This window comes from Oratosquilla oratoria, chromosome 5 (genome assembly GCF_046742065.1).
Source record: "Oratosquilla oratoria isolate Oo_2021 chromosome 5, ASM4674206v1, whole genome shotgun sequence".
In the NCBI taxonomy this organism is placed as follows: Eukaryota; Metazoa; Arthropoda; class Malacostraca; order Stomatopoda; family Squillidae; genus Oratosquilla; species Oratosquilla oratoria.
Window position 1 is genome coordinate 32,622,043 of NC_134781.1, and position 144,179 is coordinate 32,766,221.

The 144,179-nt window shown below is 39.3% G+C and overlaps 2 protein-coding genes across 9 annotated transcripts in view; one reads left to right on the top strand and one right to left on the bottom strand.

Moving 5' to 3' along the window:
* The first annotated feature begins 25,384 nt into the window (after nucleotides 1–25,384).
* Nucleotides 25,385–111,129, top strand: Cortactin (cortactin). 6 transcript variants are annotated; one of them, XM_076185119.1, is made up of 15 exons: nucleotides 25,385–25,528; nucleotides 29,611–29,779; nucleotides 36,077–36,196; nucleotides 50,788–50,963; nucleotides 54,845–54,955; nucleotides 62,259–62,369; nucleotides 67,137–67,247; nucleotides 68,008–68,129; nucleotides 70,000–70,117; nucleotides 70,512–70,761; nucleotides 78,917–78,983; nucleotides 102,664–102,768; nucleotides 103,542–103,611; nucleotides 109,198–109,253; nucleotides 110,233–111,129. In XM_076185119.1, the coding sequence occupies exons 2-15, from the start codon at nucleotides 29,637–29,639 to the stop codon at nucleotides 110,338–110,340; spliced, it is 1,668 nt and encodes a 555-aa protein (XP_076041234.1). In that variant the 5' UTR covers nucleotides 25,385–25,528; nucleotides 29,611–29,636; the 3' UTR covers nucleotides 110,341–111,129. The 6 variants fall into 6 exon arrangements, with proteins under 6 accessions (XP_076041234.1, XP_076041238.1, XP_076041239.1 ...); XM_076185123.1 differs by having other exon boundaries at nucleotides 70,515–70,761; XM_076185122.1 differs by having other exon boundaries at nucleotides 25,471–25,528; nucleotides 29,616–29,779.
* A 9,846-nt stretch (nucleotides 111,130–120,975) lies between these two features.
* upSET (SET domain-containing protein upSET) overlaps nucleotides 120,976–144,179 on the bottom strand; it is an 85,359-nt gene continuing 62,155 nt past the window's right edge. For 2 of the 3 annotated variants that reach the window (XM_076185117.1, XM_076185116.1), the window contains exons 9-17: nucleotides 143,868–144,179; nucleotides 143,501–143,728; nucleotides 142,822–143,150; nucleotides 142,446–142,588; nucleotides 141,439–142,314; nucleotides 140,871–141,303; nucleotides 128,430–128,558; nucleotides 122,684–122,851; nucleotides 120,976–122,381 (exon numbers count right to left, since the gene is read on the bottom strand). The exon at nucleotides 143,868–144,179 is cut by the window's right edge. In XM_076185117.1, the coding sequence (XP_076041232.1) occupies nucleotides 121,477–122,381; nucleotides 122,684–122,851; nucleotides 128,430–128,558; nucleotides 140,871–141,303; nucleotides 141,439–142,314; nucleotides 142,446–142,588; nucleotides 142,822–143,150; nucleotides 143,501–143,728; nucleotides 143,868–144,179 (3,523 nt within the window). In that variant the 3' untranslated portion in view covers nucleotides 120,976–121,476. The remainder of the gene's footprint in view (nucleotides 122,382–122,683; nucleotides 122,852–128,429; nucleotides 128,559–140,870; nucleotides 141,304–141,438; nucleotides 142,315–142,445; nucleotides 142,589–142,821; nucleotides 143,151–143,500; nucleotides 143,729–143,867) is intronic. The other variant, XM_076185118.1, reaches the window with a different exon arrangement.

The following is a 144,179-nucleotide window of genomic DNA, read 5'->3' on the forward strand; positions in this document are numbered from 1 at the left end:
AATGTCTTGACGTTGATGTGAGTTGTTCGTGTTGGTAGTCAATATAGCGAACCTCTACAGGTACTCAGTCATAAGTTTTCCCCACCCGTAGGGAGTGGGTGGGAGGACGGGTGTTAAGGGAAGAAAGTTTATGGGGATGGGGCGTGGGGAAGCCGACGATAAAAGTATAGGGGATGGGGGTGTTCTAGGTCCAGGTTTTACTGTGGTAAAGAAGTGGACTGGAGGGTGCGGAGTGGAGAGAAGCAAGGAGCCTGGATGGGAGGAGAATCAGGGGTCGGTAGGCTGGACAGAGGTTTCTGGGTCAACAGATTACACGAAGAAGAAAAATTGAGACATACGTGAAAGTTTCTTGAACATGGGGGAGGTGGAGGGGGAGGGGAAGGGTGAAGGGTCTTCTTTCGACTGAATAAGATCTTCTGGCGCTCGCATAAATAAATATATAACGACCGTGGTGGTACTCCCTCCCCCCGAACTTAATAGAATTGCCTGGCGGCAGCCAGAAAAGAATATATGATAAAAAAAATCTCCCCCCAAGGGATCCACTAATCTGGGTTTAAGCCTTAAAATCCAGCTATTTTCTTCCCCTTTGAACAAAATCATCTGAGGGCAGCCATGGAAGCATAGACAGCTGGCTGGAATGGGTTAATTGAAATGAGGTCAACTTATAGAAGCCAGACGATTTTCTTCAGCTGAATCAAATCGCATGGCGGCAGGCTGAAGACAGTGAACAGTGTACACTGAGTTGAACACTTTCATGCCTTCCGTACCAGACGATATTTTTCTTTTTAGGAATGTCTGCCGGCAGCCTATTTTATTCATCTCTCTAGAGTTTCTGTCAAGAAGAGTTTCAACCAAGGGTTCTCAACCTATTCCACTCTCTTGCTTCACCCCTTTCATGAATTCTTAACATTCGTGTGGCTCCCCTTTATTGTTCTCCCAAATCCCACCACTCCAAAGAAAGGCAAATAGTAATCATTTATTTATTTATTTGTTTATTCGTTTATTTATTTGTTTATTTGTTTGTGTTTATTTTTTACAGACAGACCAATTATTTTCCAATAACCAAGTGGTCCTTCGCGATTGTGTAGATTCGAAACATGGGTACAAACGATTCAAAACTCAGGAGAATAAGATTCGAAACAGAGGGTTCGAAATCAATGTGAAGAAGATTCGAACCCCATGAGAAGAGGATTTGAAATCCTGTAGAAGCGAGTTCGAAACGGTAAAGATGTTTGTTCGAAACTTTTGAGAGGAGATATAGGGAGAGAAAGAGAGAGAGGTAGATAGATAGAGAAAGAGAGAAGAAGGAAGGAGGGATGGGAAGATCCATAAAACATAAGAGAGGAGAGAGAGAGAGAGCAGAAGAGAGCGAAATTAGGAGAGAGGATAACACCTCCCCCTCCCCTCCACCACCACCCATCCCCGGCTTCCATCCTGAAGCCGCCCGTCACTGAGGTGACTGGAGCTTGGATGTCCTGAAACTCCAATTTCAGCCGCCTCTCCCTCTGAAAGCTGAAAGACTCCATTGCCTTCTGATGTTCTGCTTTGGTAAAAAAAAAATATGTATGTATGGTCGTGTGTGTGTGTGTGTGTGTGTGTGTGTGTGTGTGTGTATTCACTTTTCACTTGGTCTTTGGATCACGTGTTGGACTCGTGATCGACAGCTATTTCCCTCCTGGAAGAGAGCTCAGAGCTCGTAGGTCCGATCTATGGGTAAGTGTGTGTGCGTGTGTGTGTGTGTGTGTGTGTGTGTGTGTGTGTGTGTGTGTGTGTGTGTGTGTGTGTGTGTGTGTGTGTGTAAAAATACATATACACATTTTATTCTCTCTCTCTCTCTCTCTCTCTCTCTCTCTCTCTCTCTCTCTCTCTCTCTCTCTCTCTCTCTCTCTCTCTCTCTCTCTCTCTCTCTCTCTCTCTCTCTCTCTCTCTCTCTCTCTCTCTCTCTCTGAATATCAAACTACTGCTATGAGACCCGTAAACGCCAGGGGACCCTACGTCACTGTCTGAATAACGGTCATAACCGACACTGTAACGGTTTCCCCTAACGGTTTTAACCGTCACGCTTACTTCAGCGTTCTTCGCCAAATAAGAACATAAGAATATAAATATCAAGGAGACTGCAAGAGACCATAAGGCCTACACTAGGCAGTTCCATGACCATTCCACCTGTTATCCCCATCCATAAAGTTGTCTAATCGCTTCTTAAAACAACTGATAGTTTCAGAGCTCACTACATGGTTACTAAGTCTATTCCATTCGTTGACCACCCTATAATTAAACAATTCTTGCCTATTTCCTTCTTAAATCGAAAATTGCCCAATTTAAATTCATTACTGCGAGTCTTCCCCTGTTGTCTTAATATGATGACCTTGTTTGTGCCAACCTTGTTAAACCCTTTGATCCACTTGAACACCTCTATTAGATCACCCAGCACTCTGCGTCTTTCCAGAGAGTGTAAGTTAAGGTGCCTAAGCCTCTCTTCGTAAGGTAAATTTCTGAACCCATGTATCATTTTGGTCATTCTATTCGTAACTGTCCTAGCAATGAAACCTAATGCTCTGTTATCTTTATTCCTGGCGCTAATACACTGTTTCCTAGATTTAAGGTCAGGACTCACTAGAATTCCCAAATCTCTCTCGCACTCAGTTTTCTCTAAAAATGTGTTATCTAAGTCATATCTATTTTCGGGGGTTGTGTAGCCCTACATTTAACACACTGCAATTTAAGATATTGAAGTTCATTTGCTATTTCACCGACTATGTGAACAATGTGTTAAGATTATCCTGCAGAATCTCGGCATCGTTTCCTGACCTAATTAGGCGTCCTATTTTACTGTCGTCCGCAAACTTACTAACACCACTATTAATCCCATTGTCCAAGTCGTTTATGTACATAATGAACAATAAGAGACCCAAAAGCGAGCCCTGGGGAACTCCACTGGAAACACTCCCCCATTTGGATTTCACACCATTTATAGTGACCCATGGTATTCTGTCACTGATCCAAGCTCTAATTCATTCTAACACTTTGATTTTATTTAGTAGTCTCTGGTGGGGCACTTTGTCGAACGCTTTGCTAAAGTCAGGGTAAATAAAATCGTAACTATCGTTGTTATCTGACGCCTTATATACTTTAATGTAAAAAGGTAGAAGATCAGTCACATATGACTTACCTTTCGAGAAACCATGCTGATCTCTGAGTCTATTAACTATTTAACCTATTTTATTTATAACTGATTGGCATTTTACCTATAACTGATGTCAAACTGATTGGCCTGTAGTTGCATATAGACGATCTATCTCCCTTTTTGAAAACAGAAACAACATTTGCCTGCCCCCAAGCAATAGCCACGAAACCAGTGTCTACCGACTTATTAGATATTTCTGTTAACTGGTAGCAGATTTCAAATTTTCATTCTTTAAGCACTTTCGGAAAAATTTCGTCTAGACCCGGGGATTTTGTAGTTTTAGTTCTTTCAATCGGTTTGACTATTTCTACCTTACTAATGCTGATATTTGATAGTCTACTTTATTCATCCCCACTGAAAATCGGATCGCAGTCATGTACCTTTTCTAACCTCTCCCTAGTAAACACCGAGAGAAAATATTTGTTAAACGCCTCATTCTTTTTTTCCTCTGATTCTATCGTGACATTTTCGTCGTTTTTAATTGAACCTATCCTTCCTTTATTTTTTGTTCTGTAGAGATAAAAGAAGTTCTTTGGTTGGATCTAGCTTGTCTGGCAATCTTAATTTCATAGTTATGTTTCGTTGTGCGCGTGTTCTTTTTAACCAATTTTGCCATATCGTTATATTTGGATCTAAGGTGTGTTTCCCCGTATTCTTGCGCAAAGTCTTCTTTTCATTCCGATCTCATATTTCAGCCTGTCCGTCATCCATTTGGGAGTATTACTTCTCTTCCATGTTGATTTGAGGGGAATAAATTTGTTTTGTGCATTTAGAATTAAAGCTGTTAGGTTACTGTACATTTCATCAAAATCGCTGACCGGGCTGTTTACCTGACCAAGGTACGCATATTACCCTCCGTGACCCAACCTCTGATCTCGCTAATGACGTCCGGACTGACCGTGTACCTTACCCCGTCACATTCGTTTGAATGCTGCCCTCTTGTGGGAAGGCTCTGAACTACCATCTTGTAGCAGCCATAGGAATGAATAAAAATCGCCTGACGGCAGCCAAAGAAATGGAAATAAACAAAGAAAATTTTTCGCGGTTGAAACCAGACGATTATGTTCACCCGAATCAAAATAGAAATTAAATAAATTTACATAAAATTAAATAAGATGAAATCAAAATAAGAAATGTTAGGCGCGTCACAGTTGCAATTCACTGCAACAACAGGGGAAACAAATGTACTCTTTATCTACAAGCCATTTAAACTGCAAACTACACTGCCAGCGGGAAATTATTTCGGCCTCAGGTAATGAATCAGATAACAACAACTAATGGACATCCTCATCATGAGTAAATAAAACTTCACGTGTATATTTCGGAAACAAGTTTTTCTGTAGACAGATTTCATTGAAGAAAATAGCAATAGATGCATTGCTGATCTTGTGTAGATTTATAGACTTAGTTTCTGGAAGATCATCAATGCATCTATTGCTATTGTGTGTGTGTGTGTGTGTGTGTGTGTGTGTGTGTGTGTGTGTGTGTGTGTGTGTGTGTGTGTGTGTGTGTGTGTGTGTGTGTGTGTGTGTGTGTGTGTGTGTGTGTGTGTGTGTGTGTGTGTGTGTGTGTGTGTGTGTGTGTGTGTGTGTGTGTGTGTGTGTGAGTGTGTGTGTGTGTGTGTGTATAATTCATGATTACACAATATGTCTTAGTCAAGATGTCCATTTTTTCTCTAGTTTTCCCTGACTAGTTGTGTCTCTCAGAATATGATTTGTGTGATACATTATAACGTTTCTATCAGTAAGTGATTAGAAAAAGTGACTAGGTACTACCTGATCCCGTATCAAGAGGTCCCCTGAATATACAAATTGATGTAAGGGGTCCACAAAGCTTGAAGAGTTGAGATTCACTGACGTAAATGATATTTGTGGTACGAACCAATTAATTCCGGGGATAGAGCCCCTTCCTCTCCCCGGATCCAGAGCCTCCCTTCTCCCTCTCCCCCGGATCTGGCCGCCAGTGGTGAGGTTGACCGACTGGTCGACTGACAGCTGCTCTGACTCATAATTGACTTGTTGACAATTTTATGAATTTCTCGAATGTGTCAACTTCATCTGCTTCGTATAACAAGTGAATTTCATGTACTTCTTTTATCAATTTATTCATTTATCTATTATTTATTTATCTTATTTATTATATATTTTATATACTATTCTATATTTTATTTATCTATTTATTGTTATATTATTATTACTTATCTAATTGTTTATTTGCTTTTTGCCCACTCATTGCCTATTTTGTTCCTTCATGTACTTACTCAATTATCTATTTATTCAGTTATTTATTTACATACCTATTTGCATATTCATCTATCTATTTATTTATCTTCCATTTTTGTTTTCATTAATTCATATACTTATTCATGTATTCATGTGCTTGTTTATATTCCATTTGTTTCTTCATATACTTATCCAATTATTTATTTTTCTCATTTAGTTATCAATTCAACTATCGATTCGTTTATTTATATTTCATTTCTATTTCTATTTATTCATATATTTATTTGTGTATAGATGTATTTGTTTATAAACCTATTTAACCTATTTATTTTCTATTTATTTGTCAATTTTTGTTTCTTTATCTATTTATTCAATTAGTCAGTCGTTTTTGTGATTGTGTGTATTCAGTATTTATCTATCCTTATGTGTCTGTGCGTTTTGTATATAGAAAAGTGTTTGAACGTTCTGACGGAACAAAATAGATATGAAATAGACAAAAAAGCAAATGAACAAATAGATGAAAATAAGTAATAGATAGATAAATAAATAATGAATAGATAAATAAATAATAGATCTACTCAAGGTGGCGACACTCTAGGCTTGCATGTTACTTGCTTTTGCTACTTCATTTGAATGGAAATGACTTCGGTTATGACTTCCGTAGGAACATCTCAACAATGTGTCTAACATTCATAATTTAGATTTAACCTCTCTTAGTTCGTCATTTAGCTTCTCACTCTATAACGCAAGAGTCATTTGACATTTGGAAATTTGAAAAACAAAAGATCGTAACCAAAGTCGTTTCTATTCAAACGAGGTAGCAAAAGCAAGTAGCATGCTAGCGAGAAATGACTAGTGTGCCGCTACCGTTTGGTGCACAGGAAAGGAGCCGCGTTCACGGGGTCCCCCTGCCTCTTATTTTCCATCTATGTGTGTCTTTGCCACATACTTCACTTGAACTTGAAAACATGTTTTAGGTTTAAGAAGGAAATAGGCAAGAATTGGTTTACCATCAGAGTGGTTAACAAATGGAATAGACTTAGTAACCATTTAGTAAGTGTTAAAGAAATTGGTTGTTTTAAAAGATGATGAAATAACTTTATGGATAGGGATAACACATGATAAGGGACATGGAACTGCCTAGTGCAGGCGTTATGATCTCTTGCAGTCTCCTCCATTATTATGCTCTTATGATCTCTTGAACTCTTGCATGCTCAGAGTTCGTACATATTTGTGAAAGAAACAAAGTTAGTCATACAAGGACTCGTTGATGATTTTTTTTTACAAAGACACACAAATAATATCAAAATTTCTCCATTTATACCTTTAGATAAAAATGGTGTGTGTGTGTGTGTGTGTGTGTGTGTGTGTGTGTGTGTGTGTGTGTGTGTGTGTGTGTGTGTGTGTGTGTGTGTGTGTGTGTGTGTGTGTGTGTGTGTGTGTGTGTGTGTGTGTGTGTGTGTGTGTGTGTGTGTGTGTGTGTGTGTGTGTGTGATTCACCTTGGTCACCTTGGTCTTTGGATCACGTGTTGGACTCGTGATCGACAGCTATTTCCCTCCCGGAAGAGAGCTCAGAGCTCGTATGACCGATCTATGGGTAATGCTATGACCTTACACGCACACACACACCCAACTCCCCGCCCACGAGAATTGGAGTAACGACTCGAAGCGAAGCGATACTGAAATAATTTCAACCCTGGGCAGGATTCGAACTAGGTACCGCCGATACCTCCATATTGACAATCTGAGACTCTACCAACCGCGCCACCGAGTCATAAGAACATAAGAACATAAGAAATAAAGGAGACTGCAAAAGACCATAAGGCCTACATTAGGCAGCTCCGTATCCATCACCACCTGTCATCCCCATCCATAAAGTTGTCTAATCGTTTTTTAAAACAACTGATAGTTTCAGCGCTTACTACATGGTTACTAAGTTTATTCCATTCATCGACCACCCTATTAGTAAACCAATTCTTGCCTATTTCCTTCTTAAATATAAATTTGTCCAGTTTGTACCCATTACTGTGAGTCCTGCCCTGTTGTTTTATTATGATGACCTTGTTTGCATCACCCTTTTTATAGCCTTTGATCCACTTGAACACTTCTATTAGATCACCCCGCACTCTGCGTCTTTCCAGAGAGTGTAAGTTTAGGTGCCTAAGCCTCTCTTCGTAAGGCAAATTTCCGAGTCCTTGTATCATTTTGGTCATTCTTCTCTGTACTGATTTTAATGAATTTACGTCCATTCTGTAGGACGGAGACCAAAACTGTACCGCATAGTCAAGGATGGGTCTAACTATCGCTAGGTATAGTTTAATAATTACCTCTGCACTTCTATTCGTTACCGTCCTAGCAATGAAGCCTAATGCATTGTTAGCTTTATTTCTGGCGCTAATACACTGCTTCCTGGTTTTAAGGTCCGGACTCACCAGAACTCCCAAGTCCCTCTCGCACTCAGATTTTTCTTAAAAACGTGTTATCTAAGTTTGTATCTATTTTCGGGGTTGTGTAGCCCTACGTTTAACACGCTACACTTAGAGATATTGAAGTTCATTTGCCACTTCACCGACCATGTTAACAGCTTATTAAGGTCATCCTGCAGAATCTGGGCGTCGTCACCTGACCTAATTAGGCGTCCTATTTTAGTGTCGTCCGCAAACTTACTAACATCACTATTCAACCCTTCGTCCAAGTCGTTTATATACATAATGAACAACAAGGGACCCAAAACGAGCCCTGGGGAACCCCGCTAGTAACATTGCCCCACCCTAGATTTTATTCCATTTATGGTGACCCGTTGCTTTCTGTTACTAATCCAAGCTCTAATCCATTTCTAACACTTTTCCTCCTATGCCATGGGCTTTGATTTTATTTAGTAGTCTCTGGTGTGGCACTTTGTCGAACGCTTTGCTAAAGTCAAGGTAAATAACATCGTAATTTTCATTGTTGTCTGCCGCCTTATATACCTTAGTGTAAAAGGATAGAAGATTAGTCACACATGGACTTACCCTTGGAGAAACCATGCTGTGAAACACGAATTAAATTATGCCCTTCAATGTGTTCTCTGTGTCTATTTACTATTATTGATTCAAGCATTTTTTCCTATAACCGATGTCAAACTGATTGGCCTGTAGTTGCATATAGACGATCTATCTCCCTTCTTAAAAAACAGGAACAACGTTTGCCTGCCTCCAAGCAGTTGGAACAGAACCAGTGTCTACCGATTTATTGAATATTTCAATTAACTGGTCGCAGATTTCAAATTTACACTATTTAAGCATTCTTGGAAAAATTTTCGTCTGGACCCGGAGATTTTTGTAGCTTTTAAGTCTATCAATCTGCTTGACTACTTCCTCTTTACTAATGCTGATATTAGTTAGACTACTTTCTTCATCCCCTCTGAAAATCGGATCGCAGTCAGGTACTTTATTTAACCTCTCATCAGTAAATACCGATAGAAAATAATTGTTTAAACTCCTCACTCATTTTTTCTTCCGATTCAATCATGACATTTTCATTGTTTTTAATTGGTCCTATTCTTTCTTTATTTTTGTTCTATAGAGGTGAAAGAAACCCTTTGGGTTTGATTTTGCTTGACTGGCAACCTTGATTTCATAATTACGTTTCGCTGAACGTGTATTCCTTTAAACCAGCTTTGCCATTTCGTTATATCTTGTTCTAAGGTGTGAGTTTCCCCGTTTTTCATTTTTACGTAAAGTCCTCTTTTCATTCCGATCTCATGTTTCAATCTGTCCGTCAATCATTTGGGAGTATTACTATTTTTCCGTATTGACTTTAGGGGGATAAATGTATTTTGTGCATTAATAATTAGATCAGTTAGATTGTTATACATGTCATTTAGATTACTGACCTGAATGCTGGGCCCTCGCCCCAAATTGACCTGACCTGAGGTATGCGTATTACCCTCTTTGACCCAGACCTGACCTAAGGGTATGCTTCTTACCGTCCATGACCCACACCTGGACTAGCCCCGCAACGAGAATCAAGAATGTCTGAAACGTCCGCCTGGCTTTTCGTATTCAATTTCAAATAGGTTTTTATATTGTCAAAGTTTGCTTTCCTGAAGTCTGGTACTTGAACGTTATTCGTATTTTTTATTTTTTCCCAAATAAACATTAAATCTTATTTCTTGATGATCGCTAAAGCCTAGACTATCTCCCCACTATTACGCTGCTAATTTGGTGCTCATTATTTGTTAGAATTAAGTCCAGGGTATTTTGTCCCCTCGTAGGATCGGTAATCATTTGTTTTAGGAAATTATCCTGCACTACATCTAGGGAATTTCTTCGCTTCATGATCTCCTATTAAAGTTTCCAGTCAATGTTTCTATAGTTAAAATCTCCCATGATTACAACGTTTTTGTACTGGGACGCTCTGTGAATTTCATGAATCAGGGAATCAGTCTGCTCAATGCTGAGGTTAGGGAGGGGTCTATACAAGACGCCAATAATAGCTTTCTTATTCTTGCCTATAATCTCTACCCAAATAGATTCCGTACAGTCCTCTTCCTTAATCGAATTGTTGACAATACAGTTTAAAGTATTTTTAACGAAAAGTGCTACACCTCCCCCATTCCTGCCGACCCTTATCCTTATGAAAAAACTTATATCCTTCTATTTCGATTTCCGGAAGGAAATGTTGATCAGCCATGTTGATGCAGGACTCAGTAATAGCTATAATATCGAAATTCTCTACGCATGCTTTACCTCGCAGTAAATCAATTTTGTTAATTATGCTTCTGCTATTTGTATAGTAAAATTTAAGTATATCTTCCCTCCTCCTGCTTTGGTGATTTTTTTTTCACAGTCTTCCTCTAAGTTGTTTCTATTGCCTAAACTATATTCTGATACTTCCCCCCTCTACTCCCATGTAATATACCCGAAAAAAATAAACGTAGGATGCCTACTTCTCGCTCAAGGGATTCAGCAAGGAGCCGAAATCCTCTGGGCGACAAGCGCACCCCGTCCCTTTGTATATAGGTGATTCCTACTGTAAAAGCGGTCCCAGTTGTCGAGAAATGCCCATCCATTGGCCTTACAATGGAGTCGTATGGTGGCGAGGTTGTGTGTGTGTGTGTGTGTTTGTGTGTGTGTGTGTGTGTGTGTGTGTGTGTGTGTGTGTGTGTGTGTGTGTGTGTGTGTGTGTGTGTGTGTGTGTGTGTGTGTGTGTGTGTGTGTGTGAGATTCACCTTGGTCTTTGGATCACGTGTTGGACTCGTGATCGACAGCTGTTCCCCCCCCCCCGAAGAGAGCTCAGAGCTCGTATGACCGATCTGTGGGTAAATACTGTGACCTTACACGTACACACACACACACACACACACACACACACACACACACACACACACACACACACGAAAGTTGGAGTAACGACTCGAAGCGCAGCGGTACTGAAATTATTTCAGCCCTGGGCAGGATTTGAACCCGAACTGCCGTAGTGACAGTCGAGGACTCTACCAACCGCGCCATCGAGTCGTGTGTGTGTGTGTGTGTGCGTGTGTGTGTGCGTGTATTTACCTAGTTGTATTTACCTGGTTGTATTTTACGGGAAGGGGAGCTATGCTCGTGGTGTCCCGTCTTTATATCTCATTTTATCTAAACTATTCTTAAATTCATGTATTGTTTTTGCACTCACTACTTTCTGTGTGTGTGTGTGTGTGTGTGTGTGTGTGTGTGTGTGTGTGTGTGTGTGTGTGTGTGTGTGTTCACTGGGTGTTTTCACTTGGTCTTTTGGATCACGTGTTCGACTCGTGATCGACAGCTATTTCCCTCCTGGAAGAGAGCTCAGAGCTCGTAGGTCCGATCTATGGGTAATGCTATGACCTTTCACACACACACACCCCCAACTCCCCGCCCACGAGAGTCAGAGTAACGACCCGAAGCGCAGCTGTACCGAAATTAATTTCGGCCCTGGGCAGGATTCGAACCAAGCACTACGCGCACCACCATGCTAGTAGTTCATCGTTCTACCAACTGCGCCACCGAGACCAACTGCGCCACCGGTGTGTGTGTGTGTGTGTGTGTGTGTGTGTGTGTGTGTGTGTGTGTGTGTATGACGGTGGATGCGTATGCATTTCCTATATAAACACTAATGTTTACTTGTTCCCCAGGGCCGCCCCTCTCCCTCAGTAGCACTTTTGCCTCGCCTCCCTTTTCATTGTTTACTTTCTTCCAACAACTTCCCTATATCCTCCTCCTCCTCCTCCATCCGTGTGGTGCCAAAGCTTCGAAACTCGTTCGAATCGCCTTCAAACCATTCTTCGAACCTCTTTCCAACATCGTTTCTAGTTGACTTTGAACCTTCACTCGAATTTTGTTTCGAATCTTTCTTTCAAGCTTTACTTTGCATTTCGATTAGGACTTTGGCACATCTGCTTCGAGCCGTGCACCGAACCCGACTCGAACCTTTTCGAACGCTTCAGAAACCCTTTCAAATCCTTTTTGAACCCTATTCGAGCATTTTTTCAGTTATTTTTCGAACCCTTTTCAAACCATTTTTTCGAGCCCTAGCGCTTCGCCAGCCTCTATATCATCCATTGACAGAAACCTCAATTACCTCATTCTCTCCTCACAGCTGTGACCTTGCCACCACAGCTGCTCGTCTTCCCGGCCACAACTGCTGAAGCCCCATTAACCCGTGGACAGCTGCTCAGCTGACTAGAACAGCCTGCAGCAGTTCTGTAATCCTTAACGGGTCTTTAATCTGAATAAAATCGCCCGACGGCAGAGAGAATCAGTTACATGTCGAGCAAGTTAGTTTTCAACCTTTATGCCGGTGTCACACTGTGCGGCGGACCCGGATGCAAGTTGAATGAGCTTAATAGAATCCCCTGGAGGCGGCAGCAGCCAGAACTTGGTAGAGCAACCACCCTCTCCCTTCCCTTGGTTAATCAAACTACTCTCATAACCTCCCGAGTCTAATGACTCACAAGGGAGACTTTGCCAACAACAAGCCGCAACGGCCGCGCCGGACAGTGTGACACCGGCCTTAGTTCAAAATCTTCACAGAGATGATTAAAATCGCCTGGTGGTATGTAGAGTGAAAGGGGAAGGTACCACCCGGTAGGGAAGGGGTTCAAGACTGGGTCATGTAGGTCGAGATTCCATATGGTAAATTTTACGCACACACACACACACACACACACACACACACACACACACACACACACACACACATAACCATCTACAGAATTATGAAAGGGATGGAAGTCCTTGACAGAGATGATTTACTAAAGCGGCATAAAAGAAAAACAAGAGGACACGAAAAGAAACTTGAAAAGGATAGTTATAGAAGAGATCTGAAAAAGAATAGCTTCCCACACAGAGTGGTAGATATCTGGAACAAATAGAATGAGGAAACAGTGAGTGCAAAAACTATACAAGAATTTAAGATCAAACTGGGTGCTGAAAGATACAAAAGCGGGTCACTACGAGCATAGCTCTTTTCCCGTAAAATACAACTAGGTAAATACAACTAGGTAAAAGGTAAACACACACACACACACACACACACACACACACATACACACACACACACACACACACACACACACACACACACACACACACACACACACACACACACACACACACACACACACACACACACACACACACACACACACACACACACACACACACACACACACACAAAGAAAGAGACTAAACGTACTTGAGTTTGAGAAATGCCACAAGTGTTTCAAGAATCGATTGATTGAGAAGTAAGGAAGCAACCAGATCTTGCAAGAGAACTGTGTTCCAGGGCAGACCACAGCGTGTTGAGATGGTGTGGGTATATAGAGAAAATGGTTGAGGAAAGACCAGCGAAGAGAGTGGAGAGCAAAAGGGGTTGGAGTGAGCTTGAGAAGAACATAAAATAAGAATGGAGGAGAACACCAGAGGCCATAAGGACTACACTAGGCAGTTCCATGTCCCTTACCATCTGTCTTCCCTATCCATAAAGTTATTTCATATTCTCTTAAAGCAACCAATAGTTTCAGTGCTCAGTACATGGTTACTGAGTCTATTCCATTCGTTAACCATTCTCTTGGTAAACCAGTTCTTGCCTATTTCCTTCTTAAATCTAGTAGGTGGATGAGATGAGACTGTGAACGGATGAGTGGATGATGCTTCCTAAAAGGGTGCTCTCTCTCTCCAACTCCTCCGTAAATGGGATGCAGTTTACCAGCGCTTCTATCCTCTGTCAATAAAAAGGTGGGGAGTTGGGAGAGAGTATCTCCACATAGTGAACCGGTGCAAGTTAACCAGTTTCGGCTGCCGTAACCTTGTCGTGGTGGGGCTGTGCCTCGCTGTACTGCACTTGAGCTCAACAGTGTGACGCGCGCGGAGGAGAGGGGTTCGGGGGTGCGGGTGGGGGTGGGGGTGCGTGGAAGGGGTTGGATTTGATGTAGGTGTGGCCTCTAAATCGCCCATCACTTATATAAAGAGGGTAATTATGACAGTACGTGTGTGTGTGTGTGTGTGTATTCACTTGGTCTTTGTATCACGTGTTGGACTCGTGATCGACAGCTATTTCCCTCCCGGAAGAGAGCTCAGAGCTCGTAGGTCCGATCTATGGGTAATGCTATGACCTTTCACACACACACACACCCAACTCCCCGCCCACGAGAGTCAGAGTAACGATCCGAAGCGCAGCAGTACCGAAATAATTTCGGCCCTTGGCAGGATTCGAACCAGGAGCTGCGGGCCACTTTCGTGGCAGCTCAGCGTTCTACCAACTGCGCCACCGTTCTACCAACTGTGCGTGTGTGTGTGTATGCGTGTGTGTGTGTGTGTGTGTGTGTGTGTGTGTGTGTGTGTGTGTGTGTGTGTGTGTGTGTGTGTGTGTGTGTGTGTGTGTGTGTGTTATGATAATAATCGGTTTATTGGTTGAACAGTTATACAGTGATACACTGACAATGTACAATTTGTGATAATTCTAGGTCTAGATCAAATTGATTTAATGATGTGCACTATGGACGGAATGGCGGTGTTCTTGTAGCGATCAATCCTCGGCGCTCTGACGGGCACAAGTTTGTTGATGTATCTAGTGGCGTGACGTGATAGGGGGCGTTAGGTGGGAGAAAGTGTCGGTGACGAGAGTGGGTGAGTAGATCTTCCCCAAACTTCCCCATTGCGTTCCGATGGCTCTAGGAGATCCTTGGGAGATTCCGGGTGGTTAGAGCGTTGTTATAGTCGTCGTAGGCAGGTCCCAGGATGACCTTGCATGCCCTCTTCTATGTTCTCTCAAGTCGTTGCTTTTGTGTGCATACAAGAGGGTGGAGAGTATGAAAATGGTGTAGACTCCACGTAGCTCCTCCACTGGCGTCCCTAGTGATCTGAGTAAGCGCAACATATACAATTTGTATGGGGCTGTCCTCTGTTATTCAGCTGGCCATCCACCGTAACACCGAATAGCCAAGTGGACTGGACCAATTGTGTGTGTGTGTGCGTGTGTGTGTGTGTGTGTGTGTGTGTGTGTGTGTGTGTGTGTGTGTGTGTGTGTGTGTGTGTGTGTGTGTGTGTGTGTGTGTGTGTTCACTATGCTCTTTTTGGATCACGTGTTGGACTCGTGATCGACAGCTATTTCCCTTCCGGAAGAGAGCTCAGAGATCGTATGGCCGATCTGTGGGTAATGCTGTGACCTTACACGCACACACACACCCAACTCACCGCCCACGAGAGTTGGAGTAACGACTCGAAGCGCAGCGATACTGAAATTATTTCAGCCCTGGACAGGATTCGAACCCGGACCACCGTAGTGACAGTCGGGGACTCTTCCAACCGCGCCATCGAGTCGTGTGTGTGTGTGTGTGTGTGTGTGTGTGTGTGTGTGTATTCACTTGGTCTTTTCACTTGGTCTTTGTGAAAAGACCAAGTGTAATACACACACATACAGACACACACACACGACTCGATGGCGCGGTGTGTGTGTGTGTGTGTGTGTGTGTGTGTGTGTGTGTGTGTGTGTGTGTGTGTGTGTGTGTGTGTGTGTGTGTGTGTGTGTGTGTGTGTGTGTGTGTGTGTGTGTGTGTGTGTGTGTGTGTATTTACCTAGTTGTACCTAGTTGTATTTTACGGGAAGGGGAGCTATGCTCGTGGGGTCCCGTCTTCATATCTCATTTTATCTAAACTATTTTTAAATTCATGTATTGTTTTTGCACACACCACTTTCTCATCTAACTTGGTCCAACTGTCTATTACTCTGTGAGGAAAGCTGTTCTTTTTCAAATCTCTTCTATAGCTGTCTTTTTTTATTTTCTTTCCGTGTCCTCTTGTATTTCTGTCATCCCATTTTATCAGATTCTCTCTATCAGTAATTTCCATGCCTTTCATGATTCTGTAAATAGCTATCAAATCTCCTCTCTCTCTTCTTTGCTCTAGTGTCTGTAGTTCAAGTTTTGCTAGTCTCTCTTCATATGATAGTTCTGAGAGTGTTGGTGCCAATTTTGTAATTGCTCTTTGTATTCTTTCAAGTTTTTTTATACATTTTTTTGTACTTGGTGACCATATCGTTGCTGCATATTCCAATCTTGGTCTTATCAGGGTGATTAGGATTTTCTTCACCATTTCTTCATCCAGGTATGTAAATGCAACTTTGATTGTTCTTATTAAATTATAAATTTCTCCAAAAATCTTATTTATATGTTTCTCAGGTGACATATTATTCATAACAATGACTCCCAGGTCCTTCTCATTTTCTACTTTTTTTATTCCTTCTTCTCCCAAATTATATGATCCTGTTATTCTGTTTTTGCTTTTTCCAAATTCCATTATACTACACTTTTTTGTATTGAACTCCATCTCCCACTTCCTACTCCATTCCTGTACTTTATATAGATCTCTCTGTAGTGATTCACAATCTTCTTCTGTTTTCACTCTTTTTAGTAGTTTTGCATCATCTGCAAAGAAGCTCATATAGCTTTCAATTCCTTCATTCATATCATTAATATATATAGCAAACATTATTGGGGCCAGTACTGTTCCCTGCGGAACACCGCTTATTACTTTATCCCATTTTGAGTGTTGGTCTCTTATCACTACTCTCATTATTCTTTCTTGCAAAAAGTCTTCCATCCAATTTAGCAGTTTGCCCTGTATTCCTCCTTCAGTTTCTAATTTCTTAAGCAACTTCTTATGTGGTACTTTGTCAAAAGCTTTCTTTAGGTCTAGAAATGCACAGTCCGCCCATCCATCTCTTTCTTGTATTATATCTATTAGTCTTGAATAGAAACATATTAAATTGGTGACACATGATCGTCCTTGTCTGAATCCAAATTGCCTTGGATTTAACACTTTGTTTTTTTTCTAAATATTTTACCCATCTACTTTTGATAATTCTTTCACAAATTTTTGCTATTGTACTTGTTAGAGAGACTGGTCTATAGTTGGTAGGTTCTTCTTTATTTCCTCCTTTATATATAGGTACTATATTTGCTTTTTTCCAATCTTCTGGAACTTTTCCTTCTTTTAAGGAACTGCTTATTATGCTATGTATTTTGTCTGCCAGTTCATTCCTGCATTCTTTCAGAATCCAGTTTGCTATTTCATCTGGTCCATGCGATTTTCTGACATCAAGATTACTCAAGTGTGTCAATATTTCATTCTTTGTTACTTCTATTTCTTCCATAGGGGGGACTTTCTCTTTCCATTCAATCTCTTCAGGTTGTATGTTCTCCCTTGTAAACACTGATTTAAAATGTTTGTTCATAATTTCCGCCATTTCCATTTCCTCAGTGTATTCAACTCCCCCTTGTCTTAATTTCTCCAAGTCTTGTTTGTTTTTCAGTTTATTGTTTACAAATCTGTAGAATAGTTTTGGTTGATCTTTACACTTTTCTATGACATCTTTTTCATATTTTCTCTTTTCCTCTCTGCATGCTTGTACATATTCATTTCTATAACCGGTATATATTTTCCATTTTTCAGGTCTTCTGTCTTTTTTCCATCTGGTCCAGGCTTTGTCTCTTTTGTCTTTTAACTCCCTACAACTTTTGTTGTACCAGCATTTTACATATTCTTTTTCTTGTTTTTGTCTTGGGACATACTTTTCCACTCCTTTTTTGTAAATTTTTGTCAAAATATTCCATTTCTCTTCCACTGTTGTTTCTTCTTTGTATATTTCTTCCCAGTTTTCTTGTTGAAATAATTCTCTTATTTTATCAAAGTTTGTTTTTTCATACATCATTCTTCCTTTTCTATATTGTTCATTTCTTTTCATATATTTTTCTTCATTAAGTTCCAGTTCAATCAATATGTGGTCACTTTTACTTATTGGTGTTTTATATTCAATCTTGTCCACTATTCTAGGTTCAGATGTAATTATTAAGTCTAGTCTCGATGGTTCTTCTTCATTTCTATACCTAGTGTTCTCCTGTATACATTGTGTCATTGTATGGTCAGTAATCATCTCAAGTAGAGCGTTTCCCCATGAGCCGTCTCCACCCTTTACTGTCATTTCTTCCCAGTAGATTTCTTTGCAATTAAAGTCGCCCATCATAACTATTCTTCCTCCATCTTCCATTATTTTATTTAATGTTATCTTTGTGTCCTCTAACATACTTTTATGTTCACTCTCCTCCCATGAGGCTGTTTTCGGAGGCACATAATTTATCACAAATTTTCTGCTCTTCTTATCTCTGTCTTCCACTTCTATCATAATCATCTCTACTGTATTCTTTCCATATATGACACCCCTCACGTTTATATCCTTCTTAGTCAGGAACATAACTCCACCCCCTTGCTTTTTCTCTCTGTTTTTAATCCAATAATTATATGCATCATGTCCTACACTGTTGGGTGGTAGTGGGCCTTTTAATTTTGTTTCTACAATTCCCATTATGTCCGGTTCTTTTTCTTTCAAATAATCATTCAGCTCATTCAATCCTGTTATTAATCCATCTATATTTGTGTAAGACACTCTTAGTTTTCTGTCACTTCCATTGTGTTCTCTGTTTCCCTTTTGTTTTTCTCTTGTATGTCGAACCGCCTTAGTTTCATATTCACTACTCTCCAATAGAATCTCTCTTTTTCTGACTCCGTTCTGCTCTCGTTTTTTTTCTTAGCTTCAAGTCTTTTCTGTTTTTCTTCCTCTCTTTCCTCTTTATTCATTTCCCTTTTTATCCATACCTTTTTATATTGTTCACTTGTTGCTAGTTTCCCTGTTTTGGATAAGATATTCTCTGCCGTCGTTTGTGACCTGAATTTAATCTTAATTGGTCTGGTCTTATCTGTACTATACTTTCCGAGCCTGAATTTTTCCTCAATTTCCTTCACAATTTCTGGTTCATCTTCCTGAACTAATTTTAGTAAACTGCTTACTTTTTCATTTTCCTCATTGGTTCTTGAGGTTCTATCTGGGTTATGTTTCTCTTCCATTCCTAATATAATTATACATTTCTTTTTATCAGCTAAGTCTCTTACTATATTCTCCTTCTGTCTCATCACTTTAATAATTGAGTCTTCAGTTTGTTCTCTCATTTGCTGTTTAATTATGTCAGTAAATGCAACTTTACTGTTTTCTTGAATTGTCTTCCATCCCTCTCTGTTTTCTTTATTATTCATCTTTAACTCTTCATTCTCCTTTTTTACTTCTTTTAACTGTCTTTTTAGGTCTTCTATTTCCTTAGTTAAGTTTTTGTTCGCCTTCTCTAGTTCTTCCAATTTTTCAACCCTCTGTACAATGTTGTTAACATGACCGAACCTACGCTCCCAGTCCTCGATCATCTTATCGAACTTCTCTTCTAGTCTTGTCCCCCCCACCCTCTTTAAATCCCTGGAAAATATTCTCATCACTTTCTACTGTATTGCTCTTATCTATACTTCTAATCTTTACATTTTTATTAGACCTTCCGTCGTCGCTCAGTTGGTCGGGGGGCCGTTTTTTGGTGTTTACATTTCGTTTGTCTGCCTGGGCCAAGTCTTCTCCTTCCTCATTTCCTTCCATTTCCCTCAGCAATCCCTCCCCTTCTCTTCTTTCCCTACTTTCCCACTACCCCACGAGCAATTTTCCCCCCACCCTGTAAATACAATAGGCACTTCCTTTGCTTTGGGATCCACGAAACTTCACTTTTCTTCAGAACGTTCTCTAAGTCGTCCGTTCGTTGAAGTGTGTGTGTGTGTGTGTGTGTGTGTGTGTGTGTGTGTGTGTGTGTGTGTGTGTGTGTGTGTGTGTGTGTGTGTGTGTGTGTGTGTGTGTGTGTGTGTGTGTTTTGTGTGTGTGTGTGTGTGTGTGTGTGTGTGTGTGTGTGTGTGTGTGTGTGTGTGTGTGTGCGCGCGCGTGTGTGTGTGTGTGTATGTGTGTGTATCTGCGTGTGCATGTGTGTGTGTATGCGTGTGTGTGTGTGTATTCACCTTGGTCTTTGGATCACGTGTTGGACTCGTGATCGACAGCTATTTCCCTCCCGGAAGAGAGCTCAGAGCTCGTATGACCGATCTATGGGTAATGCTATGACCTTTCACACACACACACACCCAACTCCCCGCCCACGAGAGTCAGAGTAACGACCCGAAGCACAGCGATACCGAAATAATTTCGGCCCTGGGCAGGATTCAAACTGGGTACTGCGAGCGCGCACCGTACTTCCCAGTCCAGTGCTCTACCACCGCGCCACCGAGTCGTGTGTGTGTGTGTGTGTGTGTGTGTGTGTGTGTGTGTGTGTGTGTGTGTGTGTGTGTGTGTGTGTGTGTGTGTGTGTGTGTGTGTGTGTGTGTGTGTGTGTGTGTGTGTGCTGTATTTACCTAGTTGTATTTTACGGGAAGGGGAGCTATGCTCGTGGTGTCTCGTCTTCATATCTCGTTTTATCTAGACTGTTTTTTTTTTATATTCGTGTATCGTTTTTGCACACACCACATTTTCATCTAACTTGTTCCAAACGTCTATTACCCTGTGGGGAAAGCTGTTTTTTCAGGTCTTTCCTATAACTGTCTTTCTTGATTTTCTTTCCGTGTCCTCTTGTATCTCTACTATTCCATTTTATTAGATCCTCTCTATCAATAACTTCTATGCCTTTCATGATTCTATAAATAGTTATCAAGTCTCCTCTCTCTCTTCTTTGCTCTAATGTCTGTAGCTCAAGTTTTGCTAGTCTCTCTTCATATGATAGTTCTGAGAGTGTTGGTGCCAATTTCGTAATTGCTCTTTGTATTCTTTCAAGTTTTGTTATACATTTTTTGTACTTGGTGACCACGTCGTCGCTGCATACTCCAATCTTGGTCTTATCAAAATGACTAGTATTTTCTTCACCATTTCTTCGTCCAGGTATGTAAATGCCACTTTGATTGTTCTTATCAAATTATAAGTTTCTCCAAAAATTTTGTTTATATGTTTCTCAGGGAACATATTCATAATAATGACTCCTAGGTCCTTCTCATTTTCTACTTTTTTAATTTCTTCCTCTCCCAATTTATATGATCCCACTATTCTTTTTTTGGCTTCTTCCAAATTCCATTATACTACACTTCTTAATATGGAATTCCATCTCCCACTTCCTACTCCATTCTCATACTTTATTGAGATCACTCTGCAGCGACTCACAATCTTCTACAGTGTTCTTTTTTTTTCAACAATTTTGCATCGTCCGCAAAGAAGCTCATATAACTTTCAATTCCTTTATCCATATCATTAATATATATATAGCAAACGTTATTGGGGCCAGAACTGTTCCTTGTGGAACTCCACTTATCACTTCATCCCAATTAGAGTGTTTGTCTCTTATCACCACTCTCATTTTTCTTTCATGCAAGAAGTCTTCCATCCACTTCAGCAGTTTGCCCTGTATTCCTCCTGCAGTTTCTAATTTATTTAGCAATTTCTTATGTGGCACCTTATCAAAAGCTTTTTTCAGGCCTAGAAATGCACAATCAGCCCATCCATCTCTTTCTTATATTACATCTATTAGCCTGGAAAAGAAACACATTAAGTTTGTGACACATACTCGCCTCTGTCTAAATCCAAATTGCCTTGGATTTAGCACGTTTTTTTTTTTGTTTTTTGTTTTTTCCAAATGCCTTACCCATCTAATTTTGATCATTTGTTCACATATTTTAGCTATCATACTTGTAAGAGAGAACGGTCTATAGTTAGTAGGGTCTTTCTTGTTTCCCCCTTTATATATTGGTACTATATTTGCTCTTTTCCAGTCTTCTGGAACTATTTTTTCTTTCAATGAACTGCTTATTAGACTATGTATTTTGTCTGTTAGTTCATTACTGCATTCTCTCAAAATCTAGTTTGCCATTTCATCTGGTCCATGCGATTTTCTGACATCGAGATTACTCAAGTGTTTCATTATTTCATTCCTTGTTACTTCTATCTCTTTCATAGGGGTGACTTTCTCATCCCACTTGATATCTCTAAGTTGTTGTATGTTCTCCCTCGTAAACACCGATTTAAAATGCTTGTTCATAATTTCTACCATTTCTATTTCCTCTGCGTATTCAATTCCTCCATGTCGTAGTTTCTCTAATTCTTGTTTGTTTCTCAGTTTGTTGTTTACAAATCTGTAAAATAGTTTTGGTTGATCTTTACATTTTTCTATGACATCTTTTTCGTATTTCCTCTTTTCTTCTCTGCACACTTGTACATATTAATTTCTATAACTAGCATATATTTTCCATTTTTCAGGTCCTTTGTCTTTTTTCCACTTTATCCAAGCTTTATCCCTTTTGTCTTTTAACTCCCTCCAACTTTTGTTGTACCAACACTTTACATATCCTTTTTTCTTGTTTTTGTCTTGGAACATACTTTTCCAATCCTTTATAATTTTTTGTCAAAATATTCCATTTCTCATCTACTGTTGTTTCCTCCTTGGTATTCTTTCCCAGCCAGCTTTTTGAAAGAATTGTCTTATTTGATCAAAATTTGTTTTTTCATACATCAGTTTTCCCTTTCTATATTGTTTATTTTTTCATGTATTTTTCCTCATTTAGTTCCAGTTCAACCAATATGTGATCACTTTTACTTATTGGTGTTTTATATTCAATCTTGTCCAGTATTTCGGGTTCTGATGTGGTTATTAGGTCCAGTCTCGATGGTTCTTCCTCATTTCTATACCTAGTAATCTCTTGTATCCATTGTGTCATTGTATGTTTTATAATCATATCAAGTAGTACATTTCCCCATCGGTCGTCTCCACCGTTCACTGTCATCATTTCCCAGCAGATTTCTTTACAATTAAAGTCTTCCATTATCTTATTTAGTGTTATCTTTGTGTCCTCTAACATATTTTTGTGTTCTCTCTCTTCCCACGAAGCCGTTTTAGGAGACACATAATATACTACAAACTTCCTGCTCTTCCCATCCCTGTCCTCCACTTCCATCATAATCATCTCAAAGGATTACAAAGGCGGAGCATGCCAACAGGAGACCTATTGGTCCACATCTACAGTAGGTTCGGATGCGAAAAAATCATAATAAGAATAAATGAATAAATAAAAACTATAATAATGTAAATAACAAATACTTTATTCTTTCCATATGTGACATTCCTCACATTTATATCCTTCTTAGTCAGGAACATAACTCCACCCCCTTGTTTTACCTCTCTGTTTCTAATCCAATGATTATATGCACCATGTCCTACACTGTTGGGTGGTAGTGGACCTTTCAATTTTGTCTCTACAATTCCCATTATGTCCGGTTCTTTTTCCTTCAGGTAATCATTCAGTTCGTTCAAGCCTGTTATCAAGCCATCTATATTTGTGTAAGACACTTTTAATTTTCTGCTACTTCCATCGTGTTTTCTGTTTCCCTTCCGTTTTTCTCTGCTATGAACCATTTCCTCACTTTCATATCCACTACTCTCCAATAGAATTTCTCTTTGTCTGACTCTGTTCTTTCCTCGTTTTTCCCTTAGTTTCTAGTCTTTTTATTTTCTCATCCTCTCATTCCTCTTTATTCATTTCTCTTTTCATCCATACCTGTTTATACTGATCACTTTTTGCTAGTTTCCCTATTTTAGCTAAGATATTCTCTGCTGTCGTTTGTGACCTGAATTTAACCTTAATTGGTCTGGCCTTATCTGTATTGTATTTCCCTATTCTATATATTTCTTCAATTTCTTCCCCTGTTTCTTGTTCATCCTCTTGAACTACTTCTAATATCTTGTTTACCTTTTCCTTCTCCTCTTTTACTCTTGTAGTCCTATTTGGATTTATGAAAAATTACGGTTCAATAATTACATGGGAAAGTTTGAGAACTTACCGGTCACAAATTTCTGCCGGGTTGGGTTCTCAAACATTGGTAAGTTTGAACTGAGTAGAACTTGAAGGCCTTCTGAACCGAAGCCGTGATCCCTTGGTTAGAGGTTTCCAAAAAAGAGGTCCTTCTTCGTCCTGAGCTCAGGGTAATCTGACTGTTCCGACGTTAGTACGCACCGTGTTCCAAGGGACTCATACGAGTTCCAAAAGAGCTCAGAAGGCCACGGGTTAATATTTACCTTAAATAATTTCTCAAAGTAATTCCCGATTTATTAAACCAAAATTGTTACATAGATATGATAAACAAAATAAAGAGGAGGGGAGTTTAATCGTATCTTATTTAAAGTTACGATAGGCGTGGTTCGAAGTTTCAGGAAAGGCTCCTGAATCGAAGAAAATAACGCTTTGAGGGAAAGTTTGCCGAACTAAGGTAAACACTACGATTCCCAATAACAATTACCACAGATTATGCTTTTCTTCCATCCCTAATATAATTATACATTTCTTTTTGTCCACTAAGTCTCTTAGTATATTCTTCTTCTCTCTCATCACTTTAATAAATGTGTCCTTAGTTTGTTCTTTCATCTTTTGTGTCACTATATCTCTAAATACAATTTTGTTGTTCTATTGGACTTTTTTTTCAACCCTGTACTTCTTTTGCTATGGACTCTTTATTCTCTTTATCATTATTCCTTAATTCCTCATTCTCACATTTTACTTCTTTTAACTGTTTTTAATTCTTATATTTCTTTGTTTAGGTTTTGGTTCTCCTTCTTTAGTTCTTCCAATTTATCAACTCTTTGCGTAATCCGTGTAATTTGGCTGAATCTAACCTCCCAGTGTTCGATCATTTTCTATTTTTTCCTCTAGACTTGATAATCGGGGAGGTTGGCATCCCCTCCCTCATTAAGTCCATGGAAATTATTATCTCCACTTTCTATTGTGTTGTTCTTATCTATATTTCTAATTGTAGTGCTTTTACTGATATTTTCTACTTCACCGGCGTCGTCTGCAGCCCTCTTGTTGACATTTCTTCTGACGTCCGGGGGTGCCCGTTCGTTTCCTTCCTCATTTCCTTCCATTTCCCTCAGTAATCCCTCCCTTTCTCCTTTTTCTTCACCTTCCCACTACACCACGAACTTTCCCCTTCCCTACTAATACAACAAAGGTACTCCTTTGTCGTTGAGATCGACGAAACTTGAAGTTTTCGTAGAGTTCTAAACTTCGCTGTCACTTTGACCGACGTGTGCGAGTGTGTGTGTGTGTGTGTGTCATTATATTCCTCAACAACCTCAAGAATGCGGATGCACTGTGAGAGCATAAAAATTTGCTTGAAGTGCTTGCCAATCCGTGTTTGCGATACATGCATTTGTACATATAACAAAAGTAAAAATGAGAATCATATTCTATAAGTATATATAAATAATCTATCAACATTTACTTAACACAATAATCCGTTCGACAGCCAAAAATAAGACATACGAAAAGAAAAAGTATTCGTGTTCAGTGAAATATGAAATTGTATAATATGAAACTGTTGTTAGATTAATGAAGAGATATTTTTTAAATCTAAGTTGATTTTGTTTTTGTATAATTCGTGCGAACATAACAACAGATAAGATGATTCTAGCATTTGACCTAAAAACTGGGTTCCAGAATATTCGCGGCAGAAATTACAAGTTTTACATATAATCTATAGTTTATATATTAGTCACATATTTTCATTAATCAATAATATTTGTTCCCAATGATAAACATATATATATGTTGATACTGTGTTTTTGTAATCAATCATTAAACCAGTACTTCATTAAAAACCTTATGTTGAATTCGCTGACATCTCTTATCACAACAAACTGAGTACTCAAGGAGACCAATATAGTGTATTATTTTAGTTTTGTAAGTAGGAGGTTGTAACTTTGTTGTAATAATATGAGTGATTATATGTATTGTTACGTTAAGATCTTAGGCATGTGCACAGTCACAACGATACTTTCGTCCAAAAAATAAGATATTTGTATGCATGTTGTGGAATGAAGAGGGGAGGGTGCTAGCGGAAGTGAGATTAGGAATTCGGTAAAGCACGTACACCATTCGTTTTAAGTTTATTGTCACCTTATTTAACTTTTTTATTCCCCAGTCGCATAGATTATTCTCACTGAATATCTCATGGATGAGCATATTGGTAGGATTAGGAAACTAATCCTGATTTTAGTTTCAGGAAGTGCTTGGTGGTTGTTGTCTCAAGAGTCAAGGGTAATAATGTCAGGTGAAATATTGAACCAAAGTGATAAAACATATAAATTTTGTAGTATCAGAATAACCAGAGGAAAGGTTTACTCGGTAACTGCAGATTTTCATGTTCCAGTGCTGACTTTTTAAACATTATTGAAGGTTTAGTAGCTTCATTACAGGTTATTTCAATTGTTAGAACCCTGATACATAATTGAGCTTCTGCAGTATGCAACAAGTGTTTTTATGTGATAATTGTTGGCATATAAAGGATTAGTTTTCCTGATGAATTGCAATTCAGAAAAGACATGATTATCCACAGGTATACATTTTATGGTCATGTTTGTCAATGAGATATGTCATAGTAGGTGTTGATAAAAAGACAATACTTTCCATGTGGTTTTATTGTTACTTGACAATATTTTTCCGAATTTGAGCACTGTAAGTTACTAGCATGGGGTAAGGATATAGAAATAAAATAAATCTGGCATAACCTATCATTTGAAGCCACAACAATTCACCTGACAAATAATCATATCAACAAGTATATCTTTAAAGACATTTCTGATACTTAATTAATCCCTCTTTGAAAGGAATAAATGATTCACTTAATTACTGAAATATGATATGTCAACTGTTCACCAGTTCAAAATAGTTTGAAAACTATTTGGTATAAAAGTGTTACTCTTGATCTGCCTGTGGCATCTTTGAGTCATAATACTAGATCAGTAGTGAGGGAATTATTAGTACATTGAGGTGATGAAATTAACCTCCAATTTAGTACTTCACAGGTGTTATTATAATAAAAAAAATATCAAGTGAGGATCGGCATAGAATGATAGAAGAAAATACTCGTCTAGGAAAGTTATTTCAAGTTGTCATCAGTCAACATAGGTGTAATGTGTAACATATTTCTTATGTCTTACAGTTTCCCTTTTTGGATTAGAGTACATATAATAATAATTTATCTATAGTATATACTCCCATTATAAGGGAGTAAGAGTAATGATTATGATAATTGTTGCCATGAGTTTCTTTAACTGAAAATCTGTAGCCCAACAATAGCTGGCACTGATCCTCAGATCCTCCCACAGATCTCTCTGATAAATATTGAACAGTTGTCATTATTCTATTAGTGTGGGACCATTTTTACGTGACCAGCTCATAATAGTAGGAGGAGGGCAGTTGTCACCAATTGTCAGCTTTCTTTATGTATACTGGTAAATCAAATAAGTGAAACCTGACGGATGTCTTGGTCCAGGTCTGGAGACCAAGCGTAAGCCTCGTGGCTGCAGCTCCAAATAGAGGAGAGTGTGTTGATGGGTTTTGAAGATAAGCTGTCTGGAGATGACCCTGACATCTGTCTTCTGGAACCACCACCTACAGTAGTACCCATTGTTGGTCCCTAGAATACATGCATTATTGAATAATTTCTCTAGGTTTTCTGTAGAGTTATTTATGCAAGAGTTGGATAGATCCTTCATTGACTTGTAAGTAGCCTCTTGATAGTTTGTATTGGTTAGATTTATTAATTCAGTACCTGTCACAGTTGTTATGCTAAAACATTTTGAATGTTATTATAGAAGTACATGGTAGTTTTGCTCATCAAGTTCTAACTAGATTAATCCCTTTTTACAGTGACATACTTTACAGATTTTATTCAGCCTAATGTCAGACAGTTATATTCAGTTTAAAGGAAATTATTGTATCAGTGAAAAAGCATCTCTTCAATACAATGGTGTGGTCTTTTAGTTTCATTTTAGTTGATCTGAGGTGGTTGTATTTGGCTAAGAATGTCACTACACTAAAGGGTTGAAATCACCGTGAAGGTGGTTGATATCTCCTTGGGTTTATATAAATACATTTTGGTGTCATCAGCAAAGGATTGTTGATTTTTATTCTTCCTACATTGGTGTTTTCCTTCATTACATGGATCAGTTAATCAGTCATTTCATTGCCCAAAGTCTTTCTTGCAGGAGACCCACATGCATAGAATTGACATAAGAAAGTCCACTTATAAGATGATGTAACTATTATATTGTTGATGCTACAGTAGTTAGCTATAAGAACTAGGGTTCATCAAACAAGATCTCTGGACTTGGAATCTCATCATTCCCTTAGACATACATTCCCAGGAAAGGTATTTGATACTCCTGGAACTATCTCGGCACACAGGAAGTGAAGCACATGTAACATGTCTCAGGATATTTTTGGGATTCCCAACTTTTCCATGAGGACAACAATTTAGTGAGACCCCCATGATTTTCCTGGGACACTGGAATCATGTCTCTCCCTGGAAACTCTTGCGTTCTTTTTATAATAGTAATTGTAGTTATTAATAAGTAGAAATTACTTGTAATCAGTATTTATTATTAGTAATGATGTATCGACATTTTCTGGATTACTTCTTCCACCTCATTTACTGACGTTACCGATTTATCTCCCACACCTTTCACATTCATTTTTTGTCATCAGAAAAAAGTAATTGAGATCATATGCTACTCTGAAAAACTCAGGCATGAAACCTAATAAGCAATCGAAAGCAGAAAGAGGGATGGGGTAGACAACGTCCTGACTGTGTAATACATTAACCATTTGTAAATAAAATTGGTATTTTCTTTATATACTTATGTTTTCTTATGTGTTATCCACTAAATGTGCTAGTATATATACTGTATATATATATATATATATATATATGTTATGTACAGTATTAGATATTCATATTAAGGAGAAGGTTAACATAATCAACATGTCATGTATTTAAGATGTTGTAATTCATACCTAACCGATGTATTGACGGGAAACTGAGACATACCATGATTTCCCTGTATTCACCAAGACATGTGGGAATCCCGGGAAGTTTGTGAGATCTCTAGCTTGTGGATGACTCAAATAGCTTATGCTGGGAAAATCCTGGGAGTAGTACTATAAACTTTGGGAAAATTACGAGACCCTGGGATATGGGGCTCTTGTTTGATGAACCCTAATAAGAACCAGTGATAGAAGATTACACATCTTGGTTTTGCAAGACATTAAAGAAAATCATCTTCCTGCCACTCATCTTCAAATCCCGTCACCTCTATCTAGTAGTGCAGCAGGGTTTGATATATAATCTATGGACTAATCCAAAGGTCTTCCTCCTTCAGCCTTGATTATCTTTCCTCCTTTGTTCATATGAGAGGTGCTAACAACTAGCAGCTATTTCCCTCTTCTTCATCCCACAAGTTTGTGATGTAGAAACAGACCCACACTAATACAACACTGACAATATTCCAATATTTCATTGTGAAAATGTCCACAGTAGGGCCTTCAGACTGTGCTGACTACTTTGGTGCTGCAGGTCTCCAGTCAATGAAACTCAAGGCAACAGTTATTATTAGCACAAAGAAGATTATCAAATTCTGTAATTATACTCTTGAGGTTTTTGTGACACTGGGTTTTGTGGCTTGTAAAAGAGATCAACATGGACAGCCTGTGACAGTTGATTAGATAAATTTCAAATGATAAGTTTATTAAAAAATTAGCAAGCAGGGATATAATCAGATAAAAATCTCCATTTTATGTATTTGTATACCAGTACAGTAAATTGACATGTTCATACTTAATTAATCTTCGTAATAAGAATTATTCATAGGCGCGTAAATAAATTTTTACCTTATATGTGATGATGTACATTAAAATATGTTTGATATAATGTTTCCCCAAATTGTTATATTTATTTCAATTCTGGTGGGTTTTTTTTTCAGTTTAGATTTATAGTGATACAGTCAGGATGTGGAAGGCAGCAGCAGGTTACCAGATTGATATGGGTAATGATAACGATGACGATGATTGGGAGACAGATGCAGACTATGTCAATGACATGACAGTGGAGGAGCAGCGCTTTGGAAGCAAACGTCAAGTTGGTGCTATTGAGTAAGTTATCTTTTATTTATTCATTTACTTAATTAATTTTTTTTTTCTTTTATGTGTTTATATTTCTCCACATGAATGAGACAATGGACAATAAATGTTTAATGTTCATTAGAAAAAAATACCTTTGAGTCAAAATATTTCTTTCTGCTACTCTTGTAGTGGAATATATGGGAAATGAAATGGGTGGGAGTGATTTCTATGCCTTTTTCTTTTTGGCTACCCCCCATGTAAGGGGGAAAAAGTCTGGTATATGTATGTATGTATGTATGCTACTCTTGTCCAGAGTTTACCTGTCTTCTTAATTTCCATCAGACTCAGGCAAAGAAACTAGTCTTAACCATCCTCTCCCTTTTGATTTTGGGAATTGGATGGAACACTAGTGTGATGTTCTCTTCTCTCTTTATGGAGAAATCCATCATAAATTAAAAAAAAAAATGTGTATCACTCAGTGTTACTTGGGAAGAGTTGTTCAAACTTTTCAGTATTATAGACCATTGTATATACATTGCATGTACAAGTTGTTTGTGTTGTATGTTGTTTTTTATTCTATTCTATTTCTTTCATATATATATATATATATATATATATACACACACACACATACATACATACATATACCAAAGACTTTTTCCCCCTTACAAGGGAGATAGCCAAAAAACAAAGGCATAGAAACCACTCTCCCCCATCCCTTACATACTCCACTCCCCTCTGCTCCCTTCTCTCCCTCTTATCTTGGCTCCTCCTGGATAACTGGTCATCCCTGCATCTCACCCACTACCCTGAGTTAGAAGCAGTGTCGCAAGACACAGCACATCCACAGTAAGGCCACTTCATTAATCAAAAACTATTCACTTCCTCCAGTCTCTCTCTCTCTCATAGTACTCACTTTCAATCTGCTGCCACTTTCTCCCCTTGTACATCTCATCACCTTACTTTTACCCACATTTATCTTCAACTTCCTTCTTTTGCACACCTTCCCAAACTCTGTCACTAAATTCCTCAATCCCTCCTCTGATCCTGCTACAAGCACAGTGTCGTCAGCAAAAAACAAATGGCTTATCTCCCACTTTTCTCCATATTCTTTAACCATTTCCAATCCCTGACCCACTACCCTTGCATTTACCTCTCACACCACCCCATCCTTATATAAATTGGACAGCCAGGGTGACATAACACATCCCTGACAGAGTCCCATCTTTACCTTTCCATTTCTAATCCTAACACAAGCTCTACTACTCTCATAAAAACTCTTGATTGCTCTTAACAGCTTTCCTCTTATCCCATATATCTGCAATACCTCCCACAGTGCCTTTCTGTCTACCCTGTCATAAGCCTTTTCCAGATCCATAAAAGCCCAAAATACATCCTTACCTTTTTCTATAGCTTTCTCACATATCTATCTTACCACAGAAATCTGTTCTACGCAACCCCTACTTGTCCTAAACCCACACAATCCTCACCAATTCCTCCCTCTGTTCCTCTCCTAATCCTCTCAATCAAAACCCTCCCATAAGCCTTCCCAACTACAGTTAACAAGCTGATCCCTCTGAAACTACTACACTCACACTTGTCCCCTTTTCCCTTGTAAAGTGGAACTATACAGGCACTCCTCCAGTCCTCCTGCACTCTACCCTCTCTTAAACAAACATAACATATCCTCACCAGCCAGTCCACCATCACCATACCTCCTTTTTTTAGACATTCTGCATGGCATCCATCCAACCCAGGTACCTTACCTGCTTTCATCTTAACAGCTGCCTTCACTTCATCTTTCCTTATTTCTCCATTTTCCTCACTCATCACAGTCATTTTCTTAGCGCTTCCTCCTTCACATTTCGCAACTCCTTAAAATACTCTGCCCACCTTCCTCTCACTGCTTTCTCTTCCATTATCATCTCTCCATCTGTACTTTTTACTTTTTCTTCTCTACTTGATTCGCCTCCTCTTCCTCTCTTAATTTCTTTCCAAAACATCTTTTTATTACTTTCAAAATTTTCTGTCATACTCTTAGCCCATTTCACATCTGCTTTCCTTTTTACCTCCTTTATCTTATGCTTTACTTCTCTTCTCTGTACTTTGTACCTCTCATATGACTCCCTCGTCCTAATTTGTAACCAATCTATGAAAGCCTGCTTCTTCTCTTCTACACCGTTCTTTGCTTCCTCATCCCACCGCTCACTACCCTTCCTTCTGTTTCCTCCTGTCCTCCCACACACCTTATGATTCCCTCCTTGAACCATCCCCATTGCTCCTCCTCTCCTAGTTCTACTCTATCCTTCACTCCCTCCCACTCTTCTCTCAGCTTATATTCCTCCTTTTCTTTCTCATTTAAGCAATTCACTCTGAGTACCTCCCTACCTACTGCCCTTTTCCTCTTTCTCCACCTATCCCCCACTCTCAACTTGCCTTCCACCAAAAAATTATCTGATATTCCCCCACTCTCTCCCCTTAGAACATGTATATTCTTAACTCTTCCCACTATAGTCCTGGTTATCACTATATAATCCATTAATGCTCTATCTACCACCCCTCAATCCACTACCCTCTCCCATGTGCACTTATGCTTGACTTTCTTCCTAAACACTGTAATTGCCATCATCAACTCTCTATTGAGACACATCCACCATCAACTCTCCACTACAATTTTTCCTGGAACTCCACACTTCCCAATCACTCCATCTATTGGTTCATTTCCTACCCTAGCATTAAGGTCACCCAATACAAATACATTGACATTTCTCCCTAATCCCTCTATGCACTCATTTAAATCCATCCAAAAAGCCCCCCTTTCTTCTACACTTTTCTCATTACCAGGACCATATGCACCTACAAAAACCCACATCTCCCTTCCCAGCTTCACCTTCATCCATATTAATCTTGAAGAAACTTCCTTTCACTCCACTACACACTTACCTATCTCTTCACTTACTAGTATAGCCACCTCTTCTCTCCCTCATCCTCTCTTCACTCCTGAGAACCTCCCAACTGTACTCCCAAACTTACACTTGCCCCTCCCTTTCAACTTAGTTTAACTCAATGCCAACACATCCATCTTTCTTCCCACAAGTATACTGCCTATCTCTTCCCTTTTACTCTCAATCACATCCATGTACATTTATACACCCAAACTTTAGGGTACTGGTTGGAAGACTCCTAGACCCTCTTATGCCTTTACTTTTTTTAGGAATGTCCCCTTTGGGTCTACAGGTAGCAGGATTCCTAGTCTTATCCCTGTTCCATTTTTTTGTCGCCTCATACAGCTCAAGTGAGAAGAATTGGTGGCAGCATTCTTTTCCCCCACCACAGGGTTAGGCAAAAAAAGGAAATGAATATTCAGAGAAATGGTACGGGACAGTAACAAGGGGTAGGGGGAACAGCATAACAGAGGGACAGTCATAGTATAATAAAAGTGTCATTATTTCTCTATGAACAGAGATTTCCTGTCACAGACAAAATGATGTGTGGCTCTGGTCTGTAGGAGCACCCAATATAGGTATCAGGTGCATGCTACTTTGCCACGATAACATGCAGCCAATACCCCAGACAGGGCAAATATATATATATAATATATATATATATATATATATAATATATATATATATATATATATATATGTATATATATATATATATATATATATATACATATGGAAATAGACTCATCTGCTGGGATTCGAACCCTTGCCTAGGCGGCTTGCGTCTTATAAGACAAAGACCTTACCGATCACGCTATATATACACACACGGATATATATATATATATATATATATATATATATATATATATATATATATATATATATGTATGTATATATATGAGGTATGTTCAATAAGTAATGAGAAAATGTCAGGAGAGACACTATTTTCATAAGCTTACAAAACTTTGTCTCCTTCAAAATAATTGCCTCTCGCATCTACACACTTCTGCATGCATCTCTCCCAATCCTGGAAGACCTCCTCAGTCCTTTTTCAGTAGTCCCATCAGGTAACTTTCTGATGCCTCTTTCAGCTCCTCTGTTGACTGGAATCTGGTTCCTTTGAGGCTGTCTTTCATGCATGGGAATATGAAGAAGTCACAAGAGGCTAGGTCAGGGCTGTAGGGTGGGTGTTGTACCACTTTCATTCCCCAGTTGTCCATCCAGGTGGTCACTAGCGTTGATTTGTGGCATGGCGCATTGTCCTGGTGGAACCACCACTGACCACTCCTCCACTGCTGAGGCCTCTTCTTCCTCATCTTCTCCCTGAACCTTTTCAGAAATGTTCAGTAAGGTAATATTCATTATTGATGGTTTGACCCTGAGGAACCCATTCAACGTGAATGAGCCCCTGGGAGTCAAAGAAAGGAATGACCATGGCCTTCTCTTGTGACCTGCTCATCTTTGCCTTTTTGGGTCTGGGTGAAGTCACATGCTCCCACTGAGCACTCTGACGTTTGCTCTCAGGGTCATAGGTGAACACCCAACTCTCGTTGCAAGTCACTACCTTATTCAGGAAACCTGAATCAACCTCTATCATTTCAAGAATGTCAGTGTAACATTCCACACGAAACTGCCTCTAGTTGTCGGAGAGGATCTTTGGCACAAACTTGGCACAGACTTTGTGGAGCTTCAGATCTTCGGTCAGAACTGTCTCCACTGTGTCAATGCTGATACCAACAGCTTCAAATATCATCCTCACAGATATTTGACAGTCTTGTATCACTAACCTTTGCACTTCCTCAATGTTTTCCTCCTTGCGTGCACTTTTCGGTGCTCCAGATCTGGGTTCATCTTCAACCTGTTCATTTCATTCAGAAAATCTGTTAAACCATCGATAGAAACTTGATTGGCTCATCTGTTCATCCCCATAGGCCTCCTTTAACATTCCATAAGCTTCTTGTTTGGTTTTCTTAAGTTTAACACAAAATTTGATGGCGTAACATTGCTCCTCTTGTTTTTCCTCCGTCCCAATTTAATAAGTCCTCTCTATCAAGGCGTTCTTTTCCTTTCATAATTCTGTAGATGGTTAGTAGGTCCCCTCGTTCTCTTTTTGCTAGTTTTCCTACATTTGTTAATATTTCTTATGCTATCCTCTGTGAATTAAGTTTTACTTTGAGAGGTCTATTCTTTTCTTCAGAATATTTGCCCATCCTGTAGATCTTCTATTGCCTTTTCAAGTCCTTGCCCCCCCTCCTGTATTTCTTTTAGTATTTCTGTCACTATATTCTTCTCTTTTTCCCTTTGGAACCTTATTAGTCCATGTTTCTCTTTGATACCATAGATTACAATACAATTTTTTTTTGTCTATTGTGTCTCTTACCCAATCTCTTTTTTCGTTTATTACTTCTATCACTGCGTCTTTTGTACTTTGGTTCATTTGCTCTTTGACTATTTCTTTAAATAGTATTTTTTGTTTTTCTTTGTCTTCTTTCATTCCATTCCATTTCCTATTTATTCCACTCCCCTCCACCCTCCTCCCTCCCTCTTATTTTGGCACCTCCTGGGTGACGGGTCATCCCTGCATCCTGTCCACTGCCCTGGGTCAGAAGCAGTGTCGCAAGACACAGCACATCCACAGCAAGGCCACTTCATAAATTCGACGACCCCCCTCTCCATCCCCCCATACTTACTCATATCTAATCTTCTTTTGGTTGTTTCTGTGTATGTTGGTTTATCATTCATTTCCCTTCTTTTTTCTATTCTTGTTAAACTTAAATCACTTTGCTACATCATGGTACCACTCGTCATTGCCCCCTTCTGATCTGTTTACAACTAGGTAAATCGCCAATTTTTGGTCGAAGAATCACTAGATTTACTGCTAGCAGATTCAGGTCCTGCTGGCTGTGTTGGAAGCTCAGGGTCACTTCTTTGAGTGAACTGTATTTAGCCAAAGATCCTCTAAGAGATGCACTTCGATTTTGAGAATACATAAATTTTTGGCCAAGATATGACACTTTTCTTTCCTTTCTGAAAAGTGTCAAATTTATCCTGAACGCCCTATAGAAACATTAAAATATACAAATCATTACTATATTCTGAGATATTCAACTAGCATGGGAAAAACTAGAAAAAAAATTAACATCTCATTCAAGACACATTGTGTATTCATGAATTATAAGAAAAAAACTGAGCCATGACAGGAATAACTAACATGTTAAATTCCCCATCCTGCTGAGCCATGGTTGCGAAACACTGATGTAGGATATGGATCTCAAGCAAGAAATAACTAAGCCAGCAGATTTGTTTATGTGTGTTTGTGTTTGCACAGGTTTCTAAATCATATTTATGTATATACATGTATTTTATTTATACTTTTGCAGCATGAAAAAGTTCCGAGAAGAGACTGTGAGTGCTGATGCATCTGCGAAAAAGAAGGAACTTGATGAAGGACCCAAGGCTTCTTTTGGATATGGAGGCAAATTTGGAGTCCAGGAAGACAGGTAAACTACACAACAAATATTATCTAATTATCTTTGAAGCAGGGTTGGATCCAAATACAGGCGACTGTAAGTACAAGTACCTGGATATTTTTCAATAAAAAGTACAAGTACAGTAATTTTGCTATGTACTTAAGTCCAAGTCAAAATATTTGAAGTAACAGATGAGTGCATTTAAAAAGTGTCATCACAAAGTTCACTAGAATTTATATATAGTACATCTATCTGTATACCGAGAGCTTTTCTCCCTTACAAGGGAGGTAGCCAAGTCAGAGGCATACACCTATTCCCACCCATTTCACTTCCTTCCACCACCCCTCACATCTCAGCTCCTCATAGATGACGGGTCATCGCGGCATCCACTAACTGTCCAGGGTCAATACATAACTTTTTATTAGATACAATGTATTTATACTTAAATGAACTTGGTATGTTTCAAGTACTTTGGGTCTAAGTACAAGTACATGAAAATCTGTATTTAATCCAAGTACAAGTACAAGTAAATGTACTTGAACCCACCCTGGCCTGTACAAGTACATGAAAATCTGCACCCGAGTTCAGGTACAAGTAAAAGTTAATGTACTTGGACCTATCTTTGCTTTGAAGTGTGTATCTGTAAGAGCATTTGGAAGAAAGTTGTATGTAAAAATTTGTTTTGGACACCATTAATCAATACAATACCAACACAAAAATTGACAAGTTTCCTTGCCACCCACACTCACAGAAGAGAAAATTTTGTCATCCAGTAGAATAAGAATTGCAATGGAAAATTTTGACTTTTTTATGTTCAACTTCAATGGCTTCTTTTTATTTTGATCATACAGTGATTTTTTAAGTTGAACTTCATTATGTCAAAAAGCCTTACCAATAAAAATGGTATTATGGGTTTAGTGGATTCTCAAAATCAATCCCAAAAACACATAATTTTCTTCAATTTCCAAGTCTCACAAATGTATAGAATTACTTCATTTCAGTAATGGCATGAGACTAAAGTACCAATTTTTTTTTTTTTTTTTCTTTTCTTTCTTTCTTATAAGGGAGGTAGCCAAAAGACAAAAGAATAAAACTCCTCCCACTCATTCCATCCCTATCACATTCCACTCTCCTCCACCCTCTTCCCTCCCTCTCAGCACCTCCGGGATGACGAGTCATCCCTGCATCTCGCCCACTACCCTGGGTCAGAAGCAATGTCACAAGACACAGCACATCCAAAGCAAGGCCGCTTCATTAAATCGGCATTTCCCCCCTCTCCATCCCCTCATGCAGAAAAGATGGGGAGAAATCCCTTCGGGCTGCATCAAATTATTTTTCACACATACTCCCTCACCTCACAACCCCCACCCATTCCACTTCATGCATCACAGCATCATCCATATACAACCATTCCTGATTCACCCCATCTTCTGTCCTCTCCTGTCCTTCCTCAAAAGACATTCCCCTCTTTCCCAAAGCCCATTTTACCCCATCCATCCATCTCATCCTAGGTTGACCCCTCATGTTCACTCCTTCCACCTCTGCCTTCCACACCTCTTTTATTAGTCTTTCTTCACTCATTCTTTCCATGTGTCCAAACCATCCCAATACTCTTTCATCAACCCTATCTCCCAACTCCCTTTCCACCAATGTTCTCCTCCTCACCTCATTTCTCACTCTATCCAGCCTAGTAACCCCTATCATACTTCTCAGACATCTCATCTCAAACACATTCAAACTCCTCCTCTCTTTTTCTCTTATGTTCCATGTTTCTGCCCCATACAGTACTGTCAACATAATCACTCCTTCATACAATCTTCTCTTAGTATCCATTCCAAATGTCTATTTCTCATTACACTTTTTAATCCCCCAAGGCATTTACTTGCTTCTCTCAATCTACATTCTACCTCCACCCCCACTCCTTTTCCTGCCACATTCACACCCAAGTATCTAAAACTATCCACTTCCTCCAGTCTCTCTCCCTTAATGCTCACTTCCAGTCTGCTGCCACTTTCTCCCCTTGTACATCTCATAACCTTACTTTTATCCACATTTATCTTCAACTTCCTTCTTTTATACACCTTTCCAAACTCAGTACAGTAACTAACTTCCTCAATCCCTCCTCTGATCCTGCTACAAGCGCAGTGTCGTCCACAAACAACAATTGGCTTATCTCTCACCTCTCTCCATTTTCTTTAACCATCTCCAATCCCTGTCCCACTACCTTTGCAGTTACCTTTCACACCACCCCATCCATATATAAATTGAACAGCCAGGGTGATGTAACACATCCCTGACGAAGTCCCACCTTTACTTCAAACCACTCACTCTCTCCATTTCTAATCCTGACACACGCTCTGCTACATACATACATACATATACCAAGGCTTTTTCCCCCTTACAAGGGAGGTAGCCAAAAAGGAAAAGACATAAAATCATTCCCACCCATTCCATCCCTGAATACACTCCACACCCCACCACGCTCCCTCTTATCTTAGCACCTCCTGGATGACAGGTCATCCCTGCACCTTGTCCACTGCCCTGGGTCAGAAGCAGTGTCGCAAGACACAGCACATCCACAGCAAGGCCGCTTCATTAAATCGGCGAACCCCCTCTCCGTCCCCCCATGCATAAAGGAGAAGACGGGGAGAAATCCCTTTGGGCTGTGTCAAAATTTGTTCACCCCCCATCCCCCCGCCCATTCCACCTCATGCATCACAACATCATCTATATACAACCATTCTCCATTCACCCCTGTCTTCTGTCCTCTCCCATCCTTCCTCAACAGACATTCCCCTCTTCCCCAAAGCCCCCTTCACCCCATCCATCCACCTCATCCTAGGACGTCCCTTCATGTTCACTCCCTCCACATCTGCCTTCCATACCTCTTTTACTAGTCTTTCTTTACTCATTCTTTCCATGTGTCCAAACCATCCTAATACTCTTTCATCAACCCTATCTCCCAACCCCCTTTCCACCCCTGTTCTCCTCCTCACCTCCTCATTTCTCACTCTATCCAGCCTAGTAACCCCCATCATACTTCTCAGACACCTCATCTCAAACACATTCAAACTCGTTCTCTCTTCCTCTCTTATGTTTCATGTTTCTGCCCCATACAGTGCTGCTGGCACAATCACTCCTTCATATAGTCTCCTCTTAGCCTCCATTCCCAAATGTCTATTCCTCATTACACTTTTTAATCCACCAAGACATTTACTCACTTCTCTCAATCTACATTCTACCTCCACCTTCACTCCACCTTTTCCTGCCACATTTGCACCCAAGTATCTAAAACTATCCACTTCCTCCAGTCACTCTCCCTTAATGCTCACTACCAGTCTACTGCCACTTTCACCCCTTGTAAATCTCATCACCTTACTTTTACCCACATTTATCTTCAGCTTTCTTCTATCACACACTCTCCCAAACTCTGTCACCAACTTCCTCAATCCCTCCTCCGATCCTGCCACAAGTGCAGTGTCGTCCGCAAACAACAGCTGTCTCACCTCCCACTTTTCTCCATTTTCTTTAACCATCTCCAATCCCTGACCCACTACCCTTGCATTTACCTCTTGCACTACCCCATACATGTATAAGTTGAACAGCCAGGGCGATATAACGCATCCTTGACGAAATCCCTCTTTTACCTCGAACCACTCACTCTCTCCATTTCTAATCCTGACACATGCTCTACTACTCTCATAAAAACTCTTGACAGCTCCTAGAAGCTTTCCTCCTATCCCGTATATCCGCAAAACCTCCCACAGTGCCTTTCTGTCTACCCTGTCAGCCTTTTCCAGGTCCATAAATGCCCAAAAAACATCCTTCCCCTTTCCTATAGTTTTCTCACATATCTGTCTTACCACAAAAATCTGATATCCACAACCTCTACCCATCCTAAATCCACACTGTTCCTCACCAATTACTCCCCCTGTTCCTCTCATACACTCCATCAAGATCCTCCGATAAGCCTTCCCAACTACACTTAACAAGCTAATCCCTCTGAAACTACTACATTCACACTTGTCCCCTTTTCCCTTGTAAAGTGGAACTATACAGGCACTCCTCCAGTCCTCCGGTACTCTACCCTCTCTCCAGCAGACATTAAATAACCTCACCAGCCAGTCCACCATCACTGTACCTCCTTTTTTTAGACATTCTGCATGGCATCCATCCAGACCAGGTGCCTTACCTCCTCTCATCATCTTAACAACTGCCTTCACTTCATCCTTCCTTATTTCTCCTCCATTTTCCTCACTCATCACAGTCATTTTCTTAGCATTTCCCACTGCAGCTATCTTTCCCTCCCTATCCTCCTTCACATTCAGCAACTCCCTAAAATATTCTGCCCATCTTCCTCTTACTGCCTTCTCTTCCATTATCATCTCTCCATCTGCACCTTTTACCTTTTCTTCTCTACTTGATTTGCCTCCTCTTCCTCTCTTAATTTCTTTCCAAAACATCTTTTTATTACTTTCAAAATTTTCTGTCATACTCTTACCCCATTTCACATCTGCTCTCCTCTTTGCCTCCTTTACCTTTTGCTTTACTTCTCTTTTCTTTTCTTTGTACGTCTCATATGACTCCCTTATCCTATTTTGTAACCAATCTGTGAAAGCTCGCTTCTTCTCTTCTATAACCTTCTTTGTTTCCTCATCTCACCATTCACTATCCTTTCTTCTATTTCCTCCTGTCCTTCTTGTTCCACACACCGTCTTTGCACACTTTGTGACTCCCTCCTTGAACCATCCCCATTCCTCCTCCACACCTAGCTCTACTGTATCCTTCACTCCCTCCCACTCCTCCTTCAGCTTCTTCTTGTACTCCTTCTCCTTTTCCTTTTCATTTAAGGAGTTCACTCTAAGCATCTCCCTACCTTTTATCCTTTTCCTCTTTCTCCATCTATCCTCCACTCTCAACTTACCTTCCACCAAAAAATGATCTGATATTCCCCCACCCTCTCCCCTTAGCACATGTACATCCTTAACTCTTCCTATCATAATCCTATTTACCACTACATAGTCCATTAACGCTCTATCTACCACCCTTCCCTCCACCACCCTCTCCCATGTGTACTTTTGCTTGACTTTCTTCCAAAACACTGTATTTGCTATCATCAACTCTCTAGACACATCTCCACCATCAACTCTCCACTACGATTCTTTCCTGGAACTCCACATTTCCCAACCACTCCATCGATTGGACCATTTCCTACCCTAGCATTAAGGTCTCCCAGTACTATTACATTGATATTTCTCCCTAAATCCTCTATGCACTCATTTAAATCTATCCAAAAAGCCTCCCTTTCTTCTATGCTCTTCTCATTGCCAGGCCCAAATGCACTTACAAAAATCCACATCTCCTTTCCCAGTTTCACCTTCATCCACATAATCCTTGAGGAAACCTCCTTCCACTGCACTACACATTTACCTATCTCTTCACTTACTAGTATAGCCACCCCTTCCCTCCCTCGCCCTCTCTTCACTCCTGATAACCTCCCACTTACACTCCCAAACTTACACTCGCCCTTCCCTTTCAGCTTAGTTTCACTCAAAGCCAACACGTCCATCTTTCTTCTCACAAACATACTACCTATCTCTTCCCTTTTACTCTCATCTGTACCACATCCACGCACATTAAAAGACCCAAACCTTAGGGTGCTGGTCGGAAAACTCCCAGACCCTCTTATGCCTTTACTTTTTCTTTTAGGAATGTCCCCTGTGGGGCTACAAGGAGAAGGATGCCTAGTCCCAATCCCCGTCCCTTTCTTCTCGCCTCTTATGATCCAAATGGAATTACTTGGTGGCAGTATTCTTTTCCCCCACCACACTGTACTACTCTTGTAAAAACTCTTGACAGCTCCTAAAAACTTTCTTCCCATCCCATATATCTGCAATACCTCCCATAGTGCCTTCCTGTCTACCCTGTCATAAGCCTTTCCTATATACGGTACATACATATACCAAAGGCTTTTTCCCCCTTACATGGGGGGTAGCCAAAAAGAAAAAGGCATAGAAATCACTCCCACCCATTTTATATCCCATATATTCCACTCCCCTCCACCCTCCTCCCTCCCTCCCTCCCTCCCTCCCTCCCATAAACATCCTTACCTTTTCCTATAGCTTTTTCACATATCTGTCTAACTACAAAAATCTGATCTACGCAACCCCTACCTGTCCTAAACCCACACTGTTCCTCACCAATTACTCCCTCTGTTCCTCTTCTAATCCTCCCAATCAAGACCCTCCCATAAGCCTTCCCAACTACACTTAACATGCTGATCCCTCTGAAAGTAGTACACTTACACTTGTCCCCTTTTCCCTTGTAAAGTGGAACTATACAGGCACTCCTCCAGTCCTCCAACCCAAAATACATCCTTACCTTTTCCTATAGCTTTCTCACATGTCTTTCTTACCACAAAAATCTGATCCACGCAACCCCTACCTGTCCTAAGCTCACACTGTTTCTCACCAATTACTCTCTCTGTTTCTCTCCTAATCCTCTCAATCTAGACCCTCCCATAAGCCTTCACAACTACATTTAACAAGCTGATCCCTCCGAATCTAGTACACTCACACTTGTCCCCTTTTCCCTTGTAAATTGGAACTATACATGCACTCCTCCAGTCCTCCGGCACTCTACGTAACAGGCAGCATATACATCTATTTCATTGTTATTCTTTTATCATTACACATACCATGTTCCAAGGGCTTTTTCCTCCTTACATGGGAGGTAGCCAAAATCAGGACATAATTCCACTCCCACCCATTCCAATTTACCACCCCTCCCCCTTTTTTTGGCTCCTCCTGGATGACGGATCATCCCTGCCTCTCACCCATGGCCCTGGGTCAGAAAATGTTGCACCAAGGCATAATACATCCACAGCAAGGGCGCTTCATGGGTGGGAGTACATAGGTGACTTTGACTTGGTTACCTCCCTTACAAGGGTTAAAGAGTTTATGGTATATAAGAACATAAGAACATAAGAAATAAAGGAGACTGCAAAAGACCATAAGGCCTACACTAGGCAGCTCCGTATCCATCACCACCTGTCATCCCCATCCATAAAGTTGTCTAATCGTTTTTTAAAACAACTGATAGTTTCAGCGCTTACTACATGGTTACTAAGTTTATTCCATTCATCGACCACCCTATTAGTAAACCAATTCTTGCCTATTTCCTTCTTAAATCTAAATTTGTCCAGTTTGTACCCATTACTGCGAGTCCTGCCCTGTTGTTTTATTATGATGACCTTGTTTGCATCACCCTTGTTATAGCCTTTGATCCACTTGAACACTTCTATTAGATTACCCCGCACTCTGCGTCTTTCCAGAGAGTGTAAGTTTAGGTGCCTAAGCCTCTCTTCGTAAGGCAAATTTCCGAGTCCTTGTATCATTTTGGTCATTCTTCTCTGTACTGATTCTAATGAATTTACGTCCATTCTGTAGGACGGAGACCAAAACTGTACCGCATAGTCAAGGATGGGTCTAACTATCGCTAGGTAGAGTTTAATAATTACCTCTGCACTTCTATTCGTTACCGTCCTAGCAATGAAGCCTAATGCACTGTTAGCTTTATTTCTGGCGCTAATACACTGCTTCCTGGTTTTAAGGTCCGGACTCACCAGAACTCCCAAGTCCCTCTCGCACTCAGATTTTTCTAAAAACGTGTTATCTAAGTTGTATCTATTTTCGGGGTTGTGTAGCCCTACGTTTAACACGCTACACTTAGAGATATTGAAGTTCATTTGCCACTTCACCGACCATGTTAACAGCTTATTAAGGTCATCCTGCAGAATCTGGGCGTCGTCTCCTGACCTAATTAGGCGTCCTATTTTAGTGTCGTCCGCAAACTTACTAACATCACTATTTAACCCTTCGTCTAAGTCGTTTATATACATAATGAACAACAAGGGACCCAAAACCGAGCCCTGGGGAACCCCGCTAGTAACATTGCCCCACCTAGATTTTATTCCATTTATGGTGACCCGTTGCTTTCTGTTACTAATCCAAGCTCTAATCCATTCTAACACTTTTCCTCCTATGCCATGGGCTTTGATTTTATTTAGTAGTCTCTGGTGTGGCACTTTGTCGAACGCTTTGCTAAAGTCAAGGTAAATAACATCGTAATTTTCATTGTTGTCTGCCGCCTTATATACCTTAGTGTAAAAGGATAGAAGATTAGTCACACATGACTTACCCTTGGAGAAACCATGCTGTGAATCACGAATTAAAATAACCGATGTCAAACTGATTGGCCTGTAGTTGCATATAGACGATCTATCTCCCTTCTTAAAAACAGGAACAACGTTTGCCTGCCTCCAAGCAGTTGGAACAGAACCAGTGTCTACCGATTTATTGAATATTTCAGTTAACTGGTCGCAGATTTCAAATTTACACTCTTTAAGCATTCTTGGAAAAATTTCGTCTGGACCCGGAGATTTTGTAGCTTTAAGTCTGTCAATCTGCTTGACTACTTCCTCTTTACTAATGCTGATATTAGTTAGACTACTTTCTTCATCCCCTCTGAAAATCGGATCGCAGTCAGGTACTTTATCTAACCTCTCATCAGTAAATACCGATAGAAAATAATTGTTAAACTCCTCACTCATTTTTTCTTCCGATTCAATCATGACATTTTCATTGTTTTTAATTGGTCCTATTCTTTCTTTATTTTTTGTTCTATAGAGGTGAAAGAAACCCTTTGGTTTGGATTTTGCTTGACTGGCAACCTTGATTTCATAATTACGTTTCGCTGAACGTGTATTCCTTTTAACCAGCTTTGCCATTTCGTTATATCTTGATCTAAGGTGTGATTCCCCGTTTTTTATTTTTACGTAAAGTCCTCTTTTCATTCCGATCTCATGTTTCAATCTGTCCGTCATCCATTTGGGAGTATTACTATTTTTCCGTATTGACTTTAGGGGGATAAATGTATTTTGTGCATTAATAATTAGATCAGTTAGATTGTTATACATGTCATTTAAATTACTGACCTGACTGCTGGGCCCTCGCCCCCAATTGACCTGCCCTGAGGTATGCGTAGTACCCTCTTTGACCCAGACCTGACCTAAGGTATGCTTCTTACCGTCCATGACCCACACCTGACTAGCCCCGCAACGAGAATCAAGAATGTCTGAAACGTCCGCCTGGCTTTTCGTATTCAATTTCAAATAGGTTTTTATATTGTCAAAGTTTGCTTTCCTGAAGTCTGGTACTTGAACGTTATTCGTATTTTTTATTTTTTCCCAAATAACATTAAATCTTATTTCTTGATGATCGCTAAAGCCTAGACTATCTCCCACTACTACGCTGCTAATTTGGTGCTCATTATTTGTTAGAATTAAGTCCAGGGTATTTTGTCCCCTCGTAGGATCGGTAATCATTTGTTTTAGGAAATTATCCTGCACTACATCTAGGAATTTCTTCGCTTCATGATCTCCTATTAAAGTTTCCCAGTCAATGTTTCTATAGTTAAAATCTCCCATGATTACAACGTTTTTGTACTGGGACGCTCTGTGAATTTCATGAATCAGGGAATCAGTCTGCTCAATGCTGAGGTTAGGAGGTCTATACAAGACGCCAATAATAGCTTTCTTATTCTTGCCTATAATCTCTACCCAAATAGATTCCGTACAGTCCTCTTCCTTAATCGAATTGTTGACAATACAGTTTAAAGTATTTTTAACGAAAAGTGCTACACCTCCCCCATTCCTGCCGACCCTATCCTTATGAAAAAACTTATATCCTTCTATTTCGATTTCCGGAAGAAAATGTTTATCAGCCATGTTGATCCAGGATTCAGTAATAGCTATAATATCGAAATTTTCTACGCATGCTTTACCTCGCAGCAAATCAATTTTGTTAATTATGCTCCTGCTATTTGTATAGTAAACTTTAAGTTTATCTTCCCTCCACCTGCTTTGGTGATTTTTTACACAGTCCTCTAAGTTGTTTCTATTGCCTAAACTATATTCCGATACTTCCCCCCCTACTCCCACATAATCTACCCGAAAAAACCCTGTAGGATGCCTACTTCTCGCTCAAGGGATTCAGCAAGGAGCCGAAATCCTCTGGGAGACAAGTGCACTCCGTCCCTTGTGTATAGGTGATTCTTACCATAAAAGCGGTCCCAGTTGTCGACAAATGCCCATCCATTGGCCTTACAATGTTTTGCCAGCCTGCAATTCATTGCAATAGCCCTGGAATGCCACATGCCTCCAACTCTGCGCCTCGGAAGGATTCCACATACTACAGGAACACCTCCCCTATTCCTGATCTTGTCTAGCGCATCCCGGTACCGCGCAAATAATTCCTCACTCCCTAGCTTACCTATATCATTTCCTCCGGCACTTAAGCAAACTACTGGGTCCTTACCTTCTCCTACTAGACACTCCTCTATCCTATCTCTAACATCTCCTATGCCCGCGCCAGGGAAACACACCTGCGTCCTATGTTTCCTATCTTTGTCGCAGAAAACCCTGTCTAAATACCGCACTTGACTGTCTCCAACTACCAAAATCTTACCTGTGGGCAGGGATCCAGCGTCTGCCCTTTCCTTCTTCTCTTGGATTTCATTAGTTCCTTCTTCCTGCAGATTCGCCAGCACTTGAAACGAGTTTTTGCATTTCAGTGGGGCTGGTGAAGACTTTTTTTCACTTTTCCGCATCTTATTTCTCACCGTATTCCATCCATGCTCATCGCTAATTTTGTCTTCCGTATTATGGGCCTTTGAGCGGAGAACTCGATTCTCCTCTTTAAGGCACTTGACAGCATCCTCCAAGGCTTCAATTCTACTAAGTAGAGATTGTACCTGGATAAATGCAGATGATATGAACCCAACTACTGAAAGACAACCTGAGGGATCTATTTATTCCTCAACAACAGGCAAATTGGATACTAAAAGAATGTATAGATGAACTAACAGACAAAATACATAAGGTAATTGATTACTCACTCAAAGAAGGAAATATACCACAAGATTGGAAAAATACAAATATTGTACTAATATATAAAAGGGGAGATAAAGAAGACCCAACAAACTATAGATCAGTTTCCCTTACTAGCACAATAACTAAAATATGTGAAAAAATGATCAAAAGTAGGTGAATTAAACATCTGGAAGAAAATAATATACATGCATATACCAAAGGCTTTTCCCCCTTACAAGGGAGGTAGCCAAAAAGAAAAAGGCATAAAAACCATTCCCACCCATTCCATCCCTGATACACTCCACTCCCCTCCACCCTCTTCCCTCCCTCTCACCTTGGCACCTCCTGGATGACGGGTCATCCCTGCATCTTGTCCACTGCCCTGGGTCAGAAGCAGTGTCACAAGACACAGTACATCCACAGCAAGGCCGCTTCATTGAATCGGCGACCCCCCTCTCCGTCCCCTCATGCAGAAAAGGAGAAGACAGGGAGAAATCCCTTTGGGCTGTGTCAAAATTTTGCTCACACATACTACATCACCCCCCATCCCCCCACCCATTCCACCTCATGCATCACAACATCATCCATATACAACCATTCTCCATTCACCCGCCTCCTGTCCTCTCCCGTCCTTCTTCAACTGTCATTCCCCTCTTCCCCAAAGCCCCTTTCACCCCATCCATCCATCTCATCGTAGGTCGCCCCCTCATGTTCACTTCCTCCACATCTGCCTTTCACACCTCTTTTACTAGTCTTTCTTCACTCATTCTTTCCATGTGTCCAAACCATCCCAATACTCTTTCATCAACCCTATCTCCCAACTCCCTTACCACCCGTGTTCTCCCCCTCACCTCCTCATTTCTCACTCTATCCAGCCTAGTAAACCCCATCATACTTCTCAGACACCTCATCTCAAACACATTCAAACTCCTCTCTTCCTCTCTTATGTTCCATGTTTCTGCCCCATACAGTGTTGTTGGCACAATCACTCCTTCATACAGTCTCCTCTTAGCCTCCATTCCCAAATGTCTATTCCTCATTACACTTTTTAATCCACCAAGGCATTTACTTGCCTCTCTCAATCTACACTCCACCTCCACCTCCACTCCACCCTTTCATGCCACATTTGCACCCAAGTATCTAAAATTATCCACTTCCTCCAGTTGTTCTCCCTTAATGCTCACTTCCAGTCTGCTGCCACTTTCACCCCATGTACATCTCATCACCTTACATTTACCCACATTTATCTTCAAATTTCTTCTTTCACACACACTCCCAAACTCTGTCACCAACTTCCTCAATCCCTCCTCTGATCCTGATACAAGTGCAGTGTCGTCCACAAATAAAAGCTGTCTCACCTCCCACTTTTCTCCATTTTCTTTAAACATCTCCAATCCCTGACCCACCACCCTTACATTTACCTCTCGCACCACCCCATCCATGCATAAGTTGAACAGCCAGGGCAACATAACACATCCCTGATGAAGTCCCACCTTTACCTCGAACCACTCACTCTCTCCATTTCTGATCCTGACACATGCTCTACTACACTCTTAAAAACTCTTGACAGCTCCTGGAAGCTTTCCTCATATCCCGTATATCTTCAAAACTTCCCACAGTGCCCTCCTGTCTACCCTGTCATAAGCCTTTTCCAGATCCATAAAAGCCCAAAAAACATCCTTACCTTTTCCTATGGCTTTCTCACATATCTGTCTTACCACAAAAATCTGATCTACGCAACCTCTACCTGTCCTAAAACCACACTGTTCCTCTTCAATTACTCCCTCTGTTCCTCTCCTAATCCTCTCAGTCAAGATCCTCCCTTAAGCGTTCCCAACTACACTTAAGCTAATCCCTCTGAAACTACTACACTCACACTTGTCCCCTTTTCTCTTGTAAAATGGAACTATACAGGCACTCCTCCAGTCCTCCAGCACTACCCTCTCTCCAACAAACATTAAATAACCTTACCAGCCAGTCTACCATCACTGTACCTCCTTTTTTTAGACATTCTGCATGGCATCCATCCATACCAGGTGCCTTACTTCCTCTCATCATCTTAACAACTGCCTTCACTTCCTCTTTCCTTATTTCTTCTCCATTTTCCTCACTCATCACAATCATTTTCTTAGCACTTCCCACCGCAACTATCTTTCCCTCCCTATCCTCCTTCACATGTAGCAACTCCCTAAAATACTCTACCCATCTTCCCCTTACTGCCTTCTCTTCCATTATCATCTCTCCATCTGCACCTTTTACCTTTTCTTCTCTACTTGTACTTGATTTGCCTCCTCTTCCTCTCTTAATTTACAAAACATCTTTTTATTACTTTCAAAATTTTCTGTCATACTCTTACCCTATTTCACATCTCTTCTCTCTGCCTCCTTTACCTTGTGCATTACGTATCTTTTCTTTGTACCTCTCATATGATTCCCTCGTCATATTTTGTAACCAGTCTGTGAAAGCTCGCTTCTTCTTTTTCACAACCTTCTTTGTTAACTCATCCCACCATTCACTACCCTTCCTTCTATTTCCTCCCATCCTTCTTGTTCCACACACCATCTTTGCACACTTTGTGACTCCCTCCTTGAACCATCCCCATTCCTCCTCCACTCCTAGCTCTACTCTATCCTTCACTCCCTCCCACTCCTCTCTCAGTGTCTTCTTGTCCTCCTCCTTTTCCTTTTCATTTAAGGAGTTCACTCTAAGCACCTCCCTACCTTTTATCCTTTTCCTCTTTCTCCACTCTCAACTTACCTACCACCAAAAAATGATCTGATATTCCCCCACTCTCTCCCCTTAGCACATGTACATCCTTAACTCTTCCTATTATACTCCTATCTACTACATAGTCCATTAACACTCTATCTACCACCCTTCCATCCACCACCCTCTCCCATGTGTACTTATGCTTGACTTTCTTCTGAAACACTGTATTTGCTATCATCAACTCTCTAGACACATCTCCACCATGAGAAGGTGGAAACAGTGGTGGATGGGAGTGAAAAGGGTGGGAGTGGGTATGTGCCTTTTGACTTGGCTACCTCCCTTATAAAGGGGGAAAAAGTCCTTGGTATATAGATAGATTAATTTATCTGTAACCCAACTTTATTTGCTGTCTGTTGTAGAGGAATAAATAGATCCCTCAGATCATCTTTACGTTTAGTAGTTGGGTTCACATCATCTGCATCTATCTATATACCAAGAACTTTTTCCCCCATGTAAGGAGATAGCCAAGCCAAAGTCACATACATGCTCCCACCCATTCCACTCCCCTCCACCACCCTTTCCTTCCTCTCATCTAAGCTCCTCATGGATGACAGGTCATCCCTGTATCCTGCCCACAGCTCTAGGTCAGAAACAATCCAGCAAGGCACAGTACATCCATAGCAGTGCTGCTTTATCATCTGCATACATGAGGTTATTGATCTTAACATAATTCAATTTACATTTTCTCTGCATCCATCATTGTTGTAGCAATTTTCACCATCTTTAAGTTAAACCATATTCATGTTTTGCCCTTATCCTCCTTTCAGTATGCACATGTATATACATCCCATCGCAATGGCTGTAAATTCTTTCAGTCTGTTTTTGCCACTACATGAGCATGACAGGAGATTTAGATGCCAAAATGTTCAGATATTCAATCTCTCACTGTTTATTGTTCATAGGATTGCCCTCTTACCAACAGAATGGACAAGAATGCAGAAAGTCATGCTTACCTAGGTAAAGTGGACAAGCATGCCTCACAGAAGGATTATTCAAGTGGTTTTGGAGGCAAGTTTGGTGTGCAAAAGGACCGTCAAGACAAGTCAGCTCTTGGATGGGATCACATTGAAAAGGTGGACAAGCATGACAGTCAAAAAGGTAAGAGCTGGATGGATTTATAAAAAAAATTCACACATGTATGTACAGTTGTGAATATATTTTTATTTGTATACAAGTGAGTTTTCTCTCTCTCTCTCTCTCTCTCTCTCCTCTAAAATAGTTGTGTTCTGCATGAAGAAAGTGTTATATGAAATGAGTGTATTGAATTCAGTTCTCCAAAGACAATCTTTCATGGCAATATGGATTTCAAATTATTATGTACATGAATTTGAACCTAGGTATAATAATTGAAGAGTAGGAGAAAGGACTTCACAAACATAGATCCTGTCCTGTATACTATAATTAGGTAAATGCATACAATCTTGTATACATGTCTAAAGGATCTGAAGAAATAGTTTTTCATATAGGTATATGAATACTTGCAATAACTTGTCTATATATCAAAAGCTTTTTCCCTCCTATAAGGGAGGTAGCCATGGAACAGCTTAGAAGGTGATGTAGCCCTAATAGCCCTAGTTGGAGCAATACATGAGTTCACATCTAAATATAATAAATGGAGATCAAGGATATAGATTAAGTTAGAACTGTACTTGAATTTGAGGCTAGGTATGATGAATAGGAGAGTGGGAGACAGTCCCCAGCAACCATTGCTCTTTTCCTGTATGCTACAATTAAGTAAATACAACCACATTACACCCTTCCCATGCCTGTCTACAGTGGTAGGATTAAAAGATTTTAAAAACAGGTTCTCTCATTAGGCCAGTAGCATGCACATATCACTTAGACTGTATTATAGCCTATATAAGCCAATATTTGATAGCCAGTTTGTGGAGCTCATGAAATTCCAAGAACAGGTTCGTACGAACTGGTAAGTACCAGCAGAATCCCACCACTGCCTGTCTGTACATATACCAAATATTCCTTTCCCCATATGATAGAGTGGAAAAAAAGTTCGTTGTTAGAGTAACATAGTAAACTCTTGCTTAATAAAAGCAAAAGTAAAAAAAATTTGAAAGAGAGTTGATGATAGCAAATACAGTGTTTAGGAAGAAAGTCAAGCATAATTACACATGGGAGAGGGTGGTGGATGGAAGGGTGGCAGATAGAGCATTAATGGACTGTAGTGGTGATCAGGAGTATGGTACGAAGAGTTAAGGATGTACATGTTCTAAGGGGAGACAGTGGGGGAATATCAGATCATTTTCTGGTGGAAGGTAAATTGAGAGTGGAGAATAGGTGGAGAAAGAGGAAAAGGGCAGAAGGTAGGGAGGTACTTAGAGTGAACTCTTTAAATAAGAAAGAAAAGGAGAATGAGTATAAGAAGAAGCTGAGAGAGGAGTGGGAGGGAGTGAAGGATAGAGTAGAACTAGGAGTGGAGGAGGAATGGGGATGGTTCAAGGAGGGAGTCATAAGGTATGCAAAGATGATGTGTGGAACAAGGAGGACGGGAGGAAATAGAAGGAAGGGTAATGAGTGGTGGGATGAGGAAGCAAAGAAGGGTGTAGAAGAGAAGAAGCAGTCTTTCATAGATTGGCTACAAATTAGGACAAGGGAATCGTATGAGAGGTACAAAGTAAAGAGAAGGGAAGTTAAGCATAAGATAAAGGAAGCAAAGAGGAGAGCAGATGTGAAATGGGGTAAGAGTATGACAGAAAATTTTGAAAGTAATAAAAAGATGTTTTGGAAGGAAATTAAGAGAGGAAGAGGAGGCAAATCAAGTAGAGATGAAAAGGTAAAAGGTGCATATGGAGAGATGATAATGGAAGAGAAAGCAGTGAGAGGAAGGTGGGCAGAGTATTTTAGGGAGTTGCTAAATGTGAAGGAGGATAGGGAGGGAAAGGTAGTTGCAGTGGGAAGCGCTAAGAAAATGAGAGTGATGAACGAGGAAAATGGAGGAGAAATAGGGAAGGATGAAGTGAAAGCAGCTGTTAAGATGATGAGAGCAGGTAAGGCACCTGGTCTGGATGGATGCCATGCAGAATGTCTGAAGAAAGGAGGTACAGTTATGGTGGACTGGCTGGTGAGGTTATTCAATGTTTGTTTAAGAGAGGGTAGAGTGCCTGAGGACTGGAGGAGTGCCTGTATAGTTCGGCTTTACAAGGGAAAAGGGGACAAGTGTGAGTGTAATAGTTACAGAGGGATCAGCATGTTAAGTGTAGTTGGGAAGGCTTATGGAAGGATCATGATTGAGAGGATTAGGAGAGGAACAGAGGGAGTAATTGGTGAGGAACAGTGTGGTTTTAGGACAGGTAGGGGTTGTGTAAGACAGATATGTGAGAAAGCTATAGGAAAAGGTAAGGATGTTTTTTGGGCTTTTATGGATTTGGAAAAGGCTTATGACAGGGTAAACAGGAAGGCACTGTGGGAGGTACTGCAGATATATGGGATAGGAGGAAAGCTGTTAAGAGCAGTCAAGAGTTTTTACAAGAGTAGTAGAGCTTGTGTTAGGATTAGAAATGGAGAGAGTGAATGGTTTGAAGTAAAGGTGGGACTTCGTCAGAGATGTGTTATGTCGCCCTGGCTGTTCAATCTGTACATGGATGGGGTGATGCGAGAGCTAACTGCAAGGGTAGTGGGTCAGGGGTTGGAGATGGTTAAAGAAAATGGAGAAAAGTGGGAAATAAGCCAGTTGTTGTTTGCTGATGACACTGCACTTGTAGCAGGATCAGAGGAGGGATTGAGGAAGTTAGTGAGAGTACGAGAAGGTGTGTGAAAGAAGAAATTTGAAGATAAATGTGGGCAAAAGTATGGTGATGAGATGTACAAGGGGAAAGAGTGACAGCAGGCAGGAAGTGAGCATTAAGGGAGAGAGACTGGAGGAAATGGATAGTTTTAGATACTTGGGTGCAAATGTGACAGGCAAGGGAGGAGTGGGGTGGAGGTGGAATGTAGATTGATAGAAGCGAGTAAATGCCTTGGTGGATTAAAAAGTGTAATGAGAAATAGACATCTGAGAATGGATGCTAAGAGGAGGTTATATGAAGGAGTGATTGTGCCAACAGCACTGTATGGAGCAGAAACATGGAACATAAGAGAGGAAGAGAGAAGGAGTTTGAATGTGTTTGAGATGAAATGTCTGAGAACTATGATAGGGGTTACTAAGTTAGAGTAAGAAATGAGGAGGTGAGGTGGAGAACAGGGGTGGAAAGGGAGCTGAGAGATAGGGTTGATGAAAGAGTATTAGGATGGTTTGGACACATGAAAAGAATGAATGAAGAAAGATTAGTAAAAGAGGTGTGGAAGGAGTGAATATGAGGGGGCATCCTAGGGTGAGATGGATGGATGGGGTAAAAGGGGCATTGGGAAAGAGGAAAGACGAGAGAGGACAAGATAGGGGTGAATGGAGAAGGGTTGTGTATGGATGATGCTGTGATGCATGAGGGGTAGTGGATGGGGGATGGGTGGTGAGGAAGTATGTATGAGAAATAATTTGACGCAGCCCAAAGGGATTTCTCCCCATCTTCTCCTTTTCTGCATGAGGAGACAGAGAGGGGGGGCTGCCAAATTAATGAAGCAGCCCTGCTGTGTATGTGCTGTGTCTTGCGACACTGCTTCTGAGCCAGGGCAGTGGACAGGATACAGGGATGACCCTTCATCCAGGAGGTGCCAAGATGAGAGGGAAGGAGGAGGGTGGAGGGGAGTGGAGTGTGTAGGGGATGGAATGGCTGGGAGTGGTTTCTGTGCCTTTTTCTTTTTGGCTACCCCCCGTGTAAGGGGGGAAAAAGCCTTTGGTATATGTATGTATGTTTTTTTTTTTGTTTTTTTTTCAAACAAAATTATTTTAATCTTATATTTATATCATGCTTGGGTCCACACATCTGCTGGAAATGAAGAAGAACCAGCACTAACTAAAGCCAAAGATAGAGGAAGCTATCACATTAAAGTGGTTCAGTAAAATAATTCTTGATCTGATGTTTCAGACTATAGCCAGGGCTTTGGTGGCAAGTTTGGTGTTCAGAAAGACAGGCAGGATAAGTCTGCTGCTGGATGGGATCACTTGGAGAAACTGGACAAGCACGGCAGTCAGAAAGGTGAGAAATAAATCTCTGTACTGACAGTATACACCTTTGCTCTGGTGCAGATCACAGAATACATACATACATATACCAACAGTTTTTTCCCCCTTACAAGGGAGGTAGCCAAAGTCAAAGGCCTAAATCTACTCTCATTCATTTCATCCCCACAAACTCCACTCCCATTCACCACCCATCCCTCTTTTCTTGGCTCCTGGATGACGAATCATCCCTGCATCTCACCCACTGCTCTAGGTCAGAAGCAGTATAGCAAGACACAGCACATCCTCAGCAAGGCCACTTCAATTAAGTGGCAACCCCTGCTCTCTGTCCCTTCATGCAGAAAAAGAGAAGATGGGAGAACTCCCTTTGGGCTGCGTCAAAATATCATTTACAAATACTCCCTCACCCACTTCCTTCCAAGCATTACAGCATCATCCATACACAATCCATTCTCCACTCACCCCTATCTTCTGTCTTCTCACTTCCTTCCTTAACAGACATTACCCTCTTTCCCAATGCCCCTTCTACCCCATCCTTCCAACTCATCCTTGATTACCCCCTTATGTTCACTCCCTCCACCTCTGCCTTCCACACCTCTTTTAGTAATCCTTACTCATTCTTTCTGTGTCCAAACCATCCCAATACTCTTTCATCAACTCTATCTCCCAACTACCTTTCCACCCCACTCTCCTCACCTCCTTGTGTCTCACTCTATCCAGCATAGTAACCCCTACCATACTTCTCAGGTATTTCATCTCAAATATGTTTAAACTCCTCCTGTTTTATGGCTCTGCCCCATACAGTGCTGTCAGCTTAATCACTCCATACAATCTCCTCTTAGCATCCATTCCCAAATGTCTATTTCTCATTATACTTTTTAATCCCCCAAAGGCATTTATTTGCTTCTCTCAATATACATTCTGCCTTCACTTCCACTCCTCCCTTTCCCACCACATTCGCACCCAAGTATCTAAAGCTATCCACTTCCAGTCTCTCTCCCTTACTCACTTCTAGTTTGCTGCCATCCTCTACCCTTGTACATCTCATCACCTTACTTTTACCTAGAGGTGTGCTGATTCCATTTTTTTTTTTGCTGATGCCAATGCTGATTCCTATTAACTCATAGTTGCCAATGCAGATACCAATGCTGATTCCTGTTCACTCTCAATCGCCAATGCTGATGCCAATTCCACCTTATATAATTACAGTATATCAGTTTTTAATATAAAGTAATCGAACTGATTTTTACTTGCTTTATAATCTATATAGATTTATATACACCAGTTGTTGAGCTGTTGGATGCTAATGATTGAATTAACTTAATGAATTGCTTATTGATTGACCACTTTATGATTATCAATGCATGATTTTATTATTTTCTATCAGTTGAAAAAGAGGTTAAAAATTACCTATTTCATAGATTTTGATGTAACCACTACCTTCAAGTAACTTGAATCATTTAATCAGTTTCATAATCCTAACTTGATAGTAAAACCCAAACCTAACTCGATCTCTGCTATTTAATAGTTGACTCATAGAATGTAGGAAATGGCCAAATATATATATATATATATATATATATATATAATATATATATATATATATATATATATATATATATATATATATATATATATATGTATGTATATATATATATATTCTTTTTCTTTTCTTTTTTTCTTTCTTTTTTTCTTTCAAAAGCTGTGTCTGGGCATTAAAAAAAAAAAAAAAAAAAAATCCATGTTGACTCACCTGGGTACTGCCACATTCCATGGGTTGATAGTCAAAGATAAACATTCACAAATTAAAGTTCAACAGCATCAATTTCTACCCTGTTTCTGGAGTCAAGAGGTTACAATGTAGGGTGTAAACATTACCACCAATGCTGAAGAGGTGTTCACTGTCCACTGAAGATGGTGGAGAGCACAACAATTTGTTGGCAGCTTTTCCAAGTTCAGGATATGAGTTGTGGTTGTCTTTGCACCAACTCAAGGAATCAGTCATGTGGTTCCAGTGGGAGGGAGTGAAATTTATCAACTTCGCTTTGTAGTGTCAGAACAGATGAAGATCTTAATTTTTTTTCTTTGAAGTTTCACTTTGTCCAAATTTGACTCATGTGATTGTGAATTTGACAGCAAATCATCTAAACATGAGTCAGTCATAGCTGTCATTGTCAAAAGCAAAATGGTGTATTGTTATGTATTTACTTGTCAAAATACATAAAAAATATCTTTTTAAATGATTCATTTGAATTGCTGCAGAGTAAGTGGGAGTACATCCGTCCACCGATTTTTTCACACTTATAAGCGAGTAAAATCGACCAAGTCCACAGACGCCCAGACAATTTAATCCCATATTACTCTCGCGTAATTTCTGTTGTAGAAACTTTGATGTTTAAAAAAAAAATTATATAAGAAATACAAAAAATTAAAAATTAATATAATTTGCTCTAACATTTACTCCTTGTGCTGCTATTTTAAAAATTTCTCCAGTTGTGCGTCCTCGTGTCAGCAGATTTCATCACCTCAGCATAATATTTTCGAAACGTGTGTTATTGCACTAGACAGCAGTGTAGGTTTACCACTACCACATCATATTCCTAGCCACCTCATTCCCTACAGTTGTGATGCTATGTGAAAATAAAATAAAGCAATGATTATATGATAATGGTATATCATATAGCACATAATATGCTGCATGGCCCAGTATAACTACCAGAACAATGAATAATAGGTGAATTACTGAATTGGCATCAGCATTGGCAAATTTTTTATTAAATTAGCAGTTGCCAACAAGACTGACGAGTTAGACACCATATGAGGACAAAGCCTTTATTTGTACGACTTTTCGCTTATTACAGCTGTAATAAGTGAAACATCGTACAAATAAAGGGTCTGTCCTCATATGGTGTCTAACTCGTCAGCGTTGGCAATATATTGTTGATGCTGAATCCCTTTCTTTAAAAAAAAAAGAAAAGAAAAAAAAAAAAATTCTCGCCAATTCTGATTACCAAGAAAATGCTGATTCTTGCTGAAGACAATAAATCGGCACACCCCTACTTTTACCCACATTTATCTTCAACTTCCTTCTTTCATACACCTTCCTAAACTGTCTCTAACTTCCTTTGATCCCTCCTCTGATCCTGCTATATGTGCAGTGCCATCAGTAAACAACAACTGACTTATATCCCATTTTTCTCCATTTTCTTTAACTATCTCCGATCCCCTGCCCATTACCCTAGTATTTACCTCTCGCACTACCCCATACATGTATAAAGTGACAACCAAGGTGACATAGCACATCCCTGGTGAATTTCCACATTTACCTCAAACTCTCTCCATTTCTAATTCTAACACAGGCTCTACTACTCTCATAAAAACTCTTAAGTGCTCTCAACAGTTTTCCTCCTATCCCATATATCTACAATACCTCCCACAGTGCCTTCCTGTCTACTCTGTTGTAAGCCTTTTCCAAATTCATAAAGGCGATGAGATGTACAAGGGGTGAAAGTGGCAGCAGACTGGAAGTGAGCATTAAGGGAGAGAGACTGGAGGAAGTGGATAGTTTTAGATACTTGGGTGCAAATGTGGCAGGAAAGGGAGGAGTGGAGGTGGAGGTAGAATGTAGATTGAGAGAAGCAAGTAAATGCTTTGGGGGATTAAAAAGTGTAATGAGAAATAGACATTTGGAAATGGATGCTAAGAGGAGATTGTGTGAAGGAGTGATTGTGCCAACAGCACTGTATGGGGCAGAAACATAGAACATAAGAGAGGAAGAGAGGACACATGGAAAGACTGAGTGAAGAAAAATTAATAAAAGAGGTGTAGAAGGCAGAGGTGGAAGGCATGAACATGAGAGGGCAACCAAGGATGAGATGGATGGGGTGAAAGGGGCATTGGGAAAGAGGGGGATGTCTGTTGAGGAAGGAAGGGAGAAGACAGAAGATAGGGGTGAGTGGAGAATGGTTGTGTATGGATGATATATGGAAGGGAGTGGGTGGTGGTTAGGGAGTATGTGTGAATGATATTTTGACACAACCCAAAGGAATTTCTCATCTCTTTTTCTGCATGAGGGGAGAGGGGGGGGGGTCACTGATTTAATGAAGCCGTCTTGCTGTGGATGTGCTGTGTCTTCCTACATTGCTTCTGACCCAGGGCAGTGGGTGATATGCATGGATGACCAATCATTCAGGCAGAGCCAAGAAAAGAGGGAGGGAGGAGTGGTGAATGGGAATGGAGTAAGTAGGGATAGAATGGGTGGGAGTGGATTTATGCCTTTTGACTTTGGCTACCTCCTTTGTGAATATCCTGAACTAGTACACTGGGACCAGTGTTAGGTACCTGCAAACAGTACCTCAGGACCAGAGGTGACTTGGGCATCACCATTTTATAAAGGAAGAAAAAAAGAAGACCCAACAAATTACAGACCGGTTTCCCTTACAAGCACAGTAGCTAGAATCTGTGAAAAAGTTATAAAATGTGGATGGATAAAACATCTGGAGACTAACAATACAGACGCTCCTCAACTTACGTTTTAGTTACGTTCCAAACGGCCGAACGTAACGTGAAAATGAACGTAAGTTGTTACTGTACATTCCAGTAATGTATGACCGTTCATACTGTACTATACATCCATAAATTCTATTACCATATCTTATAAAACATCCCTAAATAATTAATTATAAACAGAACATTGTAAAAAAAATAACATTAATTTCAAATAAATTAGATTCAAGCAACATAAAGTGAGATGGTGGAGGAGATGGAGGAGGGAGAGGAGACAAGGCACGTTCAGTCTGTCGTTTGTGCAATGTACACAATGGACACAGCGTCATGCGTAAGTATTGTTCCAACGTCTCGTACTACGGAGAGCGCGCTAAACTAAAAAATTCACCCCCCCCCCCAAATACAATTTTTTTTTACAGTCAGTTCAAACGTAAAATCAAAAAAACGTAAAACGAATGAACGTAAGTAGAGGAGTGTCTGTATACTGAATCTGAGACCATTCGGATTTAGACAGTGAAGATCATGTACCACTAGTTTGATCTGCTTTTACTCAAGACTACTAGATATAATACAAGAAAGGGATGGATGGGCCAGTTGCGCTTTCCTAGATCTACAAAATGCTTTTGATAAAGTTCCTCAAAAAATACGACTAAGAAAACTGGAAGCCATAGGAGGGATACAAGGTAAACTATTGAAATGGATGGAGGATTTTGTGCATGGAAAAAAATGAGGGTGGTGCTCAGAGACTTCTGCCTGGGAAGAGGTAATTAGTGTAGTTTCACAAGGATCAGTGCTGGCTCCAATAATGTTTGCCATTTATGTGAATGACATCGATGAAGGAGTGGAATGTTAAGCTTCGCAGATGACACAAAATTGTTAGAGAAAGTGAGTATTAAAACACACTCATTAGAGAGAGATCTGAACAGGGTTTGGGAATGGAGTCGGAAATGGGAAGTGGAATTCAACATCAAAAAATGTAGCATTATAAAGTTTGGGAAAAAAATTAAGAAAGGATATCAGGAAGATATAAAACTGGAGAAAAAGAAGTAAAGAAAGAGGGATCTGAAAAAGACCTGGGAGTGATCATCATAAAAGATATACCCCCTGACAAACATATGAACAAAATTGTCAGCAAAACCTATAACTTACTAAGATCAATAAAAGTTGCTTTTACCTACTTGGATGAAGAAATGGTAAAGAAAATACTAGTCACATTGATAAGGCCTAAACTGAAGTATGCAGCGACACTATGGTCACCCAGTACAAAGAATATAAAGAAAATTGAGAGAATCCAGAGAGCAGGTACAAAGATGGCCCCAGAATTAACAAAACTCTCACATGAAGAAATATTGTTAAAATTGGAGTTGCCAGCTTTGGAACAGAGAGGAGGTGACTTGTTGACCATCTACAGAATTATGAAAGGCATGGAAGTCCTTGATATAGAAGACTTACTAAATTGGAATAGGAGAAAAACAAGAGGGCATGTAAAGAAGCTTAAAAAGGACAATTATAGAAGAGACCTGAAAAAGAATAGCCTGCCACACAGAGTGGTGGATGTATGGAACACATTAGACGAAAGAACAGTGTGTGCAAAAACAATACAAGAATTTAAGAGCAAACTAGATATGGAGAGATACAAAGATGGGACACCACGAGCTTAGCTCCCCTTCCTGTAAAATACAACTAGGTAAATACATCAGCTTCCTCCAGGTATCATCACTGCAGTGGCATACTGTGGACAATGTCTCCTGCATTCATGTATGATCAGTTCTAGACCACTGACAAGGTTGAGGTCTGAGTGGGTACCAGCCCCGCAAACCACAAAAAAAATGTATGTTAAATATACGTAAACCAACAGGGTCCAGACTGTATCTGCATATAAATAACAGACATTGGACACTGTCTCCTTGCACCAACTGACCATGCCCACAGGATGCCCCAGAAGTGTTGGTTTGTGACTGGTTCAGATCCAAAAGTCGTTGTGATGTCACCACCACATCATGGTGATGTCACCACCACAGCCAGCATCTCCATACACCTCTGTATGAAGGCTCACTCATACTAACAATGATTGTAAGAGATGGATGTCTGAGAGAATCATCTTCTTGTTGCATTTTTATCCTCAAAACCTGTCAACACACAGTCCCCAGTCCAGGCCTAGACTCTGTCAACTTCAACTGCATTTCCTTTATGTTTTCATCTACAGAAACTAGAAAGTCAGTCACTGCTCTCCTCCTCTAATTACTATAAACCAGTAGTGTAGAAACAGTCCCACATTAATACAACTTAGACAATAGGCCAGCATTTCTTCCCAAAGAGATTTGTCTGAGAGTGCAATGCTCATTGCCAGTCTCAGTGGGGCTGCAGGTAGCCAGTGAAACTTGAGGGAGCAATTGTTATTACAATACACATATATACTAGAGGCCCTTTCCATTTTATTACAGGGGTGGCTAGTCAAGACATGTTTTCCCTTTTGTCTTAGCTCCTCATCAATAAAGGGCATTCCTGCCCCCAGCCCACTGCTTGGGTCAGAAGCAGTGCAGCAAGACCAGAGCCAGGCTTGACAGCCAAAGATGGTTTACCCCCTACTGCTTCATTACATGGCAGCCCTCCTCTCACATTTGCTCAAGAATTTAAAGAGCAGCCAAGAAAAAATCCCTTCTGGCTCCATCACTTTATCATCTATTCACAACAAATGTACATTATATTATTGCTTGAGCTTTGTAAGCCTATGACATCTGGGTTGTTAGTATCCAACTGAATGCTTTGCTTTTTTTTTCCCCATATGAAATGCTTTTCCACTTGCTGCACAGACTATTCCGTGGGATTTGGTGGGAAGTTTGGTCTTCAGAAAGACCGTCAAGACAAGTCTGCTGCTGGATGGGACCACATTGAGAAAGTAGACAAACATGAAAGCCAGAAAGGTAAGTGGTTGTGGAAAATTTGAATCATGATTATTGATTTATTCTAGTAAATTATGTATTTCATGTATTTATATTGTGAGGGAAGCATGTGGCTTAGAAGTTTTATATATATATATATATATATATAATATATATATATATATATATATATTTCTAAATAGAATCCTGTGTGATATATATATATATACATACATATAATTTACTTTTCAAGGATTTAGCAGTAAGAGTCAACAAGAAAATATACTAAGATTGCAAATACAGGCCTTAATCAGCAGAAACTTTAATCAGAGAGGGAATGAAAAGGGTGGGGGGGGGGTGTTACCATGAAGTGAAACAGCCCCACTGTGGATGTGATATATGTCTTGCTGCATTGCTCCTGACCTGGGCAGTGGACAGGAAACATGGATGGCCCTTCATCCATAGGGAGCTAAGATGAGAGGGAAACAAAGGTGGTGGAATGAGTGGGAGTAGATGTATGCCTTTGACTTGACTACCTCCCTTATAAGGAAGAAGTCCTTGGTATATAGATAGATGGATAGATATAAACAGTTCATAAGAAGTAGTAGGCACACAGTTCTTTGCAAGAGCTCTCAATCCCACCCATCCATCCAATCACATAATACAATCTAACCAAAACATGTTCTTGCTACTGATCTTAGTGCATTTATTTTCTTGTTGATTTTCACTGATGAGTATTATGGTGCATTTACACCGAACGAGTCCGAGCCAATTCTCACCAAATGCTGTGAATTTGAATAGCTAGAAAAAGATTTTGCTTGCAGCACTCTAAGAACACTTCATCAATCTATCTAACATTAGTAAAGGTTTAGCTCCTTTCATTTTACCATTCAGTTTCTCAGTATATGACACAAAGGTAATTTGACTTCTGAAGATTGAAAAAACAAAAGATTGTAACTGATGTCATTTCTACTTGAACTCACAGTGGTTGAGGATCAGCCGGTACACAGTCTTAATGTGTGATCTGAAGGATGTGTATATCAGAAGTGAAGCTTAGGATTTTAGATTTTACAAGGAACATAGGTGAAACAAATTTTTATTTAGGGAGGAAATCTTGCAAATGTGTAATTCAATGATGGAAAGACAAATGCCTTTTATTGTAATTTGCAAACTGCTGCAAAAGATATGAAAAAAGATTATCAATCTGTTGCCCCTGCACTCTCTTGAAGAGAGACCTGAAGGCCACAGATCTTCTGGAAAAAAGAAAAGTGGCAAGATAGAAAGTAATCCAGTGTTGCATGTTTGATAGTGACCAGTTCTTCAGCTCACAGACTGTAAAACTTATATTTTTACTTAATTCAAAGTGAACATTTTTATGTGGAAATAAATGATGTTCATAGAAGAATGTGATTTGTAAAACAGTGGTCAGGTTATATAATAAAAAAACATTGTATTTGGGTATTAAAATAATTTATGAATATTAATTAGTATTTAGGAAGAAAGTCAAGCATAAGTACACATGGTAAAGGGTGGTGGATGGAAAGTTAGTAGATGGGGCTTTAATGGACTATATAGTGGCAACCAGAAGAGTAAGAATAATTTTGGATGTACATGTTCTAATGGGAGAGAGTGGGGTAATATCAGATAATTTTTTGCTGGAAAGTAAGTTGATGGAGAAAGAGGAAAAGGACAGAAGATAAGGAGTTGCTTAGAGTAAGCTGCTTAAATGAGAAAGAAAAGGAGAAAGAGTACAAGAAGAAGCTGAGAGAAGAGTGGGAGGGAGTGAAGGATAGAGTAGAACTAGGAGTGGAAGAGGAATGGGGATGTTTCAAGGAGGGTGTCACAAGGTGTGCAAAGATAGTGTGTGGAACAAAGAGGACAGGAGGAAATAGAAGGAAGGGTAGTGAGTAGTGTAATGATGAAGCAAAGAAGGTTGTAGATGAGAAGAAATGAACATTCACAGATTGGTTACAAAATAGGGCAAGAGAATCATATGAGAGGTAAAAAGAAATGCGAAAAGGAGTAAAACATAAGATAAAGGAGGCAAAGAGGAGAGCAGATGTGAAATGGGGTAAGAGTGTGACAGAAATTTTTGAAAGTGATAAAAAGATGTTTTTGAAGAAAATTAAGAGAGGAAGAGGAAATTAATCAAGTAGAGAAGAAAAGGTAAAAGGTGCAGATGTAGAGATGATAATGGAAGAGACGGCAATAAGAGAAAGATGGACAGAAAATTTTAGGGTGTTGCTTAAGATGAAGGAGGATAGGGAGGGAAAGGTAGTTGCAATGGGAAGCACTAAGAAAATGAGAGTGATGAATGAGGAAAATGGAGAAGAATAAGGAAAGATAAGATGAAAGCAGTTGTAAAAATGGTGAGAGCTGGTAAGGGTGTTGGTCTGGTTGTCATGTGGAGTGTCTAAAAAAGGGAGGTACAGTGATGGACTGGCTGGTGAGGTTGTTTAACCCCTTCCATACGGTGCCGCTTACGTAGGCGTCATGAGGAGCAAGTAGATATGCGAGGCTGCCATATCGGCGTCTTGATTATATTTATTGTAGTTGCCCCCGCGTAATGACATACTCTCTAAACTGTCTTCATCACATTTTCTATGGTTATCAAAATTCACAGGTGAAAGAGAGAACGATCGATATAAGCGGTGACTATATATTATGATGCAAGTATTATTACGACACATCGTACGTCTGGCAGCTAATGCTGCCCGCGAGATTTTGGCCCGTACTGAAGAGGTTAATGTTTGTCTAAAGGAGGATAGAGTACCGGAGGACTGGGGGAGTGCCTGTATAGTTCCATTCTACAGGGGAAAAGGGGACAAGTGTGAGTATAGTAGTTTCAGAGGGATCAGTTTGTTGAGTGTAGTCGGGAAGGTTTATGGGAAGATCTTAATTGAGAGGATTAGGAGAGGAACAGAGGGAGTAATTGATGAGGAACAGTGTGGGTTTAGAACATGTGGGGGTTGTGCAGATCAAATTTTTGTGGTAAGGCAGATATGTGAGAAAGCTATAGGAAAAGGTAAGGATGTTTCTTGGGCCTTTATGGATTTGGAAAAGGTTTATGACAGGGTAGAGAGGAAGGCACTGAGGGTAGAGAGGAAGGCACTGTGGAAGATATTGCAGATATATGGGATAAGAGGAAAGCTGTTAAGAGCAGTCAATAGTTTTTATGAGAAAGGAACATAAGAGAGAAAGAGAGAAGGAATTTAAATGTGTTTGATATGAGGTGTCTGAGAAATATGATAGGGGTTACTAGGCTGGATAGAGTGAGAAATGAGGTGAGGAGGAGAATGGTGGTGGAAAGGGAGCTGGGAGATAGGGTAGATGAAAGAGTATTGGGATGGTTTGGACATGTGGAAAGAATAAGTGAAGAAAGACTAGTAAAAGAGGTTTGGAAGGCAGATGTGCAAGGAGTGAACATGAGGGGGTGACCTAGGATGAGATAGATGGATGGGGTAAAAGGGGCTTTGGGGAAGAGGGGAATGTCTGTTGAGGAAGGAAGGGAGAGGACAGAAGACGGGTGAATGGAGAATGGTTGTAAATGGATGATGTTGTGATGCATGAGATGGAATGGATGGGGGGTGAGGGAGTATGTGTAAGAAAATTTTGATGCAGTCCAAAGGGATTTCTCCCTGTCTTCTTTTCTGCATGAGAGGAGGAAGAGGGGTGGTCACTGATTTAATGAAGCGGCCTTGCTGTGGATGTGCTGTGTCTTGCAACACTGCTTCTGATCCAGGGCAGTAGACAAGATGCAGAGATGACCTGTCATCCAGGAGGTGCCAAGATGGGGGTGAGGAAATATGTGTGAATGATATTTTGACACTACCCAAAGGGATTTTTCCCCATCTTCCCTTTTTCTGCACGAGGGGATGGAGAGGGGGGTCGGCAATTAAATGAAGTGGCCTTGCTGTGGATGTGCTGTGTCTTGCTACATTGCTTCTGACCCAGGTCAGTGGGTGAGATGCAGGGATGACCCATCATCCAGGAGGAGCCAAGATAAGAGGGAGGGAGGAGGGTGAATGGGAGTGGAGTATGTAGGGATGGAATGGGTGGGAGTGGATTTAATACCTTTGTTTTTGGCTACCTCCCTTGTAAGGAGGAAAAAACCATTGGTATTTGTTTACTCTTTTTCAGTTAATATTGATTATATTTGTTGGGGTTTAGGGATTTGAGCTTCTGCGTAGGGAGTTGAGGCTCCATGCCCTTATTGCTGCCATGTGTTGACTCTTTCAGTAGGAATCACTGTTCATCAACTAGAAGTTTACCATATGAAGTCAGGCTTAGGATCCTTAACTTACACTCTCTGGAAAGATGAAGAGTGTGGGATGATCTAATAGAGGTATTCAAATGGATCAATGGTTTAAACAAGGGTGATGCAGGTAAAGTCATCATATTAAGACAGCAGGGCAGGACAAGTAATGGATATAAATTGGACAGATTTAGCTTTAAGACAGAAATAGGCAAAAACTGGTTTACCAACTGAGTGGGTAACGAATGGAATAAACTGAGTAACCATGTATTGAGTATTGAAATAATTGGTTTGAGAAGATGAGATAACTATGGATAGGGATGACAGGTGATAAGGGACATGGAATTGTTTGTAGGCCTTATGGTCTCTTGCAGTCTCCTCCATTCTTATGTTTTTATGTTCAAACTCATTGACCTCAGACACTGGTGCCCAATTCTGCTCAGCCAACATGCTCCCCATGTACCTATTTAAATTGTGTATTGCCTTTTCTTGAGTTGAACCTTTTGCTTTATGCATTGCTGTTTTTGCATTATGCTGTGCCACTTTGCTTGCAGATTATGCTAAAGGCTTTGGTGGCAAGTTTGGAGTACAGACTGACAGGCAGGACAAGTCGGCAGCAGGTTGGGACCACATCGAAAAGGTGGAGAAACACGAGAGTCAAAAGGGTAAGGGAAGAAGAGGAAACCTCGGAAGAGGAGGAAACCTCGGAAGAGGAGGAGGAAGGGAGGAAAAGATGGAAATGGATATGGGCAGGATTTGATTGTGTTGTGTTTCTGTGGTTGTCAGTTTTTGCTCACTCCTGCAGAGGTCTCTGAACATAATGAATTTTTAATACAAGAATACCTCACTATACGACCGAGTGCTATGAAGTAGGTAAAACAAATGTTGGGTGTATGTGAAAGCCTCAGGCAAAAATTGAGGAAGGGGTTGACAGGGTCCATGAACACAATCCCCCTTACATGTAAAACCCACCTCAATATATGAATTTTCGCATTGCGACCAGTCAGCTGGGAACACAACTCGGTTGTATAGTGAGGTATTCCTGTATTTACTTTATGAGAAGTCACACATGTGGAGTGGCTGGCAGTGGTGGGCGTATCAGTAAATTTTGTGGGCAGTCCGTCAATCCATCACTGATGGACTCCCGTTAAGCTGGCGGACTGACGACTGACAGAAACTTTGAAACATTGATGAAATAAGCGCCAACAGAAGCAATTTTCAGCCATCACCCAAACTATCATTAACTTGAAAAGCAAATACAACCTTTGGCAAATAATATTTTGCAGCACACATTGGCAGTACCTTCTGTTGGTACTGACAGACTGCCCACAAAATTTACTGATGCATCCACCATTGATAACTGATATATTTTTATTCATATGATAAAATCTTAAAGATATGATTATGAAAATAGGTATCTTGCAGATTATTCACACGGTTTTGGTGGCAAGTTTGGCGTGCAGAAGGACCGCCAGGACAAGACTGCAGCAGGATGGGACCATATAGAGAAAGTCGATAAGCATGAAAGTCAGATGGACTATTCAAAGGTGAGGAAAACAGTATTAAATAAGTCTTTACACCCCCACCTCTCTGCCTTTATATATGTGTATATATATATATATATATATATATATATATATATATATATATATATATATATATATATATATATGAGGCATGTTTTGTAAGTACCATTTTGAAATAAAAATTAAACAAGTAGATTTTTCATAACAATTTTATTTTTACATGAAAGCCTGTACAGTAATCTACTTTTCAACATGATTACAGAATCATCTGACCGTGTTTAAGTTTGTTTGTGAGTATTTGAATTGCCTCTGATTGAGAATGCCACCGACTGTGAAATACATGCTGTGATTCGTTTTCTTACCGCTAAAAGCGTGAAAGCGGCTGAAATTTATCATAAGATCAGTGAAGTGCTTGGAGGGTTGGTCATATTACTTCACATATATAGATACTCACAAATCGAAACATCCTGTATTTACCTAGTTGTATTATACAGGAATGGGAGCTATGCTTGTGGTGACCCATTTTTGTATCGCGCAAGATCAAGTTTATTCTTAAATTGTGTTTGCACACACTATTTTTAATCCAATTTGTTCCATATATTTATCACTCTGTATGGGAAGCTGTTCTTTTTCAAGTCTCTTCTGTAGTTATCTTTTTTGAGTTTCAATGTATGTCCTCTTGTTTTTCCTCTGTCCCACTTTAATAGGTCCTCTCTATCACGGTATTCTTTTCCTTCCATAATTCTGTAGATGGTTAGTAGGTCCCCTCATTCTCTTCTTTGTTCCAGGGTTGGCAATTCCAGTTCGGCCAGTCTTTGTTCATATGTCAGGTTTGAAAGTGTTGGGACCATCTTTGCCATTACTCTTTGTATTATTTCTATTTTTCTTATATTCTTTTTTGTACTGGGTGACCATATCAGTGCTACATATTCCAGTTTTGGCCTTATCAGTGTTTGTAATATTTTCTTGATCATTTCCTTATCCAGGTATTTAAAGGCCACTTTTATTGATCTCAACAAATTGTATGTTTCTCCGACTCTTATTTATATGGTGATCTGGTGACATGCCTTTGGTAACGATTATTCCTAGGTTCCTTTTAGAATTTGCTTTCTTTACTTCTTTTCCATCAATTTTATACTGTCCAGATATTCTCTTCTTGCTTTTTCCAAATTCAATTATACTGCACTTCTGGATGTTGAATTCTACCTCCCATCTCTTGCTCCACTCTGAGACTTTGTTCATATCCCTCTGCAATGAGTCACAGTGTATTTCGGAGTTTATTCTCTTGAATAATTTTGCGTCATCCGTAACTCAGTTCATGTAACCTTCAAGGCCTACTTCAGATGTGGGAGGGATTAGTATACATTCTTTGTCCATTTGAAGATTCTATTGTTTTAAATTTATGTTTGAGAACAGGGGACCAGTAACAAGTATATGCATGTGGTGATCCTGCATGATGGACAGCAGAGCTGCCCATTTTCAAGACCTGAGGGACTGACATTTGGACTCTGGACTGGGCCCAAGATCTCTCTTTTAACTTGAATTGTATTTTTTACACACTTATATATGGAGAGCTGACAATCAGCAACTGCTCTCCTTTCCCTACCATTTTCAGTCCATTACGTAGAATCAGTCCCAGACTGGTACAACAGAGATGGTAATACAAAATTTCTTCCCAGAGAGATCTGTGGGAGGTTCTAGGGACCGCTATCAGTTGCTGTGGGACTGGATTTTCTACTGAGTGAAATTTGAGGGAACATTTGAATGATCAGTTGACACCAGGTGGATAAAGAGCATCATGTCACAATGAAGATCTTTTCTTCCATACAGTTTTGGTATTCATGTGCAATATTTCTTTTTCATTAAATTAATTGTTGCAACTTTCTTAAAGGGTTTCGGAGGCAAGTTTGGCGTGGAGAAAGATAAGATGGACAAAGCAGCCCACCAATTTGAAGAACCCCTCGACCGTGTTGGAACAAATTACCAACCTACAAAAGTAGACTTGGAAGGTAAATAAAACAATCATTTAGAGTTCTTGACCTCAGGAAGGCATCTACATGGTTGTATTTAAGTCCAGCACATGTGTTATATTCTGGCTATATGGGCATGTGGCATGTTACCCTGATGTTGATTCTACTCGCAAGGTTGTCTCCACAAGAGACAACCCTTAGTGGAGGAAACAAAGGTAATGTCCCCAAAATTCGTGGCGGGGGCAAGTTGATCAAACCTGTTGAAAATTGTTAGGATTTAGAAAGGGTGGCTGCAGGGTAGCTTGCTCAGGGAGACTGTGGGGACTGGCACTGGCGTGTGAGTGAAGCAACACACTTTCAATTGATGATGATGACATGTGTTACAGCTTTATGGTTTCTTCATTTTTAAAAAAAGATAATTATTTTCTTACAGCAGCCAGTGAAAAGACTTCTAATCTACGAGCTAGATTTGAAAACATGGCAGCTTCAAATGAGGAGAGTGCCAGGAAGAAGACAGAAGAGGAACGATTGAAGAGGTTAAGTGAAGAAAGGGCCCACCAAGAGGAAGTCAGGAGGAAAAAGGAGGTGGAGATGATGAGAGAGAAAGAAGAACAGGAGAAGGAGCAGGCATTGAAAGAACAGAGAGAACAGGAGGCCAAAATTGTTCAACTTGAAAAAATGAGGTAAGAGAGCACTGACTGAAACTCAGTTTAATGTTGTGAAGGCAAAATGTGGGTGGGAGCTAGAGATGACCCTTCACCCATGAGGAGCTAAGATGAGAGGGAAACAATGGGTGGTGGATGGGAGTGGGTGCCTGCATTTTGACTTGGCTACCTCCCTGATAAAGGGAAAAAAAAAGCCTTTGGTTTATAAATAGAAGATAAACTTGAGGCAAACATGCACTTGATATGTAAGCTTACACTCTCTTTGCTTAAACTCTCATATGGGCAAGTAGATATTTCAGGGAGAGTGGAAAGGGAGCTGGCAAATAGGGTTGATGAAAGATTATTGGGATGGTTTGGACACACATAAAGAATGAGGGAAGGAAGATTAATTAAAGAGGTGTGGAAGGCAGAGGTGATGACTGAGGATGGGATAGATGGATGGGGTGAAAGGGGCTGTGAGCTAGGAAGGGAGAAGGCAGGGAATAGGGATGAGTGGAGAATGGCTGTGTATAGATGATATTTTGATGCAGCCCAAAGGGATTTTCTCCACACCCTTTCTCATTTCTATGTCTGTCAAGCAAGGAAGGGAGGGGGGGATGGTTGTGTATTTACCTAGTTGTATTTTATGGGATGAGAGCTATGCTCGTAGTGACCCATTTTCGTATCTCTCCACATCCAGTTTGTTCTTAAAATCTTGTATAGTTTTGGCACTCACTGTTTCCCCATATAGTTCCAGACATCAATCACTCTATGTGGGAAGCTATTCTTTTTCAAATCTCTTCTAAAACTGTCTTTCTTTAGCTTCTTATGTCCTCTTGTTTATCTTCTTATAAGTCGTCTCTATCAAGAACTGCCATCCCTTTCATAATTCTGTAAATGGTCAGCAAATTACCTTTCTCTTCTCTGTTCCAGTGTTGATAGATGTAATTTACCCAATCTTTGTTGATATGTCAAATTTGAGAATGTAGGTGCCATTTTTGTCGCTGCTCTTTGAATTTGAATGAGAAGAGTGTAGAGGAAAGGGAGGTTTTTGGATAGATTTAAATGAGTGCATATAGGGATTAGGGAGGAACATCAGTGTAGTAGTATTGGGAGACCTTAATGCTAGGGTAGGAAATGAACCAATTGACGGAGTGGTTGGGAAATGTGTAGTTCCAGGAAAGAATCGTAGTGGAGAGTTGATGGTGATGTGTCTAGAAAGAGAGTTGATAGCAAATACAATGTTTCAGAAGAAAGTCAAGCCAAGTACACATGGGTGAGGGTGGTGGATGGAAGGGTGGTAGATAGAGCATTAATGGACTATGTAGTGGTAGGATAGGAGTATAATAGGAAGAGTTAAGGATGTACATGTTCTAAGGGGAGAGAGTGGGGGAATATCAGATCATTTTTTAGTGGAAGGATGTTGAGAGTGCAGGATAGGTGGAGAAAGAGGAAAAGGACAAAATGTAGGGAGGTGCTTAGAGTGAACTCTTTAAATGAGAAGGAATAGGAAAAGGAGTACAAGAAGGAGCTGAGAGAAGAGTGGGAGGGAGTAAAGGATAGAGTAGAACTAGGAGTGGTGGAGGAATGGCGATGGTTCAAGGAGGGAGTCACAAAGTGTGCAAAGATGGTGTGTGGAGCAAGAATGACAGGAGGAAATAGAAGGAAAGGTAGTGAGTGGTGGGATGAGAAAACAAAGAAGGTTGTAGAAGAGAAGAAGCAAGCTTTCACAGATTGGTTACAAAATAGGATGAGGGAGTCTTATGAAAGGTATAAAGAAAAGAGAAGAGAAGTAAAGCACAAGGTAAAGGAGGCAAAGAGGAGAGCAGATGTGAAATGGGGTAAGAGTATGACAGAAAATTTTGAAAGTAATAAAAAGATGTTTTGGAAAGAAATTAAGAGAGGAAGAGGAGACGAATCAAGTAAGAGAAGAAAAGGTAAAAGGTGCAGATGGTGAGATGATAATGGAAGAGAAGGCAGTAAGAGGAAGAAGGGCAGAGTATTTTAGGGAGTTGCTAAATATGAAGGAGGATAGGGAGGGAAATATAATTGCAGTGGAAAGTGCTAAGAAAATGAGAGTGATGAATGAGGAAAATGGAGGAGAAATAAGGAAGGATGAAGTGAAGGCAGTTGTTAAGATGATGAGAGCAGTTAAGGCACCTGGTCTGGATGGATGCCATGCAGAATGTCTAAAAAAGGAAGGTACAGTGATGGTGAACTGGCTGGTGAGGTCATTTAATGTTTGCTGGAGAGAGGGTAGAGTGCCGGAGGACTGGAGGAGTGCCTGTATAGTTCCACTTTACAAGGGAAAAGGGGACAAGTGTGAGTGTAGTAGTTTCAGAGGGATTAGCTTGTTTAGTGTAGTTGGGAAGGCTTATGGGAGGATCTTGATTGAGAGAATTAGAAGAGGAACAGAGGGAGTAATTGGTGAGGAACAGTGTGGATTTAGGACAGGTAGAGGTTATGTAGATCAGATTTTTGTGGTAAGACAGATATGTGAGAAAGCTATAGGAAAAGGTAAGGATGTCTTTTAGGCTTTTATGGATCTGGAAAAGGCTTATGACAGGATAGACAGGAGGGCACTGTGAGAAGTTTTGCAGATATATGGGATAGGAGGAAAGCTTTTAGGAGCTGTCAAGAGTTTTAACGAGTAGTAGAGCATGTGTCAGGATTAGAAATGGAGAGAGTGAGTGGTTCGAAGTAAAGGTGGGACTTCATCTGGGATGTGTTATGTCACCCTGGCTGTTCAACTTATACATGGATGGGGTGGTGCGAGAGGTAAATGCTAGGGTGGTGGGTCAGGTATTGGAGATGGTTAAAGAAAATGGAGAAAAGTGGGAGGTGAGCCAGCTGTTGTTTGCAGATGACACTGCGCTTGTAGCAGGATCAGAAGAGGGTATTGAGGAAGTTGGTGACAGAGTTTAGGAGAGTGTGTGAAAGAAAAAAGTTGAAGATAAATGTGGGTAAAAGTAAGGTGATGAGATGTACAAGGGGTGAAAGTGGCTGCAGACTGGAAGTGAGCATTAAAGGAGAGCAACTGGAGGAAGTGAATAGTTTTAGATACTTGGGTGCAAATGTGCCAGGAAAGGGTGGAGTGGAGGAGGTAGAATGTAGTTTGAGAGAAGCGAGTAAATGCCTTGGTGGATTAAAAAGTGTAATGAGAAATAGACATTTGGGAGTGGATGCTAAGAGGAGATTGTATGATGGAGTGATTGTGCCAACAGCACTGTATGGGGCAGAAACATGGAACATAAGATAGGAAGAGAGGAGGAGTTTGAATGTATCTACCTAGTTATATTTTACGGGATGGGAGCTATGCTCGTAGTGACCCATTTTTGTATGTCTTCACATCCAGTTTATTCTTAAAATCGTTTATAGTTTTAGCATTCACTGTTTCTCCATTCAGTTTGTTTCGCACATCAATCACTCTATGTGGTAAGCTATTCTTTTTCAGGTCTCTTCTGTAGCTGTCTTTCTTTAGTTTCTTTTTGTGTCATCTTGTTTCTCTTCTGTCCCACTTTAATAAGTTGTCTCTGAGAATTTCCATCCCTCTCATAATTCTGAAAATGGTCAACAAATTACCTCTTTCTCTTCTTTGTTCCAGTGATGACAAATGTAATTTTTCCAATCTTTGTTCGTATGTCAGGTTTGTCAGTGTAGGTGCCAACTTTGTCACTGCTCTTTGTATTCTTTCTAACTTTCTTATGTTCTTTGTGCTAGGTGCCCATAGTGTTGCAGCATATTCTAGTTTAGGTCTTATCAGTGTAACATCTATTTTTTTTAACCATCTCCTCATCTATGTAGTCGAAGGCCACTTTCATTGACCTCAATAAGTTATAAGTCTCTCCAAATAATTTATTGACATGTTTATCAGGTGTCAAGTCACTTGAGATGATTACTCCCAGGTCCCTTTCTGAATTGGATTTTTTGACTTCTTTGTTTCCAATTTTGTACTGTCCCCATACTCTATTTTTACTTTTTCCAAATTTCATTATGCTACATTTTTAATGTTGAAATTCATCCCACTTTTCCAACTCTATTCCCATATTTTGTCTAGGTCTTCTTGTAGCGATATGCAATCTTCTTCTGTTCTTACTCTCTTGAGTAATTTGGCATCATCAGCAAAGAAGTTCATATAACAGTTTACTCCCTCATCCATATCATTTATATATATGGCAAACATTAAAGGAGCCAGTACAGAGGCTTGTGAGACGCCACTCTTCACATCTTCCCAGTTCGAATTTTTGTCTCTAAGTACCGTTCTCATTTTTCTTCCAGTTAAGAAATCCTTCATCCATTCCAGCAGTTTACCTTGTATTCCTCCTAATATTTCAATTTTTCTTGTTAATTCTTCATGTGGTATTTTGTTGAATGCCTTCTGCAAATCCAAAAATGCGCAATCTGCCCAGCCATCTCTTTCTTGTATTATCTCAGTTAATCTCGATTAAAAGCAGATTAGGTTTGTGGTGCATGATCTTCCACTTCGAAAGGCAAATTGTTTGGGGTTTATTATTTTATATTCTTCCAAGTGTTTGGTCCATTGTTTTTGATGACCTTTTTGCATATTTTTGCTACTGTGCTTGTTACTATGTTTGCATCTTTCCAATCTAGCGGCACCTTTCCCTCTTTGAGTGAGAAGCCAATTATCTTGTATAGTTTATCTGTCAGTTCATCTGTACACTTTCAGTATCCAATTTGCTTTTCCATCTGGTCCATTCGATTTCCTGACATCTAGGTTTTTTATCTGGTCTCTTATTTCTTTTTGTATTACCTTTATTCCTTTCATCGTGGGTGATCTTTCTTGTTGTCCATCTTCCCAAGATTGTGAGCTCTCGATTGTAAAAACAGATCTGAAATGTCTGATCATAACTTCTGCCATCTCTGTGTCATCTATATATTCTTTATCTCCTTCACACAATTTCACTATTTCATGTTTATCCTTTAGTTTTTCATTTATATATCTGTAAAGGAGTTTAGGTTGGTCCTTACACTTGTCTATAATATCTTTTTCATAATTTCTTTTTTCTTTCCTGTGTATATTCACATATTCGTTCCTAAGTTTTATATATGTTTGCCATTTGGATGTTTTTTTATCTTTTTTCCATTTCTTCCAGGCTTTGTCTCTCCTGTCTCTAGCCTCACTACACCTTTTGGTAAACCAACACTTTATGTAAATCTCTTTTTGTTTTTTGTGCATATTTGTTAATTCCTTCCTTGTACTTTTCTTTGAATATGTTCCATTTGTCTTCCGTATTTGTTTCCTCTTTAGAGAATTTATTCCAGTTTGTGTTTTGGAAAAATTTTCTTAGTTTAGCAAAATCCGTTTTGTTGTACATTAATCTTCCTTCTCTGTGTTTGTCATTCCTGTCTACATTGTTCTGTTATTTTAATTCAAATTCTATTAGTATAATAGTAATTGGAGGAGGGTGGAGGGGAGTGGAATATATGGGAGATGAAATGAGTGGGAATGGTTTCTGTGCCTTTTTCTTTTTGGCTACCCCCCCATGTAAGGGGGAAAAAGCCTTTGGTACATGTATGTATAGTAATTGGTGAGGAACAGTGTGGATTTAGGACAGGTAGAGGTTGTATAGATCAGATTTCTGTAGTAAGATAGATATGTGAGAAAGCTATAGGAAAAGGTAAGGATATTTTTTGGGCTTTTATGGATCTAGAAAAGGGGTGGAAAGGGAGTTAGGAGATAGGGTTGATGAAAGAGTAATAGGATGGTTTGGACACATAGAAAGAATGAGTGAAGAAAGACTAGTAAAAGAGGTATGGAAGGCAGATGTGGAGGGAGTGAACATGAAGGGACGTCCTAGGATGAGGTGGATGGATGGCGTGAAGGGGGCTTTGGGGAAGAGGGGAATGTCTGTTGAGGAAGGACGGGAGAGGACAGAAGACAGGGGTGAATGGAGAATGGTTGTATATGGATGATGTTGTGATGCATGAGGTGGAATGGGCGGGGGGGATGGGGGGAGAGGTAGTATGTGTGAGCAAAATTTGATGCAGCCGAAAGGGATTTCTCCCTGTCTTCTCCTTTTATGCATGGGGGGACGGAGAGGGAGGGTCGCTGATTTAATGAAGCGGCCTTGCTGTGTCTTGCGACACTGCTTCTGACCCAGGGCAGTGGACAAGGTGCAGGGATGACCCGTCATCCAGGAGGTGCTAAGATAAGAGGGAGGGTGGAGGGGTGTGGAGTGTATTCAGGGATGGAATGGGTGGGAATGAATTTATGCCTTTTCTTTTTTGGCTACCTCCCTTGTAAGGGGGAAAAAGCCTTGATATATGTACATGTATGTATGTAGAAAAGGCTTATGATAGGGTAGACAGGGAGGCACTGTGGGAGGTTTTGTGGATATACGGGATAGGAGGAAAGCTTCTAGGAGCTGTCAAGAGTTTTTACGAGAGTAGTAGAGCATGTATCAGGATTAGAAATAGAGAGAGTGAGTGGTTCGAGGTAAAGGTGGGACTTCGTCAGGGATGTGTTATGTCACCCTGGCTGTTCAACTTATACATGGATGGGGTGGTGCGAGAGGTAAATGCAAGGGTGGTGAGTCAGGGATTGGAGATGGTTAAAGAAAATGGAGAAAAGTGGGAGGTGAGCCAGCTGTTGTTTGTGGAATAGACATTTGGGAATTGATGCTAAGCGGAGACTGTATGAAGGAGTGATTGTGCCAACAGCACTGTATGGGGCAGAAACATGGAACATAAGAGAGGAAGAGAGAAGGAGTTTGAATCTGTTTGAGATGAGGTGTCTGAGAAGTATGATGGGGGTTACTAGGCTGGATAGAGTGAGAAATGAGGAGGTAAGGAGGAGAACAGGGGTGGTAAGGGAGTTGGGAGATAAGGTGGATAAAAGAGTATTGGGATGGTTTGGACACATGGAAAGAATGAGTGAAGAAAGACTTGTAAAAGAGGTATGGAAGGCAGATGTGGAGGGAGTGAACATGAGGGGGGATCCTTGGATGAGATGGATGGATGGGGTGAAGGGGGCTTTGGGGAAGAGGGGAATGTCTGTTGAGGAAGGACAGGAGAGTACAGAAGACAGGGGTGAATGGAAAATGGTTGTATATGGATGATGCTGTGATGCATGAATGTGGAATGGGTGGGGGGATGGGGGGTGAGGTAGTATATATGAAAAAAAATTGATGCAGCCCGAAGGGATTTCTTCCCGTCTTCTCCTTTTCTGCATGGGGGGACAGAGAGGGGGGTTCACCGATTTAATGAAGCGGCCTTGCTGTGGATATGCTGTGTCTTGCAACACTGCCTCTGACCCAGGGCAATGGACAAGGTGCAGGGATGACCCGTCATCCAAGAGGTGCCAAGATAAAAGGGAGGGGGGTAGAGTGTATTTAGGGATGGGATGGGTGGGAATGGTTTTATGCCTTTTTCTTTTTTGCTACCTCCCTTGTAAAGGGGGAAAAGCTTTTGGTATATGTATGTAAAAATATATTAAGTTTATGGTACATGATCATCCTCTTCTAAAGCCAAATTTTTTAGAGTTTAATATTTTATTCTCTTCCAAGTGTTTGATCCATTTGCTTCCGATAACCTTTTTTGCATATTTTTGGTTCTGTGCTTGTAAGGGATACCGGTCTGAAGTTTGTAGGATCTTCTTTGTTTCCTTCTTTATATATTGGTACAGTGTTTGCATCTTTCCAATCTTGTGGTACCTTTCCTTCTTTGAGTCAAAATTCTATTATCTTGTATAATTTGTCCATTAGTTCATCTATACACTCTTTCAGTATCCAATTTGCAATTCCATCTGGTCCATGTGATTTCCTAACATCTAGGTTTTTTATTTGGTCTCATATTTCTTTCTGTATTACCTTTATTTCTTTCATTTTAGGGATGTGGATGATATTTTGATGCAGTCCAAATGGATTTATCCCTGTCTTCCCTTTTTCTGCATGAGGGGACAGAGTGGGGGGTTCGCCATTTAAGTGAAGCACCCTTACTGTGGATGTGCAGTGTCTTGCTGCATTGCTTCTGACCTGGGCAGTGGGCAGAAGACACAGATGGCCCTTTATCCACAAGGAGCTATGATGAGAGGGAAACAAGGGTTGTGGATGGGAATGGAATGGGTGGGAGTAGGTGTGTGCCTTTCATTTGATTACCTCCCATAGAAGAAGGAAGAAGTTTAGGATGAAATATTATATATTGATATGGATCTATGTTCCTTTCCCACCCTCAGAGAAGAAGCTCTCAAAAAAGCAGCCGAGGAGGAGAAGGCCAAAGAAGAAGCCGAAGCTCAGAAACAAGTAGGTTGTCTGTTGCTAGTTTCATGCCCTACAGCAAACCAGTGGGCATTTTTCGAGGCTTTATTGATGCACAAGACATACATACATACATACAGACACACAGTTAATACAACTAGGTAAATACACACATACATATATATATATATATATATACATATGATCATGTATGTTTATATATTACATACTATGACTTGTCATATTAGAAATCTTGTATATATATATATATATATATATTTTTTTTTTTTTTTTTTTTTTTTTTTTCCTAAGAAACTTTTTTTCGGAAGAGTTGTGCTTAGGTTTGAAATATAGTACAGTTCTTATATGAAGTGAATTTAGTTAGGCCTTGCATCATTTATGATACAGTACCTGCATATTGGGTTTGTTCTCTGTTTCACTGATTGTGTTTTTGGAATGCATGAGGAGGGTAGTTGCCAAATAATAAAACAGTGAGAATGAACCAGCTCCAGCTATCAGGCCTTGCTGTGGAGGCATTACATCTCACTGCACTCTTCTCTCATTTTGAAGGTTAACTTTGTGCCAAAAGGAAATGTGGTATATTTCATTATTCATCTTCACTATGAGATGCAAGGCCTATTTCTCTTTATTTTGTTTTTACTTGTTTATTTTTTTCCTAGAATTCCTTTTGCACATCATTGGAATATAAGTCACTAGTTTGTATTTACTTTGAACTGATAAAGGAAACCATCTTGAGAGAGCTACAATTAATGTGTAATTGGTTAGCGATTCCAAACCAAATATATTTAGTGACTTATAGACCCAAAGTATATGAGAATATATTTTTGTGTGAATGTGTGTCTATATTTTAATGCCATTCCATTATGTATTCTTTGTACTCTGCCTAAGCATATAAATATGCCAGTATTTATTTTTTCTATCAGTTGTTATAAGGAGCAGTGAAAATATAAGGGCTAAGGCTGTGTCGGACTTGGCAGACTTGCCTGGTCCCCCTCTTGCTCCCAAAGCGCGAAGCTTGCAAGGTTTGCTACAGCTCTGTCAGAAGGCTGTTTTCACACAGGCCAATGAGACTTCGAATCACTCTCTTCATGTTCCCTTTTCTGTGAAACTCATGCTTTCTGTTATTACTTTATTTGCAATAAGCTTCCAATACGACAACTGCATTATAGCTGTTAATATGTAAGGCTTAGTCTAAGGCTTCATATGTTAAGTACTAAGTGCTTGTCGTGCTAGCTATATAAGCCATGTATTTATTTGCTCATGCACTCATGGCCTAGCCATAGTGAGGTCACCAGCACCCTTATCCTGTATGTAATCAATGTTTATTATTTTCTTCCATAAGGTTATGTTACTTCCTTCACCATTGTTGTTGTTGTGTTCGTAGTTCATGTGAATGATTGTTATCACATTTATGTAAACTTGTAATCAGCCATGACCTGATGACCATAGATGGCAGAAAGGAGTAAGGTGGTATTAGTGGAATATAGGTGTAAAGGAAATGTATGAGGATAAGGAAGGATTTGTTCAGTGGATGAAGAAGGCAGGAAATTATCTGGTAATAATAGTACATGCATATACCCAGGGCTTTTTCCCCCCTTACAAGGGAAGTAACCAAAGTCAAAGCCATAAATCCACTCCCACCCATTTCATCCCCACATACTCCACTCCCATTCACACACACACACATGAAAACGGGCCACAATGAGCATAGCTCCCGTCCTGTAAAATACAACTAGGTAAATACAACTAGGTAAATACACACACGCACACACAGGTAAGTGGCAAATATATATCATACTAAGAAATGAATATGTAAAAATATGCAGGGAAGAAAAAAGAAACTATGAAAAAGACATAATAGGCAAATGCAAGGACCAACCTAAACTATTCTTTTGATATGTGAATGGTAAATTAAAAGATAAACAAGAAATAGTGAAACTGTGTCGGGAATGACGAATATATGAAAGATGTAGAAATGGCTGAAATTATGAACAAACATTTTAAATCTGTATTCACAATTGAAAGTACACAAAATTGGGATGAAGGACAGAGAGAAAGATCCCCCAATGAAAGAAATAATAGTGACACAGAAGGAAATAACATACATACATATGCCAAGGCATTTTCCCCCTTACAAGGGAGGTAGCCAAAAAGGAAAAGGCATAAAATCATTCCCACCCATTCCATCCCTGAATACACTCCACACCCCTCTGCCCTCCCTCTCATCTTAGCACCTCCCAGATGACAGGTCATCCCTGCACCTTGTCCACTGCCCTGGGTCAGAAGCAGTGTCGCAAGACACAGCACATCCATAGCAAGGCCACTTCATTAAATCGGCGACCTCCCTCTCCGTCCCCCCATGCATAAAAGGAGAAGATAGGGAGAAATCCAGGACCAAATAATAAACCTTGATGTCAGGAAATCACATGGTCTGGATGGAATTGCAAATTGGATACTAAAAGAATGTATAAATGAACTAACAGACAAAATACATAAGATAATTGAAGAAGGAAAGATGCCACAAAATTGGAAAAATACAAATATTATACCTATAAAGGGAGAGATAAAGAAGAACCAGTAAACTATAGACTGGTCTCCCTTACAAGCACAATAGTTAAAATATGTGAAAAAAATTATCAAATGTAGATAGATTAAACATCTGAAAGAAAATAATATACATACATATACCAAGGCTTTTTCCCCCTTACAAGGGAGGTAGCCAAAAAGGAAAAGGCATAAAATTATTCCCACCCATTCCATCCCTGAATACACTCCACACCCCTCCACCCTCCCTCTTATCTTAGCACCTCCTGGATGACAGGTCATCCCTACACCTTGTCCACTGCCCTGGGTCAGAAGCAGTGTCGCAAGACACAGCACATCCACAGCAAGGCCGCTTCATTGAACCGGCGACCCCCTCTCTCCGTCCCCCCATGCATGAAAGGAGAAGACGGGGAGAAATCCCTTTGGGCTGCGTCAAATTTTGCTCACACATACTACCTCACCCCCCATCCCCCCGCCCATTCCACCTCATGCATCACAACATCATCCATATACAACCATTCTCCATTCACCTCTGTCTTCTGTTCTCTCCCGTCCTTCCTCAACAGACATTCTCCTCTTCCCCAAAGCCCCCTTCACCCCATCCATCCACCTCATCCTAGGACGTCCCTTCTTGTTCACTCCCTCCACATCTGCCTTCCATACCTCTTTTACTAGTCTTTCTTCACTCATTCTTTCCATGTGTCCAAACCATCCCAATACTCTTTCATCAACCCTATCTCCCAACCCCCTTTCCACCCCTGTTCTCCTCATCACCTCCTCATTTCTCACTCTAGCCTAGTAACCCCCATCATACTTCTCAGACACCTCATCTCAAACACATTCAAACTCCTTCTCTCTTCCTTTCTTATGTTCCATGTTTCTGCCCCATACAGTGCTGTTGGCACAATCACTCCTTCATACAGTCTCCTCTTAGCATCCATTCCCAAATGTCTATTCCTCATTACACTCTTCAACCCACCAATAAATAATATACTTAATCCAAAACAATTTGGCTTTAGACATGGTAGATCATATGCCACTAACTTGTTTTGCTTTTACTCAAGGCTGATTGATGGGCTGATTGTGCTTTTCTAGAATTACAAAAGGCATTTGACAAAGTACCACACAAAAAGCTACTAATAAAACTCAAAATAATAGGAGGTGTACAAGGAAAGTTATTGAAATGGATGGAAGATTTCTTGAACAGGAGAAAAATGAGGGTGGTACTTACAGACAAGAACTCAACTTAGGAAGAAATGATAAGTGGAGTCCCACAAGGTTCAGTATTAGCTCCAATAATGTTTGCCATATATATAAATGACATGGATGAAGGTGTAGAATGTTATATGAACTTCCTTGCAGATGACGCAAGACTACTAAAGAAAGTAAGTACAGAAAAAGTCTGTGAATCACTACAGAGAGACCTGGATAAAGTCTAGGAATGGAGCCAAAAGTAGGAAGTGAACTTTAATGATAAAAAATGCAGTATAATAGAGTTTGGAAAAAGCAATAATAGAATTTAAGGGCAGTATAAAACTGGTACAAAGGAAGTAAAAAAAGTTTGCTCAGAAAAAGACCCAGGAGTAATTATTAACAAAGACATGTTACCAGACAAGCATATTAACAAAATAGTCCGAGAAACCTTCAATTTACCAAGATCAATAAGAGTGGCCTTTGACTACTTGGGTGAGGTAATGGTAAAGAAAATATTAGTCACACTGATAAAACCAAGATTGGAGTATGCTGCAACATTATGGACACCCAGCACAAAAAAGAATATAAAGAAATTATAAAGAATCCAAAGAGCAACAACAAAGATGGCACCAACACTTTCTAAATTGACATACAAACTAAGATTGTCCAAATTGGAACTACCAACCCTAGAACAAAGAAGAGAAAGAGGAGATCTAGTGGCCATATACAGAATTATGAAAGGGATAGAAGTCCTTGACAGAGAAGATTTATTAAAGTGGGATAAAAGAAAAACAAGAGGACATGAAAAGAAACTTAAAAAGGATAGGTATAGAAGAGATCTGAAAAAAATAGTTTACCACACAGAGTGGTAGATATCTGGAACAAATCAGATGAGGCAACAGTGTGTGCAAAAACTATACAAGAGTTCAAGATACAGATATGGGACACTACGAGCATAGCTCCCATCCTGTATAATGCAACTAGGTAGATCCACACTTTTCTTGGCTCATCCTGGATGATGGGTCATCCCTGTATCTCACCCACTACCCTGGGTCAGAAGCAATGTAGCAAGACACAGCACATCCCCAACAAGGCCACTTAATTCAATCGGCAACCCACCCTCTCCATCCCCTCATGCAGAAAAAGATAAAATGGGGAGAAATCCCTTCAGGCTGTGTCAAAATATCATTCACACATACCCCCCAATCCCCCACCCAATCCCAAGCATCACAGCATCACAAATTTGGGAAGATGTACAACAAGAAAGATCCCCTAAAATGAAAGAAATAAAGATAACACAGAAAGAAATAAGAGACCAAATGAAAAACCTAGATGTTAGGAAATTGTATGGATCGGATGGAATTGCAAATTGGATACTGAAAGAGTGTATAGATGAACTAACAGACAAATTTTACAAGATGACTTCTCACTGAAAGAAGAAAAGGTACCACAAGATTGGAAAGATGCAAACATAGTACCAATATATAAAGGAGGAAACAAAGAAGATCCTACAAACTTCAGACTGGTATCCCTTACAAGCACAGTAGCAAAAAATGACAAAAAAAGTCATCAGAAACAAATGGACTAAACACTTGGAAGAAAATAAAATAGTAAACCCTAAACAATTTGGCTTTAGAAGTGGAAGATCGTGTACCACAAACTTAGTATGCTTTTACTTGAGATTAATTGAGATAATACAAGAAAGAGATGGCTGGGCAGATAGTGCCTTCTTGGACTTGCAGAAAGCATTTGACCAAGTACAAAAAAAAATTAATAAGAAAAATTGAAATAATAGGAGGAATACAAGGTACATACATATACCAACGGCTTTTCCCCCCTTACATGGGGGTAGCCAAAAAGAAAAAGGCATAGAAACCACTCCCACCCATTCTATTCCCTACATATTACACTCCCCTCCACCCTCCTCCCTCCCTCTTATCTTGGCACCTCCTGGATGATGGGTCATCCCTGCATCCTGTCCACTGCCCTGGGTCAGAAGCAGTGTCGCAAGACACACCACATCCACAGCAAGGCCACTTCATAAATTCGGCGACACCCCCCCCCCCCCTCCATCTCCTCATGCAGAAAAGGAGAAGATGGGGGAGAAATCCCTTCGGGCTGCATCAATTTTTTTCTCACACATACTTCCTCACCCCCCATCCCCCACCCACTCCCCCTCATGCATCACAGCATCATCCATACACAACCCTTCTCCATTCACCCCTATCCTCTGTCCTCTCCCATCCTTCCTCAACAGACATTCCTCTCTTTTGTAATGCCCCTTTCACCCCATCCATCCATCTCATCCTAGGAGTTCCTCTCATATTCACTCCTTCCACCTCTGCCTTCCACACCTCTTTTACTAATCTTTCTTCACTCATTCTTTCCATGTGTCCAAACCATTCAAATACTCTTTCATCAACCCTATCTCCCAGCTCCCTTTCCATCCCTGTTCTCCTCCTCACCTCCTCATTTCTCTCTATCTAACCTAGTAACCCCTATCATACTTCTCAGACATTTCATCTCAAACACATTGAAACTCCTCTCTTCCTCTCTTATGTTCCATGTTTCTGCCCCATACAGTGCTGTTGGCACAATCACTCCTTCATATAACCTCCTCTTTGCATCCATTCCCAGATGTCTATTTCTCATTACACTTTTTAATCCTCCAAGGCATTTACTCGCTTGTCTCAATGTATGTTCTACCTCCACCACCACTCCTCCCTTTCCTGCCACATTCGCACCCAAGTATCTAAAACTATCCACTTCCTCCAGTCTTTCACCCTTAATGCTCATTTCCAGCCTACTGTCACTCTCTCCCCTTGTAATCTCATCACCTTTTGCCCACATTTATCTTCAGCTTCCTTCTTTCACACACCTCAAACTCTGTCACTAACTTCCTCAATCACTCCTCTGATCCTGCTACAAGCGCAGTGTCATCAGCAAACAACAACTGGCTTATTTCCCACTTTTCTCCATTTTCTTTAACCATCTCCAACCCCTGACCCACTACCCTTGCATTCACCTCTCGCACCACCCCATCCATGTATAGTTTGAACAGCCAGGGAGACATAACACATCCTATGACTGTCCCTCTGTTATGCTGTCCTCCAACCCCTTGTTACAGTCCTGCACCATTTCTCTGAATATTCATTTCCTTTTTTTGCCTACCCTGTGTGGGGGGGGGAACAGAATGCTACCACCAAGTTTCTCCACTTGAGTCTTAAGAAGCGACAAAAAACGGGACGGGGTATGGAATTAGGAGTCCTGCTACCTGTAGCCCCAAAGGGGACATTCCTAAAAATAGTAAAGTAAAGAAATAGAAGGGAAGCTACTGAAATGGATGAAGGATTTCTTAATTGGGAGAAAAATGAGTGGTACTTAGAGACAAAAATTTGAACTGGGAAGATGTGAAGAGTGGCATCCCACAAGACTCTGTATTGGCTCCTTTAATGTTTGCCATATATATAAATGATATGGATGAGGGAGTAAATTGTTACATGAACTTCTTTGCTGACGATGCCAAATTACTCAAGAGAGTAAGAAAAGAAGAAGATTGTAGATCACTACAAGAAGACCTAGACAAAATATGGGAATGAAGTCAGATATGTGAGATGAGCTTCGACATTAAGAAATGTAGCATAATGGAATTTGGAAAGAGCAAAAATAGAATATTGGGTGAATATAAAATTGGAAACAGGGAAGTAAAAAAAATTGATTCAGAAAGGGACCTGGGAGTGATCGTCTCAAGTGACTTGACACCTGATAAACATATCAATCAAGTATTTGGAGAGACTTTTAACTTAAGATCAATGAAAGTGGCCTTCAACTACATGGATGAAGAAATGGTAAGGAAAATAGTGGTTACACTAATAAGACCCAAGCTAGAGTGTGCTGCAACACTATGGGCACCCAGAACATAAGAAAATTAGAAAGAATCCAAAGAGCAGTGACAAAAATGGCACCTATACTATCAAATTTGACATACAAACAAAGATTGGAGAAATTACATCTATCAACACTGGAAAAGAGAAGAGAAAGAGGTGATTTGTTGACCATTTAGAGAATTATGAAAGGGATGGAAATTCTCAATATAGACGACTTATTAAAATGGGACAGAAGAGAAACAAGAGGACACGAAAAGAAGCTAAAGAAGGACAGTTACAGAAGAGACCTGTTCTTTTGGCTCATGATTTTGCTATACATAGTATTCATTTTGGGTGAAGAGTTTCCTGTGTTTTTATATATAAAAAAAAGTGAAGGAGTTATTATTGTTGCTGTTCTGTCCATAGTGTCACTGTCAGAATCCAAGAGTAGTGGAGGAAACCAGTTTGCCTTTTGCCTTCACTGTCTCATGCCAGAGGCCCTCGTTGGTCCTCCATTCCAGATATGTTATGATTATGCCTGTATCTATGTTCTTAGTGCTCTGCAGTCTACAAAGATATGTGTGATTGAATACAAGGCATTCTGGCAGTGTTGGTATATGTTGTCTTGTATTTACCTAGTTGTATTATACAGGAAGGGGGGCTATGCTCATGGTGATCCGTTTTTGTATCTCACAAGATCAAGTTTGTTCTTAAATTCTTGTATTTGCACACACTATTTTTTCATCCAATTTGTTCCATATATCTATCACTCTGTGTGGGAAGCTGTTGTTTTTCAGGTCTCTTCTGTAGTTATCCTTTTTGAGTTTCATTGCATGTCCTCTTGTTTTACCTCTGTCCTACTTTAACAAGTCCTCTCAACCAAGGCACTCTTTTCCTTTCATAATTCTGTAGATGGTTAGTAGGTCCCCTTGTTCTCTTCTTTGTTCCAGGGTTGGCAATTCCAGTTCAGCCAGTCTTTGTTCATATATCAGGTTTGAAAGTGTTGGGGCCATCTTTGTCGTTGCTCTTTGTATTCTTTCTAATTTTCTTGTATTCTTTTTTGTACTGGGTGACCATATCAGCGCTGCATATTCCAGTTTTGGCCTTATCAGTGTTTGTAGTATTTTCTTAATCATTTCCTTATCCAGGTATTTAAAGGCCACCTTTATTGATCTCAACAAATTGTATGTTTCTCTGACTATTTTATTTATATGTTTATCCCATTTTGAATATTTGTGTCTGAGCACTACTCTCATTTTTCTTCCATATAGGAAGTCCTCCATCCAATTCAATAGTTTTCCATGTATGCCTCCTATTGTCTCCAGTTTATATATCAATTTTCTGTGTGGTATCTTATCAAATGCCTTTTGTAGGTCCAGGAAGGCACAGTCTGCCCAGCCATCCCTTTCGTGCAATATATCTATCAATATTAAATGGAAACAAATCATATTAGTGGTACATGATCTTTCCCGTCTGAATCCAAATTCCCTTGGGTTCAATACATTATTCTCATCCAGATATTTTGTCCATCTATCTTTGATGATTTTCTCACAAATTTTAACTATTGTACTCGTTAGGGACACTGGTCTTCCTTATTTCCCCCTTTATATATTGGCACTATATTGGCATTTTTACAGTCTCCTGGTAGTTTTCCTTCTTTGAGTGAACATTCAATTATTTTGTATATTTTTTGTATATTTTTCTTGTTAGTTCGTCTATACAGTCCTTTAGTATCCAGTTTGCAACTCCGTCTGGGCCATGTGACTTGTTAACATCAAGCTTTAATATTTGATTCCTTATTTTGTTCTGAGTAATATTTAATTTCTTCATTGGAGGAAATCTTACTTCAATTCTTTGATCACAGTTTGTAGATTTTTTTCCTCTTTGGTGAATACAGATTTGAAATGTTCATAATATCTGCCATTTCTATATCTTCTGTGTGTTCTCTGTTATCTTGACATAATCGAAGTATTTCCTGTATTTTTTTAGTCTGCTGTTTACGTATCTATAAAATAATTTGGGTTGATCTTTACATTTGTCTATTATGTCTATTATGTCCTTTTCATAATTTCTTTTTTCTTCTCTACATATTTTTACATATTCATTTCTTAGTTTGATGTATATTTTCCATTTCTCAATTTTTTTCTTCTTTCTCCATCTTTTCCAGGCTTTATCTCTTCTGTCTTTTGCCTCACTGCACTTTTTATTATACCAGGATTTTATAAATACCCTTTCCTGTTTCTGTCCAGGTACATACTTATCCACTCTTTCATTATAGATTTCCTTCCAAATTGTCCATTTCTCTTCCACCTTTGTTTCTTCATTATTAATTTTTTCTCAATTTGCTTCTTGAAAGAATTTTCTAAGTTTCCCAAAATCTGTTTTGTTATACATTAGTCTTCCTTTTCTGTTTTTTTTTTTATTTTCTATATTTGTTTCTTCATTTAATTCTAGTTCTAGTAGTATATGATCACTTTTTCCAATTGGTGTCTTGTATTCAATTTTATCCACAATTTCGGGTTCTGATGTGAATATCAAATCCAATCTTGAGGGTTCATTGTTATTTCTATATCTGGTATTTTCCTTGACCCATTGTGTCAATGTGTAATCAATGGTCATTTCCAATAATATATTTCCCCAGTGATCTTCTCCACCTTTCACAGATATTTCTTCCCAACATATTTCTTTTGAGTTAAAATCACTCATAATTACCAGATTTCCTTCTTTCATAGTATTTCATTTAGTGTTTTTCTTGTGTCTTCCAGCATTTTGGAGTGTTCACTTTCATTCCATGCGTGAGTTTTAGGTGGGACATAAATCACCGCATACTTTCAATTTTTCATATCTCTATCCTCAACTCATATTATCATCAACTCCACATTATTCTCTCCTGTGATTTTTGTTGCATTTAGGCCATTCTTGGTTAGTAACCTGACTCCACCCTGCTTTGTTTCTCTATTTCTGAACCAACAATTATATAATCCTTGGCCATTACTATTTGGTGGTAATGATCCTTTCAATTTTGTCTCCACAATCCCCATTATATTTGTTTTTTTCTTGTTCCAGATAGTCACTCATATATTCCTGATATCAATCCATAAATGTTGGTATATGTTATCTTCAATTTTTTTCCTTTTCTTCTTGCTCCTGCATTTCCTTTTCCCATATGTACCATTTCCTCAGTCTCAAGTCCATCACTAAAAGAACTCCTTTCATTTTCTGTTCTTTTCTTTTGTTTTTTTCTTTAGCTTCCTCGTTAAGTGTTTTTTTCTTTTTCCTTTTCCTCATCACTCAGTTCCTTTTTTATCCATAAATTTGTAATTTTTACTTTTTGCTAGTTTTCCTATGTTTGTTAATATTTCTTCTGCTATCCTCTGCGAATTAAGTTTTACTTTTAGAGGTCTATTCTTCTCTTCAGAATATTTTCCCATTCTGTACATTTCTTCTATTCCCTTTTCAAGTCCTAGTGGCTCTTCCTGTATTTCTTTTAGTATTTCTGCTAATATATTCTTCTCTTTTTTCCCTTTGGAACCTTATTAGTACATGCTTTTCCTTGATACCCTAGATTGCATTTTTTTTTGTCTATTGTGTCTCTTACCCAGTCTCTTTTTTCCTTTATTACTTCTATCAGTGTGTCCTTTGTACTTTCATTCATTTGTTCTTTGACTATTTCTTTAAATAGTATTTTTTGGTTTTCTTTGTCTTATCCCATTTGGTTTTTAATTTCCATCATGTTTGATTTTTTATATTTTCACCAACTTTGCCTGTCTCTATTAGTATCTTTTCATTAACTTCCTTCAACAAAGTTTCATTTATATTTGTGTCCACTTTTTATCTTTTCATTACCGGTATCATTCTGGTGAAATTTTTCACTTTGTTCTTCTGGGTAGTCTCTCATGTTTTCTTTAAACTCATCAAGGTGGGCATACAGTACATGCAGTTTCAGTGACATCTGGCAACCCATGCTTCGGTATGTGTCCACAAGTTTGTCAATGATTTCCCTGTAGTTCTCTGCCTAGTAGTTTCCGAGGAAACCTTTGACTACAGAAACAAAGCTTGTCCAAGCGGCTCACTCAACATCAGACAGCTTCTCTGTAAAGCTGTCGGAATCAATAAGTCGCTTCACCTGAGGGCCCACAAATATCCCTGCTTTGACCCTCGCCTCTGACAACTTCTGGAACAGCTTCTGGATGTGCTTCAAGGCCTCACCCACTGGATCCAGCTGTTTAACAAACTGATTAATGAGGCCCAATTTGATGTGTAGGGGTGGCATCAGTATTTTCATTGGCTCCACCAGCGGTTCTTGCTTTATGTTGTGGGCCCCAACCTCATAGCCAGTCTTGAGGGGCCACTTCCTCTTCTCATAGTGAAGGGCTGTATTTCGGCTATCCTAGAGGCACAGATAGCAAGGGAACTTGGTGAAGCCTCCCTGAAGCCCCATCAAGAAGGCCACCATCTTGAAATCACCAATAACCTCCCAGCTGAATTGTTCGTACTTCAGTGCACTCAGCAGGATTTTGACATTCTGGTACTCTTCTTTCATGTGCACTGAATGAGCCAGAGGAATCGAGGGCCACTGATTTGTGTTGTGCAGTAAAATAGCCTTCAGGCTTTTAGATGAACTGTCAATGAGGAGCTGCCAGTCAGAAGTGTTGCAGGGAATGCCCACAGTGTCGAAGAGTCCTCTGATGTCATGGCAGTAGCACAACCCATCTCTAAGAGTGAAGAACACTGAAAAGCTGTGATGCCGCTTCCTCTGGGAAGTAATTTGAATGCTGTCATCCAGTAAGTCCCACTGCTTCAGTCTGGAAATGAGCAGCTCAGTGCTGGACTTTGTCAAGGCCATTTCTCTTATGAGGTCATTGATGTCTTCTTGTTTGAGGTAGTAGGGGCACCTTTCACCAGCCACCTGGCATTGATGGTGCACAGCAGATAATGCACCTTGCTCCTCCTCAGAATCATCATAGTTTGCTTCTTCTGCTGGACAAGATTGATCTTTCAATGGAGGCTGTGGCACAGATAGGTCCATTGTGTTATGGGGAACAGGTGCAATAGATGACAGAATGTCATTTGTTTTGGTCACCGACTGATATTCTGAAGTAGGGATCATAGGCTTCCTTTGCACAGGTGCAACTGTCCAGGTTGTGTTTTTTTAGCCCTCTTTGTGAAGAATTCTCTGCACACACAGCAGAAGGAATCTGTTGGGTATTTGTAACCATGAGCCACCATAACATTAACATCATCACATGTCAGAAAAAGTAAATGGATTAATTTAACCCTAAATGGACATAATTCTTTTTATAACCTAAACCACTCTAACAACATATATTGAGAAATAAAAAAAAATATTCAACTTACCTTTAATCAAATAAAGTGATAAACAAAACGAACTGCGTGACCATACACTTCCACATCTACTGACGCACTGACATATTTTTCATTGAAGCTCTGTTTTTCTGCAGTAGGAGTTGCCAATTCATGATATAAACTCCTTCAAACAATACAGATTTGACAATGTTGTCATTTAAGTACTTGTTTTGGTAAATATATAGTAAATTTTGAAGAGTTTACAGATCTGTCTCAGATGTCTATATAGGGTTAAACATGATATTTCAACAAAATAGATCTACTGACAACAAACCAAAAAATTTAAAATCACAGACAGTTATTTTCCAATTATTTGAAACATACTGAATCAGAAAATAATGGTTAATTGCCAGAAACGATTTTTTTTTTTTTTTTTTTTTACATAGTGTAATGTTTGCCATATATATATAAATGACATGGAGTAGATGAAGGTGTGGAATGTGATATGAACTTCTTTGTAGATGATGCAAAACTACTAAAGAGAGTAAGTACAGAGAAAGATTGTAAATCACTACAAAAGGACCTGGACAAAGTCTGGGAATGGAATCAAAAGTGTGAAGTGGACTTCAACATTAAGAAATGTAGTATAATGGAATGTTGAAAAAATAAAAATAGAATATTGTGACAGTATAGAATTGGTACAAAGGAAGTTAAAAAAGTTAACTCAGAAAGGGACCTAGAAGTAATTATCTGCAATGACATGGCACCAGACAAACATATCAACAAAATAGTCTGAGAAATCTTAAATTTACTAAGATCAATGAAAGTGGCCTTGAATAATTGGATGAAGAAATGGTAAAAAAGTATTAGTTTCATTGATAAGACTAAGATTAGAGTACACTGTGACACTATGGACACCCAGTACTAAAGAGAATATAAAGAAATTAGAAAGAATTCAAAGAGCAATGACAAAGATGGCACCAACACTCTCCAAACTGATATACAAACAAAGATTGTCCAAACTGGAACTACCAACTCTGGAACAAAAAAGAGAAAGAGGAGATCTACTGACCATCTACAGAATTATGAAAGGGATGAAAGTCCTTGATAGAGATGATTTACTAAAGTGGGATAAAAGAAAATCTAAAGGACATGAAAAGAAACTTAAAAGGAATATTTATAGAAGAGATCTGAAAAAGAATAGTTTCCCAGACAGAGTGGTGGATATCTGGAATAAATTGAATGAGGAAACAGTGAGTGCAAAAAAATATACAAGAATTTAAGAACAAACTTTATCCTGAAAGATACAAAGATGGTCACTATGAGCATAGCTCTCTTCCCATAAAATACAACTAGGTGAATACACCCAAAAATGCTAGGAGATATTTTTTTCATTTATGAGTTTTGCTTCTTGTGAATTAGATTTCATACTTTGTCTTGAAGGGTATGCATGCCTCATAAAATTGTTTGTAGTTTTACTATACAAATTCATTTGGGAGGCATTCTTATATAACATTACAGCTGGCCAATTTGCAGTTTCTAGATTAAGAAATCTATATATTTGTACAAAATGTCATCAAAATAATGAGATTGTGTTGGCTCATTCATATTTGAGCCTATGATAGAAATAATTGTTGACCTGAGTTTCATTGACTGGAAACCCAGAGCCACATAGTGGCTAGCAATGGTCCTCAGGCCTTTCTAAGATTTCTCCAGGTAGGAGCATTGGACGGTTGTCTATGTTGTATTAATGTAGAATGTTTTTGTATCTCTGGCTTAAAGTAGTAGAAGAGGAGCAGGCACCAGTCTTCAACTTGTGTGATAAGGTTGAGTAAATAAAATCAGAGTTGATAGAGGGAGATCATGGGCCTGGTTCATAAACCTAGTGTCAGACCTGCAATTCGAGGTGGAGGGGGCGGTGTTGACAGTTGTGAAAATAGGCAGCAGGGTGAGAATTCTCTCAGAATTCTCACAGGATCACCCATGCAACCCATCATTGGTCCCATTTGAGACTATATTGTGTGATTGTCAGACATTTATAGAGCTTACCTAGAGTTCATGCCCAATGTACTTGTTCAGCCATCTCTTGCACAGTGAAATTTGTTGATATTGATGCATGAAACCTATACTTCAACAGTATTTTCTCAAAATAGCAACTCAGGGTAGTGGAAAAAGCTCCTTTGGCCTTGATTTCGGCTATCATGGGGTAAGTATATAAAACTATTGCATAGTCATCATACAGAAAAAGAAGAGTTTCTTCATGATATGGAGTTTAGCAGTTAAATGAAAAATTACACAACATTCTGTAAATTCACTTTTTTATCATTATTATACAAAGGAAGTACAAAAGTTTGCAAAAAAAAGTTGTGTGGAAAGAGGAGGTTGGGTAGTTACAGAAGAAATGTGGTGAGTAGTGGAATGAAAAAATGAGGGAAGTGAGGGTAGGAAAGAGGCATCCTTATGAAGAATGGTTGTAAAGAATAAACACAAAGTGTATGAGAAATATATAGTAGAGAGGGTAGAAGCAAAACACAAAGTAAAGGAAGCCAGTGGGAGTAGATTATGATGTGGGGTAGGTGTTTTGAGGATTTGGGTGAGAATAAAAAGATGCTATTGAGAAAAAAAATAAATAAAATAGTCCAAAGAAGTGAGTCAGGTAAAGAGGAGAGGGGAAAGAGAGCAGACACATGCTATTTGAAGTAAAGGTGGTAAGGGGGAAGATACAGGGTGCATACAGTAATTGTTTTATTGTTTAGGGTCATACAAAAAAAAATCATAATTTAGTTGAAAATGCATTTATTGCAAAAAAGAAAGTAGACTGTATCAGCACACTTCAGGTGTCACATTACTCGATGAATCTGCCCTTGGCATCAATGATGTGAACACATCCTCAAAACCTGGCTCAGGCTGCCTTCATGACCTCCTTTGAGAGAATGGCAAAGACGACCTTGATCCGACTGATCAGATCATCCTTACTCTTGCATGAGGTGAGGTTAATATCTTGTTCAACTGCAACCCATACAAAATAGTCCATAGGGTTAAGGTCAGGTGAGTTATGGGGCCACATATCAGGGGCAATAAAGTCAAAGCAATTGTCGGAGAGCCATTTCTGAGATTTTCTAGAGGTGTGACATGGTGCTGAGTCTTGTTGCCACACATAGGGTATACCAGGAGCTACTTCCTCAATCCATGGCTTCACATGGGTCTATAAGACGTCAATGTACACTTCGGTGCTCACCTTGAGCCTCTGGGGAAAGAAGAACAGGGACATGACTTGGCCCTCGCTGCAGACTACCCCAAACACCATGACAGTTGTAGGAAACTTAGTTTTCATGACTCTTGGCACATCCTTGGGACAGATAGAAGTTCTTTTCATCTGAAAAGAACCAGAGCATGTCATTCTCCAGAGGGTGCTTCAATTTGTTGAGCATCTTGCTCTTCTTGAAGCAGTTCTCCTGCACCTTTGCAGAAAGGAGTTGACCCTTATGCATCTTGTATGACTTGCATCTGATATCTTCATACAAACCCATCCTTATGGTGCCCTCAGACACTTACAGCTCTGGTAGTGGACCTCATGGACCGGCTGGGGTCCTCATCAAACATGGCTTGCAGTTGAGTGACAAATTCAGTGTCCCTGATGTTGTCCAATCATTGAGAATGTTTCCTTTTGGCAACACCTTCATAATCATAGTCAGAAGAAATCAACTCCCTTCTGATGGTCCTTACAAACTATTTAGTCACTTTTATCAGTTCTGAGATCTTCCTGCTGCTTTGTCTGGCAGAGATTAACATAAGTACCACATGCCTTTTCCATAGATGACGAAATGTAAAGCTCTCCATTGACACAAGATGTTGCTGGGACAAAGTCTCGACGTATACTGATCGGTTGCTTTTGTTTTGAGTAGTGTAGTTACCCACATCTTTCCACACCATGTCCCTGAAACAATGAAACAATTACTGTATGCATCCTGTAGATGGAATATTTAAAGTCATTGCTGAATGTAGATCTGTTTATGGGCCTTTTTTTTTTTTTTTTTTTCAAGAATATATATATATTACTGAATGAAATTATGGCAAAATTGAGAAAGATGAACACTGGAAAGGCCTTTTGGTATATAGATATATTATGTGTATCATTGATTCTGACCCAGTCACTGAGCCGAGACAGCCCTTTAACTACAAGTAGCTAAAAGGGGAAACAAATGGCTATGGGATGATTGAAGAGTGGGTGCATGCCTTAGTTTTGGCCACCTCCCTTATAAGGAGAAAAAGGCCATTTGATATATGCATGTATATACATAAGTATATGCATACATACATAATAGCTGTTTTTTCCTGGGCTAGAGATTGTATGTTTCAAAATTAGCAATGGTTAGTAAAATTAGTAATTACTGGTAGGCTGGTGGATACCATCTTGAACTCATGAACAGGTAGTTATGAGCTCAAGTCACAGGACCCAATGTGGGCTTGCTGCATTGGTTCTGGACAGCCCTGGTCAGAGAAGGAGGCAACCTAGCATCAGCCTAAAAACCTAGTGGCTTGCTGCAACTGACCTGGCTTTGCTCTACCAGGGGTTTCTCACTTCCCACTCCTTGGTAGTGGGATGGTGAATTTGGTGAGTAATTACAGCTCACACAAGAAAGTTGGAACCAATATCCACTCTGCAGCAGTGGTCCATAGTACTGGTACTCATATGCCTCAAACTTATGTAAATTCAAGCTTTCATGTGTATATATGTGTGTGTGTGTATATATATATATATATATATATATATATATATATATATATATATATATATACCTAGTTGTATTATATGGGAAGGGAGCTATGCTCGTGGTGACCCATCTTTGTATCTCTCAGCATCAAGTTTTTTCTTAAAATCTTGAATAGTGTTTGCACACACTGTTTCTTTGTCTAATTTGTTCCAAGTATCTATCACTCTGTGTGGGAAGCTATTTTTTCAGATCTCTTCTGTAATTATCTTTTTTTAGTTTCTTTTCATGTCCTCTTGTTTTTCCATTGTCCCATTTCAATAAATCATTCTTATCTAAGATTTCCATTCCCTTCATAATTCTATAGATAGTAGGTCTCCTCTTTCCCTTCTTTGTTCCAGAGTTGGTAATTCTAATTTGGACAGTCTTTGTTCATATGTCATTTTGGAAAGAGTTGGTGCCAGTTTTGTTATTGCTCTTTGTATTCTTTCTAATTTTTTTATACATATTCTTTTTGGTACTGGGTGTCCATAGTGTTGCTGTGTACTCGAGTTTTGGTCTTATTAGTGTAGTTAATTTTTTTTTTTTTTTTCTTTTATCATTTCCTCGTCCAAATAGGCAAATGCCACTTTTATTGACCTCAATAAATTGTAGGTTTCTCCAACTATTTTATTAATATGCTTATCCGGGTCAAAACTTTGCTGATCATCACTCCAAGGTCTTTTTCCGAGTTCACTTTTTTTACCTCTTCTTCACCAATTTTATAATCTCTTGATATTCTGTTTTTATTTTTTCCAAATTCCATTATACTGTATAGTGAGCCCTCCTTATATGGTAATTCTTTATCCTGTAAAGTCACAGTTACAGTATTTCGTAATTACTACCCTTGATTCTATTTATGGTAAGAAAAATTCACAGATACAGTATCTGCTAGATATTTTGAAGAGGAAATAGCAGGGAGAAGGTACGTCTGCCATATCCTATTATTACATGTTCTAATGGGTTCGGTATACAGTAATTTCAATTTGTGGTAAAGTTTTCAGGAACACATATGTACCGTATAATAAGGACTTACTGCAGTACATTTCTTGATATTGAATTTTACTTCCCATTATTGAGTCCATTTCCAGATCTTGTTCAAATCTTGTAATGAGTTGCAATCCTCCTCAGTTTTTACTTTCTTTAGTATTTTTGCATCATCTGCAAAGAAATTCATATAACACTCTACTCCTTCATCCATGTCATTTATGTATATGGCAAACATGATCGGGGCCAATACTGATCCCTGCGAGACACCACTTTTCATTTCTTCCCAGTTTGAGAATTTATCTCTACTACTGTACTCTCATTTTCCTTCCAGTCAGGAAGTCTTTCATCCATTCCAATAATTTTCCTCTGATGCCACCTATTGACTCTATCTTCCTTATCAGTTTATTGTGTGGTACCTTATCAAATGCCTTTTGTAGGTCCAGAAAGGCACAGTCTGCCCAACCATCTCTCTCTTGTATTATGTCTATTAATCTTGAATAGAAGCAGATCAAGTTTGTTGTACATGATCTTCCTTGTCTGAATCCAAATTGATTTGGATTCAGTATAGTTTTTCTTCCAAATGTTTAACCCATCTATTTTTGACGACCTTTTCACAAATTTTTGCTGCTGTATTTACCTAGTTGTATTTTATGAGAAGGGGAGCAATGCTCGTGGTGTCCTGTCTTCATATCTCATTTTATCTAGACTTTTTTTAAATTCGTGTATCATTTTTGCATGCACCACATTCTCATCTAACTTGTTCCAAATGTCTATTACCCTGTGGGGAAAGCTGTTCTTTTTTAGGTGTCTTCTATAACTGTCTTTCTTGATTTTCTTTCTGTGTCCTCTTGCATCTCTATTCCATTTTATGAGATCCTCTCTATCAATAGTTTCTATGCCTTTCATGATTCTATAAATAGTTATCAAGTCTCCTCTCTTCTTTGCTCTAATGTCTGTACCTCAAGTTTTGCTTGTCTCTTTTCATATGATAGTTCTGAGAGTGTGGGTGCCAATTTTGTAATTGCTCTTTGTATTCTTTCAAGTTTTTTTTTTTTTTTTTTTTTACTTGGTGACCACGTCATCGCTGCATACTCCAGTCTTGGTCTTATTAAAGTGACCAGTATTTTCTTCACCATTTATATATATTTTCTTCACCATATATATATATTTTTTTCTTCACCATATATATATATTTTTTTCTTCACCATATATATATATTTTTCCTCGTTTAGTTCCAGTTCAACCAATATGTGGCCACTTTTACTTATTAGTGTCTTATATTCAATCTTGTCCACTTTCGGGTTCTGATGTGATTATTAGGTCCAGTCTCAATGGTTCTTCCTCATTTCTATACCTAGTATTCTCTTGTATCCATTGCGTCATTGTATGTTCTATAATCATATCAAGTAGTACATTTCCCCATAGGTTTTCTCCACCATTCACTGTTCCCAGTAGATTTCTTTACAATTAAAGTTACCCATTATAACTATTCTTCCTCCATCTTCCATTATCTTATATAGTGTTATATTTGTGTCTTCTAACATATTGTTGTGTTCTATTCCCATGAAGCTGTTTTAGGAGGCACATAATTTACTACAAACTTCCTGCTCTTCCCATCCCTGTCCTCCACTTTCATCATAATCATCTCTATTCTTTCCATATGTGACATTCCTCACATTTATATCCTTCTTAGTAAGGAACATAACTCCACCCCCTTGTTTTAGCTCTCTGTTTCTAATCCAATAATCATATGCACTGTTGGGTGGTAGTGGACCTTTCAATTTTGTCTCTACAATTCCCATTATGTCCAGTTCTTTTACCTTCAGGTAATCATTCAATTCGTTCAAGCCTGTTATTAAGCCATCTATGTTTGTGCAAGACACTTTTTTAATTTTCTGCTACCTCCATCGTGTTTTCTGTTTACTTTCCGTGTTTTTCTCCCCTGAACCATTTCCTCACTTTCATATCCACTACTCTCCAATAGAATTTCTCTTTTTCTGACTGTTCTTTTCTCATTTTTTTTCCTTAGCTTCTATTCTTTTTGTTTTCTCATCCTCTCTTTCCTCTTTATTAATTTCTCTTTTTATCCATACCTGTTTATATTGATCACTGTGCTAGTTTCCCTGTTTTAGCTAAGATACTCTCTGCTGTCATTTGTGACCTGAATTTGATCTTAATTGGTCTGGTCTTATCTGTATTGTATTTCCCTAGTCTTTATATTTCTTCAATTTCTTTCCCTGTTTCTTGCTGCTCTTGAACTACTTCTAATATCTTGTTTACCTTTTCCTTCTCCTCTTTTACTCTTGTAGTCATATTTGGATTATGCTTCTCTTCCATCCCTAATATAATTATACATTTCTTTTTGTCTGCTAAGTCTCTCTCATCACTTTAATAACTGTGTGTCCTTAGTTTGTTCTTTCATCTGTTGTGTCACTTTATCTTTAAATACAATTTTGTTGTTCTTGGATTTTATTCCAACCCTGTACTTCTTTTGCTATGGACTCTTTATTCTCATTATTATTCTTTAATTCCTTATTCTCATCTTTTACTTCTTTTAAATGTCTTTTTAATTCTTCTATTTATTTAGGTTTTGGTTCTCCTTTAGTTCTTCCAATTTATCAACTCTTTGCATAATCCGTGTAAGTTGGCTGAACCTAGCCTCCCAATGTTCAGTCATTTTCTCTAGTTTTTCCTCTAGAATTGCTAATCAGGGGATGTTGGTACCCCCCCCCCTCTTTAAATCCATGGATATTATTATCTCCACTTTCTATTGTGTTGTTCTTATTTATATTTCTAAACTTAATGCTTTTACCGATATTTTTTACTTCACCTGCATCGTCTGCAGCCCTTTTGTTGACATTTCTTTTGACGTCCAGGAGACCCCATTCCTCACCTTCCTCATTTCCTTCCATTTCCCTTAGTAATCCCTCCCTTTCTCTTTTTTCTTCATCTTCCCACTACACCACAAGCATTCCCCTTCCCTACTAATACAACAAAGGTACTCCCTCATTGGGATCCACGAAAATTTTACTTCTTTTCCGGAGTTCCAATTTTCGCCGTGAATCCAACATACGTGTGTGTGTGTGTGCATGTATGTATATATGTGTATATATATATATATATATATATATATATATATATATATATAATATGTGTGTGTATATATTAATATGTGTATTTACATATATATAATATATATAGCATTAAAATCTACAGCATTTTGACAGTTAATAAATCTTCTTTATATTTTCAAAGTTACTAACAAGGATCTGGCCATTGAGGGGGGTGAACTAATACAAGTTCACAAAAACATCCATTTTAATTAGGGGTGTGCCAATTAATCAGCATTGGCAAGAATCGGCACTTTCTTGGTTAATCAGCATCAGCAAGAATTGGCATTTTTTTTAGAAAGGGATTCAGTATTGGCAATATTTTGCCAATGCCAATGCTGATGCCAATTCAGCAATTCATCTATTATTCATTGCTCTGAATGGCCAGATCCTTGTTAGAAACCATGAAAATACAAACCAGGAAATTATCAACATTCAGAATGCTGTTGATTTTAATACTACTTGTATACAAGAAAATCTACTCCCATATTTTTCAAATACATACATATATATAATTATTTTTTCCTTCTGTCTTCCACTGAAGATGAATGACTGAATGTTGTTCTACAGCTTTTTATTTCTATTCTTTTTCACACTTTTTAATAAGAATCTTTTGGTATGTTTTTATGTTCTTATATAAGAAACAGAATATATTACTTCATATGTATTGCCTGATAGATGTGGAATTTAAATAGAATATATATATATATAGTGAGTACCATAGCTTACAATAGTTTCTTTTAAAGCAATCTGTTCTTGTGCTGTAGCATTAGCTTTATTTTATTTATAAATTTTTCAAAATTATGAATGAAATCTGCTAGAGCTTCGATATATTCTTATATTTATACACAACAGTAGGAACACACATTACAAAGAAAAGTAAAATGTAATTCATTCTAGTGGTTAGCCATGGACATTACTTTTATTAGTTTGTGCAACATTTATAAGTGCCATTTGCAGCAACTTTTCAACACCTCATGCACTTTATACAGAAGAATCTTATTGTTTTGTGTCAGAAATACTAGGTTCTGAAAGGCACAATTTTATAGATGACAGCTGAACTTTTTTATTTATCTATTTTTTATTTTTTATTTTTTTATCTTTTTTTAATAAGTACTAGTGCCGACTTTAGAGAAATGCATTGAATATTCATAGACTAAACCTTTAGATTGGATGAGAGGAGGCAGCTGATTGAAATTTTTACATGATCAGAAGTAAAAGATATAGTACTGTATTTGATACACAGTATTTATAAAGACAAAAAATTAACTCAAGTGGTAAGATTCTCTGAATTATGGTTTTAAAGAGATTTAAATGAAAACATGCTTATGTGCATGTAATGACCATTTTTTATGAAACTTGTAAATTAAATATTAGCACAATTTAGTCATAATTTCACCATCTTTTGTGTTGGCACCCTCACAAACTCGATGGCCCCTTTACAGATTTTTCTTTGCTGATGGAAAGAGCTGGGATAAGATTGGGGTCATCATTTGTATATGGCACTGTCTTGTATTATTTGAGACAGTTGGTATGTTAACCCAATTAGTCCTGGAGCCTCCCTATAGCAAGTAAAATTGTTGGACATTGGCAGAATGAATTCAATGAAGTGGCCACAGGTCATTGACCCCTTCGAGACCATGGTGTACTTATTAGATTTTTGTTCTGGGTAATGCTAGACTATCTTATTCTGTTGAGCACATTGGGTGATGGTCTCAAACAGGACAAGAGGCCTTCCCACTCAAGCTTGTTGAGTCATGTGCCATTACCCAGAAGATCTATAAAGTACTATATGCTATGTTATGGAAGTGAAGAGGTAGATGCTTTGAATTTGTGACATAGCCAATGGTACCAAACTTGTGTTTTCCATTAAAAAAAAAAAAAAATCCAATTGAATACTAGCAGAGTTATTATTAGTGGCCGGTGGTGCTTGTTACTGTAGGCTGAGCGAGCAGCAGCAGAAGAAATCACAGCCCGGGCAGAGAAGGAAAGGTTGGAGGCCGAGGCCAGAAGGCAAGAAGAGCTCCTCATGGCAGACGTTGTTCAGGTGAACAGAGTGCTGGGTGGGGAATTGATTTGTCAGGGTCTGAACAGATGGTCATGGCTATATACAAATATTATCATCCTCTTATTTCAGTTGGTCATTCAGTTTTCAGTTTTAATGTAGACCTAAAAATTACACTTCTTGTAGTTCTGGTTCTAATCTTGGTGATTTGTTGGATTTTTTCTATTATTGTTTTTCAAAATTAATATGTTTACGTAGTTACGACTTTAACCCTTGCAGTTTGCTGAGATTTATTGTCTATAACACGTAATTAATCTTGCTTGATTTGTTTCTCATGTAGTCCCATGACAATCTGGTGACCATTACTTTGGTCTTGTATACCTAAGTTTAGAAACAAATATACATAATATATATTTTTTTAGTCACTGTAGTTAAAGTAGGATTTCTATACAAAAATTAAATGCAGAAGCACATACACTCCACCCTTTGTGGCTTTGCTAGCACCAGATTCAAAACATGCCTTTGCTTCATGCAGATCTGCTTGCTTTATTCATTAGTTTCATAAGCTGTGCATTTTCAGTCATTTCCTAGTATGTGTAGAAAATCCCTGGTGTCTTAAATGTCACGAGAACAAAGTACTTGCATAGCAGGAAGCATGCCATTTCAAGTAACCAGTCACTGCTCTCGAGTATATCACTGAAATTAAATTGAATGGATGTAAATAGTTATGCATGCCTGCATGCGTGTGTACATGTCATGTTTTCATTAAAACATGTCAATGACCATGTTCTTAAGCAACTTCTGGGTACTTTTAGGTCGACAACAGTGCTCGTGGACCAGATGGGCAAGGAACCAAAGCATTTGCGCTGTATGACTACCAAGCAGGTAAGTTCTTATATTAATGTCCACTTACATCTGAATGAAATAGTTTGGTGGTAGTGAAAATAAAATGGTAGCACTGGAGTATTGGGTGCATAGTTTTGTGCAGGCAGTACAGTGGAACTTTGGATAATGAACTTGATACATTCAGTGACTCCATTCTTAAACTGAAACAATTATAGTAAATATGCCAAAGCACTACTGAGCTGGTGGGATTGTGTGTACAGGTGTGTGTATGTTTGTTTACCCTGAAGTATCATTCAGTAACATGAACAAAACTTGTTTGTTAACCAATTTGTTTGTGAAATGCATATTCATTCTCCAAGGTTCAACTGTACTTTGACCCCTTCAGTACGGGCCAAAATCTTGCGGGCAGCATTAGCTGCCAGACGTATGATGTTGCATCATAATACTCGCATTATAAAAATTAAAGTCACCGCTCTGTCAATCGTTCTCTCTTTCACCCGTGAATTTTGATACATACATGTACCAAGGCTTTATCCCCCTTCCAAGGGAGGTAGCCAAAAAGGGAAAGGCATAAAAACACTCCCACCCATTTCATCCCTAAATACACTCCACACCCCTCCCACCCTCCCTCTCATCTGAGCACCTCCTGGATGACGGGTCATCCCTGCACCCTGCCCACCGCCCTGGGTCAGAAGCAGTGTCGCAAGACACAGCACATCCACAGCAAGGCCGCTTCATTTAATCGGCGCCCCCCCTTGCATATAAGGAGAGGACGGGGAGAAATCCCTTCGGGCTGCGTCAAAATTTACTCACACATACTACTCCACCCCCATAGAAAATATAATGAAGCCAGTTTACAGAGTATGGGGGTCACACAAGTACAGCTACAATAAATATAATCAAGACGGCGATATGGCAGCCTTGCGTACCCACTTGCTCATCATGACGCCTACGTAGGCGTCACCGTATGGAAGGGGTTAAGGATTTTAATGGCACACCTACAGATATGTCATATATTCCTTCATTCCTTTATCTTTGACAACAAATCTCCATGCATAGAGGAATGCTTCTCTCTCTTTTCTCTCTCCTCTTTCTTTTTTCTCTCTCTCTTTTCTTTATTTACTTATTTATCTTTCACCATCTTTCCAAACCCACGATACTATATAGACCAGACTAGACATCATTCAGCTTCAAGAATGCCACAGCAAAATGCAGTTAACCCCTTCCATACAATGACGCCAACATCAGTGTTATGAGGCGCAAGTGTGTATACAAGGATGCCAGTATTGGCATCTTGATTATATTTTGTAGTTGTAGCTGAGTAACCCCCGTATTCTGCGAACAAACTTGATCATATTTTCTGTGGTTATTAACCACTTCGGTACAATGATGCCCATATACTGTAGGTGTCATGACGCGTGAGTAGGTACATGAGGATGTTGGCGTCAGCATCTTGATTATATGTATTATTTTTGCAGTTGTACATGAGTTACTCTGGATTCTGTAAACTGGTTTGATCACATTTTCTGTGTTTATTATTACTCAGAGTAAAAGAGGATGAATAATACAGCAGTGACTTTATATTCTATAATGCGAGTAGTGTGATGAATAGTACGTTTGGTAGATGATGCTCCACACGAGAATTTGAGTCAGACAAAGGATTTACAAAGGCGGAGCTTGCCGACAGGAGACCTTTTGGTCCATATCTAGGTCGGATGCAAAAAAAAAAAAATCATAATAATAAATAAATGAATGAATATAAGATATAAAGATGTAAATAATAAATAAAATACATATAGATGCATAGGTATAGTTAAATAATAAACAAACAGGTAAATAGTAAATAATAATAAATTGACATATAACTAATAATAAATGAGAATCAAGCAAATACTGATAAACAGATAAATGATAAAACAAATAAACAAATAATATAAAATAAATTATAATCATTACAGCATCTTGCTTAGGTGTTTATCTAAATGATTCTTAAAGCTTCGAACTGAACTACATTGTACTGCCTCTGCAGGAAGTTTATTCCATTCATTAACTACATGGTTGGCAAAGTTGTTTCTACCCACTTCCAAATTAAATCTATTTCCAGACAGTTTCAGACCATTGTTTCTTGTCTGATTCTCATTCAGTGTGAAAATATTTTAACTTTTGATGTCATTCCCTTTAGAATTTTAAAGACCTTTATCAAGTCACCTCTGAGTTTATGCTTTTTTACAGAAAACAGATTCATGTTTTAGTCGATTTTCGTATGATTTATTTTTCATATTTGGAATCAGTTTTGTGGCTCACCATTGTACTTTTTCCAATCTGTCAATGTCTTTAATGAGATTCGGTGACCATACAGAAACAGCATATTCCAAATGTGGACGAACTAATAATTTATATAGCTTGTTAATGAGTGATGGACTTTTGAAGTCAAAAGATTGTGCAATCAGTCCTAGAATCTTATTTGCTTTCTCAGAAGCTGAAATATACTGCTTGGATGATTTGTGATCATTACTGATAATTACACTGAGATCTTTTTCACTATTCACCCCGTCTGGGGTATTGGCTGCATGTTATTGTGGCAAAGTAGCATGCAGTTGATACTTTAGGGTCTATATGGGGCGCCCCCTACAGACCAGAGCCACACATCATTTTGTCTATGATAGAGGAAAAATCTGTTCATAGAGAAATGATGACACTTTTATACTACGACTGTCCCTCCGTTATGCTGTCCCCCAACCCCTTGTTGCTGTCCTGTACCATTTCTCTGAGTATTCATTTTCTGTTTTTGCCGACCCTGACTTGAGTCGTAAAAGGCGACAAAAAAGGGACGGGGGATGGGATTAGGGGTCCTACACCTGTAGCCCCGAAAGGGGACATTCCTAAAAACAAAAGAAAAGGCATAAGAGGGTCTGGGAGTTTTCCAACCAGTACCCTAAGGTTTGGGTCTTTTAATGTGCGTGGATGTGGTACAGATTAAATTAAGAGGGAAGAGATTGGCAGTATGTTTGTGAGAAGAAAGATGGATGTGCTGGCTTTGAGTGAAACTAAAATGAAAGGAAATGGCAATTGAGTTTGGGAGTGTATCAGGGAGGTACTCAGGAGTGAAGAGGGGACGAGGCAGAGAAGGGGTGGCTATACTACTAAGTGAAGAGATCAGTAAGCGGGTAGTGGAGTGGAAGGAGGTTTCATCAAGGTTGATGTGGATGAAGGTGAAGCTGGGAAGGGAGATGTGGGTTTTTGTAAGTGTGTATGGACCTGGTAGTGAGAAGAGTGTAGAGGAAAGGGAGGCTTTTTGGGTAGATATAAATGAGTGTATAGAGTGATTAGGGAGAAATGTCAATGTAGTTGTATTGGGAGACCTTAATGCTAGGGTAGGAAATGAGCCAATAGACGGAGTGATTGGGAAGTATGGAGTTCCCGGTAAAAATCGTAGTGGAGAAATGATGGTGGAGATGTGTCTTGAAAGAGAGTTGATGATAGCTAATACAGTATTTAAGAAGAAAGTCAAGCATAAGTACACATGGGAGAGAGTGGTGGATGGAAGGGTGGCAGATAGAGCGTTAATGGACTATATAGTGGTGACCAGGAGTATGGTAGGAAGAGTTAAGGATGTACATGTTCTAAGGGTAGAGCGGGGGAATATCAGATCATTTTCTGGTGGAAGGTAAAATGAGAGTGGAGAATAGGTGGAGAAAGAGGAAAAGGACAGAAGGTAGGGAGGTACTTAGAGTGAACTGCTTAAATGAGGAAAAAAAGGAGAGTGAGTTTAAGAAGAAACTGAAAGAGGAGTGGGAGGGAGTAAAGGATAGTGGAGGAGGAATGGGGATGGTTCAAGGAGGGAGTCATAAGGTGTACAAAGATAATGTGTGGAACAAGGAGGGCGGGAGGAAAAAGAAGGAAGGGTAGTGAGTGGTGGGATGAGGAAGCAAAGAAAGGTGTAGAAGAAAAGAAGCAGGCATTCATAGATTGGCTGCAAATTAGGATGAGGGAATCGTATGAGAGGTACAAAGTAAAGAGAAAGGAAGCTAAGCATAAGATAAAGGAAGCAAAGAGAAGAGCAGATGTGAAATGGGGTAAGAGTATGACAGAAAATTTTGAAAGCAATAAAAAGATGTTTTGGAAGGAAATTAAAAAAGAAAAAGGAGGCAAACCAAATAGAGAGGACAAGGTAAAAGGTCCAGATGGAGAGATGATAATGGAAGAGAAGGCAGTGAGAGAAAGGTGGGCAGAGTATTTTAGGGAGTTGCTAAATGTGAAGGAGGATAGGGAGGGAAAGGTAGTTGCAGTGGGAAGCGCTAAGAAAATGAGTGATGAGTGAGGAAAATGGAGGAGAAATAGGGAAGCATAAAGTGAAAGCAGCTGTTAAGAAGATGAGAGCAGGTAAGGCACCTGGTCTGGATGGATGCCATATAGAATGTCTGAAGAAAGGAGGTACGGTGATGGTGGACTGGCTGGTGAGGTTGTATAAAGTTTGTTTGAGAGAGGGTAGAGTGCCGGAGGACTGGAGGAGTGCCTGTATAGTTCCGCTTTACAAGGGAAAGGGGGACAAGTGTGAGTGTAGTAGTTTCAGAGGGATCAGCTTGTTGAGTGTAGTTCGGAAGGCGTATGAGAGATTGAGAGAATTAGGAGAGGAACAGAGGGAGTAATTGGTGAGGAACAGTGCAGGTTTAGAACAGGTAGGGGTTGTGTAGATCAGATCTTTGTGGTAAGACAGATATGTGAGAAAGCTATAGGAAAAGATAAGGATGTTTTTTGGGCTTTTATGGATCTGGAAAAGGCTTATGACAGGGTAGATAGGAAGGCACTGTGGGAGGTACTGCAGATATATGGGATAGGAGGTAAGCTGTTAAGAGCTGTCAAGAGTTTTTACAAGAGTAGTAGAGCTTGTGTTAGGATTAGAAATGGAGTGAGTGAATGGTTTGAGGTAAAAGTGGGACTTCGTCAGGAATGTGTTATGTCACCCTGGCTGTTCAATCTTTACATGGATGGGGTGGTGCGAGAAGTGAATGCAAGGGTAGTGGGTCAGGGGTTGGAGATGATTAAAGAAAATGGAGAAAAGTGGGAGGTGAGCCAGTTGTTGTTTGCTGATGACACTGCGCTTGTAGCAGGATCAGAGGAGGGATTGAGGAAGTTAGTGAGAGTACGAGAAGGTCAAGGCATGCAATCATTTCCTTCCATTCCTTTCCCATCCACCACCCTTGTTTCCCTCCTATCTTAGCTCCTCGTGGATGGAGGAACAATGATAGATACTCTTATAGGTAAATGCCCCCACCCAATCACTGCCAAGGCCATTTCAGGGATGGTGAAGGAATAGATAATTGTACCCCTGTATACTTCAGTCATTGTCTTACCAATACCACATTTGATGGAGCGACGTCTGTTAACCCCTGGATGGGTGTGCCTTGACTTGACCACCTTCCTAATAAGGGGGAAAGGACCATTAGTTGTATGTAGAACTCTTAACGGGTCTCAGGAACAAAATAAACTTCTTGCTAGAAATAGCCAGTGAATAGAATTAACTTTTGTCCTTAAGTTCACATATCTAATGTTTTCATTTCAGAGATATTTTCAAAATTATGATCATGTTTTGATGTAACCAGGATTTGTATTTGTTTCCAACAGCTGACACTGATGAAATATCCTTTGACCCAGATGAAATCATTACCAACATAGAAATGGTAAGGAGTATGTATTTATTTATACATAGAGGTACGGTATGTGTAATTCATAATTGTTACCTTGAGTTTCACTGACTAGAAACCCAGTACCCCACAGTGGTTGGCAACAGTCCTTGGGCCCTCCCACAGATATCTCTGGGAAGTACCTCTAGATTTTTTTCTATGTTTTATTAGTGTGGGACTGTTTCTATATCATAAGCTGATAGTAGGATGAGGAGGAGAGTAGCATTTGTCAGCAGTCATTCCCCATGTATAATAAAGGTGCAAGAAATACAGTTTAAATTGATAGAAATCCTGGGAACAATCTGGAAACCCAGTGTCAGCCCTTCAGGGTTGTACCTCCTGATAGAGGTGAGGGAATTGACAGGTTTTGAAAATAAAGAGCTCTGCTGCCCAATCAGCAGGACCACCACAAACAGGTAAGTCATTGCCATTTGTGTGATTATTATGTAAGTTTTCACAAAAATGGACCCAATGTGAAATTGCTAATCTCTGCAACCACAAAACACCCGTGAATGAGATACATGCAGCATGTGGAGGGCATATAGAGCATTTATGATATGGTTAATAAAACTTGATAACCCACTAAATGTCCCTATGAAGAAATATAATTTATTAAAATTTGATCCATCTTTTTCAAGCACCCAGTATTATAAATGAAACTTGTTATAATTGTAGATTAATCCTGCTGTTATGATAATGGTGTGACCAATATCTAGTCCATTTCCGAGTTTTAGTACGAGGATATGCAAAAAAAATTATTCTGTGTTGATTTGTAGTCTGTTTTTCTTTGTCAGGGCTACTCATTTAATGCAGAATGGGTGGGAGTGGATTTATGCCTTTGTTTTTTGGCTACCTCCCTTGTAAGGGGAAAAAAGTGTTTGGTGTATGTATTTGTACTCGTTTAATATTCCAGTACAGAAAATATTTTACTATTATTTCAGTTTTATAATAAAATTGTATTTACTCCATTCTGAAGATTGATGAAGGTTGGTGGAGAGGATGGTGCAATGATCAATATGGACTATTTCCGGCCAACTACGTTCAACTGATCAACCCAGGAGAATCAACAACAAAAACACAATAATGAGCAGTTGCTTCTGTGATGATCCACACCACATGGTGGTCTGGTTAATACCTCTGCTACTGCTCTTCCTAACCATGTGATCAAAACAGGAACTTGGACTGGATGATACTTTATATTTGACTTAGGAAGATTAAGGACAATTATAAAATAGCTGGAGAAAGCCACAGTCCACCTGATATATTTGTAGATGCATGTTTTGATGAACATAGTCCAATTCAGGTATCAGAGTATGATAAATGCATCAGAAATGTTCTTAGTGGCGATAGATAATCACCTGCCCCTTCCTTGCTTGTTGCCAAATGATCAATCCACAACTGGTCAGAATTTGTTGTTACATCTTGAGGTTGTTGCCTTGTACTTGAGACTATTTTGTACCCCTGTCAGAACCAGTAAATATTTAATTTTTTTATACTGTAGATGATAAGGTATAAAAAATGGGTATATGAGAAGTGGGTCATGGACACTATGCATTTGTTTATTGTAGCACAAACAGGAAAGCCTTCATCATTGTAAAGTTCCCAGAATAATTTTTAGTAATTGTACAGGTTTTATTCCATATTTACTCTTGAGGCAGTAGGATACTTTTATTTTTTAATTTCCACATTATCATCTATGTTTTGTCCAGTTATATGGATTTCCAATGATTAAATTGTGATTTGGTGTGTGGAAGATGTTTCCATTTTATAATTTTTAACATTTTACCATACTGCAGTTCATGTTTGGAACTCACAATGAAAAACGATTCCTATCCACTTTATATTTAAGGTGAAATAAAGAGAAATAAATAGATGACATAAGAAGATTTATTTATATGCAAATCATTTAATGCTACCATTCTTTGTACAATACGACATAGGCATATGTACACAAAAATACTGTTGTATCCATATACAACATCCCTTATCAATAATTTTCAAAAAGTTCTTCTAAATTAATGTAGTGAGCTTTTGGGTTAGAGGGTACCCTATAGCCTCCCACAGTAGGAACCACACCAGGTACATGACGGCTTAAATCTGCAACAAGGCAACTATTGACTAAACACTCGGTTGTAAGAATGTTGGTGCCCAGAATCTACTACACAATGACCCAAATGACCGCAGTGAAACAGTGGTTCCTCTGTTTGGAGGAAGGGTGACCCATTCTTTGTATACGCTATGCTTAGTCTTGCTAGTGTATCAGTAACATCCACTCTACTACTGTACACTAAACTATCATCACCAATGAAAAAATAAAATTAAAAGATATTATATATCCACAATAAGATCAAGGAGTTCAAATACAACTTACACCTTTTTTTTCACAACATCTACTGGACTTTATTCTGTCAAAAAATATTACTTACAAGAGAAATTCTGCTGATGCTGAAAAAACTAAGCCATATGGGAACTTAAAATAAAAGATTTACAAAATTATCTACAGACCTGTGGAAGGGTAAACGAGGCTTCTTTCTGCTTTCTTACACTCTTTGGTAACTTCCCCATATAAATATCCAATGAAACTCGCATCAACACTATCAGATGAGGAATAGTTTAAATACAATCGAGAGCAGAATAGAACACTCACAGACAAGATCATGTAGACATGGCTAAATAAAAAGAGGCTGGGTATACTATATTTTGCATTTTTTTATGTATTTTGTGGTTTTTCAAAACTGATACCAATGATGCAAAACTGAAAGTTATGTTCACACTGGGAAATGGTACATACAGACAAAAATAAAGCAACTTGTGATTGCCTGCTGCTGATTAAGCTCCTCCATAATCAAGTCAATATTTATTGAACAGTGACAAGGGAAGCAGGACCAGAAGAATAGTGTATTAGTAATATATACATATTTACAAAAATACATATGCATACACTTATGTATATGCACAAATATATTAACATATGCATACCATCTACGTGCAATTATGTTCAGCATTTGTGTGTGTGTACTGACGTGCATGTGTCAAGTGTGCTTATAAATGTGCGTGTGTAGACATGTATATATGCAGACACACACACACATATACATATACTCATTTTGTAGAACAGAAATTTTTTAAAGAAATAACAGGAAGCTGCTTATCTCCCTTGAGAAGCAGTGACATTGTCCTCACATTTGTAGAAGATATAGCTTGTGAAAATTCCCTGCACATACACTGAAAGTTTCATTTATAAATTCCCACACTTTGACTGTCTCGGCATATTCTGCAAGAGCAGGCCTCACATGATTTAGAGAAGAGGTTAAAAGATCAATGCATTGATATGTATTACTGTCGTACTTCTAATGCACTGGTTCCATAGATATATCAAAGCAAAACATTTACATCCATGTGCATAATGCCATAAGTAACCCTTGTATATTAATGTAGTCTGAATCATACAAGGGACCTATGTCCAGCTCTCAAACCTTGAGATCCAAGTAAAAAAGGATAAATATATATGTATGTATATATGTACATACATATGTATACATACATACATATACCATATATATAATCCTGCACCTTGAGAACCATACCACAAAAAAAAAAAAACACCAGACAGTGCCACTGCTTCACACTATAGATAAAAGCCACCCCCCACTCTTCCTGAAAAATATTCATATATATATATATAGGTATGCAGGTTTGTGTGTGTATCAATATTCTATGTAGATTTACACAAACATGCATGCACACACATACACATACATTCATATATTTATGCATATGCCTGTGTGCTTATAAACACAAATATATACACATATACAGTTTACATGTACATATATACACACAGTGCAATGTGTGTGTTCTTGTAATTATATAAAATGTGTATGGGTGTACCTCTGAAATGTTTGCTAATGTGTGTATATTTGCACATAAACACACAATACTCATACAGGCACACACACAGTGCTGGCTACCCCTTGAATAAAATTTGGAGTGAGCTAATTTACTTTTGTTTTTGTTTCACATACTTCCATAATAAATATTTCATGCACTTATGTGCACATAATTATCTGTACATTCTGCCATATATAATCTATGTTCATACATTTTAACACACACATACATACACATACACTTATATTTCTTTTGCATCTTAAGATGTGAATACCATTAGATGAAACTACTTCGTTTCTTTATTAGTCAAATTCACCAAGATAAGTTTTGCACTCTCCCAATAATTTTATAAATATAGGTAAACTTACATACTATATGCATACACTACCCATATACACATTTACATATATGTGCAAATGTTAAACGTAGTGTAAGAACGAAGCATCAATAATGACATGAAATTGAGGCTCAGGAATGTTGTCTCAATCAATTGTTGAGGAATTTACATAATTGCTCAGCCTCATTCTGAGTTTTAAATTAGAAGTTTGCTTGAAAATAACTATTAAAGAAGATATCCTTGTATATCCTTTTTCTACATCTACAAAGGCAAATTTCATGATTAACTTCCTAAAGGAGGAGCCTCAAATTCAAGAGACAAGCTGATACTTTGCTCCTACATTGAACATCTCACATACACACACAAACTCTTACTAAAATCAGGACTTTTTCCTTTTCCAAGCCAAGGTACAAATGTAAAGGCTCAATATTTGCATTTTCTCAAGATTCCCACAGGAATCCAGGTGTGGATAATGCAAAATGCAGCATGATTTCTTCTAGTAGGTGGAGTTTGGGGGCCATGTGTCTTCTCAAAGAGAGAACCGGGACCGGGGCAACGGATTGACTGATTCTATCAAGTGGCAAGAGCTGGTTATAGAAGGAATACAGTCACTCACAGCTAGTTCTTGTTGTGTGAAAAGGTGGAGGAAATCCAGTCAAATTTAAAGTGTTGAGGGTGTTCACACCTCCAGATAAGAGTCGAGTGTTGACAGGTTTTGAAGATGGACAGCAAGACAATCCTTTCTGATATCCATCATGTATGACCATAAGTCACTGGCACCCATCATCGATTCCTTTTATACATGTAACAATTGTCAATGGGAAACATGGCAGGGGGTGTTGCCTAACTCAAACACCAACACCCCATTTCCCTGAACAAAACTCCATGCAGCCAACCTTCCCATTCCAAATAGTTATGTATTTCATACAGAAATTTTTAAATTGCTTAGATAATGATTTTCACGCAATGGAGGTACTGCAACCTATGGATGAATAGGAAGAAATGAGGAAGTGAAACTGTGGGTGGACAGATAGCTGGCCGATAAGGTTGATCAATGAATACTGGGAAATATCGGTAAATGGAAAGAATGAGTGAAAAAAGATTAACAAGAGGTATGTAAGGCGGTGGATGTAGTAAACTTGAGAGGATCAAGAATGTAAAGTTGGAAGAGGTGTAAGAGGAATGTCTGTTGAGCAGGGAAGGGAGAGGGCAAGAGATAGATGCCAGCAGAAAGTGGTTGTAAATGGGTGTGAAACTGACATTCCAAAGGGATTTCCTCTATCTGCTCTGTAATTTGATTGGACGAAGGGGAGAGTCGCCATGTAATGAACCAACACAGGTAAAACAGCTTTGCTGTGGTGCTGTCTTGCTGCAATGCCTCTGACCCCAGCAGTGGGGTCTGAGGGGCTAAAATAGAGTGGATGACAAATCATGCCTCTTTCTCTTCTGTCTTCCAGTATGCATAATCCTTGTTTATCTTCAGGGCCCTTACATGCCCATGTGCCATTCCAGGGCAAAGTTCTCAGTGCCCCCCCCCCTCCCTAATCATCATTTCCCACCACCAAAACTGCAAATCAACTGAGTATGGGCAAACAAATGGGGAAAAACTAAATAAATAAATAAAAAATATAAAGAATGCAGGTACCTCAAGTCAAACTTAATTTTTTCATGTAGACATGCTATTGGCTTCAAAATAATTTAACAGATTCTAAAATTTGTATTCAAAATCCCTATTGCACAAAGAATAAGGGAGAAAATTTCATATTTTGTTCTTATGCAAACATTGTTAAGCTGTGACTGGCAAGTCCAGACTAGAATAGCCACCATGAGCATACCCCCCCCCCCTCCTATGTGAGGGCCATGTTTCTAGTACATTCTTATGCATTTTGTCAGCCGGGCTAGGGATCATTTTAGTTGCTGCACTGTTTTCTATATTTGTAGTGTGTGTGTGTTTGTCTTTGTGTACTAATACATGTGTGACTGCATCAATGGGATATTCCCCATGGATATAAGATACGTCTGCATAAACACAATCATTATGATTATGTCTCTAACTTCTTCATTCTTAATATTTTCCTTTCCCAATAGATATCATTTATGCCAGCACCTTTCCTATTATTCCAATTACTTTTACTCATCTTACTAGATCTTCCACTTGTGTCTTTCTTTTCCATATTTCTTGTTTATGGCACTATCTTTGTATTTCCTTCTTTCTATTCTCCAACAAGTTCATCCTACCATCTTGATTTTTTTATTCCAACACTTGCGAGGCATTCTGACAATTTGACAAAGGTGGGAAGAGGAAAGACGGGAGCCTTTGTAATCCTTTGTATTAATCCGAGTTTATTCCTGACTAGTTTTATAATAGGTTTTCCCAAGGATTTCATCATTATATGTTCAATACCCCTTCTGTTCTCAGCAACTGTTCAGCTTTCATTGTATCTGCTAGAAGTGTTCAACACTGCATTTCCTCTTACCCTGTGTACTACATATTAAAAACTTTGATCAGAGAAAACATTTTCCCACTATCAGATATCTCTGATTACACTAATCATGTGCTCTCCAATATCATTTACAATATTACCTCCAAATTTACCCAATTATCCCACCCCTATATCCTATCTTAATTATGTATTCACTTCTCTAGCCACCACTAATTTGTCTATTCAATGTATGCATGAGAAATCACATAAACTCATGATTCTAAATATGCAGAAAAACCACCAAGGAAAAAGATAAACTGATGACCAAGCGATTTTGTCTATTCAGAATATACATGCTATGTATATTCTGTGGTAATGTTTATCCTTGTATGTACATTTTAATCTACATCAACTCCCTGGGGAAAAGGTCACCAAACCACCCATGTCTGGTAGACTGTCTACATACAAGTTCTTCTTGGTTCATGTACTGTATATGAAATCCAGCAACTACCAAGTGGTTGGCTACAGCCACCCAGATCCATCTACATACCAAGGGCTGCTTCCCCTTTACAAGGGAGGTAGCTAAGTCAAAGGCACACACCTACTCACACCTGTTCCACTCCCATCCACCACCTTTGTTTCCCTCCCATCTTAGCTCCCTGTTGTGGATGAAGGGTCCCTGTCACCCAGGTACACAAAAAAAAAAATAATAATAATAATAATAATAATAATAAAAATATATATATATATATATAAAAAAAAAAAAAAAAAATCTCATGGCAATTAAATGTCAAATTATCTATACTGTCCATGTGGGGCGGTGGACAAGGATGTATTTGGTGTTTTGCGGGATGTAAACATCTAGGGTATGGGGTGTCCAAAGTGTTTTTTTCTGATGTTAATTCTATGAACCTATTCATTTTCCCTATCATCTTAGCTCCTCATGGATAAAGGAGCATCTCCATTCCCCAACTGTTCAGGTCTGAGACAATGTAGCAACACATGGCACCTACACAGGAGGGCTTCTTCCACCTTATAAGGGAGGTAGCCAACTCAAAAGGCAAGCCCACTCCCACCCATTCTACTCCCATCCACCATCCTTGTTTCCCTCTTATCTTAGCTCCTCATGGATGAAGGGTCATCCCTGTCTCCTGCCCACCACCTGGGTTGTAACCAATGCTGCTTATGCTCATGTAAAAGGTTTTTGGATAGGTGTGTGCTTTGATTCAGTCACACCCACTATATGGGGGAGAGGGCCTTTTGGTATACGTAATTTGTTGAATGTCAAGTGGCAAACTGAGCAGAGGAGAGTTTGACTTGTGTATAAATAAACATTTCTTAGGATTTTGTGGAAGGGGGTATGAGTACACAGTTATTTGACTAATTTTCCCATGTACCCTTTGTGATTCTATGTAGACATGTTTTTTTAAACTTGTGTCTTGTGTTGGAGGTAGGTTGGTATGTTTGTGAAAAGTATATTAAAGGTGGGGTTCTCTTCTTTCGTTTGTTCTTGTTATGGTTGTTCCATATGAAGTTACAAGGACATAAATATGAAACTGTTCCTATAATATTTATGTGTTCCTCTATGGATAAGGAGTATTTTGGTTTCTGCAAGTAATTCAAGAGTATTTGTGTGCATTCTCTAATCATTCAAAGGCTTTGTTTTGGAGAAATTCAACAGTGTGAGGAACAAACTGGATGCACAGTCGAGTCTGGTGTATTTATATGAACTGTTCATAGTTATGTAGGTCACTTTTTGTTCAAAGTGTTGGTGAGTGATATAGGTACATTAAGTGTTTCTGTGGTGATGGATGGGAGTGGAATGGGTGAGGGTGGGTATATGCCTTTTGACTTTGGCTACCTCCCTGGTAAGGAGGGAAAACTCCTTCATATATAGATAGGGTTTCTGTTTCCTTTCAACAGGAGATGTGAAGAGCTTGTGGTAGAGTTTTTAATTTGAGGCAAATGCTGTCCTTCTAGGGTGATGACTGAATGCTTTTAGGACTTGCACCTGGGTTCCTACAACCCCAAACAGCATGGCATATGTGCCAGTAAGGTGGGATGGGGGTTTCACAGAGCACCAAGGTAAGTTAAGTAAATACACACAAACCTGTTTACATTTACTTAGACATTCCACTTAAAGGCATGGAAAATGGCCCACTCCTTCCACTTACAATTATGTTTTAGGGGCTATGAAATGTATGCTAGGATGTGAAAACTCTTATCTGGAGGGGAGATACACTTCAGCTGGAAAGGCATAATAATGACTGTTGCCTTGAATTTCACTGACTAAACATAGTTCCACAGTGGTTGGCAATGTCTCTGGGCTTTAATATAGACCTCTCTGTAAAGAAATATTAGACAGTGGTGTTGTATTAGTGTGTGTTTTTTCTCTGTGACAGGCTTGTATTAGTAGGAGGTGGGGAGCTGTTAGCAGCTGTCAGCTCTCCTTGTATGAAAATGCCAAGGAAATGTGGAATCTAGTATAAAGATGAAGTGTCAGCCCCTCAGGACTGCAACTCTTGATGAAGGGGAGCATGCTGACAGGTTCTGAAACCTAACAGCATGGACACTCTCTAATGCCCAATCTGTTCCTCAAGAAAAACTATACAAAATACATACCAAATTGCCCTTTCCCTCTTATAAGGGGAGTAGTAGTAAAGCATATACCTACCCTTCAACCATCCCACTACTTGAGTCAGAGGCAATGTAGCAAGATGCAGCAGTGCTCAACAGCTGAAGCTGGTTCATCCATACTGCTTTATTACACAGCAAAATCCCTTCAAACTTCATAAATTTCTCATCCATTCACTACTCTACCCTACCTATCTCTTGCTTTCTACCTTCCCTACTGAACAAACATTCATCTTGTAAATATATATATATATATATATTATATATATATATGACTGTATATATATATATATATATATAATATACATATATATATATAATATACATATATATATATAATATACATATATATATATATATATATATATATATTATATATATACATATATATATTATATATATGTATATATATATATAATGTACATATATATATATATATAATATATATACATAGATACATATATGTATATACATTATATATATATATATACATACATATACATATATATATATATATACATATACATATTTATATATATACATATATATAAATACATATATATATATATATATACATACATATATATACATATATATAAATACATATATATATATACATATATATAAATACATATATATATATATATATATATATATATATATATATACACACACATATATATATATATATATACACACACATATATACCAAAATACAACTGCCTGCCTGCTGGTGTACTGGTTAGCATTTCAAGCTCCCATACCTGAGGGCCTCAAGTAAGTGATGTGTTCCTGGTGTAAAAAGCTTTCACTGATGCTACAAGTCTTTACTGTCCCATGTGTGTGTGTATATGTAAAAGGTCAAAGCCATTCACTGAATTATATGAGCTTTGAGCTCATATCTAGGAAGTTAATAGCTGTCAATCATAAGTCCAGCACATGATCCAAGATCACAGTGAATCATATATATGATAAATGTCAGTTCTCAGAGATAATTATATCCCTGCCATCTCTCTTCAAAACTTATTGTCATTCTCACCTCCATCTGGAGATACAGCTCCCATGAGGCTCAACTGGATTTCCTCGACCTTTTCACATCAGGTCAGCTAACAACCAGCTACCACTCCCCTCCTATTACTCTATGCCAGTGACAAACAAACGGTCCCTCATGAGTAAACCATGGACAACCTTCCAATGTTCCTTACCAGAAAGATCTATGCAAAGGCGTGAGGACTGTTGCCAGCTGTGGATTTCCAATTAGTGAAATTTGAGGTAACAATTATTATTATTACATACACACACACATATATACATTGAATCTAGCATCTTTCCCTATGAAGGGAAATTCACCAACCCAACTTTATGTAGTATATCTCATCCATAAGCCAAAACAAAAGAACAGATTGGAAGTAGTGTCCCTGATCCTTATAAACTGAAACATAGAAAACCTTCCCACACAACTTCCTTTTTTTTTCAATCCTCATTTCAAAAAATTTCCTTAGCTCCTACCTCATTTATATCATTTTACCAAAATCCTTCAACTCCCTTCCTGTCTATATATTTCCTCTCCACCTACCCATGTAGGAGAATATCTACTTCCTCTGTTGTCATTTTTCCCCTCTCCTTTCAAACACTAACACAACCTCCCATCCTCTTTTTGGTATTATTCTCCATCTCCATCCACTTGCCCCACAAACATTTTTGACTAGCTTGACACCATTCCCTTCATGACAGACACGGAAGTTCCCCCCTCCCCTTCTCCTTCAGTTCTGAATTAGATAAACCTTTCAACAAACATTTGGTTGGTGATCTCATTCATTGTGTGACACAGATAACTTATCAGTGAAGGGTGGATTGGCAACCTCCATTCATGGGTTAAGTGCTTTAACCCATTCAACTCCGATGACAAGATGTCTTGTCATTTGGTCAAATAAAACAAAAAATCATAAAACACCAAAATGTTTGATCAAACACCAGAAAAATATGACGTCAATCCTCGCTTCGCTGCGAGCGAAGCGAGGATTGACGTCATATTTTTCTGGTGTTTGATCAAACATTTTGGTGTTTTATGATTTTTTGTTTTATTTGACCAAATGACAAGACATCTTGTCATCGGAGTTGAATGGGTTAAACATTTTTATGTATGTATAATTTAAAGACAACATCCACACCTACACACACACACAAACACCTTCCTAAGTATCAAATAAGTTTGGGTAGATGGGCCAGGACATGGTAGAGATTGTTCCACATGAATCACATAAAAAGTACATCACCATAAGGGCCATCACGGCTTTTAAATATTCATATTTTAGTCCTTAAGAGTTGTCCAGACATTAGAACCTAATATTATTTTGTACTATCTGAACACAAATTGGAAAACCAAGGGATAAGCACAACAAAACTTAGAGTAATGGAAATGAAAGGAATGGAAAGTGGGGAAATAAAATCTTTATATAAAACAAAAAATACATAAGAAGCTTTCCATCAACAATTTCACTATAAAGAGAAAAAAAAATTGGATATAAAGCCACAGGCTAGGCAGACAGGGTACTTAAGGAGGATCACTCCATGGCCTTCAGCGAAACAATGTTTAAAGAGCAAGTTTACACTATTGCCCACAGTGAGAGAAATATAAACCAGCCTTGACCAGCACACAGACACACAAGCAGTCTTCACGAGAAAGAGAGAGAGAGAGAGCTGAGCCTACCAAACAGTGGCCCCTGCAGAGATCTTCATCATGACCATCATTAACAAAGTAAATATGTGCAGAAATGCAGTACTACTCTGCTTACTGTACACGTGAGTGGAGGGCAGGTGATGAGCTTGTCCCCTGGCAATGGGCTACAGTCGAACAAAGGCTTAAAACTGGGTCTCCTCCAACTTAGCCCCTGGGTACTGCAGACAAGGGACAGCAGGGAGGGCAAGCCCTGCATCAGGACCCTCCAGAACCTGGTAGTGAACAGCCTTTATTCGGGTAGTTCCCTCCTCCAGAAGACCCGATGAGGGGGACATGACCCGTTCCTGGGACTGCACCTGTGTTGGTGCCCAAAGTTGATGGCGGGGGTGGTGGTAGAGGCGGGGGAAGGGGCATGTTGGGAGGTGGAATGAGAGGAGTGTGTGGTGGTGGTGGAGCAACATTGCACGGGTAATTGGTCAAACTTGGGCCAGAACACTGGGGACCTGGAGGAGCAGGATACGGACCAGCTGGGAATGCAGGTGGCTTACCATAGTTAGCTCCACCCGAACCGAGTGGTGGTGGCGGTAGTGGAGGAGGGGGTGGGGGAGCAGCAGGAATGAGTGGGACACAAACATTTGCACTGGGAGGAGGAGGAGGAAGATTATGAGGTGGTGAGAGGAAGGGAGCGACACCAATGCCTAGAGCACTACTTCTGGAGGCAGCAGAAACACTGGTCGGGGATGGCAAGGCCTTAGCAGGTGGTGGGATATTAGATGGAATGACAGGTGTTGATCCTGGATGAGGAACATTAACAAGTGGCAGCTTGATGGGGCAAGTTGACTTTGAGGGTGGCAAAGGTGGTGGTGGTGGCTGGTGGGGCAGTGGGGTACTGACTGCATGAATACCACCTTTCCTTAGAGTAATTGTGGGGTGCCCTGATGGAGGAAGCAGAGGAGGAGGTTGCTGAGGGGTCAAAAGAGGTTTGTTCCCATTACTGATCTGCACGGTAATGTCTCGTGCATGGTACAGCGAGTTCTTGGGAGGAGCCGTTGGAGGTGGTGGTGGTGGGGGTAAATTCTTTTCTTTATGACGACGATGTATTTTGTCCTTGTCTCCCTCTTTCCCTTTTCCCTCCTTCTCCACCTCTTTTTCCTCACAATCTGAGAACAACAAATAAAAAAAAATTAGTCTCTTGATACCTGAAAATAACAATCAGACCTCTTTCTTCTCACACTGAGGAAAAATAAAAAAGTAGTCTTCTGATACCTTCTGAAATTAATAGTCAGCATTGGTAAATTCACATAATTGTTTAATTTCAACCCAGTTGCACATATTCAAGACAGGAGGCAAACCCCAAATAAAAGATTCTAAAACTACTGCTACTCCCCTTTCAACCTTGTAGCACACTAGAATGTGCTCTAGCTAATGCCAAACCAGGGACTGAAACATTACACAACCTTACCTGACAGCAACAAACTAGAGAGCATTTTCCGTGCACGCAGTGTGTGTATACTGCTAGAACTGAGGACTGAGGACATAACCACACTACTGCTGCTGCTGCTGCCTGACAAAGCTGTGCCCTCCAGGGACATGGTATGGGAAGACCCGCTGCTAAGTGCACCAAGGCGACCTATTGGAATAAATTGTTCTCTTGTTTATTATTCATTTATTTATTCTTTTATTCATAAGAGTATGACAGAAAATTTTGAAAGTAATAAAAAGATGTTTTGGAAAGAAATTAAAAGAGGAAGAGGAGGCGAATCAAGTAGAGAAGAAAAGGTAAAAGGTGCAGATGGAGAGATGATAATGAAAGAGAAGGCAGTGAGATGAAGGTGGGCAGAGTATGTTAGGGAGTTGCTAAATGTGAAGGATAGGGAGGGAAAGGTAGTTGCAGTGGGAAGCGCTAAGAAAATGAGAGTGATGGGTGAGGAAAATGGAGGAGAAATAGGGAACGATGAAGTGAAAGCAGCTGATAAGATGATGAGAGCAGGTAAGGCACCTGGGTTGGTTGGATACCATGCAGAATGTCTGAAGAAAGGAGGTACAGTTATGGTGAAGTGGCTGGTGAGGTTATTTAATGTTTTTTAAGAGAGGGTAGTGCCGGGGGACTGGAGGAGTGCCTGTATAGTTCCACTTTATAAGGGAAAGGGGGACAAGTGTGAGTGTAGTAGTTTCAGAGGGATCATCAGCTTGTTGAGTGTAGTTGGGAAGGCTTGTAGGAAGACCTTGATTGAGATGATTGGGAGAGGAACAGCAGTTTTAGGACAGGTAGGGGTTGTGTAGATTAGATTTTTGTGGTAAGACAGATTATGTGAGAAAGCTATAGGAAAAGGTAAGGATGTTTTTTGGGCTTTTATGGATCTGGAAAAGGCTTACGACAGGGTAGACAGGAAGGCACTGTGGGATATATGGGATAGGAGGAAAGCTGTTAAGAGCTGTCAAGAGTTTTTACGAGAGTAGTAGAGATTGTGTTAGGATTAGAAATGGAGAGTGAATGGTTTGAGGTAAAGGTGGGACTTCGTCAAGGATGTGTTATGTCGCCCTGGCTGTTCAATCTACACATGGATGGGGTGGTGCGAGAGGTGAATGCAAGGGTAGTGGGTCAGGGGCTGGAGATGGTTAAAGAAAATGGAGAAAAGTGGGAAATAAGCCAGTTGTTGTTTGCTGACAACACTGCGCTTGTAGCAGGATCAGAGGAGAGATTGAGGAAGTTAGTGACAGAGTTTGAGAAAGTGTGTGAAAGATGGAAGCTGAAGATAAATGTGGGCAAAAGTAAGGTGATGAGATGTACAAGGGGAGAGAGTGACAGCAGGCTGGAAGTGAGCATTAAAGGTGTGAGACTTGAGGAAGTGGATAGTTTTAGATACTTGGGTGCGAATGTGGCAGGAAGGGGAGGAGTGGGGGTGGAGATAGAATGTAGATTGAGAGAAGCGAGTAATTGCCTTGGTGGATGCTAAGAGGAGGTTATATGAAGGAGTGATTGTGCCAACAGCACTGTATGGGGCAGAAACATGGAACATAAGAGAGGAAAAGAGAAGGAGTTTGAATGTGTTAGAGATGAAATGTCTGAGAAGTATGATAGGGGTTACAAGGCTGGATAGAGTGAGAAATGAGGTGAGGAGAACAGGGGTGGAAAAGGGGCTGGAAGATAGGGTTGATGAAAGAGTATTAGGATGGTTTGGACATATAGAGTGAGTGAAGAAAGATTAGTAAAAGAGGTGTGGAAGGCAGAGGTGGAAGGAGTGAATATGAGGGGGCATCCTAGGATGAGATGGATGGGGTGAAAGAGGCATTACAAAAAAGAGGAATGTCTGTTGAGGAAGGATGGGAGAAGACAGAAGATAGAGGTGAATTGAGAAAGATTGCATATGGATGATGCTGTGATGCATGAGGGGGAGTGGGTGGGGGATGGGGGAGTATGTATGTGAAAATAATTGACGCAGCCTGAAGGGATTTCTCCCCGTCTTCTCCTTTTCTGCATAAGGGGAGAGAGAGAAGGCTGCCAATCTTATGAAGCAGCCTTGCTGTGGATGTGCTTCTGACCCAGGGCAGTGGACAGAATGCAGGGATGACCCGTCATCCAGGAGATGCCAAGATAAAAGGGAGGGAGGAGGGTGGAGGGGAGTGGAATACGTAGGGAATGGAATGGGTAGGAGTGGTTTCTATGCCTTTTCTTTTTGGCTACCCCACATGTAAGGGGGGAAAAGCCTTTGGTATGTTTATTCATTTATCTATTCTTTTTTTTTTTTACCCAACTCTTCCAACTTGAAATCTATTCCTACTGCTAAGTAATTCTTATACTTTATTATACATATAGCCTAAATAACAGATTAAAAAAAGAAAAACAGACTAACATGCCAATTCCTCCAGTTTCTCCCCGTCTTCTCATTTTATGCATGGGGGGACGGAGAGGGGGGGTCACCGATTTAATGAAGCGGCCTTGCTGTGGATGTGCTGTGTCTTGCAACACTGCTTCTGAACCAGGGCAGTGGACAAAGTGCAGGGATGACCCATCATCCAGGAGGTGCTAAGATAAGAGGGAGGGTGGAGGGGTGTGGAGTGTATTCAGGGATGGAATGGATGGGAATGATTTTATGCCTTTTCCTTTTTTTTTGGCTACCTCCCTTGTAAGGGGGAAAAAGCCTTGGTATATGTATGTATGTACAAGGGAGGTAGCAAAAAAAAAAAAAAAAAAAAAACTTAAAAACCATTCCTACCCATTCCATCCTCAACATACTCCACTCCCATCCACCCCCTCCCTCACTCTTATCTTGACACCCCCTGGATGATGGGTCATCTCTGCATCTTGCCCACTGCCCTGGGTCAGAAGTAGTGTTGCAAGACACAGCACATCCACAGCAAGGCCACTCCATTAAATCGGTGACCTCCCTCACCATCCCCTCATGCAGAAAAGTTCTCGAGAAGACAGGGATAAATCCCTTCAGGCTGTGTCAACTTATCTTTTACACATACTCCCTCACTCCCAAGTCTCTCTCTTCTTTTGCTTTTGTAATGTGTTTGCTTCCCATGGAATAGTTTAAGGACTGCCCATTTCCAGTACTTTGCATTTTTTGGTATTGAACTTCATTTCCCATTCTTGGCTCTTTGCAAAAATAGTATCTAAATCTTTTTGCAATATTTTACCATACTCATTTTTCACTCGTCATGATTTTTGGATCATCTGCAAACATGTTGGCATAGCTTGTTCCTTCCATCATGTCATTAACATAGACAAAAAAAATTATTGGTACAAGCACTGAACCTTGTGGAACTCTGCTCTTTACTGCTCTCCAGCTTGACGTCTTGTCTTTTACTATTGTCCTCATGTATCTTTCCTTCAAAAAGTCTTTAATCCATTCTAGTAGTTTGCCTCTGTCCTCCTACATGCTCCTATTTCCACATATGTAGACTGTGAGGTTCTTTATCAAATGCCTTCTCTAGGTCTAGGTACATACAGTCCACACCACCCCTCTCTTGTGCAGCACATAAATTACTCTCAAGTAAAAGCTTAAAAGTTTTGACACATATGACCTTCCAGATCTGAAGCTAAACTGACTGTCAGAATGCTCCTCTTTTCAAGATATTTGGTCCATTGATCTTTCACAATTCTTTTGCATAATTTTACTACTGTGCTGGTTAGTGATACTGGCCTATAATTTAGTGGTACTTCCTTGTTTCCACCTTTGTGAATTGACACCATGTTTGTCCTTTTCTAATCAAGTGGCACAATGCCTTCTTTCAATGAACATGTAATAAGACTGTGTATTTTGTCCGCTAGTTGTTCCCTACATTCTTCAAATATCCAGTTTGAGATCCTGTCGGGTCCTGAAGCTTTTGTCACATCGATCCCAGGAAATAGAGCATTTCCCTCACTTCTACATTTATATCTGCTAAACCTGGTTTTTTGCTCCCCTCACTTTTCTCTAAAAAGTTGTGTTCCTTTGTAAAGACTGATTAGAAACCTTTATTCATTACTTCTGCCTGAGCTGAGGCCCCTTCAAAGATCTCACCATCTACTAACTTGGTGATTTCTTCCCTGTGTGTGTGTGTATTTCCCTGGTTGTATTTTACAGGAAGAGAGCTATGCTTGTAGTGACCCGCTTTTGTATCTTTCAGTATCCAGTTTGATCTTAAATTCTTGTATAATTTCTGCGCTCACTGTTTCCTCATTCAATTTGTTTCAGATATCTACCACTCTGTGTGGAAAGCTATTCTTTTTCAGATCTCTTCTATAACTATCCTTTTTAAGTTTCTTTTCATGTCATAACTTTATGACGTCAAGATGTAGCAAGTTCTTGGGTTCACAATATATTTCTATCTATATTTAAAACAAAACCTGAAAGTTTCAAGTTGAAAGACCATAAACTTTTTTCATGCGAATTTTTTTTTTTTTATCAAGGTGTTCAGTCCCCTCCTTAATGTCATGAACTCCCCCTATCAGGAGGCTAGGATGGTGCTCGGAAAAAAAAAAAACAGGCATGGAAATATACACTACCAGAGGCATTTTCAGGCTGCTACAATTGATTAAAAAAATTTGGCATATTTTCAATTGCAAATATCTGTGGTTTCGAGATACAAGCGTTTAAAGTTTTCAGCATTGTATATCTATGTTATTTAGTATGTGATTTTTATCATATTCACACACCTTATTATATAATGTATATTGAATAAGTTGACAGTAAATATTTTCATATACATACATATCTACATATTACATTAAAATGTATTTGTTACTTGCCACTCTGTCTTTTTCATAATTGAAGATTTTTCCGGTTTAAAACCTCACTGCTGGGGTGTCATCACTTTGTCAAATCATTGCAGTGGTTTATTTATACCAGCAATGAGTGCCTTCTCTATGCTCAATGACAAAGCTCTCCAAATGTGTTTGATTTTCCTACACAGGCACAATCCCAGCCCCATGTTTCTCCTTAAGCTATTTTCTCTTCCTTTTCCTGAATTTTCCTCATCTTCTTCTCTTCATCTGGAAGAAAGCACTTTGTCAGCTGTGGTGGTATTTGGTGGTGGAGATGGTGTTGGCAGTGGAGGTGGTGGTGGTGGTGGTGGTGACGCACGAGGAGGTGATGTCCCCTCCTCCAGGCCTCTCATGCCTTGCCCTCCTTCTAGCACAGCTTTCATTCCACTTTTTGCTCAATTTTTTCATCTTTTCTTTGATTTTCCTCTTCATCGTGACGCAGTTGATGATTGAACATCTAGTAAGTGTAGTAATGTTCAGGAGATGAGGCAAGCAGTGGCACAGGAACACCATATTGCCACAGTCAGTGACGTGTTTATGCATCAATCTACTCTGATGTTTGATGGGTAACTTAGGCTTAAACTGTGCTGTGCACACCACACGGAAGAGGAAGTCATGTTGATGCCAGACGTACAAAAATATAGCTGTTTCACAGAAATAGACAAGCGAAAACAAGACATATTTATAGATATTTAGGGCCTATTCTTGCGTGAGCCATTTAAATTGACACGCCTCCCAGGCCCCTTAAACTCCCTCCATTAAGCTGGGGAGGAAAAAGTCGTTCATATTTTACTTTTAGGATGTTTATATTATTCAAATATGCCCATATCTAAAATTCGATTTTTGGACGGAAATTTCATGATTCTAGGTGTTCAGTCCCCCCTTAAACTGAACCACCTAATCAAAACAAACTGACTGGAGAAGAAAAAGAAATATATATATACACACTACTCACCAGTCTTCTCATCATCTTCCTCAATGCAAAGACCAAACTCTCTCCTTAGTCTTGCTGTTAAATCTTCTCTCTGTCTCTCCAGAAGTGTTGGTGCATCATCCCATCGTACATCCTTACCGTTGTTGTTATCTGTTTAATGATAAAAATCATTTCATACCACCACTTAAGCTACCTCTGGGTCTACACCCAGAAGAAGGTTAACTACAAGTGAGGTCATCACAGAGTTCTATGCACCCATACAACCACAATACACAAAACTTTTACAATTATAAGATTCCCCATGAAATGTTCCCATTCCATTTCTTTACTTTCTGTTCAGTAAATTCCTGTCCTGCTACATTCCTTCTGTCCCTGAGCAGGATACAGGGATAACCTGTCATCAATGAGGAGCTAAGATGAGAGGGAGAAAAAGGTGGTGGATGGGAGTAGAATGGGTGGGAGTGGGTTCATGCCTTTTGATGCGGCTACCTCCTTTGTAAGGTGGAAAAAGCCCTTGATATAGATAGAAATTACTGTAGACATCAAGCACACACAATTTTACTTCACTGAAATAAGACTGCAGGTCTACAAAAGAGACCAGGGGCAGACTGACTGATTGATATAAGAACTATTCACTAGGAAGAGTATACATTATTTACATTTAACAATTGAGTAAAGTTAGCTCGACTTCCACAGTAATTTACATACATACATACATATACCAAAGGCTTTTTTCCCCCTTCCAAGGGAGGTAGCCACAAAGGGAAAGGCATAAAAACACTCCCACCCATTTCATCACTAAATACACTCCACACCCCTCCCACCCTTCCTCTCATCACAGTAATTTACTGAACAGAAATTAAAAAGTTGTAATGCCGATAGTTCATGGCAAAGCTAAATGCAAGTTTTAAGTATCCCATACCCACAGCAATATGCCACCAGTAGCCAGTGGATTCAAATGCATTTGTGCTAATGACATTCTTGATGGAAGAAGCCCCACCACATGGATCACTACATAACAGTATGAACACAATCTTTCAAATTGGTGCTTGGCCCCATAGAGGTTGTCCCAAAATAATACACTCACATTTATCAATGTTTCATAACATCAAATCTACTGGTCCTTGTTATCAGCAGTGTCCAATAAATGGGAATCATCCATTTGAAATTAAAGTTTTGTCTTTCCCCCTAATCTAGCCTAGTCCCCCTTGTTTGCATACATTTGAACTGGTCACACTGCTGAGTTATCATGTGTCTGTGATATCACAAGTCAATTCTGCTGAAGGCAGCAATTCAATGGAGCAACAGTTACAGTACAGTTGGCTGTAAGTTAGGACTATTTAACACTGGACTACACTCAGCTACTAGTGTTGAATAGTACTGGCTCACTGCTAGCTGTACTATAACTGCTGCTCCACCCAACTGCCACATCAACAGAAGACTTGTGATGTCACAGACACATGATGACTCAACAGCATGCCCAACTCAAAAATACGCTAACATCCCACCCCCATGTATTCACCAATGTCCTAACTGATGACCACCATTTTCCAGACAAAGCTGACAACATGAAGCAATGGCTCTGATGTCATGAAACAATTCAAAAAGTGTGTACATTTTTAGGGAATACCCTGTGTATTTTCTTTTGTCTGACAACTTACAAATCACTGTGGGGTACCCTTCACACCCAAAAGGGGCTTAAGAAATCTTTAACTAGATGATACTCTTACATTATGTTTTAATTGATGAGTTATTCCAATCAACTGAGGGGTAGCTCCTAAACTAAGAAGGTCAACTCACATCATGTTACCTATGGATAATATACTCCTAGTGGGTACAGCCATCTATGTAAATTAATTTTCAAAAGTCCTTGCTAACAACCAATATTTATGCATTAGATGCTTTGCCATTAATGAGATTTTTATGAATGATATATTAATACAACAAGCTCTGGAGGGTTGTTTAGATATTCTCTGTACTGGGAATCTTCAAAATTAACCCATTCAACTCCGATGACAAGATGTCTTGTCATTTGGTCAAATAAAACAAAAAATCATAATAAAACAACAAAATGTTTGATGATCAAACAGCACCAGAAAAATATGACGTCATCAGTCCTCCTCGAGGAGGACTGATGACGTCATATTTTTCTGGTGCTGTTTGATCATCAAACATTTTGTTGTTTTATTATGATTTTTTGTTTTATTTGACCAAATGACAAGACATCTTGTCATCGGAGTTGAATGGGTTAAAAATAAATCTATGTCTACCAAGGGCTCCCCTTATAATGAAGGTAGCAAAGTCAAAGGTGCACATTAACTTCAACCCATTCCATTATCATCATCACCCTTGTTTCCCTCTTATCTTAGCTCCTCCTGGATGATGGGTGATCTGTCTCCTGCCTACTGCCCAGGTCAGAGACAATGCAGCAAGACACAGCATATCCACAACAGGACCATTTCACTTGCACAGCAACCCAACCTATCACCTAATGCAGAAAACAGAAGACAGGAATTTATCCCTTTGGGCTGCATCAAATTTTCTCCCACACACGAACATCCTCCACTTACTTTATCCCCTACCTTCTCCCTTCCTTGCTCAATACTCTTCTCTTGCTCAAAGTCCCTTTCATCCCATCCATATATCTCTGATCATTCCCTCAAGTTCACTGTCCACCTCAGTTTTCCACACCTCTTTTGATCATCTTCATTAATTTCTGAGTGTCCAAATCATCCCAATAATCTTTCATCAGTCCTGTCCACCAGCTCCCTTTCCAGCCCTGCCCTCCTCCTCACCTCCTCATTTCTCACTCTATCCAACCTTGTAACCCCTACCATACTTCTTACACTTCATCTCAAACAAATTCAACTTCTCCTTTCTGCCTCTCTCTCAAAATTCTACTATCCACCCCATACAGTACATAGGCACAATCACCCCTTCATATAATCTCTTTATATCCATTCCCAGATGCCTACTTCTCAAGACACATTTAAATCCCCCAAGACATTTACTTGCTTCTCTCAATCTTCAGTTTACCTCCACCAATACTCCTCCATTTCCTGCCACATGCAACCCCAAATACTTACTCTAACTTCTCTCCTGTAAGGCTTTGAACTCACTGCCATCCACTCTTGTACATCCCATCACCTTACTTTTACTCACATTTACCTTCAATTTTCTGCTACTGTATACATTCCCAAACTCTGTCACTAACTACCTTAATCCCTCCTCTGACCCTGCCACAAGCAGTGTCATCAGAAAACAACAACTGGCTCACCTCCCACATCTCTCCACTATCTCTAACCATCTCCAATCCCCTGCCCATTACCCTTGCATTTACCTCCAACATCATCCCATCCATGTACACATTGAACAGCCATGGTAACATGACACAGCCTCCCCTTTACCTCATACTACTCACTCTCTCCATATCCAATCCTAATGCTGGCACTATTATAAAAAATCTTGATTATCCTTATCAGCTCCCCCCAATCCCATGTATATGCAATAGCTCCCACAGTGCCTTACTGTCTACCCGGTTATAAGCCTTCTCCAAATCCATAAAGCTACTACAATCACATCTGTCCCATTCCCCTTGTGCATACATATACCAAGGGCCTTTTCCCACTTTACATGGGAGGTAGCCAAAGTCAAAGGCATAAAAATCCACTCCCACTCATTTCATCCCCACATATTCCACTCCCATTCACCACCCCTCCCTCCCTCTTTTCTTGGCTCCTCCTGGATGACAGGTCATCCCTGCATCTCACCCACTGCCCTGGGTCAGAAGCAATGCAGCAAGACACAGCACATCCACAGCAAGGCTGCTTCATTTAATCGGTGACCCCCCTCTCCATCCCCTCATGCAGAAAATGAGATGATGGGGAGAAATCCCTTCAGGCTGTGACAAAATATTCACACATACTCCCTAACCACCCATCATCCACCACACACTACTATTTTCTGTCTTCTCCCTTCCTTCCTCAACAGATATCCCTCTATTTCCTAATGCCCCTTTCATCCATCCATCTCATCATTGGTCAACCCCTCACGTTCACTCCATCCACCTCTGCCTTCCAAACCTCTTTTACTAATCTTTCTTCACTTATTCTTTACATGTGTCCAAACATGTTCCCAATACTCTTTCATCAACCTATCTCCCAACTCCCTTTCTACCCCTATTCTCCTCCTCACCTCGTTTCTTACTCTATCCAGCCTAGTAACCCCTACCATACTTCTCAGGCACTTCATCTCGAACACATTTAAACTCTTCCTCTCTCATGTTCCATGTTTCTGCCCCATATAGTGCTGTCAGCACAATCACTCCTTCATACAATCTCCTCAAAGCATCCATTCCAAAATGTCTATTTCTCAATACACTTTTTAATCTCCCAAGGGATTTATTTGCTTCCCTTAATCTAGACTCTACCTCCACTTCCACTCCTCCCTTTCCGGCCACATTTGCACCCAAGTATCTAAAGCTATCCACTTCCTCCAGTCGCTCTCCATTAATACTCACTTCCAATTTGTTGCTATCCTCTCCCCTTATACATCTCATCACCTTACTTTTACCCACATTAATCCTCAACTTCCTTCTTTCACACACATTCCCAAACTGTCACTAATTTCCTTAATCCCTTCTCTGATCCTGCTACAAGTGCAGTGTTGTCACCAAACAAAAACTGGCTTATCTCCCATTTTTCTTCATTTTTTTTTAACCATCTCCAATCCCCAACCCATTACCCTTGCATTTACCTTTTGCACCACCCCATCAATGTATAAATTGAACAGCCATGGCGACATGACACATCCCTGGCAAAGTCTCACCTTTATTTCAAACCCCTCTCTCTCCCTTTCTAATCCTAACACTGGCTTTATTACTCTCATAAAAACTCTCAACTGCTCTTAACAGCTTTCCTATCCCATATATCTGCAATACCTCCCACTGTATCTTCCTCTCTACCCTGTCATAAGCCTTTTCCAAATCCATAAAGGCCCAAAAAAATATCTTTATCTTTTCCTAAAGCATTCTCACGTATCTGCCTTACCACAAAAATCTGATCCACTCAACCCCTACCTGTCCTAAACCTACACTGTTCCTCATCAATCACTCCCTCTATACCTCTCCTAATCCTCAATGAAAACCCACCCATAAGCCTTCCCAACTACATTCAAACTGATCCCTCTGAAACTACTACACTCACACTGGTCCCTTTTTTCCTTATAAAGCAATATATATATATATATATATATATATATATATATATATATATATATATATATATATATATCGTCGTCGGCATGTACTCGTATCCGAGTATCATAGTTTCCAGTCCCAATAGAGGGTTGAATAGAGGAGGGGGGTTATAAGAGGTTAAGTATTATTAGGGTGGTGAGCCTTCTTATGGCTCGTAAGGCCAATTCGTGCCCTGAACAACCGAGGGCATTGATCGCACTGAATCGTGGGAGGTGGTTGTGGTTGTTTTGTTCTTTCTACCCGTTGCTGTATATATATGATGGGGGACAAAAACTTAGGTGCTCGAGTAAAAATAATAAATTTCCTCATATAACCTACATTATCAGGTACTTATTAGCTCTCTAGTACTTTGTTGGACACCCTATCTCTTGATACATTCTTGGAGACATTTAGGGACAGATGCTGCAAGATTCAGAAGCCACACAGGGTCCATATTCTTCCAAATATCCTCGATGGCTACCTCCAGCTTGGGGGTTGATGAAGTGTCACACTCACATAACTTTTCAGCACCACCCGAGGTTCTCAACTGGGTTTAAATCAGGTGAATTACCTGGCCAATCTTTTATATACTCCACATCACAGAATGCAAACCATTCTTTAATGAGTTTAGCAGTGTGGTATGGTGCACCATCCTGCATGAAGACATCCGTTTTGCACTGAATAAAACAGTCCTCCAAATGATCATTAAGTACTTCAAAATATTGGTCTGCATTTAGTTACATTTTTTGGTAATATCACTAGTGACCCCACACTATGGTAGCCAAAAGCACCCCAAACCATCAGTGAATCAGGATGTTTTACAGTACTGTGCACGAATTTTGGGTCCAAAGGATCACTGCCAGGATGACAGTACACTTTGTCAAGACAGTTTCCAGTGACGGTGAAAGTGGCTTCATCACTCCACAACACATTTTTCCACTTCACTGCGTAATGTGCAGCGGCAGGCCAAGAAAACTCGTGATGCTGGTGGAGCCAATCTGCCATAATAGAACAAGCCCACAGCAACCCCCAGAAAGACTACTCCTCGTACTCTGAAGGTACTGAGGAGACAAGTGGATGCTAGTCCACGTATAACAGCACCACAGTTAAAGGAAAAGAACCCTAAGTTACTTGGTCATGTGTCTGTGAGAACAGCATGCCACCACCTGCATGATGATCTGCAATTCTCACACCACAATGCTTGCAAGAAACCACTTGTATCCATAAAACAGAAAAAGAACAAGGTCGCTTTTCACCGCAAATATTTACAGTGGGATGTAGAGAAGTGGGAAAATGTGTTGTGGAGTGATGAAGCCACTTTCACCATTACTGGAAACGGTCATTGCAAAGTATACTGTCATCCTGATAGTGATCCTATGGACCCAAAATTCACACACAATACTGTAAAATATCTTGATTCACTGATGGTTTGGGGTGCTTTTGGTTACCATGGTGTGGGATCATTAGTGATACTACCAAAAAATGCAACTCTGAATGCAGACCAATATTTTGAGCTACTTAATGATCATTTGGAGAACTGATTTATTCAGTGCAAAACAGATGTCTTTATGCAGGATGGTGCACCATACCACACTGCTAAACTCATTAAAGAATGGTTTGCATTCTGTGATGTGGAGTACATAAAAGATTAGCCAGGTAATTCACCTGATTTAAACCCAATTGAGAACCTCTGGGCGCTCATCAAAGGTAAGTTATGTGAGCGCGACACTTCATAAATACCCAAGCTGGAGGTAGCCATCAAGGATATTTGGAAGAATATGGACCCTGTGTGGTTTCAAAATCTGGCAGCATCTGCCTAAACGTCTCCAAGAATGTATCAAGAGAAAGGGGTGTCCAACAAAGTACTAGAGCTGGTAAATACCTGATAATGTAGGATATTTTAGAAAATTTATTATTTTTACTTTGGTACCTAAGTTTTTGTCCCCAACTCACTTTTCAATTTCTGCATGTGGCCTCCATTGGGTCTCCCGATGTTGATGGCTTAGAATTAATGTGCATTGTGGTTGTTAAAATGTATCTCTTATCACTGGGACCCATTCAGTGTTGTACAAAAATTATCAGTTTCTCTTTTCCCATTGGTCACTCTTGTATATATATATATATATATATATATATATATATATATATATATATATATATATATATACAGAGATTTATTTATATATATATATATATAGATAATATATATATATATATATATATATATATATATATATCTATATATAATATATATATGTATATGTATATACATATATATATATATATATATATATATGTATATATATATATATATATATGTATATGTATATACATATATATATATATACATATATATATATATATATAAATACATATATATATATACATATATATAAATATACATATATATATATAAATACATATATATATACATATATATAAATATACATATATATAAATATATATATATAAATATACATATATATAAATATACATATATATAAATATACATATATACATATATATAAATATACATATATATATATACATACATACACACATGCAGTAAAACTCCTTTTATTTAAATGTTATCTAGCAATATCAATTATTATCTGGACAATGTCTACCTATACATTCTATACTAACCTTTCGCCTTTTTAATATGGCATCATTTCCATGGTCATTTCCTTTGTAATACAAATATTAACTAAATAGCCTTTTCCCAGTAGCCAATTCAGAACATACACCCACCCACCCTTACCCAAAAGTTAATAAAAATGTCATTTATGTGAAGTGCTCTAAATTGATATATAAATTGAATAGTGGGAAAAGTAAAATGCTGAATTAATCTTTTCCCCAAAATTTAGCCACAACACAAATAACATTTTCCTTCACAATTCTTTAAATCAGTAACATTTATGCATCACCTCACATTACACACAAAGCAGCCAAAACATTTTTAAAATATCCCAATTCCCACCCTTACATTTCACAAAAAATGTGGACAAATCACTTCATAATGATACGGTAATAAAGTATTCTATCCTACTCTGCAATGAATCTGCTCCCAAATCCTAACTTCATATCATGTAAAAACCATAAAAGAATATATAATAATAAAATGGTATCATTCATGGTCTGCGAATATACCAATTGCCATGAGTGGGTTCACTGAGTCAAAGCATGCCTTAATTCTGCATGAGAAAAATATAGAAAGGTAGCCTCAATCTCCACCTCCGCCCAAAAAAAAAAATAAATAAATAAATAAATAAATAAATAAATAAATAATAAATAAATAATATTAATAAAAAAAATCTGAATATATCTTAAAATAAAACATCAATTATACATAAATACACCATATGCATAATGCCAGTAACCTTAAAAGCACACTAAGAGTTTAAAATGTATCAATGTTCAATTTCATTAACATATTTAAGTCAAGAACATGTATACACACATCCCTTGATTTAATGAAGAGAAAAAAAAGGGGGGGGGGGTTCCATCAGTTCAATAAATAAAACAAATTCAACATAGTTCCACTTTACAAGGGCAAAGGGGACAAGTGTGAGTTTTGTAGTTTCAGAATGATCAGTTTGTTGATTGTAGTTAAAAGGGTTATGGGAGGGTTTTCATTGAGAGAATTAGGAGAGGAACAGAGGGAGTAATTGGTGAAGAACAGTGTGGGTTTAGGACAAGTAAGGGTTGCATGGATCAGATTTTTGTGGTACGGCAGATGTGTGAGAAAGCTTTATGTTCAGTTACAGATGTTTTTTGGGCCTTTATGGGTTTGGAAAAGGATTATGACAGGGTAGACAGGAAGGCACTGTGGAAGGTATTGCAGATACATGGGATAGAAGGAAGGCTGTTAAGAGCAGTCATGAGTTTTCATGATAGTAGTAGAGCCTGTGTTAGAATTTGAAAAGGAAAGAATGGTTTCAGGTAAAGGTGGGACTTTGACAGGGATGTGTACATGGATGGGGTGGTGCAAGAGGTATGTAAGGGTAATGGGATGGGGTGGTGCAAGAGGTATGTAAGGGTAATGGGCTGGGGATTGGTGATAGTTAAAGAGAGTGGCAAAAGTGGGAGATAAGCCAGTTGTTGTTTGCTGAGAACACTGCACTTGTGGCAGGATCAAAGCAAAGATTATGAAAGTTAATGATGGAGTTTGGAAAGGTGTGCAAAAGAAGGAAGTTGAAGATACATACATACATATACCAAAGGCTTTTTCCCCTTACACGGGGGGTTGCCAAAAAGAAAGTTGAAGATAAATGTAGGTAAAAGTAAGGTGATGAGATGGCAGCAAAGTGGAAGTGAGTACTAAGGGAGACTGGAGGAAGTGGATAGTTTTAGATACTTGGATGCGAAAGTGGCAGGGAAAGGGAGGAGTGGTGGAGGTACAATATAGATTGAGAGAAGCAAGTAAATGCCTTAGGGGATTAAAAAGTGTAGTGAGAAATAGACATTTGGGGATGGATGCTTCAAGGAGACTGTATGAAGGAGTGATTGTGCCAACAGTGCTGTATGGGGCAGAAACATGGAACACAAGAAAGGAAGAGTTTAAATGTGTTTGAGATAAAATGCCTGAGAAGTACGGTAGGGGTTACAAGAGGAAACAAGAAAACAGGGAGGGAGGGGTGATGAATGAGAGTGGAGTATGTGGGATGAAATGGGTGGGAGTGAATTTATGCCTTTGACTTTGGCTACCTCCTTTGTAAGGGGGGAAAAAGCCATTGGTATACATGTACACATGTATATATACACATACACACACAAGGATAAACACGAAATAGTAAAACTGTGTGGAGGAGATAAAGAATTTATAGATGACACAGAAATGGCAGAAGTTATGATCAGACATTTCAGGCCTGTTTTTACAATTGAGAGCTCACAAATTTCAGAAGATGAACAACAAGAAAGATCCCCTAAAATGAAAGAAATAAAGATAACACAGAAAGAAATAAGAGACCAAATAAAAAACCTAGATGTTAGGAAATTGCACGGACCGGATGGAATTGCAAATTGGATACTGAAAGAGTGTATAGACAAACTGACAGACAAATTATACAAGATAATAGACTTTTCACTCAAAGAAGGAAAGGTACCACAAGTTTGGAAAGATCCATAGTACCAATATATAAAGGAGGAAACAAAGAAGAGTCCTACAAACTTCAGACCAGTATCCCTGAAAAGCACAGTAGCAAATATATGTAAAAAAAGTTATCAGAAACAAATGGACCAAACACTTGGAAGAAAATAAATTAGTAAACCCTATACAATTTGGCTTTAGAAGTAGAAGATCGTGTACACAAACTTAATATGCTTTTACTCGAGATTAAATGAGATAATACAAGAAAGAGATGACTGGGCAGATTGCACCTTCTTGGACTTGCAGAAGGCATTTGATAAAGTACCACATAAAAAATTAACAAGAAAAATTAAAATAATAGGTGGAATACAAAGTAAGCTACTGGAATGGATGAAGGATTTCTTAAATGGGAGAAAAATGAGTGGTACTTAGAGACAAAAATTCAAACTGGGAAGATGTGAAGAGTGACATCCTGCAAGGCTCTGTATTGGCTCCTTTAATGTTTGCCATATGTATAAATGATATGAATGAGGGAGTGAATTGTTACATGAACTTCTTTGCTGACGATACCAAATTACTCATGAGAGTAAGCACAGAAGAAGACTGCAGATCGCTACAAGAAGACCTGAACAAAATATGGGAATGAAGTCGAGATGTGAAATGAACTTCAACATAAGAAATGTAGCATAATGGAATTTGGAAAAAGCAAAAATAGAATATTGGGTCAATATAGAATTGGAAACAAGGAAGTCAAAAAAGTTGATTCAGAAAGGGACCTGGGAGTGATCATCTCAAGTGACTTTACACCTGATAAACATGTCAATCAATTATTTGGAGAGACTTTTAACTTATTAAGATCAATGAAAGTGGCCTTCGACTATATGGATGAAGAAATGGTAAAGAAAATAGTGGTTACACTAATAAGACCTAAACTAGAGTATGCTGCAACACTGTGGGCACCTAGCACAAAAAAGAACATAAGAAAATTAGAAAGAATCCAAAGAGCAGCTACAAAAATGACACCCACACTATCAAATTTGACATATGAACAAAGATTGGTGAAATTACATCTATCAACACTGGAACAGAGAAGAGGCAATTTGTTGACCATTTAGAGAATTATGAAAGGGATGGAAATTCTCAATAAAGACGACTTATTAAAATGGGACAGAAGAGAAACAAGAGGACACATATATATATACTATAATCTAATATTAGACTTACTAATGACAATTTTTTTCTTCTTATCACTGGATTTGTCAATTACCTTTGAAATCAATTAAATGGGGGTCCATTAAATTAAGGGCTGAGTGTATTTTCCTATTCTAACACACCAATTTCAACATAAAGTAAATAAATTTGCACCTTTAAGCTTATAAGAATCACCAAGACATTTATGTTTATAAAATTTACAATGGGATGGAGAAATCTTAAGTTTATCACAAAACATAATACAAGCAGCTGGAAAAATACAGGTTAAATCTTGCTTCAAAGAGTAAAAATCTACATCTACAAAACTTTTCATGCACTTTTTAGAAAATTTGTTCAAAAAAATTAATCTTCATTTTAGAAACAAAGTTAAATGTCATAAAAATTATATACCTTTTGAAAAATACATGGATTTTCTGAAACCCAAAACTACTTTCTAGAAAAAAAAAATACACAAAACTTACAACCACAGGATGACTAGTACCAGCAAAGATAGATGTCACAGAGTATCATCTGACTGTTGCCCATCTTCAAACCCCATTCAAGAAAATATATAGGAATCCCTTCCAGCTATGTCATTTCCTCATCCATATACAGCAACTATTTACTCACATCACTTGCACTCTTTCTTATTTGCTTGACAGACATTCCTCTCGCAACCAATGCTTTCACCTCAAGTTACTTACATCCACTCTTTTTTTACTAGTCTCTCTTCACTCATTCTTTTCATGTGCCCATACCATCTTGGCATTCCCCAAATCAACCCTATCCTATCCAATGCTACAACCTTGTGACTCTGTCTATCACAGTTAGAGCTCCATATGTGCTACATCACAATAAAAAAGGTCATTTCTACTAATAACGTAATTTAAAATTCAACTAAGAAACTTGAAAACATAATAAGAGGCCAGTTCATAAGTAAACTCACCTTTCTTAGGTCCATCCCTGAGAATAATTTCATCAACATCATCAGTGTCATCATCATCATCGTCATCCTCACCATCATCGTCATCCTTGTCAGAAAAATGGCTTTGAGTTGCATTTGGAAGTTTCAGGTCTAACATGGGAGATTCTGGACAACTCAATTTTATCTTATCCAAAGTTAGAGAGGGCAAAGTCAGGCTCGAGAGGGTGGAGGAAGAGCAGACACTAACTGCTGCAGGACTAGGGTGTGTGGCTAAAGAGGAATCCTGCCTGGGGCTGCTGTTGGACTGAGCCGAAACCACCACCACCCCTCCTCGTGCGAGAGGGACTGAGCAACACATGTTGGATGAAGGGTCTGGTGGTGGCAAAGTTTCATTTCCCTTTCCGTCAGTTTCACTACTCACACTTTTGCGCTTGCGGTATTCTAGGATGGAAAGCTGTAATACACAAAAGAAGTTTTTTTTGTTTTTTGTTTTTTGTTTTTTTTCTCTACCATTACAAATTTTGGAATTTCATGGACAAACGGTTTAATTGGAAGGATTATTGGTCAGTCAACACCTTGGCCCACACACCTTTCTCTTAACTGGGGCCGACTTGGGCTGGGATTCCGAAGTTTCTGACGCATTCTGAAACTTTTCTGGGGAAGAAGTTGTTGAACTGGTGAGATCCATGTCACCCTGGCAGGTGGGTGGTGGTGTGCTAGGTCTTGTGCTGGAGGGTGGCAGCCCTTTCTCTAAAGGCACTGTTCCCTCTGCCGTTTCACTTTTCCTACCACTACTTTGCTTGTAGTTCTCTGTCACACCAGCCACCCTCTCTGGTGAAGAGGGCTCAGCTTGCTCTGGTGTTCTGGGGCCTCGTAGCTCAGAATCCAAGGACAGTTCTGGTGTGTTTGTTTCCCCCTTGAATGAAGCTACACTGGACGTGTCTACTTCAGACTCTGGGGTGACTGGCCTGGGATAATCTGGTGTTCTGGGTCCTTGAGGCAAGGAGTACCCTCTTCCCTCCTCTTCTGATGATTTGTCATCTTCCCTAGGTTCTTCCTCCACCTCATCTGGAGGAGGAGAACCTTCAGGAGTCTTCGGCCCTTTCAGTTCTTCCTTAATTTTGAGCTTTGGTGTCAGTTCCTCTCCACTTTCAACTAGTTCTTCTTTCCGTTCCTTCTTTATCTCCTCCACACTTTCGTCCTTCACCTCACTTTTAACAGTTTCCTTTTTGACCTCATCTTCCTGAGGTTCTTTCTTCACCTCCACTTTTTTGGAAACCTTCTCTTCCTCCATTCCTTCACAGAGCCCTTCCAACTTGCTCTCCACTTCTTCCTCTACTTCCCTTTTTACCTTCTCTTCCTTTATCAAACAAAATTTACTATCTTCTGCAACTTCCACTTCTGATTTAGAGTCTTCATCAATATCATTCTGTCTCTCATGACTCTCAGCTAGTTCTGCTTCCATCTGAAGAAACAAAATGCACATAAATAAAACTAAAACAAAACAAATAAAAAAAATCTGGGAAAATAAAGAAAACCATATCTTTCAATTAACAAAACCAAGATTAAAAACTAAACAAATAAGCGGAAAGTGACCTCTTCCATAATTTTGTCATCATCCATACTGGAGGAATGAATTGGTGTGGAAGGAGGGGTTGAAGAGAGCTCTGACGACATGCTTTCCCGTGCTAGCCGCCTCTTCTTCAGAGGTGTGATGTAGTCACCACCAGTTGGGGAATCTGTAATCCATATAAATTGCTAGTAAGAGACCATACACTAGGCAAGTCTCAATCACCTATCACAACTCCTTTCCCATGTTTTATAAACTGCTGCACACCTTTTGAAATCACAACTTTGCTACATCCACAAAAACTAAAACTAATGCAAAATAAAAATATTATTCACATATAAATGTCACACATTTGGATGGGAGTTTAACTGGTGCCTACTGCCACTATCTTTGGCAACTCACCTGGTCTACTGTTGGGACTGGGGCATATTCCATTAACAGTGGGCAACGTTTCAGTTTCCTCACTGATGGCCAGCCTGAGCCACCTCTTCTTTGCCGAGCAGCCCCCGCCTGGTGGATCTCCAGTGGGTGGTACTGGTGGGGCAGGTCCTGGTGCTGCGACTTGACCACAGGAAGTGGATCTGCGGAGTTGTGGGGCTGGAGAACGCATGTAGCAGGTGGGCACCCCCGTGCTGAGGTCTGCTACACCTCCAACAGCTCCCCCCGGGTAAACTGGGTCAACCGTTTCATTCAGCCATTCATTCATTAAAGCTTTCTTTGTTTTAGGAAACCTTAAGAGGAAGGGGAGAAAAAGGTACTGATTCATGGTACGTCATCTCTAGTGTACATTAAAAACCACATCTCCCCATTACATCTGGTTAAAGCAGATATTGTACAGAGAATGGGAGTGCAGCTACACAAGGTTAGCTTACGTGCACCAACACTTTTCTCTGTTCTTTCCATTATTCATCAACACAAGAATGAAGACTTCTAATTCTGAACAAAATACTACAACCTTAACATTTGCACATCCTCCTTTCCCATTTAGCTGTTTGATATTAGTTAAAAGACATTATCTAGCTGCAAGAATATCCTGGCTGCTCCAATATCTACTCACATGGCTCAACAAGGTCCTGCTTACCTAAAACTACCAGGCGCAAGGCCAAGTGGAGGAGAGGCAATGTTGAGAGCTATTCCTTCCACAGATGCACTTGATGGGGAGAGAAGACCCAAGGGTGCACTACTGCTACTCTCATCAACAAGGAGCTCCGAAACTGGTGGTGGTTCTGTTCTCACATTTTTCTTTGTTGGACTCCCTTTGCCTCTTCCCTTTTTCCTATTCATTAGAAGATACAAATGCAAAATTCTTCTGTTAACAATACAGAAAAAAGAAAATAAAGACAAAGATTCAATGCAAAGCTGTTCAGTTACATATACAAAAACAAAAACACATAAATCCTACATTACAATATACACCATAATTATTTCTGTAAAGGAGAAAAACTTACCCTCTTCTCTTTATCCGGTCAATGTTTGGAGTGCTTCTCATCCCTTCGTCTGCACTACTCCCAATGTCAGCCTTCTCACCATCATCCTCCTCCTCACATTCTTTAACCTTTTTCTCCTTCTCTTTCTCCCTCTCCTCTTCCTTCTTTTTCTCCATTTCCTGCCGTCTTTGTTCTGCTTTCTCCATTCGTTCAAAAGCCTTCATATATGCAGCAATCTTTCTCTCCTCCCTAGTCATCTTTTGTTTGTCACCTGGCTTTGGAGTTTCCGGGGTTGTGGGTGCAGACTGTCCCGAAGGAGTAGTCGTTGTGGTT

Excerpts from the sequence above, each read along its gene's own strand:
- Cortactin (XM_076185119.1), top strand. The coding sequence starts at position 29,637 with ATGTGGAAGGCAGCAGCAGGTTACCAGATTGATATGGGTAATGATAAC. Across the intron at positions 29,780-36,076 it reads CGTCAAGTTGGTGCTATTGA|CATGAAAAAGTTCCGAGAAG; the intron begins GTAAGTTATCTT and ends ATACTTTTGCAG. Across the intron at positions 78,984-102,663 it reads AAGCCGAAGCTCAGAAACAA|GCTGAGCGAGCAGCAGCAGA; the intron begins GTAGGTTGTCTG and ends TTGTTACTGTAG.